The following is a 144179-nucleotide window of genomic DNA, read 5'->3' on the forward strand; positions in this document are numbered from 1 at the left end:
ATTCTGTCTTGGAGTTTGCTTCTCAGAAGACGTGAACTGGTATACTCTTTTTGTAAAACTCTTTATCTTCATAGCGCTTACAACTATTTTTAATTGTATCCTGTTTAATTGATCCACTTACCTACCTATTTAACATCTCTCTTCTACCATTGCTCCATCCCAACAAAATAAGTCTTATTCACCCCCTCATTTCCAGTGCTAAGAACATTGCCTGACTCATGTCAGGTCTTTAATTAATATTGTTGAACGAATGAATGAATGGTATAGAAGACTAGATTTATATTCTAAATCCAGCTCCTTCCCTTTATTTATTTAATACGGGTATTTACTGTGCTAGCGATTGGAGATAAAACAGTAAACAAAAGAGACACATTTTTTTTGTCTTTTGAATTTATGTTCAAGTGAGCAAAGACAGGCAGTAAACATCACAAAAATAAGTTGTGATATGATAAGAGTTATAAAGAAATGGCAGTGCATAGTGAGGGAATGAAGAGTGACATGTGGGCGGTTAAGCAATATATCTCCCTGATAAGGTGGCATTTAACTGAGATGTTGTAAGAGAGTCATCCAAGCAGCTATCTGGAGGAAGAGTGTTCCAGGCAGGGAGAACATAAGTACAAAGGTCCCATGACAAGCATGTTTGGCAAGTTCAAAGAATAGCGTGCAGGTCAGTGAGGCTGAACCACTGAGAGCGAGGAGAATGGTAGGAAGTAATATTTAGGGTGAAAGAAGTGAACTTGATAAACCAGGTAAATCCTTGTATGTCATCATAAGAACTTTAGGTGGGATTTTTCTCTAAGTAAGATGGAAAGTAAATGGATGTGTATTTCTTAGTAAAGGAGTGACAATTCTAAAAGGATGACTCTGGTTGCTAGATAGTAAATAGGAGGGGATAATGGTGGAGACAGAGGGCCAAGAAAGCAGGCTATTGTGATATTCCATCAATATCTTAAACTAGGATATATCAATGGATGGTGATGTTTGGCCAAATTCTGAATATATCTGAAGGCAGAGTAAACAGGATTTCCTCCGGGGGTTGAGGGAAAGGGAGGAATCAAAAATGATGCCAGCTTTTTGGCCTGAGCAAATGGAAGGATAGAACTGCTGAGTACTGTGTTTTCTACCAGTCAAGCTCAGTTGTACAGGTACAGACACAGATAGGCCAAGAGTTGATTTAACCAAATTTGAGGTTTTTCTGTTGAATACAACGGTGGGGATGTTTTGAGGGTATCTGCAAAAGAATGATTATCCTGGCACAAGATGCATAAGTTGCTTAAGGAGAGAAATTATCACATGACAGGGCATGAGGGACAGGGCAAAGGCATATGGTCAATGGATGGAAGGTCTCTGTGGATTGAAGAATTGATGGTGATGAGGTTTCAGAGGGCGTGAGATGGAAAAATCAGAGGTAGAGGTCAGAGAGTGGGGCAGCCATGTTCTTTCCTTAGCATAATAACAATTTCCTTTTCTACCCCTGCCTAATACTTGGGAAGAAGAGTCATGGCTTAAATGAAACAACAACAAATCCCAAACCCACTTCTCCTTCTACCATCCCATGTGTCTACCACTTTCCATGGTTAAAAATTCTGGAAAATTTCCTCATTAATCTCTGCATTCTCAGCACTTACTTACTCCTTAATTTTACATGGTATGGCTTCCACTCACAGCAGTACATCAAAGTACTTTGGTATATTTGCCAACCATCTACTGTTTTGTTTTTTTTTTTTCCAAAGTTCTTAATAAATACATAGAGCAAAGTGGGGTTTTTTTTTTTGTTGTTGTTGTTGTTGTTGTTGTGGTACGCGGGCCTCTCAGTGTTGTGGCCTCTCCCGTTGCGGAGCACAGGCTCCGGACGCGCAGGCTCAGCGGCCATGGCTCACGGGCCCAGCCGCTCCGCGGCATGTGGGATCTTCCCGGACTGGGGCACGAACCCGTGTCCCCTGCATCGGCAGGCGGACTCTCAACCACTGCGCCACCAGGGAAGCCCGCAAAGTGGTTTTTAAAATATTTTTTTATTTTAAACATTTTATCAAGAAGGCACATTGTTTTTATACAGCAGGTTCTTATTAGTCATCAATTTTATACACATCAGTGTACACATGTCAATCCCAATCGCCCAATTCATCACACCACGCCCCCCTCCCCCCGTGGCTTTCCCCCTTTGGTGTCCATACGTTTGTTCTCTACATCTGTGTCTCAATTTCTGCCCTGCAAACCGGTTCATCTGTACCAACCATCTACTGTTGAAATGACAGACTCAAAGGAATTCAGAATTATTGGTATCTTGCCAATGATCTAATTCAACACACTTTTATAGGTAGGGATATTGCAGTTTATATAAGTTAAGGGACTTTCAAAGATAGATATGCAGTTGAAAATAGAGCTTTGAATTGCTCCAAGGTTATTTGATTACCTGCTTAGAGCTTCTTCTACCATAATACTATTTCCAATTCTCTTTTGTTTATACTTGTCCCTGGGAGTATTTTTGATGCGTTTGAAATAATATATTACCTTTTTTTTTTCCTTAAACATCTCCCTCCTTTACTTATGTACTGTTATATTCCTCAGTGCCCCCTGGCCTCATGGGCAGTGACTTCAAGATCTACCTGCTTCAGCAGGAAATTGGCATCATATTCACATGTGCTCGTAAACCAGTCTGATGGTTGAAGTCACTGCCTAATACCTTACATGTTTTTCCTCTTCTTTTCCAGTTCTCTTCTGTCATGGCTGCTGTCTGTGAGGCTAAATGAGGGAGACTGAGCATTGCCGGTGGTGCAGTGCCCATCAGGAGCATGTAAATGTCCATACTCAAGGGCTGTCTCTGTGTGCTTTCAGTCCACCAACGTGCTGGTGCCTGGGTGGTGATATGCTCCATGCAGAGACAATGGCCTTTATGTTATCTCTGCCCCACAGTGTTGTAACTTGCAAACCGAAGGGTGCTGCTTGTCTTTTAAAGTCTTTCAGTAATAATTCAATGAGCTTTTGTATTTCAACCTTTGCCCAGAATCTCACAACATCTCTAACAAAAATGGTTTTGGTTTGGGGCCTTTCTAACTATGGACAGGTACGGATGCCATGCTAGCCCCGCTATTCTCCAGTTATTTATAGCCTCTCCCCAAACCAGACTCTCTCCTTACTTAGAGAGCAAAACCCTCAATGTAGACAATGGAAAGGTGTCCGCATATTACGTCTGCTCCCAACTTAGCCAAAGACACACACTGCCCTTCGGTTGTCTCTCTGTGTGTGTGTGTGTGTGTGTGTGTGTGTGTGTGTGTACACATCTGGTTGTCCTGACTCTCTCTTCTCTGGTTCATCCTCATCCCCACATTAATCCATCAATACACCAAGCCAACATGTCTCACGTAAACTCTCCTTTCCCCCTTCTGCTTGTATATCTCATGGCAGGATGAGTAAGAAAAGGGTTGAAGAACAGAAGGAGTTTCTGGATTTTAATATCATTTCTCACACTAATCCCATTTGGCTTCTGACTGATACAGAGTCTCGAGGTTGTAAGGGATCCCAAAAGTTCATTGATCTCTAGATCTTTCCCAATATATGATCATCCAGTCTAGAGTTTTACATCTTAGTCAAGAATAAACGAGTTTCTGAGGTTCCCTATTTCCTTCAGCGGCAATTGTACACTTTTTTTTTTCACTTCAAGGTAAAATTTGTTGCCTATAGCTTTCTTCCAATAGGTCTTAAATCCACCACCTTGAACCCAGACGGAAGATGTCTATTCCCTCTGATTTATGATATCTCTTCAACCATTTATAAATAGCTATCATGTCACTTTGTATCTTCTCATTCCTGCATTAAATGTCCCTAGTTTCTTCAATTATTCCTTATGACACAGTTTGGGACTTTAAGACCTAGATGCTCTCAGCTGAATGTGTCTCAATTTGTCTTTTAACGTATGTCTCTTTCTTAACATATGATGCTCAGTGTTATTCAGCAACAAAAAGAAATGAAGTACTATACATGCCACAACATGGATGAACCTTGAAAATTTTACACTAAGTGAAAGAAGGCATAGACAAAAGACCACATACATGGTTCCTTTTATATAAAATGTCCAGAATGCGTAAATCTATAGAGACAGGAAGTAGATTATTGGTTGCCTAGGACTGGGCGTAGCAGGGAAGGTGGAAAGATTAGGGGAATAATGGCTATAGGGTATGGGGTTTCTTTTGCAGGTAATGAAAATGTTTGAGAAATGATTGTTGTGATGGTCACACAACTCTGTGAATATACTAGAAACCATTGAATGTTATACTTTCAATGGATAAATAATATGGTATGTGAATTATATCTCAATATAGTTGCTTAAAACATATGATGTCCATAAGGGAAAACAGTACTCTGAGGTAGATTGCTTCAACATCTGTATATCAATTTCACTCTCTATAAAATAGATGAGTTAATACTATTTTTTCCATCTGCTTGACAAGGTTGTTGAATCATATCTTTCAACATCATAATTATGTAAATTGTTAATTTGAATGATTCTCACCACCTCATATCTGGACTATTAACACAATCCACTTGCTGGTAACACCACTTGTTTTGTTGGGTAAAAGCTTTTTTTTTTTTTTTTTACACCTATTACCCAGCTCAGGAGAATGTAGGGAACACTTAGTGTCCGTTGTAAAAAAGTCCACCTCTTCACCTTAACATTTAAAGCTCTCTTTCAACTTTGTGCCATACTTCCTATCATTCTTTACAACCAAACTACATTTTGATTATAAAACAACTGTTATTTCCATCATGTACTTTGCACTTAACCCTTTTAGCTGATTATTCCTCTTAAAATATACCCTGTTATGAAGTGAATGTTTGTGCCCCCCTCCCAACCCCATTCATTTGTTGAAGCCCTCACTCCAGTATGATGGAATTTGGAGGTGGGGCCTTTGGTAGGTAATTAGGTTTGGAAGAGGTTATGACGGTGGGGCCCCCATGATGGGATTAGTGTCCTTATAAGAAGAGTGAGAGAGAATAGAGCTCTTTCTCTCCACATAGTGAGAGCACAGCGAGAAGGTAGCCATCTGAAAGCCAGGAGGAGAGTCCTCACCGGGAAACTAAATTGGCTCCTAATTTGATCTTGGACTTCTCAGCATCCAGAACTGTGAGAAATAAATTCCTCTTGTTTAAGTCACCCAGCCTATGGTATTTTGTTATGGCAGCCTGAGTTGACCAACACAAAGCCCTGGAAACTCCCCCTCAATTCCCAGTCATGTCTTCCTTCTAAAGTTTTTTCAAAACTTTCTCCTCTTGGAATTTCCCCTCATACTGCTCACTCCATTTTTCTGCATCCTCTCAGAAGTTTAGCTTCATAATAAAGCTAATTTTCAGTTCTTATTCATCCATATATTGTATTTTAACTCCTCACCGACTTGACAAATCAGAGGGGTAACGTGTACCATTCTGTTCAGCTTTCTTTTCTCCAAAACACAAGTTTTGTAGTCATTTCCACTAGTACTCAGTCATGATTGCTTCCTCTTTTCTTGCAGTTGGTGGTCCCATACTCCATATGGCGTGAAAGCTTATAGGAAAGACTCACAGATAATCCCGAGTGGTAATATGTAAACACTATGTTGAAAGCTCACTCTGTCAAGTTTAATTCCAGACTCTCTGATGAACATCAGCATTTAGACTGCCAAGAAATACAAAGAGGGTAGGAGGTGATTAAATACAATTTAAAGCTTGTTCCTTTTTGTTGGTATATTACAAAAGGCCACAGGAAAAGTTGAGGCAGTTCTTGAAATTGCAGCTCTTGAGCCCAGCAGGGTTGACTATTGCAGGAGAACAGGAGAGGGCATGTCCAATAAGGAGGAAACTGGCAACCTCTGCTAGCCCACAGGCCTTGCTTAGGAGACCCACTCTAAGGCTGTTCTTCCTGTAGCATCAGCTCAGCCTTACCTTCCTGGAAAACTCAAGCCCAGTTTTTACGAATGTTTTTTAGAAAATAAGACTTCCAGATGGTTGCTCTTTGGTTTCCATCAGAGCAATTTCCTAATTTTTGAACACATCAAAGATGATTTTCTTTGCTACCAACCCCATCTTATAATCAGTTAACATTTCCTGTGATGTCTATAAGGGAAAAGTGTAGTCGTACAAGTGACCGGGAGAGACCAGACCTTAAACCTATGCTCATTCATACCGTGCTGGGTGAAATGCCTCCAAGGGCCACAGAAGCTATTTCCCCCAGACCAGGTAGAGCTGGATGGATGGAGGATGGTCTGGATCAACTCCATCTCATTTCATGGGTGAGGAAGCCAAGGCCTGCAATAAGGAATGACATGCCCAGTGGCTTATGATTTACTAACATGGTCATAAATATTGGTTCAGAACTTGGCCTGGAAGCTTCCATGTCGCCCCAGAGGAGGTCAGTTAAGGTGTGGAGATTTGTTTGTGTGGGTGTGTTGTTTGGTCTTATTTAAAAATATGCTCCTTTTTAAAGCTTATCCATTCGAAAATATAATTACCCTGGTACTGTAGAGAAAATAAAACGTTTCTATTGTTTCAATCCTTTAAGGGTTGATTTTAATGTTTGTTTAATGCAAGTAAGAAATATCCGAGAGCAATCTAGCAGTAGACTTTGATGCCCCTGCGTTTCTGAATTCTCAGTCAATGAAAACATGTAAGCCAGGAATATGTCTGAATCTGTGGCAGGAGGGAATAGGTAGCAGCTGTGAAATCTGCGTCGTATGGAGAGGTTGGGCTAAGTGACGATTATGGTCTCTTCTAATGTTAAATGGCGTTCTTTCAAATAACTTTATCAACATGTATCTGTTATTTAAGAAAAACATTATCGTACTTTTCACATTGCTTTAAAAATTCTATTTCATTTAAAATATAAATATCTCTCCTATATCACTAAATATTATTCTATAACTTTTAATGCTGTAGAGTATCCCATCATTTTGGCAATCCTTGGACATTTTGTGGATAATTTTGAAAGTGGGATGAATGGACACAGTATGGAAAAGACTTTCTGAATAAAATTTATGGCACATAAAATTGCATGGATAGGAGAAAAAAATATGCTCTTTGATTCTTTATCTTACATTTTCTCAGGTTTGAGGAAATCCTTCAAAATGTTCTTTGCTTGTGGAAAGGGACGTGAGAGTGGATGGAAGGAGGGAGGAGAGAAGGAAAAAAGAAAAAAGCGGAAGAAAGTTGACCTCCTATCGTCCCCAGACTTTTCTGTTCCCCACTTTACCCTCTCTGCTTTCTCCACGGTTCCATTCCCGGCCCCAGCTCCCTCTATTTCCCTCACCCCTGAAGGCCAGCTGACACGCGTTTACATTTGGAAAAACCCTCGCGCGCCTGCCCGAGCTGGGCATGCTCAAACGCCCAGGACTGGCTTTTTTCGGTTTCCAACTTTGGCAGCTCTCCCACCCGCACCCCTAAGGGGCAGGTCCGAACACATCCCTGGGTGTGAGTAAACGGAAAGAAATTATCACACTCCCGCGGAGGAATTAAGGTAGGGGACCTCGCCGCGACGTTCGGCCTTCCGGGGGCGCTCCCCAAGGGCGCGCGCGGTCGCCGGCCCTCTGGGGCTGTGGAGCGCCGGCGTCCGCGGCAGCGTGGGCGCGCGCACCCGTCCGAGGGGGTAATGTCCGAGGGCTCGTGTTCGGGCGCGCGCTCTGGGAGTGGTCGCGGGGCGGCGGGAGGGGCGAGCAGGGGCGGGGCCGCGGCGGCGCGCGGACGCCGAGCAGCGCCGGGCTTCTAGAGGTTGCGGCGCGGCCACCAGCAGGAGGCCACCGGTGGCTGTACCCAGAGCCTGGAAACGCAAGACTTCGGGGCCGCGGAGAAAAGCGAGGCGCGGAGCCCGGCCGTAGGCAAGAGCTGCGCGGTGCTGCTAGCTCCTTCGCAGACAGCGCTTCCCTAGGTCCGTTTCGGAAGTGGGTGGGGGTGGTGTGGCCGGCGTCGGGAGGAATTCGAACGCCGGCATCCAGGAAGAAAGAATTCACCTGTGTTTCAAGGCAGCGCGCCGGACTTGAAGGGAGCGGCGGCCAGCTCTCGCTCCTGGCACAATGGGCTGTACGCTGAGCGCCGAGGACAAGGCGGCGGTGGAGCGGAGTAAGATGATCGACCGGAACCTCCGCGAGGATGGCGAGAAGGCGGCGCGCGAGGTCAAGCTGCTGCTGCTCGGTAAGGGCGGCCGGGCCGGGTTGGCGGACGGGGGTCCCCAGCCGGCCTGGGGCCAGGGAGTCTGGCGGGTGTGCTGGGCGCGGGCTCCTCGGCACTGGGAAGCCCGGAGGGGACGTGCCAAAGCGGCGGAGGGCTCGTCTTGTAGCGCCCGAGGATGCTTTCGGAGCGTGAGCTTGTTCGGCGCGGCGCAGAGCCGAGGCGGGTGCCCCTCTCCCCGGTCCCCTTCTTCTCTGTTCCCTTGGCTGGGGGAAACTCGCCCGCGGGGAGCAGGGGCTTCACTCGCGTGCCTCGGTGTGGATCCCGCCAGGAGCCGAGGAGCGGATCGCGAGGAGCCCCTTTTCTCTGAAGTTAGCTCAGCTTTGTGAAGATGAAAGGGCACTGGCTACAAGGAAGTAAAAGCACATCCTACCCTCCACCCCTCCCCCGCGCGAAAACCCTTTCTACAAGGTGTCGTATCGCGGTTGTGGTTTCCTCATGTCACGAGTGCCACGTTTTGTGAAATCAGTGCACCTTTTGTGGGGTCTCCGTAGGGTTGAATTGTGTTTTTCTGTTGAACTTCCTGTGGCGACTCAGTAAGTGTTAGGGGAGCACTGATTATATTTATCTTGCGTAAGGAAGTAGGCTATGCTGGACGCTGGATTTTTATTACGGTGGGGACATGGAAACCATCAAAGTTAGGTCACACTGGCTTCAAAAATGATACTCGAGCGGTGAAAACCGTTGTGAAAGGTTTGAGTGGGTCACATTGGACAACAGGATTCTCTTTTCTGCTGCCACGGCTTCAGATGAATGAGATTTGCCAGGTACACGCAAGGCTCTGATTTGTTCTTAGTATTGTACTCCTGGTGAAACGCTCTGTGGAGGTCTTTTGCAGTTGTTTGAAGGGAGGGAACGTAAAAAGAGTAAGCCAGGATTTTGATTAAGGGATACATTAGGAAAATACCCGCAGCTTAAGATTTGTTGATGTGTGAGTTAGGGTTTTCTTTTGTTTGCATCCCCGTACCCCCCAAACACACCCTGTAGGCAGTGAAGTAGGTGAAAGATTTCTCAGAATCTTTATTTGCACTGGCAGCGACTGCTTTTATTTTTGTAACAGTTACAATAAAACAAATACTATCGCACAAACCTGTTTTCGGTAAGCTTCTGTTTCATTGGTTTAATGACTGCAGGAAAAATGGTGGGTTTTTTCTCCATTACTAGTAGGCTTAGAAGCAGCAAACTTGGCATGACTAAAAGTAATAATGATCTGAGTCATTCTGCAAGTAACTGTGAAATAACTTTGCATTTTAAAGACCTGGTGGTTTTCTGCACCCCCGCGCCCCAACGTAAATCTTTCTCAGTTAATACTGTTTACTTAGGTTTTTACATTAATGAGAAATATTGTCTTTTGAGGAAGTCAGTGTATTTTAGCGTATTGAGCACAGAAGAGACACACCTTTGTATGGAAACGTGTAGGTCCTCCTCTTCCGAATTCAATGTGCTTGCGACAAAAATGGAAAAAAGGGTTGAAAAGTTCTTTTCCTGCAGTTTCTGCACTCCTGCTCTGTTATATTATTTCAGTGTGTTGTGTGACTCTGAGTTTGAGTCAGCCATCCACCATGTTTAAAGCATTGGAAAATGAGTCCTCTGGTGTTGTTTTATGCTTTACATAGATGTCTGTTAGAGAGAGATGGCCTAGGATCAAGGTCCGACAAGTTGGCTTTTGCTTATATTCAGAAGAGATCAGTGTTTCTCAACTTCAGCACTGTTGATGTTTTGGGTGGAATAATTCTTTGTTGTGCGGGCTGTCTTGTGCATTGTAGGATGTTAAGCAGAATCTTTGGCACCCACCTTTTAGATGCCAGGAGCAGCCCCCATCCACTCGTGACCCAGAAAAGTCTCCAGATATCCCCCAAACGTCCCCTGGGGGCAAAATTTAATCTTGACTGAGAATCACTGTTCTAGACTAACAATTAAATATACTTCAATGTGTAACACAGAACCCAAAGTTGCATCTCTACCACGAACTATAGTGAGAGCCGTGAGAAAGGTGTAGCAGAGTTGCGATTTTCTGAAGTTAGGGAATTTTTTTCTCCATACCAATAACATTAGAAAGCTTTCACAGTGATTTACAAATCTTCAGGTAACTGAATTTCTTCAGCTCTCTTTTCTAGCTTTAGTCTCTTGCTGTTCCCTACACCTTTTCTCTGTAGAAATTCCCGTCACCGCATCCCTGTCTTGTTGGCCCAGCAGTCATCCTCTTTGTCTGTCTTACTCCCATTCTGCTCTACCCTTTTGCCCAGAGTTCCAGCATTCTAGTTCCTATAAACAGAATGTTGGCTTATTCTTGGAATGTTTGAAAACATTTTTCTTTTTCCTAGTTTGACTTTAGCAGTGGAGGGTTGACCTTTGGTTCCTTTTTGGAGGTTTAAAGTTATACGTGTAAGGAGCTCAGTGAAATCAGTCCATGTAAAACACGGCAACTGAATCAGTTGAAATGTGAAATGTAAAATGGTCTCTAGGTAACCTATAACCAATGTCAATTCTGTTTATATCAGATTTTCCTCCTCTTCACTTATTTTTTTTTCCTAATCAAATGATTTTTTTTTCATTTAAGGTATACAGCACATTTAAGATGGTATAGTAAATAGTTCATTGTATTTCATTTTTCTTAAGGCATGTGTTGTCATTTTAGACATTGGGTTGAGAGATTCGGGTATAAGACACATGCAAAGATTTGGGCACTGGATGTCTATTTTATACATATATGTGTATATATACTATATATGTAGATATATGTGTATATATATATTGTGTGTGTGTGTGTGTGTGTGTATATATATATTTTTAACTCAGAGAGATTTCACTATCCTTATTAGGAGCAGTGAATTAGGCCTTAAAAAAAAAAAAGAGGACTTAGTCTAATCCTTGACCTAAAGGAAATCAGGTCAGGGTTTGAGTGGTTCTAAAGATTTAGCTTTCAGGCTTTAGTATTAGAATAATAATCCTAAATAATGAAACTTATTTTAATAATTAAAGTTTTCTTTCCATTGTATATGGCTGATTGTCTCAAGAGAAAACATTTATTGTTATATCTTTGAGGATGTTACAACTTATCCTTTTAAGGGTATAGCATTAGGCCTAGGTTGTTGTTTCAGTGAGACTACATTGTACATATGGGTACTTATTAAATATCTTACGGTAATTTTCAAAGATATATGAGGGTAGGGTACATACAAGTAAAATTTTTATGAATTAATTGTTCTTAAATTATTTCACTCTGGAGTTTCTTTTTCTAGTTTTTGAAATTTATTTATTTAATTAATTTATTTATTTATGGTTGCATTGGGTCTTCGTTGCTATGCGTGGGCTTTCTCTAGTTGCGGCAGACGGGGGCTACTCTTTGTCGTGGTGCACAGGCTTCTCACTGCAGTGGCTTCTCGTTGCAGAGCTCGGGCTCTAGGTGTGCGGGCTTCAGTAGTTGTGGCAAGCAGGCTCAGTAGTTGTGGCATGCGGGCTCAGTAGTTATGGCTCACGGGCTCTAGACCACAGGCTCAGTAGTTGTGGTGCAGGGGCTTAGGTGCTCTGCGGCATGTGGGATTTTCCCGGACCGGGGCTCGAACCCATGTCCCCTGCATTGGCAGGCGGATTCTTAACCACTGCGCCACCAGGGAAGTCTCTTCACTTTGAAGTTTTGCGCTTGTATTCTCCTTTACTCCTCCCATTATCCTTCTCTCCACCCATTATCCTTCCCTCCACTGAACTCATCCCCACAAACAAATACAAATCCATACCCTTTATCTCTTTAACTTCTTAAAATGAGGTGAGGGACTGGATCTCTTCTGCTTGGTGAATATTTTTACATTGCTACCACCCACCAGCTATTTGAGAAACTAAACCGTTCATGTTTTTGGCTTTCTTTAAACTTGCCCTGTGACTTCCCTAGTTGAGAAATTCTGGCATTGCAGAACTTTTGATTTTGCATCGCTTTAGCCGTTTCCTTAGAGTTGGCTCAGGATCTTAGATGTCAGAAAGCCCCTTTCCTTGAGTGAGTGAATGGATATGGTATTTCTACAGGGGTTATGTGCTTCTCTCTCCCTCACCTACTTTGTATTAGCAATTACTTTACTAGAAGCCACAGGTGGTGTTAACATATGTTTTGAAAGTGCTGGTTTTTCTGTATCTTTCGTTTTTCCTTCTCACTTTTATAGTTCAAGTTCTCCTCTGCCTCTGGCAGCCTAGTTCCAGTAGACTTTCCTGCTTCTGGTCTTTGCCTCTAGCCTGCAGTAGGTATCATGCTAATGTCTTGCTCGGAAAACCATTCTTGACTTCTCCATTGACTGCAGAATAAAAACTTTCTCCTAGACCTGGCTTCCCTCTAGCCTCATACTCTTTTCCTCAGGGCACCGTCCTTCTCCAAACAGGAATAGTTGGCATATGGCGGAGCACATTTGCACTCTGGTTTCTAGTGTGAGTTAGCTTTATGCGCCGCCTGCTTCCCGCACTAGCGTGAGACTTCAGGGGCAGGATCTTTGTAGGTCATCGTAACAACCCTTTCCTTTTGTCATGAGCATATTTAGTTCTTAGTTATGTTAGCATCTTGTGTAGGATTAGGATTTACCTAAAATATAAACCTTATACTTTGCCATTTTCAGTATTGATGGGAATGTAAACAAAAAGGGAACAGTAAAAGCAAATGACAACCAAAGTAAGCATGCGGTATCTAAAAGTAAGTTGTTTGGTTTAAGATTTTTTTTCATATTTGTAAGAACTTTTCTCAGTCGTTATATTTATTTGACGGGTTAGATAAATTCAAGAAAATGACAATGGATATTCATTGGAGGAGGGTCTTCTATGTTGTTATAGTGTTATAGTGTAGTGTCAGTCCTTAATTTCTTTTGGTAAGGATAGATCTCAGTTTTTTTACTCTTTATTTTTGGCCTCTTAGCTATAAAGAGCATGAATCTTGTTAACTTATCAATGATAGGAAATACAATACCTACATTATAGGATTTAATCGAAGATGTTATTCAAACCTGAAAAAGATCGCTGTAATTTTTAAGACAAAAATTGAGTATCCACGATCTTAATTTGTATTTTCTTATGCATTTCTCTCTGCCTTGGAAAATTCAAGATACCACAGATTCACATGGGAGGACCTGATGTATCTGTCACATTTCTAGGACGCATAAATTTCTTGGTCACATGTTCTGGCACGCAGTTACCCAATGTCTGACTTCCCGGAGTGTGACATTGGTGAAGCTCAGATCCCGGATGGCATTTGAGTTGAATGAGCTAAGGTCAACTGCACCTAATCTTGTAGCGCTTAGGCTGCTTTCTGTCGTAATTTGTTAAATACTAATTAAAAACTTTAACAGAAATAGGGTTAAAAATCTTAACAGAAATGGGGCAAAAATAATTTAAAAACGAAATGTTCGTTACCATAACTTAGTGGCTTAAAACGCACAATTTATTAACTTACGTTTCTGTAGGTCAGAAGATTACACCAAGCTAAAATCAAGGTGTCAGCCGGGCCGCTTTTCTTTTGCAGGTTGTAGAAGAGAATCCGTATATTTGCTTTTTCCAACCTCTGTCTAGAGAAGCGGTCCCCAACCTCTTTGGAACCAGGGACCGGTTTTGTGGAAGACAGTTTTTGCACGGGCGTTGCGGGGCGGCAGGGAGGTGATTCGGGCGGTAACGTGAGCAGTGGGGAGCGGCAGGTTGCCTGCCGTTCACCTCCTGCTGTGGCCGGGTTCCTGACAGGCCTCAGACCGCTCTCGGTCTGCGGCCTGGGGGCTGGGGACCTCTGATCTGGAAGCTACCTGCTTTCATTGTCTCCTGGCCTCTTCATCTTCAAAGCTAGCAATGGCTAGTGGCGTCTTTCTCATGTAGCATTACTCTCCTGTCTCCCTCCTTCACTTCTAAGGGCCTTTGTCATTAAGTTGGGCACACCCAGATAATCCAGGATAACAGACTCATCTCAGGATCCTATCTTAATCACATCCGCAAAGTTCCTTTGCCGTGTAGGATAACATGCTCACAGGTTCCAGGGACTGGGGGCATGGGCATCTTTGGGGGCTATTGTTCTGTCTACTTTAGTCTGCCCTCATGGAAAATGCACTTATCCTGTCCCAACATCTCCCAAAGTCTCATCCCCTTACAGCATCAACTCAACATCCAAAATCTCATCCAGATCTCAGAATCTAACTCTGGTATGGGTGAGATTCTCCTTATAATCCATACTGGGACCAAATTTCTTTCTCTCTGTGAACCTGTGAAGCTAGAAAACACATTACCTGCTCCTAGAATACAGTAGGAGGGCACAGTGATAGAGCAGGCACAGGATACCAGTTATAGTCACTCTCGTTCAGAAAGGGAGAAAGTGGAAAGAAAAAGGAGTGAGTATTCAGTCCTGTGCACTTTCCAAACTACTTTAGGTTTCAAGGCCTACAGATAGTCTTGGTGACGCTGCTTGAGTTTCTGGCCTCTGGACTCTGCCCTTCAAGTCATCCTTCCTTTTCAATCAAAGGTAGCACATGTTTGTAGCAGAGTAATGTTATCAGCCTGTTTCTTGCCTGTATGATGGTGATCTGACAGCATTCTTTCATTTTGTACCCTTTTTTTTTTTTGAGTTTTATTTTTTATACAGCAGGTTCTTATTAGTTATCTATTTTATACATATTAGTGTATATATGTCTATCCCAATCTCCCAATTCATCACACCATCACCACCGCATTAGGTACTCTTTTAATTTATCTTTTCCTCTCCCATTTTACTATAACCGGTAAGAAAAAATCAGGCCACAACTTCAACAATTTGCTTGGAAATCTCCTTGTCTAAATATTCAGATTTATAGTTTACAAGTTCTGCTTTCCACATAACTGCAGGACATAATTCACTTACGCTTTGCCACAAAATAACAAGGATCCTCTTTCCTCTAGTTTCTAATAATATGTTCCTCCTTTCCATCCCAAGTCCTCACCAGCAGCACATGTAAAGTCCACATATCTACCAACAGTCTGTTCATGACCGTATTTAGTTTTCTCTGCCATGTTCCTCACTTTCTTTTGAGCTCTCACCAGGGGAGCCGTTAACATCTGTGTTTTTAACAGCGTGTCAAGGCAATCTAGGCTTTTTCTATCATGGTCCTCAAAATTCTTTCAGCTTCTACCCATTGCTTAATTCTAAAGCCATTTCCACATTTTTAGTGTTTGTTGTGGCAACACCCTACTTCCAGATACCCTGATACCTCATGTATAAATTTAGGGAATGCATAACGATGGTAATTTTATATTCTTTGGTCCCTTCTAATTTATGTGACTGTTATGGTAATAGCAAAACCACCAGTTTCTGGTGTTTCTTATTGAACTCATGGTATTTCACTTGAGGATTAGTGTGAACCAATAAGACTTTCCTTTGTTTGCCTCCTCTTCAGTGAAGTTTTTCCTGACCATCCAGTCTAAATTAGTCTTCTTTGCTCTCCCTTCCAAATTAGACCGTTTTGAAATCATCTTGTGCGTTTACTTTTTGATTGTCTGTTGCATCTCTCCATGGGGATTGGCTCGTCAGAGCACGAATCCTGTCCAGCTTGTTTATCACCTAATGAGGTGGCACATACTAGTCTTTTCATAAATGGTAATTAAATGAGTGACTAATTAAATGATTAATTTTGAGTAATAGTCTTTTTTTTATTTTTGTTTTTTTAATTTATTTAATTTTTTATTTTTGGCTGTGTTGGGTCTTCGCTGCTGTGCACAGGCTTTCTCTAGTTGCAGCGAGTGGGGGCTGCTCTTCATTGCAGTGCACGGGCTTCTCATGGCGGTGGCTTCTCTTGTTGCAGAGCACAGGCTCCAGGCACACGGGCCTCAGTAGTTGTGGCACGCAGGCTCAGTAGTTGTGGCTCGCAGGCTCTAGAGCACAGGCTCAGTAGTTGTGACGCACGGGCTTAGTTGCTCCGCGGCATGTGGGATCTTCCCGGACCAGGGCTCTAACCCGTGTCCCCTGCCTTGGCAGGCAGACTGTTAACCACTGTGTCACCAGGGAAGCCCCTTGAGTAATAGTCTTTTAAAGGGAAAAAGTTGCTACATTTTCCTTGGGCTTTGGGTAATTTTAGTAAATTTAGGCCCATTGTATCCCCATTTATATGTTTCTTAGCTTGCTACTTAGAGTAACTAAAGCCTACTACATTATTCCTAACAGAGTTCTGAAAAATAAAATTAATTTGGAGGAACAAATTCTTGCTGCATGATCAGAAAAATATTTTGACTCTTGGTAAATTAAGTGGTGGAGTGAAACGTGATTTTTGTATATTCTGAACACATTGTTTTTAACAGGATTGTTACATTGCTACTCCACATGTTATTTGAATGCTTTGTTGTTCTGAATGCTTTCTTAATAACAAGGCATTAAATATATTCTCACAACCACCATATCTGTCCTACAGGATGATGCGATTATGTGTAACTCTGGCTTTCTGGAGTCAGCAGGGCACTCAGAAGCTCACCATGGTCTGTTTATGTCTTGCCTGTCCTTTTTTTTTAAATAAATTTATTTATTTATATTTTTGGCTATGTTGGGTCTTTGTTGCTGCGCACGGGCTTTTCGAGTTGCAGCAAGCCGGGGCTACTGTTCGTTGCGGTATGTGGGCTTCTCATCGTGGTGGCTTCTCTTGTTGTGGAGCATGGGCTCTAGGCGTGCGGGCTTCAGTAGTTGTAGCACGTGGGCTTCAGTAGTTGCAGCGTGCAGGCTAAGTAGTTCTGGTGCGCAGGCTCAGTAGTTGTGGCGCATGGGCCTAGTTGCTCCGCGGCATGTGGGATCTTCCCGGACCAGGGCTCGAACCCGTGTCCCCTGCATTGGCAGGCGGATTCTTAACCACTGCCCCACCAGGGAGGTCTTTGCCTGTCCTTGTGTGGTGAGAATTGTCATTGGTGGCATTTGTAAAGTGTCTTTCATGTTTTTGGTATCCAGTTATGTCTTAAGTTTACTAAATCCTTAGGAGAATTTACAGACTACTTAGGGAAAGAAAATGTGTGCATAAAGATAACTCCTTATAAGGGAAAATGGGGAAGAAGTGGTATAAAGAGATACCCGGGGACATGAGCTGTAATATCGGAGTGTGCATTGTTGATCTTGTGGGATGAGGGTGTAGGTAGCATGCCTCTCAGAAATTAAGCAGTTAAGGATCTGTCCATTGCCATCATGTACTTCTCTCTCTCTCTTTTTTTTTTTTTTGGCCGTGCCTCGCGGCATGCGGGATCTTAGCTCCCCGACCAGTGATCCAACCCGCACCTCCTGCAGTGGGAGCGCGGAGTCTTAACCACTGGACCGCCAGGGAAACCCCTTCGTGTATTTCTGAGCAGACTTTTGAATCCTGATTGGTTGTAAGCTCTGTATTATACAGAAACCTGAAATCTAGAGGAGACTTTGCCATCTATAGTTTAGTTTTCTTACTTTTTCCACGTATAAGGAACTTGGGCTGTAAAATGTTTCCCTTAAGACCTTGGGCAAGTTATCCAGTTCTTTAAGCGTCAGTTTTCTATAAATTCCAGATAATAAATGTACCTACCCTATAGGGCTGGGGACAAGGTAAGCTAATGTATCTACAGTACTTAGAGCAGTTGTACCTGGCACAAGTTTTTATTAAATATAAGCTGTTAATATAAATACTTTAGAGACTCTTTGCGATCAGCCCTCCCTCCCTGCCTCCTTGTGGATAGATCCATTTATGGTCATAGACATGAAATCCTTTAGTTGGCTCTTCTTAGCAGAGGGTGTGCACATAGCAAAGATTTCAAAAAGTATAAAATCAATTGTAATTACTAGTTTCTGACCCCACCACAGCTTCCTTCTGGGGCTTGGATTTCTGTTAACAGACTCCCCACTGGGAATAGACCAGGTAAATATCTGTGCTAGGTTAAGAATTCTATAGAGCATGAATTTTGAGTAATTAGAAAACTTTACAAATGATTTAAAAGTAATTTCTCTCCATTTTATTACCCATTTTTAGAATAAATGTAGTAATTTCCTGCAAACTTTCCTTTTATCTTTCTTGAAAATAAAACACAGCTGTTGATATAAGTTACGAAACATTGAGTTGACTCAAATGAATGTGCCATTTATCAGGGGAGCTTATGATTATTTCCTACAAATTTTAAAACTTTTCTGAAACTCCTTGTACTGATAACTCAAAGAGATTACTAATAAAACTCCAGAATTACAATGAATTTACTTTTAAAAGAGAAGCAACATCTCTTGAAAAGTGGTCGTAACCTTGAAATAGAAACAAGCATTGAATCTGTGACAGTATTTATGCCTTTTAATAATTTTTCAAAAGAGTCACTTAAGACTTAGCCTTGAATTACCTGGAATTCCTCTGTTTACCTTGCCTTTCTAAGGTACCCTCCAGATTCTTTTTTTTTTTTTTTCTGGTAATATACTTATCTAATGTACATTATATTTTTTCTTGTTTGGGCCTGTGCCTTTTATTTGATAGCATTTCATGTATTTAAGAAGCATGCAACCTGTAAGGAAACCACATTTAAGATTAATATAATATGATAGGAGTTAGAAGGAAACTGCCTTCTGATCGGTAGTTCTGAAGCTAATCTTTTGAAGCATAACATATTTCTATGCAGTTTGAAAACTGATCCACTTAGTTTTCACAAACTGAGCACGTCAATGTCATCAGCAACCATGTCAAGACATGCCTGCAAGAGATGTGTTGTGACAGTACAAAGCGGTGATGCCGGTCAGTTGAGTTGCTGGAACTTGATGAGAAGGTGCCCCCGCCAACTCTAGGCCAGCGCTCTGTACTCACCCGACTCCTTCATCCCTTCTTACCCTCAGGACCTTCCCATCCTCCATGATTCTCTCTACCATCTTCACGCTTCTTTAAAGACTCCTGTGTCCTGCTCTGTAAGCATTCTCAAGACATGCCCAGGATTAAAAGTAATAAAATCTAGACAAAACTGTTCATACCCTCCTTAAATAATTTTTCATCCCACATTTTGTCATCTAATCTTTTCAAAATATTAGGCTGCATTCCCATCTTTTTCACCTTCCATTCAGTCTTTAAACTGCTTTTTATTTTAAAGTTGTGGACTTTTCCAGTGGTACAGAAGTATTGGGAAATATCACAGACACTCATGGAACACACATCAATATATTTTTTTAAAGAGATAGTATCTTGTGACTTTTCTGTCTCCACTGGAGTTTCTTTTATAATTAGTTTGGGCTTCTCATTCTAACTTCTCTCTCTCAACCTCTCTCCTCTCTCCTGCTTTTTATCTCCCTATTTTTTGTGTGCTACTTAGATATGTCCTAATTACCTTCTCTCTTCAGTAATCAACCAATGTGCCTTTTAACATAATTGAGTCTTTATTTTTAATGCTGACATTTTTATTTCTAGAAACTATTTCTAATCTTTTAAAAATAGCTTATTGTATTTTCTATCTTTTTTAAAAAGTAACTTTGATCAATACTACACTTACTTCGTAGTCTCTTTGCAAAAAATTGATTTTTTGGAAAAAAAATCTTGCTGTTCAGCTACTTGTAGGGTCTTGACTGTATCTCATGGTAAGTAAATTGTATCCTCTTGTAATTTTTTTTTGTGAGCATATATTAACCAACACGTGGCCTGTGTGAATCCTGGGCACCCTGGCTTGGCTGCAGTTTTCCTTTCAGTCCTGTGGGTGGAGGGTGGAGGGCAGGTTTATTTCTCATTTACCTAACATGGTGTTCCAAAATTGAAGGCATCATCTTTCACCCACTTATTTGCACTTTCTCCTTCTTCCTGTTTTCTTCTTCTTAAGCTCCCGGCACCACCAGTCCTTGACTTCTTATTTGTCTTCACACCACATTAGTCAAAATCTCCATTGACTGTATTTTCTAAATATTTTAGTTATTTCCCTGCCTTACTTCTTATCATCCAGCAGCACTGAACTTATTTATTCCTGTGCTGTTTTTTTGCCTCCCTCCACCCTTTGCTCACGTGGTCTCTGCTTAGGTTGAGAAGGGAGGCTTTTAGCCCCCTGAGTGCTCTGCTTTCTGCAGCCCCTCAAGCACGTTGCAGGTTCTGAGTTGCATCGATTCTGGGGCGGTGCCACGGTGCTGGGGAAGATGAGCTCAGGTGTTCTCTCGGCAGAACTGTACGTCTCCGCCAGGCTGCGTGGATGTGTTGCTGCCCAGGCGACTTTCTTCTCCCAGGATCCCAAATAGGCCCCTTTGCCTTTAGCCATCTCCTCATCCTCTCTCACGTACCATTCACCCCTGAAACTTTGGCCCAAAGAGGAGATCAGGATAGAGGTGACTCCCTGCCTCCTTTATCCCCATCTGCCTTCTGCAGTTTGCTCCTAGGCCACTGGGTCCCTTGTGGCTGCCAGGGTTACAGTCTTGCGATGTGACGTCTGGAGAGTACACCACTTGTATTCATCCATTTGTATCTAGATGACACTAAGGTACTCTGTCTGCCTCTTTCCCCTTATTCATGTACATGCAAAAGATAAAAAAAAAAACACAGTGATTTTCAAAGTATCTCTCGCATTACATTCTCTCTTATCCTTTACATTCCTGCTCCGAAGTTGGTTTTTTCCACAGTTGTATGTTCTTGCTGCTCCATATGTGCTCACCTCGTTTTCCTAAAGCAGCTCTTCTTAAACTTTTCAATACACATAGAAATAAGTTGGCATCTTTTAAATGGGTTCTCATTCAGGAGGTCTGGGATGGGGCCTGAGTTTCTGCATTCCTCACAAGCTCAGAGGGGATGCCTTGGCTGCAGACCCACAGTCCAGTCCATACGTCGAGAAGCAAAGACCTAGAGGTGATCCTCCTGGATCTTCTCCATTTATCCATTTCGTAAGCATTTTTCAAGACTTACCCGGTCTTTGCCACATTCATGAAGCCTCCCATAACCTTATTAATAAAGTATTTAAAACAGTGCCTTGCACGAAGTGAGCACTCATTATGTTTTATACATTCACATGTATGTACACACATATATAATGCCTACCCACTTAGTATTATATAGTTAACTTCTGATGTTAATCTGGAACCTTGTTTTTGTAGGTGCATTTTGAGAAAAAACTATTTGATGTTTTCTTGCACGGAAACATGCGCTTCCTGGAACATGCGCTTCCTGGAAAGTGATCAAAAACTGTAATTAGTGATAATGAATCTTCTGTGTATTTAGTAAGAATTTTTACAGTGGATTGCTTCTTGTGATGATATGATTATTCAGGTCAGGGTGAATGTGACCTTATAATAATGTTTTTATGGACGTTTTCATCTGGTAACGTTCATGATGAAATTCCTTTGTTAGAAGTAAGTAAAAGATGGTTGCAAATTCGGAGCAAGTTTATAGCCATTGCTATTTGTATACAATCTCAGCTCTCCTAATCTATATGCACATACAACACATTTTCCACTGCCCTTAAAAGGGAATTCTGATCTTAGAAAACTATCCGTCACATTAATATTTACTGACAGGGACCTACAAAATGTGATTAAATATAGCATAAATGTTCTATTACTTCTGCTTTCATCATAGTATCATTAGTTGGTTGGGCTTACTTTAAGTTAGTTATGACATCTGGTTCTTATGAAATGTGTAAATTCATTCAACAAGTATTTTTGGAATGCCAGCCCTATGGCCTGCATTTAGGTATCTGGGAATGGAAAAATCTTTGGGAAGAGGAAATTCATTAGAGAAAGTATTCTTTAAGCATTTTACTATTAGATAAAAACAATATGGTTATTTTGGCTTGTTTAGTTATGAGTTTAAGTATAAAACAATGGGTTCTGGGTTTCTTCCACTCTGCTGTTTGTCTTAGTAAGCCTTTGTGGTAGATCATTTTAACTTTGCTTTGGATGATTGCATTTTATACGTCAAGTTGAATTTTATTGCTTTTTGCCAAAAGCTATTAAAAAACTTTCAGAGCAGAGAATAAGTAATGAGCTCCACAGTAACTTATACTGTGCACATAGTGATGCTTAGTGTAATTTCAGAACAAACTTCCTGAAAAGTTATCAGTCAACAAATGTAGCCCATTGTAGTTTTAGCAGTCACATCTGAAATAGCTTAAGCTCTAATCTAAGAAGTCTACGAAGAGTGATTCTGAAAAACATGAAACTCTAAACAGACGCTTCCTAGTGGCTACCTTTTGAGAGTCAGCTGAACTTAGGCTTTATAATTCACAGACTTGTGTAGATTTTGAATTTGTTTGGGGGGGTGTGGATGTTTTTGTTCGTTGTGGACAAATGTTATTTTAAAAAACAGAAACATTAGAAAATTCAAAGAGAATGAGTCTGTCAGATATGCAACGTATTTTTTCTGAATAAAGGTAGCAAATGCCATGAGGAATTTCTAGAATGGACCCATGTACATGGGGGAATAAGTTGAGAGTTGGACTTTAGTATTTTAAGAATCATATGGTATTCTAAAAAATAATTTGGTATCATGGTTCCATCTGGATTCTGAAAGTTAAGATTAGGTATTTAGATTTTATGACAGTTTTAATCATTAAATATTATGTGGATAAGTTTGCAACCAAGAAAGTCACCTTATTTGATAGAATGTTTTGAGTACAAATACAGAGGTATAATTACTTGTCATGTGTTTCCCATATAAATAGTCTGTGATTGAAGAAAAGTTGGTTTTTAGTAATGTATATAGCATTTACATTTGTTGCATTTTCACAGTTTAGTTTACTATAAAGTTTCTAAAACTTGATGTATATGTCTTAAATTGGAGCAGTCAGCCAGAGCACCTGAGTTATTAAAAGTACTCTTTGAATGCATTTCTTCTGCTAATATTGGATTATATAATATAGATCCAAGATTGTTTCATACTTTAATGCAGTCTACTTTTACAGTTTCAGTATTGAGATTTTATAAAAGATACATTCTTCAACTTTCTTGGGCGTAAAACGTCCATAAAGTGTTTTTTTCTTCCTTCCTAGCTGTTTCTCTAATGTGATATTTAATGTTTATATATCATTCTCTTAAAAATAAATTGGCATCTGTGCTGATAGGTATAGTAAACATCTGACATGATAAGTGTGTGAAGAATACTTCTGTTTTTAGGTGGGGCTCTTTATGGGCTAGGGAGTGATACTCCTGAAACCAGCTCTTGCAAAGAAGGCATCATTATCGCAGAAGACTCAGAGGAAGCCCAAGGCTCAAACTCTTTAAAGCTGGTGTGTCAGGAACCAAGACTGGTGCCTTTGGTTCTGGAGCTGCATGACATTGCCTCAGTGACTTCCATCCAGCCTTTGGTTTCCTCATTCCTAGAGCTTTTAAGTTCAGCTCAAACCCCTCTCTGCCTCAAACCCTTAATTAGTTTTCCAAAATCAGACAAATCACCTGCCCATCTCAGCTTTTTCCCCAAGCTGTGGATTCATAGGTCTTCGGTAGGTGAATGTTGGGCTACCTTTCGGTCAAGTGCTCACTCTTCTCTGGGCTAGGCAGCTGTGGTGTGAGAGTAGTGCAGGGTCATTGAGCCTGCTTCTCAGTAAAGCCAAGGAAAGGGCTGTCAGACTCTGTTTTTTTTTAAAAAAAAAAAAGCATGGTGTGTGCTTCCAAATCCTTTATATGTGCACTTTGGACATTTGGGAAAATAAACCTTTGAGTAAGTTTCTTTGGACATTTGGGAAAATAAACCTTTGAGTAAGTTTCTTCTCTTGGTGCACTTTTTAATTTAATTAATTGGCTGCATTGGGCCTTCGTTGCTGTGTGCAGGCTTTGTCTAGTTGCAGCGAGCGGGGGCTGCTCTCCATTGCAGTGTGCGGGCTTCTCATTGCGGTGGCTTCTTGTGATGCAGAGTACAGGCTCTAGGGCTTGCGGGCTTCAGTAATTGTGGCGTGTGGGCTCGGTAGTTGTGGCTCACGAGCTCTAGAGCGCAGGCTCAGTAGTTGTGGTGCACGGGCTTAACTGCTCCGTGGCATGTGGGAATCTTCCCAGACCAGGGCTCGAACCTGTGATCCCTGCAATGGCAGGCGGATTCTTAACCGCTGTGCCACCAGGGAAGTCCTCTTGATGCATTTTAAACAGCTGACATAATTGTGTGTGTGTGTAAAAAACTGTTTTGTCTTAATTGTTTACCTGTCATTAAATGTTTTCTGTAAATTTCAAGTGCACTGGCTACATAATAATCCATTTTATAGATCTGCTATGATTTATTTAATCACACTAATCTTGAAAATTGAGATCTTTGAGTTTTATGATCAGGTATTATGCTGAGATGATCATATTTTATGCATATATCATTGCCTGTATTCCTGATTATTTCCTTAAATTACTGGCTTAAAAGGTTTGAACAGCTTAAAGGCTTTATGTATACAGGTAAATTGCTTTCCCCAGTTGTTCAGGTTTGTACCCCGACAGGTGGTATGTGAGGCTGCTGTTTCACCTCACACTCATGAGCATTGAGAATTCTCATAAATACTAAAGTACTAAATTGAATAAAATGGCTTCACATTGTTACTTTAATCTGCAATCTTGGATTTACTAAAGGGCAGTAGAAGGGCTTTCTGTTCTAAAGAAGTTAATCCAGTCCATTTTGAGATTCATCAGAACCTGTCCTGTAATACTCTGCATACTTTTGCATATATTTTTCCTCACTTGTGTGCTTCTTTCTCGATTTTGCTTTTTGACATACATTGCTTGTCTTACTTCAAGTTAATAAAAAGATTGAGAAGTGTTTAAATTGTTAGACCATATAACTATGCCTTGATATTTGTATATTCACTTAGTTATATATGCCTTCAGGATATACAACCTAAGAACTTTTTCTTATACTATACTTAGTATAAGTATACTTATACCAAGAAAAATATTTTCTGCAATATTGTTAGTAGTAAAAGCAAAATTTGGAAATACCAGAATTTACTCATCTTCAGGAGTGAATAAATAAATGAGCAGGAATGAATAAATACGAGTATATATTAAAAATGAAATATATACAACTATACAACTAACGAAATCCTATCCAGAGAAAGTGAGCGTATGATGAATCTCAGTGATAATGTTAAGTTACACATGCAGTTCGTTAAATGATATGCTGTATGGCACATCCGTGTAAAGTTAAAATCTTCAGAACTGTACCAGATGTTTATAGGTACACACGTATATAGCAAAGTATGAAGAAATGCATGGGGAGGGTAAATATCACATTCAGAGCGCTGGTGATTTCTGAGAAGGGAGAGGGAAGTGGATTGTAAGAGAGGTGTGTAGTGCTTTATGTCTCATGCTGGATGCACTACACAGGTGTTGCTTCTCTTATTTTCTAGGTATTTCTGTATGACTGAAATATTTCATAAGTACACAGAAGTTTTGTTACTGTAGGCTAATTCAGGTCAATTTTGGCATCCTCTTTCTTTGTGCTTTCACATCTGTTATTTCCCAAGCCTTGTTTACTCTCATTTCCATTGCCTTGTCCGTCATCTTCTTTTTTCCATTTTCATATAAGTTAATCTGTTGTAATTCCTTCCTACCTGGACTTCCTACTCACACACTTTCTGCCCTTCATTCTAAATGAATCCTCATGAGTGACAGCTTTCATCTTATCAGTAACTGCTCAGAAGTCTTCAGTAGTTGTGATTACTGACAGAATATCCCCCCGTTTATTACTTTGGTAATCAAGAGCCTCTGCGGTTTGGCTTCCACCCTGCCTTTCCATATTTCCCACGATGATCCCTTGCCAGTCTCTGAGCACTTCACATACTTTCCCATGTTGATACCCTTCCTCATGCTGTTTTTCTTTCTAGGAATACCCTTCCATCCTTACCTATTTCCAGTCCTGCCCATGTATGTTCATGAGTAGAGTTTGGGACGACTTTCCTCAAAATTGAATAATATCTGGATCCTTAACAAAGAGGAAACAATTCTTATAGATTTCTAATATTCCTAATAATATTCCTAATTCTATATTCCTATAGATTCCTAACAGTTCTTATAGATTCCTGATTTAAATGTATTGCAGGATCACTTAAATATATACAATTGTGCAAACCTGTAATTAGGTGTAAAAAATCATGTTTCTTAAGCAACCACAAAGCAACTCTTAAGCAACCACAAAGCCAAAAGACTTACAAACAAAACCAGGTATACAATTGTCATTAACATTATTTGTTCTGTGCTGGTTGTGGTATGAGTCAGGTATATATCGCCTTTGCATGTGGCATGCCTATGCTACCGGATGCCACAAAATGTCCCAATTCTCTCCTCCCCCTTCTGTAATTGAATTACTGGAAAACCCTCATTTCTGTGGTTCTCCCACCTTCATTGGTATAAATGCTTTGCTGAGGCATCATCTCTGATATCATGAATCATAAGGCTCCATAGTGTTCCCACCAAGTGGCCTAATTTTGTATGTGAAAAAAAGTATATCTAGACTTAAATCCGGGTATCACCAATAAATATTAAATTAGCTACTATCTGCTATGGGCTCTGTCAAGTGTATGGATCCATACACACATCAGATGTGGATCCTGCCCTCAAGGAGTTTAGTGGTAATATAAAGCAAAAGGAAACATTATTTATAGGAGGAATAAATGCTGGGTATTTGAACATATATAGGGAGACACCTGGATTTCAGATTCAGAGCTGTTCATTTAATAGCCCTTAAGCTGTTAAAGGATACAAGCAAAAATATTAGGTCAATGTGTTTATTTTGAGTTGATTTCTCTACTTTCATATTTATGTTCTTCATTCTCCTTTCATTGCCTCTCTTCATTTCTTTTTCATGGACCTGTTTCCTTCAGTTTTCTAGAACTAAGGAAGGTAATTTTAACCTCATGTTACAAAGTAGGAAATTGAGGCTTATACTCGTATGTAATCTGCCCAAGGATGTACAGCTAGCAAGTAGCCAGGCTGGGTCTTGGATATCTCTTGATCACATTCCAGCTTCTTAACACTCTTCACATACTGCCTGTCAGTACTTTCTTAGCTTAGATCTAAAGTAAACTACTGTTCTGTTATTTCATGTGGGTTTTTGCATTTGTGAAATTAAAGGGTACATTAGGGGGACAGGGCTTGGTAAAGAGCAGACATTTAGTAAATGTTGGTTGAATAAATTAACAATTATGTGTTACGTTGAAAGAATTAATAACTATAATTTAAAACACCAATATTAACTGATATGCAAAATGAGATGTTTTAGCTAGATATTTGTTAAGGGGAGACTAAATCATACATGTTCATTAAAATAGCGTCAATGTTGAGTGTGAGAAACCAACCTCTGGATCTAATCTCGGGTTAGTGTAGATTCAGTCTCATCTCTTCCATCTCCAAATCTAGAGCCAAAGTATTTCAAATGAAAAATTAAATTTATTATTTTTAAAAAAACTGATAAAACTAAATATCCTGAATCTTTGAAGAAAGAGTTAATTACACTTTACTATACCATATTTACTAATTTTACTATACCATAGAAAAATTATGGGCTGTTTTATTTTAGAACGACTTTTTTCTACATCAGTGACTTTCCCATTAACCAAGGTAACTAAAATACTTAATTTTTAAGAATATGCCACAATGTAAAAATACCCGTCTCATTGACACAGTGGCCCCTGCTTGATAATGATGGAGACTCTAAGAGGGCAGATTGAATAATCAAGCCTGTCATGTCTAATGTACACCTCAAGAAGAATCAAAGTATTCATTTTAACTTTGAGTTCCTTTTTTCTTTGATATAGGCATAATACACAGTTTTACGTTTTTAGTTTAAGGTTTTGGTTATAAAATGTATATCTTAAAAATTGGTAAGCGTAGTTCATGCTTGTATTTTTCTAACTTCGTAAGTATATTTGAACACTGGTGTGTTTAATTATCAAATGGGAATTAAAACCATTTCCATTTCTGCAGGTTAACCAGGAATAACCTGGTTATTTTTGCTCTGATTCTGTATAAGAAAAACAGTGAGATGATTAGTAAGTCAGAGGTTCTAGGCTAGGATGCTTATTCCCTCCAGAATGCTAAAATCCTGTAAATATATAAAGGAGTGTTTCTGGTGAGCCTATTTTGAGGGGTCCTATTAGTTAATGGCCTTAACATTCTGAAATATGGCCCTAGATACTTTACTCCAGAAACCATCAAAAAAAGAGATACATCCTTTGTTCCATGGTCGAGGAGAGGAAAAAATTTTTAATGAGCTGAAAGTAATACATTTTTTTCCCCTCGCGTTTAGAAGATTGTCTAGTTTTCTTACTCTCAATCTTTTGTGACTTCTATTTTGTTTCCTTTAGCATAATTCCTAGAAATATTTCAAGGAGCCAATTTACAAAGTCTCTGTGGAAATCAGGTTTATATTCTCAACTGATTTGATTTTTTAAGGAAAAATGGTGAGGTATACCTTTATTTTAATTGTTATCTTTATGGTTATAATGGCTTGTGTTTGAGTTCTGGGTTGTAAATGTTTTGTTAAGGTTATACTTTAAAGCCTCTATGCAAATACGGTGAATTTTGTATTTGGTGCAGTTATGGTAAACTAGGATTGCATTCTGTGCACAGGGGTTTGAGAAATAAAGCCCTAATCTTCCCCAGATTCTGGGGAGTTTTCCCTGGAAAGAAGGGCAGGGATGGGGTGACAGAACCTGATTCTGTGAACTCTTGTATGCATTAATTTCCAGACTGAAGTTATCTGAGCTTTCATTTTTTATTTGGGTACTTCTTAGATAAATAATCTTATACCATAATTTATATTCTTTACCAGAGTAACTTTATATAGGTTCATGGTTGACAAATAATACATTTCAGTTATATCATTAAGGTTGTTTTCTTTGTTATAATAAAGCAAATGATGGGTACATTTTACATTTAAGAGAAAACTATAAAATATCTCTTGAAAATGATGTTTTTTCCAAGTTCCAAGAACTTAGAAAGATTTCGATTATTGTAACTACAGCTTTGGCCTCAGCAATAGCTTTCTGGCCTGTGTTCCAGAATTATACGTGGAGTCTAATTGTGAAAGACTTGGACTTATTTATTAGGTTACAGATACAATATTTTTTTAAAGTAGATTATTTTTTATAAAATATTGTTTCATCTTTAATGAGATGTACTGCTACAGAAGAAATACCTATTACATGTTATGGGGAAAATAAAATAATGTGCTGGTTATTCTTTATTCAGTTTTAGCCAGTTTTTGAATTCATTTTTAAGCGGATTGCCTCTGAATGTTGTATTTGTAACTAAAGTGCAGAGATTTTCCAAAATTATTGATTCAATAAGTGGGATTATCCAACTTTTGAATTATTGAGCTTTTCTTGGTAAAAGGAAAAGTTTGTTTGTTTGTTTTTCCGGTATGCGGGCCTCTCAGTGTTGTGGCCTTCCCCGTTGCGGAGCACAGGCTCCGGACACGCAAGCTCAGCGGCCATGGCTTACAGGCCCAGCCACTCCGTGGCATGTGGGATCCTCCCAGACCAGGGCATGAACCCGTGTCCCCTGCATCGGCAGGCGGAGTCTCAACCACTGCGCCACCAGGGAAGCCCAAGTTTAATGTTTTTAATAGAATTTCCTTAACATGAGTAAGGATAAAGCATTCCGAGAGTTGATATTAATCAAGCACATGAATTGTTTTGGTTTTGAATATCTTAATCATAATTGAATTGCTTTTTACTGCATAAAAAAGGAAACAAAATTTTCTTTGCTAGTATTATAAATTTCAAATAATCTCTAATTCTGTATTTCTATCAGACAATACATGTATAAAGCATAAAAATGATTTTTTTTGGGGGGTGTGTGCCAGGTCTATAGTAGTTAAAGATTTTAGTGATTTCAGAATTTGGTTGTTGGGGTGGTGTTTTTTTTTGGGGGGGGTGTTGTTTTTGTTCTGAATCATGATTTCATCAAGGTTAAACAAAAACTCGTATGTGCTTACCTTCCTTAAATATATTTTATGTAGTCTAGTTTTCAAGACTTTGCACTCTTAGTCATTAAGGTGTCAAAGACAGCGAGTAGGCTGGTGTCTTTATTATTAAAGATCAGTGATTATAATTGAGGTTTTGAAATTTTAAGTAGCAATGGCATTCCAGAAAGAATGATAACAGAGTTATTCAGCTAGATGTTTAAGAGAACAATCCAGTGTGTCACTGAGCAGACTATTAGAAAGCGAATGTACATATGAGCAGGCACGTTTGCCTCTTTTCCCGGTGACATTAAAATCAGAGCTGTTGGAGAGCAGTCTTTAGTTGTCGAGGATGCCATGCTCCTTTGCATAACTCTCCGAAACACTTTCCCTCTGTCTTAAATAAATATGCTGTATCGGTAAGCACTCACTGTGGGCTTATCATGTGCCATGCATACTGTTGGCAGAAGTGAAAGAAAACAAGGGAAGAGAAGGCTCTTGTACCCTGTATCTAGTGGTAAGAGATTTAGCTATCCTTCTAGGTGAAACAGACCCCCAGGTATAAGTATAGGTATTCTAAAGAAGGGCTTTTGAGTACTGAAATGACATCATTTCCTTCAAATTCCAGGACTCTTAATGAGGTGTTTGCATGCTTAATCAGTATACTAATGTTTAACAAGGTTTCTAGATATGTAATTAAACTTTTCTTTTACTAAGAGTGACATTAAATAAAAAGTCACAGTGCAAGTGGCAAAACACTGTATTCTCAGTATGCACCAAGCTACTCTTGCCAGCCTCAGGAAATCCATCCCTTTTCAATTCCTCCAGGTCCGTCCTTTGTTAGGGAGAATCAAATCTGCTGTGTCTTTGCTCTTGGCTTCCACGTGAACTCTGTTGTTGCCCAGCCCTTTTGCTGTGGCTCACAGTGGTGATGTCGTCTAAATAGCTGTTGAGGTCAGAGGCAGCCTAGCTTTTGCCACTGCTTACTGCCCACTCAGACGTGCTGGTACTGTCGGTGCCCAGGCTTGAGTTTGCTTTGTCTGTCTCAAGATCTCTCCAAGTCTCTTGTGATGTTTCCCGTGTCAAGTTGAGAGTACTGTCCTGGGCCACAGCTGCTGGCACAGGTTCTGGAGCCTTGTGCTCTCACATGCTCACAGAGACTTCTGTGAAGGAGTTCTGTTTAAGTTTTACTTGCTTGTTTACTGCAGTGCCCTTGTGCCCTATTCAGGCCCAAGTTCAGATGGGCTTGGCTGTGTGACATCATGCTAAGAACCATAGCTCTGAGGCTCCATAGTTCTTTGTTTTTCAGCAAACTGTTTTGTTTGTTTGTTTGTTTGTTTTTTTCTTTGCGGTACGCGGCCTCTCACTGTTGTGGCCTCTCCCACTGCGGAGCACAGGCTCTGGACACGCAGGCTCAGTGGCCGTGGCTCACGGGCCCAGCCGCTCCGCGGCATGTGGGATCTTCCCGGACCGGGGCACGAACCCGCGTCCCCCGCATCAGCAGGCGGACTCTCAACCACTGCGCCACCAGGGAAGTCCCAGCAAACTGTTCTAACATTTTGAATTATGCTTTGTTTCCTGTTTGGGTGGCTGAGGATCTTCAACTGTGATTGTCTCCAGGTCGATTTTCTCCATTTCACTTTTCTGTGCTAAAAGATCCTAGTTTTCAAGCAAGCAGAATTCAGCTTGAATCTCGACTTCAAGACTTTCACTGGTGGGATGAGCATGACACATTTCTACATTTCTGGGGAACATAATCTCCTCATCTGTGAAATTGTAAGAAAATATCTGTCTCATAGGGTTTGTTGTGAGGATTAGGTATGCGTCAAGTGCTGTGCACACGCTGGATGCTTATTACGTGATAGCTGATGTTGACCTTCCTGAGTTGGTTGGATTGCTCATTAATCATCAGTAAATAAATGAATTCCTCCTGTTACTTTGCTTCATAGATCTGAGCTTAGAGGCGGCTCTACTGCAAATCAGTTCCCTGCAGCTTCTCTGGAAAATAACTGCTCCTTGTTTAAATGATCCCACCAACCACCCCAGAAGTGACTTTTACATATAATGTTTTGGTAGCTCACTGCAGACAATCTTCCTTTCAAATGTGGCGGGAAACATTAGAACTGTTTGCACATGATGTGAGCATGTGACACTCAGCAGAGTCTAGATTAAAACGCAGCAGCTCACAGAGCCCAGCTTCTCTGTAGTTCTCTAGACCTCAGTTTGGTTATTTTAAAAAATAGGATGAATGAAGCAAGTGATCTTTGAAGAACTTTTCCATGCTAAAAAAAAAAAAAAAAATTTGTTATTCTGTAAGACAAGATCTACTTTGCTCAACTTTGTATTTTAGGCAGGTGGCTTGCACGTAAGTAAGATGTATTCTGGTGTTCCCAGCCTGGAATAAGGAAGTATCCAGGAGAAACCTAATACCAGTCAGAGTTTGGAAATTGATCCAACAGCATCCGACCCCTTTTGGTTGTTGCCTTTGAAGGTTTTCATTAAATTAAAAAATGGATAGTACTTATGATATCCATTTGCAAATCAGACTTCATTTCAAGTTATTTGCCAGTGTATTATCTGGAGTGATTTTACCAGTTAAAGAAGAATATTACCTTGAATTGTTATAGCATATTCTTGAGAGCAATGTGAAAATCTATTAAAGGGGATATTTTGATAAAATAATTTGAGTATTTTCTAAGGAAGACAGGAAGTATATTTTTTATATTCCTTACATTTAGTAATACTGTTTTTCAGAAAAGAAAATGTTTTGATAGCTAACATCATAGTTGATATTGTATAGTATATCTTGGAACAGTTTTCTGAATTTCCATAAATCAAGTAAAATGGTTTCTCAGTTAATTACCTCTAAGAAGTGCTGAGTTAGAGTTAACAGACTTTAAAATGTAGGACACTTCTGAGTCTTTAATATGCTAATGTGCATTGTGTATATCCTCAAAAAGTAGGTATAGTACGCACTTTGTACTATACAGCCTGGTTATCACAGAACACCTACGGGCATTCTTCATAATATTAGTGTTCCAAGGATATAGTTTATGAGAAGCTCAGTCATGTAGTTCTTAGCAGTTTATAAAAGTACTGTTGCATTATTACCTCCTTTGATTTTCACAACCCTGTTAGGTATTGTTTTACTAGTCAGGTACGTGAATGTTGGAGAAACTGTGGCTGTGTTATAAAGGCATGTATTTACTTAGCTGGAGACTTATGTTGAGAAGGAAATTTGATCTTAAATCAGCAGTAGCATGTTGTTTTGAGAAGTATTTTAGCAGTTAATTGAGTACAGCTTTGGTGATTAAAAAGAAATCTGTTAGAAGACATTGATTTAGAGAATGAGAGTTTAAGAATGTCAGCTATTTACCACTGGGCACGCAAGTGAAAATTGCCACTCCTTAATTACGTTTGTGTCAACAAGAAGGAATTTCTTTAAATGTTGTATGTTTTTAAAAGTACATTATGGCTCTGCAATATAAACTCCTTGGATTCTTATTAAATTTAAAAATACATGTTAATGTATAATGTTACTGTTTGCTAAGGCAGGCTGTATTTGTTTCTAAAGTGTGAACCCCACAATCCAAAACACTGAATCATAGACTGATAGGAAGTTGAGTTCAAAGAGATTTTCGATGTCCCTTAGTCCATCTCCCTTTTCGAAAAGCTGAAATTATCCTTGCAACATTCCTACTGGATCATGGAATTGTATAGCATGATTGAAAGTCACTGGAAAGGTGCGCAGTTGTTTTATTTATTAGCAGATGCTTATACATTGCTTAGCATTTTCCAGACAGTGTCCCAGGGGATCTGTAAATATCAGCTTATTTCATTAATAGTTATCGAGTGTCTGCTAATATGCCAGGTAGTTTGCCTGGATCTTTAAGGTATTTTATTAAATCCTACAGCAACTGGCTGAGGAAGTTTGTATTATTATACTCATTTCATAGATGAGGAAACGGATACTCTTCTCATGCATCTCAGACTGAGACTACATATCTGAATACCAATGTTAATACCAAAGGCAGGAAAAGAACTCTCTGCTACCTCTTCTGGACTTGGCTTTGTTGATACACAAGCAAAATCAGCAGAATTGTCTTCAGTTTCATGTTTTCAAAGAGGTTTTGCTCCTGGAGCTGTTATTTCAGTAGCAGTGGTAAATCTCTCCACCTAGAAAAGAAACAAAACCCTTCTTTGGTTGAAGGAGTACTTTGAACAGCTCCTCGAGTTTGGGGGAGAGATGTTAAGATAACTGGGAGAAATAATAAATGGTCCTTGTTCAGCCACAGACTCGGATTTGCGGTGGCTGGGCATGGTGGCTGGATTTTGAGAAAGCATATGAGAAGGGAATGGGAGAGGGTTGTGGTGATTTTCAGTGAAGAGAAACAGGGGAAGGAAGAATGGATGGTTTTTGGTTTGCATTGTGTGATGCAAATCTTATTCCTTGTCTCCCCACAAAATCTTTATTAAACTTTAAAAAAATAATGTGGGAACCTGGATTTGATTTTTAGGCCAAGTACTGACTGCAGTTTCATGGGAGACTCAGAGCTGACTCGCTGAGATGACCCAAGGGAGGCTGACACATCTAGGTTCCATGTGTGTCTGTGGTCCTTGTATTCATTTCCCTCTGGCAGTATACATATCACTTCTCTTTTATATAGCATCTGAAAGGGTTTTAGATGTTTAAAGGACAGAATGGCCCCTACCCTAAAACCTCTCAATATTTTGTTTAAGTTAAATAATTTTTGTTCTGTAATCATCATTATCACATCACCCCCACACACACTGGCATCCTAATAGCCCTTCCGTAGGCGGGCCCACACCTATTTGCAAACCCCAGATATATGTGTACATTAGTAAGTACTTAGACCCTGCTTGATCTCTACACATCCTCTAGTAATATGGTCTGTTTAGGGTAGATTCTCCATCACTATATTTTGTGCTTAGCAAACTTCACTGTTAACACGTTAATTGTATTCCACTAAAATTCATTACGTAACTACTTAGCTCAAACCCGTAACACATGTTTGAAAAATTGGACATTGTGAGTCTAAGTTCTGTATTTTACATCCATTTTAACATATGTGAAGACAATTTGTTCTAGTCCTTTATTACTGAATTTTGAGATACTAAGAGATACTGCTTTTCCTTCTATTTTTTTCCCTACCTCATGATTAAAGTATAAATTTTATAACACATTATTCACAAATAATAATTCATTAATCAACATTCTTTAAATAGATACCAGATACAAACCCACCTAAATGAACTAGAGTCAAGCATTGTATTCTTGTATTGAGCACAAGAATATTATGGGACATTTGTTAAAGCCTTTCTGAAACTAAAGCTACTCTTGGGCTCAAATGTAGTCATGCCTTTTTCTCTGTCTAATAATCTCATCAATTCAGGACGACTTTTTTTAGTGAACCTTGTGCTACTTCCTCATGTCAGGGATTTCTGTTCTGAGTGCTCACAGTTTACCTTTCAGTGAGTTGTCTTCAAAATCGTCAGAAATTGATTCCAGGCTTATTTAATTTCTCCACTCCTCCTTGCCCATTTCTTCTCTTCTCTAGCATTCTCCATGATTTCTCAGCTTTCATTTGATGACTTTACAAAGATACCAGCAATTGGAGGAGCAAGAATGGTGGCTTAATAACAGCGGGTTGACATTTTAGAGCATGAGAAAACACCTACCTCCTCACTTGGCCTTTTAAGAGGAATGGAGAGGGATAAGAGAAAAGGATTTACAACAGGTTAGAAAATAAAGCCTATGAGAAAAAGCTAAAAGTGGCATATTTGTCCCCCCAGAAGAGAAAGCTGAAAACTTTACTTGTAGTGTGATGGCCAGCTGTTTTGCACATTCCATGAAGACCAAACAAAAGGAAATGGATTTAAGCTGGATTATTCAAAGATTTATATTGAGTATAGATAGAGATTTTATGATTCTAAATAAATTGTTCATCTCTGGAGTGACTTTTTAGAGGAAGTAGGATTTTTTTCCCTCCCCTCTAAAGTCTCTAAAAATAACACATTTTCATCTCTCAATAATGGTGTAGCCTTATAGTGCTTCCCAAGGCTAACAGAGATACTGGCTGACGTTTACAAGTCCTTTCTGGCCCAGTGATTCTGTCTTTCGACAAATCTCACCTCACACCTAGAGATCCGATGCCTTAGAGCCACTCCTATTTTTTCTCTTTCTGTCAATTAAAGTGCTATTAACATTCCATCATGAATCTGCTAATGGAAAAGTAACTATGCAGTTTAGTGTACTATTCTGTATAAAAATAAAACTCAATATGTTTATGTAAAATATAAATGCTTCATATAATATTTCAGTAATTTAAATGGCAGGAGATACTTGAAAATTGTTTTTAATGACAATCTTTATTTTTCAGTTCACCTTAAGAGTTCTGGCTGGGGGCTTCCCTGGTGGCACAGTGGTTGAGAGTCCACCTGCCGATGCAGGGGACATGGGTTTGTGCCCCGGTCCGGGAAGATCCCACATGCCGCGAAGCGGCTGGGCCGGAGCCTGTGCTCCGCAACGGGAGAGGCCACAACAGTGAGAGGCCCGTGTACCGCAAAAAAAAAAAAAGAGTTTTGGCTGAACATCTTTCTGTCTGTTGTGAAATTGAATATGCCATACATTTATTTTTAGTTCATCTTTCAAATATTTCATTAGTAGGTAGTTTTTTTTAGCTAAATTATTCTACAACTGGAGGTATTTTTCACTATAGTACTTTTTTAGAAACTAGATTACTCTTAAGCTGGTCATATTATCTATCTCAAAAGAACAAATGCTATTTGAGAATATCCCAAATTTTTTCTGGTTTGGAAATAAAATAAATAATAGATATAGTCAAAATATCAAAGTAAATCCATAAAATATTTCCATAACAGTTACTGCACCATTTAGACAGGAAGTGTCATTCCACTTGACCTTCATTACTTTGTACTTCATTGAGAATTAAAGACAGAGAAGGTAAATTAATATAAAACCTTTGACTTCTAGATCTCTACTTACAAGTGGTGTGACCTTGGGCAATTGGTTTAATCTTTGTTAAGCTTCAGTTTTACCATTTATAATATAACATGGTAATGGCTCAGTGCTTATTAAGATTGATGAAAAATGAATGCAAAATGCTTAGCATAGTGCTTGCCACAGACAATTCCATTGTGAATATTTACATATTGATATTAATTTAGTATTCTAGGTTGACTTTATGATTACTCAGATTGAGTCTCCATTCTAATTTTGTTGCTTTAACTCTATTATAATTTAATTTTAGTCTTTTCAAACTATGTGGGAGTTTGACAGTAATATATATATTTAGAAATTTATTTTTAGTTTCATCCCCCCTGCCCCTATTCTTTTTTTTTTTAATAAATTTATTATTTATTTATTTATTTATGTCTGAGTTGGGTCTTTGTTGCTGCGCGTGGGCTTTCTCTAGTTGCGGCGAGCGGGGGGCTACTCTTCGTTGCGGTGTGCGGGCTTCTCATTGCCGTGGCTTCTCTTGATGCACAGCGTGGACTCTAGGCACGTGGGCTTCAGTAGTTGTGGATCGCGGGCTCTGGAGCACAGGCACAGTAGTTGTGGCACACGGGCTTAGCTGCTCTGTGGCTTGTGGGATCTCCCCGGACCAGGGCTCGAACCGGTGTTCCTTGCATTGACAGGCAGATTCTTAACCACTGTGCCATCAGGGAAGCCCCCCCCCCATTCTAATGTCATTGGTTGGGGATAAAAATGGATCTTCTTCTGCGCATTATCCTCTATAAAATATATACCTGTGGTTTTTAAAAATGATGTGCTACAGTTCCCAAAGCAGGTTCCAAATGGTCTTTCCTGTCTTCTGGTTTATAGGTTGACAAGATCTATAAAGGTTGTCATGACAGGTTTATTTGCAATCATTGGGATGTATCACCTGGGGCAGTATGTTGCCTGTGAGAGCCTTTGTAGGACATTTGGTCCTATTTAAAATATCCATGAGTGTATTCGGTCCATGCCACATGGTTTTGGACAGGACCAAATATCAAGGACCTTTTGGCATGGACCGAATAAATGTTTGATGGACTTTTTGGACTAGGACTAAATGTTCCTACAACTATCAAGGACGTTTTGGCATGGATCAAATGTCTTATGAACCAAATGTCTTAACGGATGTTTTGGACAGGACCAGATGTCTGCTAACCATGGGAGTTGATGAAGTGGTTGACATCTTATAAACAAAAACCATTGAGAGTGGGTAGGTTAATGGCTTGCTGTGTTCTGGGGTTCGGTAACCTAAAATTACCTTAGAATCATTGGGAGTTTCACAGACTTCTTGGAGTTAGAAAGAAACTTGGAGTTGACCCTTGTCCTGCCTTCAGCTATTGTAGGAATGACCTTCATCATTCAGCATCTGTGATTGGTGGGCATTCTGCCTCTGAGCACTGTACATGGATGGATGGAAGGAAGAAAAGAAAGTTCTTCCTTGCAGTGCTTGGCGTTCTGTGGGAAACAGACATTTACAATGTCCTTAATGTGCAGCGAAAGTCACGTGGAGTCTAGCTTCTCTTTTCTGTACTTGAGACAGGGGTCAGTGTTCTGAAGTGAAGATGGAGTCCAGTGTCTAACAAAGGAAAAGGGGTCTATATTTTACTTGCTCTAGAGCAATGGTTCCCATCCTTATCAGACCCAATGCCCCCTTTCGTGGCAAATAATTTTAATGTGCCTCATAATCTTCTGAAACAAAATTTGTAGATAATAATAACCTATATTTATATACTTATTAAAAAAACAATCCGTATAACACTCTTAACTATAAATGTATTAAGAGAAACAAAGTAATTTATACTATGTTTTTCAGTATGTGACTCAGCCACACTGCATAAAAGTCAGATACTTGTTTCTGCGTGTGGAATCATTTGTACTTTGCTACGCTTGCAAAGTGCAGTATGTGTGCCGCTGGTACATGAGATTGTCAGAAATGGAGCTCAACTTTCCTGAAATTTCTAAATGATAAGGACTTATTCCCTCCATTTATGCAGTAGTTGCTTTCCAGGAAACATCCAGTATATATTAAAACCATGCAAAAAGGCCTTTGTGTTTCTATGAGCAATGGCATTAGGTTCTAGACTCAGATTATGAACTTTTTTTTTAAGTTCGAGATATCTTTGTTTCTTTTTTTCGTAGTACCTGTTTTATTAAGGGTATACATTTAAAATAATATGATCCAGTTACTTGTGTTAATTTTTTCTGTGTGGATACGTTGTCAGTTGATATACAGATAAGCTCACTTGCTTCTCTTTTGTGTTGAATTTTGAAAATATATCAGTGGAGACACATGTACAATTATTTGCCTCAGAACTATCAACATAATAATTTATATTAATAGATTTCCTAATACTGGGTCATTCGTTGATCCCCAGAATAAATATTGTTTGGCTATGATGACATATTTTCTTAACATTTTATTGGAGGTTTCCAGTCTTCTGCCCTTGTATATTGTGTTGGTTGCCTTCTTTTTTTTTCTTTTCTTTTTAAATTTTTATTGGAGTATAGTTGATTGACAATGGTATGTTAGTTTCAGGTGCACAGCATAGTGAATCAGTTATACATATACATATATCCACTCTTTTTTTAGATTCTTTTCCCATATAGGCCATTACACAGTATTGAGTAGAGTTTTTTTTTTTTTGAGCAACAGGGATGTCCAGAAGTTCATTAGAAAATTGTGCAGAACACAGGACAATGCGTCATTGATAGGATTGTTTTGTATATTGCAGTAATACACCCAGCTACTCCAATAACCAAAAATGCTCTCGTAAATTTCCTTTACAATGCCCATGAGGCCGCACCATCCTTTTGAGAATCTCTGCCCTGTGCTGATTCCAGTATAACTTTACCAGCACCTTGAAGCCCTGGGAACTTCCTTAGGTCAAAAAATTTACATGAACCTGTGCATGTAAAATGTGCTGTAGAAATCTTTAGTCTTTATTTAACCCCTTTTCACTAATTTACTAGATTTTATTTTTAAATTACTTAGAAATATATTAGAAACAAGCCCCCATGCATAAGAAAACACACCTAGAACACCAGACACTACTTTTTAAATTTCTTTTTTTAATTATGGTAAAATACACAGAGCATAAAATTCATTATTTAACCATGTTTAAGTGTGCAATTCGGTAGCATTAAGTGTAGCCACATTGTTCAGCCATCACCACTGTCCATCTTTGGAACCTTTACATATCCCGAAGTGAAACTCTGTACTTACTAAACAATAACTCCACATTCCAGCCCTTGGCAACCATTATCCTACTTTCTGTCTCTATGAATTTGACTATTCTGTATACCTTATATAATTGGAATCATGCAATAATTGTCTTTTCTGTCTGGCTTATTTCACTTAGCAAAATGTCTTCAAGGTCTTTCCATTTTGTTGTACGTATCAGAATCTCCTTATTTAAGGCTGAATAAGATTCCATTGTTTGTATATACTACAGTTTATTCATCTGTTGATACACATTTCAGCTGTTGAGTCTTTTGTCTATTGTGCATAATGCTGCTGTGAACATGGGTGTATAAATATCTCTTTGAGACGCTACTTTTAATTCTTTTTGGGTATATACCCAGAAGTGGAATTGCTGGATCATATGGTAATTCTATTTTTTATTTTCATTTTTTAGAATCAAAAAATTATATTTTTTAAGTTTAAACTGCCATAACATTTTCCATAGTGGCTGCACCATTTCATATTCCCATGACATCCTTTCCAACACTTGTTAATTATGGGTTTTTGATAAGTACCTGGCCTAATGGGTGTGAGATGGTATCCCATGGCTGTTTTGATATGCATTTCCCAAACGATTAGTAATGTGGAGCATCTCTTCATGTGCGTATTGGTATATCTTCTGTGGAGAAAAGTCTATTCAAGTCCTTTGTCCATTTTTTAATTGGGTTATTTGTCTTTTTGTTGTTGAGTTGTAGTTCTCTCTATATATTCTGGATATATTAATCCTTTCTCAGATACTTAATCTGAAAATATTTTCTCCCATTCTGTGGGCTGTCTTTTCTTTTTACTGTCTATTAATGCACAAGTTTTAAAGTATGATGAAGTCCCATTTAGCTATTTTTTCTTTTGTTACTTGTACTTTTGGTGTCTTATCCAAGAAATCATTATCAAAGCCAATGCCATGGAGCTTTCCCCTGTGTTTTCTTCTAAGAGTTTTATGGTTATATCCCTTATGTTTAGACCTTTTATGCATTTTGAGTTAACTTTTTTATATGGTACAAGGTAAGGATCCAGCTTCATTTTTTTTTTTTTTTTTTTTAGCTGCGCCCTGCAGCTTGTGGGATCTTAGTTCCCTGACCAGGGATCAAACCCTGGCCCTTGGCAGTGAGAGTGCAGAGTTGTAACCACTGGACTGCCAGGGAACTCCCCCAACTTCGTTCTTTTACATGTTTTTTGGTTTTTGTGTATGTGTGTGCTTTGTTTTGGCCACACTGCAAGGCTGCAGGATCTCAGTTCCTCTACCAGGGATTGAACCCAGGCCACAGCAGTAAAAGCCTGGAATCCTAACCACCAGGCCACCAGGGAACTCCTTAATTTACCAGATTTTAAACTTTTCACTTTCAGAATTGTTAGCTATCTCACCATTATAATATCAGTCTTTGTTAGCTATCTCACCGTTATAATATCAGTCTCCTTTCACGTACATTTTTCTACTTAATTTTTAAAATATTTTACTTATTTTCTAATTTGTGTTATGCAGTCATTTTTATTCTTAAATATAAGCACATTCTTCTTAAATTTTGAAATTATTTTAGCTTTGTCTTCTTTTTCAGTCTTTCTTATTTTTAACCATGATATGTCTTATCTCTTTTTGCACTCGCCCACTTGATATATTATTTACTTGGTTTGAATGCTATTTTTCGAATATTATTTTTATTATAAAGTGATACGTGATTATTATAAAAAGACTTACCAAAAAAGATATGTAAATTAGAAAATGAAAAGCATTCATAATCCTAGTCTCAAGGGATAATAACAATTTTGTGTATATCCTTCTAGATACTGATTGTGTATGTGTGTATTCATACACACATATTTAATCTATCCATACACTCTTACATCCTGCTTTTTTTTCACATAATGTATCCTGAACATTTTTCTATGTTGACTCATATAGAGCCATCACGTTTTTAATGCTTTTATAAAAATACATTTATATGGCTATAGCATGATTTGTTTAATCAGCTCCCTGTTACTGGACGTTTAAGTTGAGTATATTCTTTTCATATTGTTAAAATGTATAAATATGTTTAGGACAGATCTCTAAAAAGGATCATAGTGTTTGGATTAGGGTATTTATTGAGGCTTTTGAAATATATAGTCTGTTGCCCTCCAAAAGGTTGTTAACAGTTCTACTCTCAGGAATAGTATGTGAGTGTACTTACACTCCCACACCATTTCTTACAATTTACCATACCGATTTGGCTAAAAATATTTTATTACTTTTCTTTTTGGTGATTAGTGAGATTGATTATCTTTTTAAGTTTACAGGGCTTCTATATTTCCTCTGTTGCCATTCTCGTGCTTTATTTTTTGTTTATTTTTGCTTACTCTATATTAGTTCGTTGGTTTCATCTTACCTAGTTTAAGTATTTTAAATAATAGTTTTCTCATTACCCTCTTTCTGTAGTTCTTTTCCCGATTCTTGTAGTTTTAACTATTTTGTCTATCAGAATTGAAAAAATAATTATTTCTATCTTTTTAAATATTCCTGGATTTAAAAGAGGGAGCAAGAATCATGACTTAAAGATGACAGTTTTAGGAAGATCCCATATCCTGTCCTACATCTGGCACTTGGGGTGGCTTTTTCCATCCACTTGCCCCTGTAGGAACCCTCTGGCTCTCCTTAATGAAGCTCTAAAATGACTGTTTAATGGTCTAAAAGCATTTAACTTTTGCAAGTCTAGAGACTTTACAGACTAAAATTTCCTCCTCAGGGAGTATTTTGCTAGTACTAGATTAAGACTAAAATAGTAGAAATACATCATTCTCTCATAACAGATACCACTAATCTGCTACGTATAAAAATCTTTGGATTTCTGCTTTAGATAAAGTCACTAGTCTTTTAGCAAACTGTGGTCAGAAATGCTACACTATAGAAGGAAAGGTACAACAAAGTTTCCATTTAGAAAAGATTTGGTCTTCTATGAGCAGGGAACCAAGTGTTAGTCAATTTTCAAGACAGTTTCATAGGAAGGAGGTAAATGGAATGCCTGTAATCTGGTATTTAAAATATTCTTTTTTAAAAAAATTTTATTGGAGTATAGTTGGTTTACAGTGTTGTGTTAGTTTTTGCTGTACAGCAAAGTGAATCAGTTATGCATATATCCACTCTTTTTTAGATTCTTTTCCCTTATAGGTCATTACAGAGTATGGAGAAGACTTCCCTGTGCTATACAGTAGGTTCTCATTAGTTATCTATTTTATATATAGTTGTGTGTATATGTCAATCACAATCTCCCAGTTAATCCCCGCTCCCGCCCCCCAGCTTTCCCCCCGGTAGTCATAAGTTTGTTTTCTACTAAAGTATTCTTAAAATTACATTTTTAATTATAATTATTGACTATCAAATTTTTACTAACTTTTTAAAATATCTTTATTGAGGTATAATTCCCCAACCGTACAATTTGCCCTTTTTAAGTGTAGAATTCAGTGTTGTTTAGTATATTCGCATTGTAGTGCAGCCATTACTGTAGTCAATTTTAGAACATTTTCATAACCTCCAAAAGAAACCTGTATCCTTGGGCAGTCACCTTCAATTTCTTCCCCCCCCACCCCCATCCCCAGGCTTAAGCAGCCACTACTCCTGTTTCTGTTTGACATTTCTGGGCATTTCATATAAATAGAGTCATACACTCTGTGGTCCTTTTGTTTGACCTCTATCACTTAGCATAATAATGTTTGTAGCCTCTGTCAGGACTTCATTCCTTATATGCCCAATAATATTCCATTGTATGGATATGCCGCATTTTGTTTATCCATTAATCAATTGATGGATATTTGGGTTGTTTCCATCTTTTGGCTGTTACGAATAATGCTGCTTTGACCATGGATTTACAGCTTTTTGCATCGACTTATGTTTCATTTCTCTTGGGTACATACTTAGGAGTGGAAATATTAAATCAAATGGTAACTCTGTTTAACTTTTTGAACTGTCAGCGTGTTTTCAAAAGTCAGTGCACCATTTTATATTCCCACCACCAGTGTATGGGGGTTCTGATTTCTTCACATATTCACCAACACTTGTTATTATCTGACCTTTAGATTCTAGCCATCCTGGTACCCACTATGTCAGGGGTCCCCAACCCCCAAGTCATGGACTGGTACCGGTCTGCAGCCTGTTAGAAACTGGGCGGCACAGCAGGAGGTGAGCGGTGGGCGAGCAGAGCTTCATCTGCCGCTGCCCATCGATCACATTACCTCCTGAGCCCCGTCCCCCCGTCCGTGGAAAAATTGTCTTCCACGAAACCCGTCCCAGGGGTTGGGGACCGCTGTGCTATATGGCAGGCATCCTGGTGTGAAGTAGTATCCTGTTGTGTTTTTTTGCGGTACGCGGGCCTCTCACTGTTGTGGCCTCTCCCGTTGCGGAGCACAGGCTCCGGACACGCAGGCTCAGCGGCCATGGCTCACGGGCCCAGCTGCTCCACGGCATGTGGGATCTTCCCGGACCGGGGCACGAACCCGTGTCCCCTGAATTGGCAGGCGGACTCACAACCACTGCGCCACCAGGGAAGCCCCTCCTGTTGTGGTTTTGATTTGCTTTTCCCTGATGACAACTGATGTATCAGTGTTATCTTTTCATGTTTATTAACTCTTACTTAACTCTTAAAATTTAAGTATACTAAATCCCTAATGGAAGCCCTAATCTGGCATTTACATCCATTAGAGAGGACGAATCAAGACATGTATTTCATTAATTATACACGTGTTTCACATTTAACATACAGAAATTAGCACATCTTATAGTAAGTGTAGTATGGCTATAATAAAGACAATTTGAAAAGAAAACCCAGTCGGCATTTAAGAACTTTACTGTTTCTGCTTCCATAGTCCTAGAGCAACCGGTTCAACTAGAAACTAAAGGGTTCTCAAATTAGCATCAAGTAATTCCTTCTCTTACAGATAACTAGACTAAATTTTTAAGTGATGTGAAGCCTCTTTGCTTAAATAAATCTTTTCTGATTAGTGTGCCAATACTTGCCAACCTATTTTATGTCCTAGCCAGTCATGAGGGATTTGATGCATTGTTTATTCTCATTTTTACTTAAAAATATTTCTTTATTTCCTTGCAAAAATTAATTTATTGGATATTTACTGAAGACTTTTTTTCTATTACTTATAAATTTTAGGTGTCTGTGTGTCAATTTGCATAGAGTAGGGTATTTAGTTAAAGCTGCCCCATCATTTGATAGTTTTTAGACTCACTCTTGTTTGGTGGAGAGAGCTGATGAGAAAAAGTAGTGAAGGCTTTTCTTTTATTCATCTCCATGGGACTTTGACCTCATACAGAAACTGGCTATGGCCAGAATGTATGAATTCAACATAATCTTTTATTATTGTTGTTTGTATGAAACCTACCGTTTAAACACAACTGCATAAATCAAGGTGGTACAAGTAATTTTAAAGATTTCCAGTAGTGTAATCCAGAGTTCTGTATTGCCCCATTCCTTCCACACACACACACCTGCTTTGATTGTGATAAGAATACCTTAAATGAGATCTACCCTCTTAACAAACCGTTAAGTGTACGATATTTTTAACTGTGGGAAATGGGGAGTTGCACCATTTCTTTTTAGCTTATATCTTAATGATGTAAAATGACATCTAACAAAATTTTATATAACATATATATATATATATATATGCCTCCTGCTATAAAGAACTGGGGGGAATAATAATCCTATTGACAGATGATGTGTTTTTATAGATTCTGGCATCATTTTATTAATAGGTTATTCCTTTTACTGAGACAGGTTTGCTTCTGTGTAATTTGTTATTGATCTTAATTCAGCCTTCTTGAGTGTCACACAGTATAACTTCTCCTCCCATGAGAGGGCTCTTCAGCTGTTTATCAGACATCCTGTTGTCTCCTGGTCTTTTTCTAAACATTCCTCCCTCCCATCAGCCTTTGCTCAAATGAAGGATTTTATAGTCCTCTACACCTCCTCTCTGGACATAATCCTATTGGTGTCCTTCCTAGGAGAGTGGTTAAAGAGGGTAATTTAGACATTATTGGGCCAGTGAAAAGTATATTAGGGCTGTAGTTATTATACTTTGGAATTACATAGTTGTACACGTTTTGTTTGTACTAACTTTTCTGTAACCTTTTACTGTCATTTTCTTCCTTTCATTCATTGAGCTCTTCCACTGACTTACTGGATGCATCAATTTGTTGAGATATATTAGTAGCAGGTATTGATATTTTAAGTAAATGATCTGCATGTGTCAGTCACCCCCTCTAACTAGCCTTTCCTCACCCCAAGACCTGAAGTGTTTCCTGCCACCTTTTCCTCCCCCCATGAGATGGGGGCCACAGCTCTTACTCCCGCTCTCTCTGCCCTCGATGCCCTGAGTTGTGCTTGCCATCACGTGGGTACTTCATATGTTTTGAATGAAAGAAAGTATATTGAAATTGTTCATTTTCTTGACTATCTCTTTTGATTCTGGATACAACTCTCTAGAGTCAGGACCCATGATTTATTCAACTTTGACTTGATTGCCTAACATAATCCTTGACGCATAGATGCTAGAATTCTGGCTGTATAGGTTAGATTATGTTGAAGACTTACATGGCTAGAGAATGATTGGAGGTGTATAGTATAGAAGACATGAGGCTAAAAGGCATGTGGGTCCGAATCCTAGCATCCTTGCAATGCCATGCTCAGAAGTTTTTGGTTAAACAGTTGATACAAATTTAAACATTTTAGAAAAATAGTTGTGGGGGGGAGTATAGAAATTGGAAGATAAAGGTAATTAAATTCTGAATATGTTGATAAGCAGGGGGAAGTTTCCTTTGTAGAAATTCTCTGTGCTGATGGGATCAGAATTTACCTGTCTTGAGGGGAAACCCTAAAAAAAACTTCTGCAAGTATAACTTGAATATATTGTTTAAGTTGAAAACACAGGTATAATGCCATTCAGCAATCTTTTGATGTACGATCATGGCCTTTTTGGGGGGCGTATGAATCACTGACTGTAGTTCACAGCTGTCTTTTTTGCATATCCAAAATGAACCCCTTGTGTCCAGTTTTTTTTCAATTAAAGGTACTTGCAAAGAAATATGAATGAAGAATCCTTTTAGATTTAATTTTTTTGCTTGTCTCCGTTGGACAATTTCTCACACTTACCTAATTCAGTGGCCTTTTAAAATAGCTTGCTTTATTACGTTTTTCCAAGGCATCCAACTTAGTTTTCAGGAGGAAACCAAAACAAATAAAAAACAAACCCAACTCTTTCATTTTGTATATATTGACTGGCATAATGTTTCATTTAAAAAGTTTTTGCTTTTTTTTTAACTTAAAGGTGGAACAGATGGCACAAGAAAGAAAAGAATACGCTTATGGGCTAGCTAAGCAGAGATTTCTGGTTATTCCCCAGTATGCACGGTCCCTCCATATCTATTTTCTAGACACAGAGTTACACAGCTAGTGACTGTATTTCCCAGCTATACTGGTGGCCAAGTGAAGCTAGGAAGCTAGGTTCTGGTCACGGGGATATGAGGAGAAATGAGTTACAACTTTTGGGTTGTCCCCTTAAAGAGAAAGCACATTCCCTCACTTCCTCTACTTGTTGTCCCTCCCACTGACTGCAAGTTCTTGTGCCAGTGGGATCCTGAACAGATATACCTAACCTGAGTCGGAAGCCGTGTCATGAAGGTGGCGGAGCAATAAGATAGAAGGTGCTTGGGTCTCTCACAGTACAAGCTGACCGCAAGCCCTGGACTGCTTTGTGAAAGAGCGATGGAATTCTTTTCTCTCGTGTTTAAACCACTTCCACTGCCTGAACCAGGATCCTGATTAAAACTTTAAGGTACATGGAAACTTGGCAAAAGCTTGGCACCACACGGAATTGATTTATTCTGAGTTGGTTAAAGTAGAAAAGGGAATCTTCATCGGATTACGTACTGAAGGGAAGTGTTCAGAGTGGTGAAAGGATGATGTCAGCTCACATGAGATATGAGACATGTGGTCATCCAAGTCTGGTTTAATAATTCCTCTGAACAGGCTATGGAGATAGTGTGTAAAATTTGGGATGTTTGATAGGGGAAAGTATAATATCCTTGTCTTTTTAAAAATATGCTTAAAGATCATTGCTTGTATATTAATAGTGAGGGTTACAAGAGTTGATTCACACTATTTTAATTTTAATTTAGCCTAAAATCAATTTACTTCCTGCTGATTAGCAGGGAAAATTACAAAATGTTCAATGTTGCTTAAGCCTTGGTCCAATCTGATTATTTAAACAGTCTACTTATGTAGCGTTCAGATAAAAATGTTTCATCCCTTGTCATCCTTCCTTCCTGCTGTTCTCCCTAATTGGTGTGGGGCACTGTGAGTGGGCAGGGAGGGAAGAGTGACTTTCTTGAACTCATTGCAGCGGGAACAGGGTCTAGTCCCTTAGATGTAATGCCCTCTTCCTCCTCTGATCGTGGAGGTAATGGCTCTCACCTAGGTGCTCCTGGTATCACAGTTGAAGTCTCTGGTGTTGTAACTCATGGCCTGCTTAGAGCCTGCCTGTTTGAGCTGCCTCAAAGTGCAGGCCTCGGAATCTCTCACCTGAGTCTCTGTATGGCTGCGGGCTGGGTGGTTTTCCCGCCTGCCATATTGGGCCATGTAGCAGGCCTGGTGTCTCTCTGCTCAGTTTTTACTGTCCCTGAGAATTGGACGTGCCTTGGTTGGGAAAATTCAATCCCAGATGCTCCCTGCCTGAACATGGTGTGGTCCTTTGTAGTGCCGATGTTGATAAAGGCTCCACTTGGGAGAAGGTATGGGGGAGGAATGGAGGCGGGGATGGTTGTGAAACTTTGGAAGTAAAACTAATTTGCTGTGATCAGAATGTGAGATTTATGTGCATGAGTGATGAGATGGGAACGTGGGTTGAAACAAATGAGATTAAAGAAGATGATCTTATTCAACTTTAATCATTGGAGAGAGATGACCAAATTTTTATAAATAAATTGCATAATTTTGATTCGGTCTGACAGTTTAAAAATTTGGAATTACACAAATGTTTGAGGCAAAAAATTGCATTAGTCACATACACTTTTCAGTGTATTTCTTTCAAGGTACTTTTTATAGTATGAAGATATATATATCTATATACAGTTTAAAACTACTGTATCTGTTTTCCCTCTATGAATTGTGTTTATGTCTTTTGTTATTTAGAGTATTGGTGTTTTTCTTGTCAGTTAATGTTAATTCATTATGAGTTTTAAAAATATACGTTTTCTTTTTTTTGTGGTATCTTTGTGTGGTTTTGGTATCAGGATGATGGTGGCCTTATAGAATGAGTTTGGGAGTTTTCTTAACTCTGAAATTTTTTGGAACAGTTTCAGAAAGATGGGTGTTAACTCTTCTTTAAATGTTTAATAGAATTCGCCTGTGAAGCCATCTGGTCCTGGAGTTTTGTTTGTGTGGAGTTTTTTTTTTTTTTTTTTTTTTGCGGTATGTGGGCCTCTCACTGTTGTGGCCTCTCCCGTTGCGAAGCACAGGCTCCGGACGCGCAGGCTCAGCGGCCATGGTTCTCGGGCCCAGCCGCTCCGCGGCACGTGGGATCTTCCCGGACCAGGGCACGAACCCGCGTCCCCTACATCGGCAGGCGGACTCCCAACCACTGCGCCACTAGGGAAGCCCCAGTGTGGAGTTTTTAAATCACAGTTTCAATTTCAGTACTTGTGATTGGTCTGTTCATATTTTCTATTTCTTCCTGGTTCAGTCTTAGGAGATTGTACCTTTCTAAGAATTTGTCTATTTCTTCCAGGTTGTCCATTTTATTGCTCTAGTAGTCTCTTATGATGCTTTGTATTTCTGCGATGTCCGTTGTAACTTCTCCTTTTTCATTTCTAACTTTATTGATTTCGGCCCTCTCTGTTTTTTGTGAGTCTGGCTACAAGTTTATCAATTTTGTTTATCGTTTCAAAGAACAAGCTTTTAGGTTCATTGATCTTTTCTGTTTTTTTCTTCATCTCTATTCATTTATTTCTGCTCTGATCTTTATGATTTCTGTTAATTTCACGGTTTGTTTGTTCTTCTTTTTCTAGTTGCTTTATGTGTAAGGTTAGGTCGTTTATTTGACATTCTTCTTGTTTTCTGAGGTACGCTTGTATCCCTGTAAACACCCCTTTTAGAATGGCTTTTGCTGCATCTCCTAGGTTTTGGATTTTCATGTTTTTGTTTTAATTTGTTTCTAGGTATTTTTAAATTTCCTCTTTGATTTCTTCAGTGATCCATTGGTTGTTAAGTAGCATATTGTTTAGCTTCCATGTGTTTGTGTTTTTTACAGTTTTTTTCTTGTAGTTGATTTCTAATATCATAGCACTGTGGTTGGAAAAGATGCTTGATATGATTTCAGTTTTCGTAAATTTACTGATGTTCACTTTGTGGTGCTCACTTTGTGGCCCAGCATGTGATCTGTCTTGGAGAATGCTCCATGGGCACTTGAAAAGAATGTATATTCTGTTGCTTTTGGATGGAATGCTATATAAATATCAATTAAGTCCATCTGGTCTAAGGTGTCATTTAAGGGCTGTGTTTCCTTATTGATTTTCTGTCTGGATGATCTATCAATTGATGTAAGTAGGGTGTAAAAGTCTCCCACTATTGTGTTACTGTCGATTTCTCCTTTTATGGCTGTTAGCATTTGCCTTATATATTGAGGTGCACCTATGTTGGGTGCATATATATTTACAATTGTTATATCATCTTCTTCAATTGATCCCTTGATCATTATGGAGTGTACTTTTTTGTCTCTTGTGACAGGCTTTATTTTAAAGTTTATTTTGTATGATATAAATATTGCTACTCCAGCTTTCTTTGCTTTCCATTTGTGTGAAATACCTTTTTCCATCCCCTCCCTTTCAGTCTGTATGTGTCTCTAGAACTGAAATGGTTCTCTTGTAGGAAGCATATATATGGGTTCTGTTTTCATATCAGACTATACTATAAAGCTACAGTAATCAAAACAGTATGGTTCTGGCATAAAAACAGACATATAGATCAGTGGAACAGGATAGAAAGCCCAGAAATAAACCCATGCACTTATGGTCAATTAATCTATGCTAAAGGAGGCAAGTATACAATGGAGAAAAGGCAGTCTCTTGAATAAGTTGTGCTGGGAAAACTGGACAGCTACACACCAGTCAGAATAGGCATCATTAAAAAGTCTACAAACAGTAAATGCTGGAGAGGGTTGGAGAAAAAGGAACCCTTCTGCACTGTTGGTGGGAATGTAAATTGGTGCTGCCACTATGGAAACAGTATGGAGGCTCCTTAAAAAACTAAGAATAGAGCTTCTATATGATCCAGCAATCCCACTCCTGGGCATATATCTGGAGAAAACTCTAATTCTAAAAGATGCATGCACTCCAGTGTTCACAGCAGCACTGTTTACAATGGCCAAGACATGGAAGCAACCTAAGTGTCCATTGACAGATGAATGGAGAAAGAAAATGTGGTGTGTGTGTGGGGGGGGTGTGTGTGTGTGTATGTGTATATATATATATATATATATATATATATATATATATATATATATATATATATATATATATATATGGCAACATGGATGGATTTAGAGATTATCATATTAAGTGAAGTAAGTCAGATAGAGAAAGACAGGTATCATATGTTATCACATACGTAATCTAAAAAGCAATGTAAATGAACTTATTTACAAAACAGAAATAGACCCACAGACATAGAAAACACACTTATGGTTACCAAAGGGGATAGTGGGGGAGGGGAGAAGATAAATTAGGAGTTTTGGGTTAAGATATGCACACTACTATATATAAAATAAACAAGGGCCTGTTGTATAGCACAGGGAACTATATTCAATATCTTGTAATAACCTATAATGGAAAAGAATCTGAGAAAGCATACACACACACATAAGTGAATCACTTTGCTGTGCACTGGGAAAAAAAAAGAAATCTACATTTTGATACTCATTAATTACTGATAGTTTTCCCTATTCTGTAGTTTGCCTTTCTACTTTACTTATGGTAATCTTTTAAAACATTTGTAGGCTTGGGGACTTTTTAGTTTGTTTTATATTTGCTTGTATATTTCAATCTAGACCACTTTTTAAAGAATTGTCAGCATGAAGGCCTAGCTCTGTATCAGAGAAACCGTGGCCTAAAGAAGATAGGTGTTTATTTCTCTTGTGTAACGGATCCAAGGTTAACTAGAGCTGGGGTGCTCTGCCTCACATGACCATTCAGGGACCTGAGTTCCTGCCCTCTCATTGCCCTACTGTCCCTGGACATTGTCTTTTTTTTTTTTTTTTTTTTTTTTTTGCGGTACACGGGCCTCTCACTGTTGTGGCCTCTCCCGTCGCGGAGCACAGGCCCCGGACGCGCAGGCTCAGCGGCCATGGCTCATGGGCCCAGCCGCTCCGCGGCATGTGGGATCTTCCCGGACCGGGGCACGAACCCGTGTCCCCTGCATCAGCAGGCAGACTCTCCACCACTGCGCCACCAGGGAAGCCCCCCTGGACATTGTCTTAATTCACATGGTTGGAACAAGACTACAGGGACACCCATTTTCTAGCTCGTACGTAGGAACAGGAGAGAGAGCTTCCAAGGCTGCATTTTCCTTTTATACACATCGTGATTTGGTGAGAAATGGGGTGAAGTGGCTACACCTAGCAGCAAGGAAAGATAAGCAATGTAGTCTCTAGCTGCCATGTTCCAAGCCACTACTCTTATTACAATAGAAGAAGGAGAGAATCTGTTTTTGTTGTTGTTGTTGTTGGGTTCGTCTGTTTTGTGTGTGTGTGTGAGAACCTGTTTTTAAGGGGCAGTCACAAGCTTCCACCCACTTCTTTGTTTCTTCTGGTCTTGACAGAATTCTCCCTTTCCACAATTCATGTAAATATTCAGTTACATTTTCTTATGCTTTCTTCATGTTGTATATTCCCCTCCCGCTCTCCTCCCTCTCTTCCTGTCATCCAGCTGGTGAATAAGTGTCTTGTGCTCCTGCCATAGGAGTTAGCTTTGGGGATATCATGGTGACAGAAACCAGGGGCTCTCTTCCCTCATAGCTCATAGTCCAGTGGGTGAGAAAGACGTTAAATCTGGTTTTAGGAGGGATCTGTGGACCCTGGGCGCCCTGAGACCATTTTCATAGTAATACTAAGATGTTGTTTGCCTTTTCTATTGCGTTGTTTGCTCTAATGGTACAAAAGTAGTAATGGTCAAACTGCTGAATCATGTCAGTAGCATGAGATTGTACCAGTAGTCATTGTATTCTTCACTACTAAGCACTTGTGATTTAAAAAATGCTGAAGTCATAAGCATGATGATTTTTATCAAATCTTGACCATTAAGTACATATGTCTTTAATATTCTGTGTGACCAAATGGGAAGTACTCCCAAACTACTTTTGCATATGCCAGAGCACGTTGGTTGTCGTGAGGAAGAGCAGCTGTGTGATTGATTGAGTTGTGAATTGAACTAGTTGCTCTTTTCCTGGAATACCATTCCATTTTCACTTGAAAGAAAGACTGATAGAAAAATATGGTTAATCCGACTTGGGGATTTGGCAGTTAGTCAGTTGTCACTTCAAGGAAAACAGCAAACAGTATTTGTTGCCAATAATAAAATTTGAGCTTTCAAGCCAAAAAAAAGAAAAAAGAAATTTAAAAACCATGTCCCTACCACTGGGAGCTTGATATCATCTTATGACCTAAAGCTTTTTTCTGGTGAAATTATGTATAATATTAAAAAGGCAATTTAAAAATAAATGCCCTTTTTTTTTATATTGAAAATATGTCAACATTCAGTTCTCCATAAGTCAGTGAACTAATTTCCAAATAAGACATGGGTAAGAGATCCATTCCAAGTACAAGATAGACCAAAGCTACCAAAGTTCACAGAAATGCATTATAACCAAACTTTAAGCTACCCTTTTCAAAGTTTGGTATAGAATCAAAGAAGACTATCCACAATTATTTGCAAATGCCATTAAAATGCTCTTTCATTTTCTAAGTACATTAATATGTGGAAATGGATTTTCTTCATTCAACCAAAGTAATACATTGTATCATATTAAATGCAGACATAGATAGGAGAGTTAAGCTGTCTTTTAATAAGCTATTTGCAGAAATGTAAAACAATATTACTTGTCTCACTTTCAGGGGGAGGAGGGAAATATAAATATTTCATAAAAATAATAGTTTGTTATAGCTCGTCAGCAACTTAATCACTATAATAATTCTGATCGCAATCAAGAAAAAAGGAGGAGACCTTTCTTCTACCTCCCTTGTTCTCAGAATCCCTTGGAGGGATTGTTGTAACACAGACTGCTGGGCCCCACTCCCCGAGTTTGAGTCAGTAAGTTCTGGGTGGGACCTGAGAATGTACATTTCTTAAGTGTTGCTGATACTACTGGTCCTTAGATCATGCTTTGAGAACCACTGTTCTAGCTGTTTCTTTGGGTTTATTGGACAAACCTGATTAAGCTGCCATTTGAGGAAAGATAAGTAGTACAGGTGTAGAGATCATGGCTGGAAGCGTCCTTAGTTGTCAGAAATTCGGGAATTAATTAAAAATTAAGCAGAAGAGCATGTCAAGAATTATTCAGTACCTGAGACTTTACCCTACTTACAAACTAACAAGTTAGCTTACCCCAGTTTCATTTTTCTTTTTTGGGGGAGGGGAAGGGGCGTACACCACGCGGCTCGCAGGATCTTAGTTCCCCAACCAGGGATCGAACCCGGGCCCATGGCAGCGAGAGCATGGGGTCCTAACCACTGGACTGCTGGAGGATTCCCACCCCAGTTTCATGGTTGCTGACAGAAGACATGAGAGGCCTGGTTCAGAGACAAAAATGACTTTATTATAGCAATTGCAGTTGCCAGAGTATCAGCCTTTATGGCGATTTACCCAGCCCCAGTTCCCTAAGGGCAACACGAAGAGAGCCGTGGCTGCACAAGCAATGGGTTATGTTGCAGTAGAGGAGCCCTTAAGTTGGGGATCCCCAGTATTTTTTTCATAATGTGCAGTAAGCCCACCTGATCTTTGTCCCAGAGCATGTTATCTTACGATGGTAGACAACAAACAGACCTGCTCTCTGTTCCAGAGGGAAGCATTATCTCTTGTCTTCTAAGACTATTCTCTATATAAACATCCTTGAAAAGATGGTTGAGAATAAAGGCAGTCGGTGCCTCTGCTCACATACGTTCAGAAATGTGACAGAGACCCATGGAGAATTGTAGGGCAACATAGGAAAAGTTGAGAGTTTGTATATGTTAATTACTTACTGGTCCTTAATAGTAAACAGCTGAGCAAAAACAGGAGCGCAGTTAGACTTGAGTTTTAGACAGTGCAGTGTATGGCCCCCTGATAAAGGAAAACCTTTCCCCCCTGTGTAATTCTAAATTATTTTCACAAATGTGTGTAACTGTCATTGGGAACAAAGTTCCTTATGCTTTATAGGTCTTCTATGAACTATAAAAACAAACAATTTTATAACATAATGTATATGAACATTTAAAAAGTAAAGTTAATATGAATTTAGTAAGACAAATAATGGTGGTTGGGTTGGCCAAAAAGTTCGTTCGGGTTTTTGTAACATTACAGGAAAACCCGAACGAACTTTTTGGCCAACCCAATATAAGTCACAATAAATTGTACTTACAAGTATGACTCTTGGATTAAGGCATCCCTCTTCTACAGTGGGCTATATAATGACTGATTTTCCCACATCTTTTCTCTGTCTGAACTTCTGTAACTTTCTTTTGTAAAGCACGCAGTAATTATCATTTGACCTTTACTTGCTGCAAATGCATCATTAACCTCCTTTGTTTTTCCTTCATTAGCTAAAGATAATTAAAGTAATACTGTTTGGCACAGGGTTAGTCCAAAACTCTTTTCGGGTCCATGTGACAGAAAGCAAACTCATAACTGACTCATACTTGGAAATCAAGTTGAAATTGTCTTCAGTTCTGACTAGAGTGATATATTTTCTCCTTTTCCCAGGTCAGTCCTAGTTTATGCTTGTGCCCCCTTTAACTCTCAACAGTGTTTCCACTCTGGATGGTCAATTGTAATATGACTCCCTAAATATGACTATATCTAAAGGCTCAAGGGTTGCTGTCTGGCTTCTCTTATCCTAGTTTTCTCTCAGTGTTGCTTCCCTCTGTTTTGGCCCCATCCTTTAATGTTGTTTTCCATGATGTGATCATGGAAAATGACTTCTGTGGGCCAGATTTCACATTATGCTTTGCAGTGCTGTGATTTTTTTTTCTTGATAATCTTCACATAAATGGCCAGCGAAAATCTCTGGCACCTAGATCTCATTCTTTTCTTGGAGGAAAAAAAAAAAAAAAAATCAGTGTATCCAAAGTGATTATTTTGTTAAGTTTTTAGTATATTTTATGTATATTATACATAAATATGTTTACATATATTAATTTGTAAAATGTTCTGTTTGATGGTTTGTATAAGATGTATAAGCATAGGGAATTTTACTCTCAAACACAGCTCAGATTGGCCTGCTGGAAACACATGGCCCTTTCTTTGGATAGGGGGTCTAGTGATTGACAGCCAAACCAGATAGAGTGATGGATGGATAGATTCTCAAGCAAGGTACAGTGTTTGGCACTTGCTTGAGTACCTCAGGACCTATAAACACAAACTCAAATATAGATCCTGAAATTCAGTTAGATAGAGGCATTCAGATGACTCAGCATTTCTTAAATTATTCTTGTTATACAAATAAAAACACTGAATTAAAATTTCTTGCAGCAAACTTGTAGACCCCGAAGCGTATACTTGTGGCCCCCAGTCCTCTATCCTTCCTTACCCTCACCGTGTGAGTCTTGAGACTTGACTCGTAGAAACATTGATCTCTCAGTTCAATTAGTTACTTCTGTGGTCTCTTTGACTAGGCTGCCAGGAAAAAGCTTCCTGTGTTGCCCACAATTCTCCTTTCTTTTGTCCTACCTGGATGCTAGAGTAGTCGTGTGTGTGTAATCATCCTTGTGCAGTGTAATAGTGTGATCCCCATCTCAGACATGAATGGCTCGGGGAGTAATTTTATGGGGAGTTAATATTTGGAGAAAGGGGATCATTTGGGGGAATCTAGATTCTGCTGTTTGCAGTCATTATTTTTATATCCCAGAATGTCAGATATAGCCTATAAATACATATATATTTATATAAATGTAAGTCCAGAGCTTCTCACGGCTGAATAATAAAGATTTCTAGACTGTTCCCATGTTGGGGAATAATAATTAAAAACAAAGTCTTCTCCCAACCCAGAAATCATCTTCACAAAGGTAGTGGAGAAAGAAAACATTTTCTTATTGAATGGATTGCATCACAAGCAGTCCATTAAGAGACAGCAAGACAGAAAGGTATGTCATCCACTTAACATAGCCAAGCTGATTCAACAGGTTACGTACATGTTTTCAAGATAAATGACAACTAGTCCCTAAATGAGAGGCTTTACAACACCTTATGTCACACACAGTTCATCCTAACTTTGCCTGGTAATTGAGGTAACCATCTTTTAGCTAACTGACCTTATCCAGAAGAGAAACAAACTTATCTTATGACAAGAGGTAGTTTTGCAACTTGGAGCAAGACCCCCACCCAAGGTAGACTCCTACCTACCTGCAGAAACTGGAAGATAGGGGTGCTATCTCCTGTGATGTTTACCTTTCAAAGAGATGGTTCTCAGGTTCTTGAGAAAGACATTCTTGATCATGAAGCTGACAAAAAAGGCCTGTTTAGTTTTCAAAAGGGTATACAGTTGTCCCTTGGTATCTGCAGGGGATTGGTTCCAGGACCTGCCACAGATTCAGCTAACCTCAGACTGCGTAGTGCTGTATGAATTTATTGGAAAAAAAAAAAATACACGTATATGTGGACCCATGCAGTTCAAACCGAGGTTGGTGAGGGTCAACTGTATATACATTTCAAAGAGGAGAAAGCACTTACATTTAAAATTTTTCTAAAGTAAATGTCCTAAGAAAAAGGGAGGGAAATTTTCCTTTACTTTCAAGGGGGATAATTAAGCCTCTTATCTTTAATTAGTATTTGCCCTTGCATCCTCTTTATTTGCTTCTATCTTAAAAATAAGGACCTTGATCTTACTAATCTTACAGTAGCATTATGATAAACAGAAGCGCCTTTAAATGCACTTGTAAATTTGGTTTAATTCCAGTTTAAACTGAACTGTTATTTAGTCTTATTGAACGTAAAAATGGTTCAATTGTACGTAAAAGTTGGGCGTTTTTAAAAGTGGAGTAGTGGCGTCAGGAATTCAGCATAAGGTGACTTTGACAAAATCACCGTTTTAATGCCGAACAGCCTTGATGTGAGGCAGCTGAAACCAGGAATGATATAATGATATAATAAATGATATAAATGTGAACCCAAGCAAAGCTGGATGAAGAATATTCTTCCGGGGGGTGGAGTATGTGTTTTCTGGGGTCAGAGGTGTTTTCTTTTTTCTTTTAAACCTCGCCACAGTTAAACTTCCAAATTTCTCTAGACTGCCCCTCAACAGAAATCAGGGGTGAGCACGATTTGATTATCATTTTTATAATGGTAACTTATATAATTCTGTTCAAGGACTTATAATCTAGCCATGGGGTTACTTTACTTAGACCGTGATTTGTTTTTAGTCTTCCCCTCCCTCATCCTTCTACTTGTCCTCACTGGATACATTTTGCTTTTCCGAGCCCTGTTAATAAGCGGCCCTGCGTGTGTAGCCCGGAGCCGCAGGTGGGTCCCTGTCCGTGTTACTGTGGTGATGCTCCTTTGCCCTCCCATTATCTGTGTGGTGCATTATCAGGTGCCCAGCTCCACTTCACACACCTGCTGGGCTCAGTATTTACTCTCAGATATGCAGTTTTCCATCCGCCACTTCCTCCTTAAAGAGAGGTCTGGGGGATCCCCCTCAGTGGCTTTACGGTTCCTGGCCCACTGTGGCGACACTGCACACATTCTTGCCCTGGGGAGCTGCATCCTCCCTTCCCACTACCCTAAAGTCTCGTTCATTTCACAGCGACCAGCTTGTCAACGGTTACTCTACAGGCCACCTAGTCACCTTGACCGTCTCAGCTTTGTGACCGCAACGGTCCCACGCTTTGATCTTTCCTGACTGATACGTGTTACATATTCCTTGTTTCTTCTTGAAAGCAGGGTACTCTCACTCTTTTAATCTTGCCTATGGATTGAACTGAAAAGCAGTAGCTGCCTTGCTGAATACTGCTAGGAAAATTTACCCTTTTCTCCTTTCTCCTGCCTCCACTACCCCTGAGGGGTTTTTTGTTTGTTTGGTTGGTTGGTTGGTTTTGTTTTTTTACAATATTGCTTCCTGTCAGTCTCTCAGACAGGACTGTGCTGACTGAGATTTCTGGAGGACAACCTTTAACTCTTCCTGTACGCTATGTGGAAAGAATACCAGTGTTTAGAATGCTGGAACCATAACCGTGCAGCATTTCTAATTTTCCTATTAGGAGTCTCTGCATGGAAGTAAGAATTGAAAATTCTAATTATATAAACTGCTAAATTATGAAAGTTTTTTCCCCAGTATTTCTGTCTTTAGGAAATCTGGTCCACAGAGAGTACCTTGTCTAACTAGCAAAGAAATTAGGTAGAAATCCAGCCAGTAACACTGCCATCTACACTCTTTAATATTAAACATATTTCAGGATTTTTTGGAACCTCAAGCCATTGACCAGATGCTCACTGTGGAGTAAGCTCAATGTCCCATGTCACCAACTATTCTATGAGACAGGAAGTGAGTTAGAATTTAAAGATAATGTCTAACATTAGGAAAACTTGCTTTTTTCTCATTAAGATTTAAAAATTCTCATCTGCCTCCATAGAGTTCAGCTGGGAACCATCTTATTCTTTACTATTTCTGATTTTCCCCTTGTATGGCTCTCAGACCTCACGAGCTTGTATCATGTGAGCCTTTCTCTGAACCTCTGAGTTGTTTCACTAACAGAATGGGCCATGGGTGGCTCTTCATCGACGCTCACTGTGCATGTGGAATCACCACCCCGTGAATGGATGTTGGGATCTAAAATGTCCTATCAGCGAAACACGGCTGCTGCTGAGTCAACTTGCCGTGCCCTAGAGGCACAGAGGGCCCCCTTGAAGATAGCCCTGCTGGAGACTGCCGAGGGTGTGTTCCTTGGGTGGGCTTCTCTTGAATTAGAGAAATGTGTGAGCCATAATGGCTACGATTGTGCTTTTCATAGAGCCAAGTATATGGCTTGTTGATTAATATATAATGGGTTGTTTATCTTGGAGTTGTTTGTATTGGCAGTTGCCCTGCCAAGATTCAAAGGCTGTCTGTAGATGAATAATGCCCTCACTGTTTATTCAGTGCCCGCTTTTCTACTTAATATGCAGCTATCTTGGGAAAATTTCTTGAATATCAAATCACAAGTAAAATTTAAGCAGTTTCCCCCCCCCCAGGTTTTCAAATAGGCCATTTAACTATGACTTATTCTCAGATGCCTCTGATGATTTGGATGTGTGTAGCTGGAGGGGGAAGGGGAGAAGGGAATGAGGCCCAGAAGTTTGCCGTCTAACTGATCCGTCACAGATAGCTTGAATACATTCAGGTACATTTCTGGTTGATGGTGTGTCTAGCACAAGTTAGCTGCTGAGCATTCAAGTAGAACATGTTCAAAGGGAGAGGCAACAGGGATCATAGCGGGAGTGGGTCAGGAAAGACTGAGGAAGGGGGTAGGTTTGGTGGTTGATACAGCATCACCAGCGGAGCTCTAGGAAGCAGAGCAAATTACACTTTGGCAGGAGGAACAGTATGTTTGAAGATTGGTGGCGTCATCAGCAGTAGGTGTTGTTAGTACTGTAAGTTCAGTGACACTGGAGCATAGAGCATGTAGCAGTGGCTCTGGAAAAATGGGAATATGAGGCCTAGATAATGAAAATCCTGAGCCCTGTCTCTCAGACAGAAATAACAGCTCCATGATCTGTAGCCCTGGTCAAAGACAGTATGAAGCCAAACAGTAGACTTGTCATACCCTCCTTGTTTTGTGTCCTGTGCTCAGATGTTCACAGTATCTAGAGGGCTCTAATTTTATAAAGGGCCATTTTGTTAGTGATATTTTCGTGTTATGATGGCATAATTCTAGAGACTCAAATTGTGAGGAGGTCATCAATATGTAGAGAGTGAAGGAGAGTTTTGAGAATGGGTTTATGACAGGGAATAAAGAAAAACATAGGGGGAGACATTTCTGCCATACCACTGCATCCCCAGTGTTAGCGAAGCGTGCCGGCTGTGTGTCACTTGTTCAGTAATGGTGGTTGACTATATAATGCGTGAGATAGGTATTTTATTATAACGTAATATTTAAAAATAATTGTCGTGGTTTCTTGGCACCACTGGTCTGTCCACTTCACATGAGGCAGAGGTTGAAATTATGATAACTGGCCAGAAAGTTAAACATCTTCCAGTGGGGAGCAAAATCTTGAGTAAAATTTATTTATACTGCTTCAGTGTAAGCTATAGAAGAAAGAATTTTTTTAATACTTCAGGGAATACATAAAAGCATCGATGAAAGCATTTTTTTTTTTTAGCTGAGTTTAAGGATTATGATGTAATAAACAGATGGGACTTATTTTTAAGAAATTTTCTGTATGTTTGGAAACCAATAAAGATCATTTTGATATAAAAAATTCAATCACAGATGTAAAAAACAAACTTGGGGGAAGTGGGGGGTAGATTGGGAGATTGGGCTTGATATATACACACTACTATATATAAAATAAATAAGGGCCTACTGTATAGCACAGGGAACTCTACTCAATACTCTGTAATGACCTATATGGGAAAAGAATCTAAAAAAGAGTGGATGTATGTATATGTATAACTGATTCACTTTGCTGTACAGCAGAAACTAACACAACAGTGTAAGTCAATTACACTCCAATAAAATTTTTTTTTAAATTACCTGTAAGAGACAGAGAGAGTGTGTGTGTGTTGGGAGTTGGATATACATAAGTGATAAAATTAGAAATCCCTCATTTATTTCCCTTTTTTTAGGTGCTGGTGAATCTGGGAAAAGTACAATTGTGAAGCAAATGAAGTAAGTAGATTTAAAACATTAAATTTTTTTATGTTTAAGTGTACTGTTCATCAAAGGAAGTAAGTGTTAACTTTTCTCTTTTTGTCTTGTTAGAATTATCCACGAAGCTGGTTATTCAGAAGAGGAATGTAAACAGTACAAAGCAGTGGTCTACAGTAACACCATCCAGTCAATTATTGCTATCATTAGGGCCATGGGGAGGTTGAAGATAGACTTCGGTGACTCGGCCCGGGCTGTAAGTTCCTAAAGTCCTTGGAGCAGACCTGATGAGTAAAAAAACAACTTGCATGATTGACACCATATTGTATAACATAGATTTATCAACTGTCTCAGGACCAGAAGGATGGTAGTGAGTGAAGTAGGTCAGATGCTTTAGAAGTGAGTGAACTAAGAATACACAGGTTTGCATCATCTTCCCTTTAGAGCTAGAATACTTTCCTTATCCATAAGATGATTGGGACCACTCAATATCCATCGCAGTGTTTTCTGTATAACATGGCATATTGGGCACCTCTGTACCTCCATAGCAGTTTTTAGTAGTTACTACTGAGTTTAGTATACAGCCTACACTGGCATTCTTCAGAATTTGTTTTTATGATTTGGAGTGCTGAGAGGATCTAATTATTTGCGTTCATGCCCAGACTAAAAAGCAGTCTAGTCTCAGATAATGAAAACAGTATACAAGTTTGCTAATCTTTGGAATCAGAGAATACTGGCTATTAGAAAACATCTTTCAGAATTTCACAGCTAGGACCTTAGGAGACAAGCTAGTTTCACCTCTTTATTTTATCAGTAAAGAAACTGGAACCCAAGACATTACACGAAGGAAAGATTACCACACGGTGGTAACCAAGGCAGTGTGCCTGTGCTTCCTTGTTTGGCCCAATGTGTAACTTATTTTCAGTTTGCTTGGAAGTAGCTCCAGCCAGTCCATAGGGTATTTTCTTTTTCTCCTTTTCCCCCAGTCCCAGTTTGCTTGCTTAATCTGTTTATTTCAAGTTTTATTATTATTTTATTATGGTTTAATTCTTCACTGATTCTTTTTTTAATAACTGATGTAAAACTTGACCTTCCCAGAAACCTTTAACCGAATCTCTAGATTAATTTTTAATATTTTTGTACAAAGTAGATTTATTATTACTGCTACTACTGTTACCCCTTTTTATAGTTCCCTTTTATTTTTATGTGTTCAATATGTGTGTGCTATCTCCCTGATAATACTGTGAAGATTTTTTGCATAGAGACCGTAACTTGTTGTCCTCTTAATCTCTGCTAGGTTTTTATTTTTACATAGAGGCTCAATTTGTGCTTAACAGGAAAAAAAATGAATGAAAGCAACAGTAGAGAACATACATTGGAGAAATCTGTAAAGCAAATCTGGTTTATTTTTTATAAGTTAATCTAATATTTCTTTATAGGTTGCTAGGCCATATTAATTTACTAAGCTTTTAAACAGATTAAAAAGCTTAGTGTGATGAATTAAAATTTTCAAATAGATTTCAAGATCATTTTTGATACTAATTCATAGCATTCTTCTAAATTATCTGAAATAAGATTTTATCATATCCAGACAGTTTTTGCCTTGTCAGTACTATGCATTCAGGCTGTAACTTATTCATTTATCTTTTATTCATTCAGCAAATTTTTTTTTGAGCTCTTAGTCTTACACAAAAGAGAGCTACCCTATGATAAAGAATTGAATAAATTGTACTCTAATTCCAATTCATGTGTACAGTATTCTGTGTTCAGATCTTACATGTGATTATTAGAGAGAGAGGTTTTTGTAGCCTCCATTGTCTGAGGTAATGATGGGTCGATGCAAGCTGCTTTTTATGAGGTCTTTTTATTTTCATATTTTTCTCTCAAGGAATATTGTCATTTTCTGTCCTTTCTGGGGCAGATTTGGGCTGTTTCAGGACTGACTGGAAATAACTGCTCTCTAACCACAAGCTTTTTTTTAAAACTGGTTTTCTGATGCTTTGGAATCTACATGGGGGCCTGAGCTGGTCATTTTTGTTTCACTGGTTCTAGTTTCACCCACTCTTTTTAGGCTCTCTCTATCTGTCCCCGGGTCCCTTGTTTTCTTCCTACCTTCCGACTGTTACTTCTGTTACCGTTAGCCGTTGTTAACTCTTTCACGTGAACATCTTCAGTCTCTCTCATTGGTTCTGATTGGTCTACTCCGTGTCTTTGTTGCCTTGCCTCTACGCAAATCTTGTTTTTCTATTTATTTTTTAATAAATTTATTTATTTATTTATTGGTGGCTGCGTTGGGTCTTTGTTGCTGCTTGCGGGCTTTCTCTAGTTGGGGCAAGCGGGGGCTACTCTTCGTTGTGGTGAGCAGGCTTCTCATTGTGGTGGCTTCTCTTGTGGAGCACAGGCTCTAGGTGTGCAGGCTTCAGTAGTTGTGGCACATGGGCTCAGTAGTTGTGGCGCACGAGCTCTAGAGCGCAGCAGGCTCAGTAGTTGTGGCGCACGGGCTTAGTTGCTCCTCGGCATGTGGGATCTTCCCAGACCAGGGATTGAACCTGTGTCCTCTGCATCAGCAGGCAGGTTCTTAACCACTGTGCCACCAGGGAAGTCTGCAAATTTTAAAATACTATGAGGCTATTGAAATTGTGCTAAGGAATACAAAGATGAATTAAACATGGCTTAGACAGGAAGAGGGGACTTTGAGCTTGGTATTGGAACATGTCTTAAGAGTTTTCTAGACAAAAACAAGGAAAAAGCATTCTAGAAAGAAGAAACAGTATAGAGAAAGGCTGAGTATATTTCTTTTCCTACAGTATCAATTCCTGGAAGTATTAGCCTTTTAAGTTGAAGGATAACCAGATATTTAAGTTTGATAGGTACCATAGTTTTTTCTGTTTTCAGAAAAAAACACGAAGTGAATAATCTTTTCTAGCAACCGTGCATCAGTGTCAACTTTCCCAGAGTGTCATTGACTTAGATACATCAACATTTTAATTTTTTAATATCTTAGTGAAAAAATCTTTCTTTTTTAGTTTTTATTTTCCTGATTTGTAGTGAGGTTGAGAATCTTGTCTTTTTGTATCTCTTCTGTGGACTCCTCTTAGTATTCTTTACTCAGTTCTGTTAAATTCCTTGTCCTTTTCACACTGAATCTCTTTGAATATTAGGGATATTACTTCTTTATGTTTTACAAATGTTTTTATTCAGCATATTTCTTTTACTTTTTTGAAACAGTATTTTTCTTGTTACAGAACTTTTAATTTTCTTCAGTCAGTTGTGACTTCTGTGTTTTGTGCCTTGGCAGATATTCTTCAGCTTACAATTAGTTTTTAAAAATTATCTTCCTTTTTCTAGGTGGAATCTAAGTATATTTTATAATCTGATCATCTCTTGCCTACAACCATGTATTAAATACTCCATTCCTGAGTGACTTGAAAATGCTACCCTTAGCATTAAATTGAGTGTTTTTCTGAACTCCATTTTTTTAAATTGATATATTCTTTTCTTCCCTAGCTCAGTCACTTACTTTCATAATTAAGATGGAAATAATAATAACATCCACCTTACAGCGTTCTGAGAAATAATGACAAGCCTTTACTACATGCCTTGGTCATAATCGATGCTCAGTAAATGTTTGTTATTGCTGTTGTTATTTATAATGATTATACTACTATTATTTTTGTCAGAGTCACATTATTTTAGTTTCTCTTGCTTCATAGGATATTGGTATCTGGTAGGGTAAGTGCACCCATCCCATTGTTCTTTTTTAACCAAAATATAAAGGCTATAATGCATTTCTCTTCCAGATAAACTTGGGAATCAACTTAATTCCTCACATCCCTTTTGAAACAAACAAAAAAAGCCTGTCGGTATCTTGATTGGAATTACATTTTAATATGTAGGTTAACTGGGTGAGAACTGACTAAAAGATGTAAAATTTTAAGAGACAGTGACAATTTTCTGTGGTTTGCTTCGTATTTGGCAGCTACCAGATATGCAAAGCAGATTACACATTAGTTATTTAAAATAAGAGGAAACAAAACTGTTTCAAGGCTGGCAAAGAGCAATCAAAATTTGTGCCTAATATCCTTTCAAAACTCTTATAATGCGTGTAGTCAATCTGTGGATGACAGTTTATTGATAAATTAGATTATTTTGTTTTTAATAATGTACAGTTAGGGAAGTGTTGAACAGGGGCCTATCAACATGTCACTGCATCGCTTAGAGTTGTGCTGCTCAGAGTGTGGTCCGTGGACAGTGCCTGCACACAGGCATGTGCACAGGTGAGTACAGAAGTAAAGGAAGCGATTAGACCAACTTTTACAGCAATTGACAGAGTAATTTATACATTAACTCTGATAGTTTACAAAAATGTATTTATATTTTATGTCGTTTAAATGTTATTTTTCCAATAGTATTAGTTCTGAAAGATTGGAAATAAAAGAAAATGAAACAAATAAAACACAAGACAGATCTTTCATCCCAGAAAGCTTGAGAAGCACTTCCTTGGAATAAGCTGGGTTGTAAGGAACAGAAAACCTTGCCTAGAATTGACTTAAGCTCCCTTTCACCCCCAAACCTCAGCGTGCTCCTGCATAATGGCCACTTTTCTCTTCCTCTAATTTTAAAATTAATTTCATTATTTAGTTAGATTATGTCTCTGCCAGATTTGCCAGATTGCTTTCGAGAAAGGCTGTGTCAATTTACTTTCCTAGCAGCAGTGCCTTTTCTTAGCACTCTGGGTAGCCAACATTTGGAGTCTGACATGTTTAAAATATTGGCTAATTTATTAGTAAGTCTTATTTTAATTTAACTTGCATTTTCAATTTTTTAATATAACTATGCAGTTTTCCATTTCTTTATTGACTGTTTTTATTTCTCTATGTTAGTGGCTTATTTTATCCTTTATTCATCTACGGATTGGAGTCTTGGTGTCTTGATTATGTATTTGCTTGTTTGTATGTACTTGTATATTAACCCTTTGTCCACATGTCCCTTTGTCCCTTTCTCTCACATTTGGCTTATTGCCTTTAATCTTAGGTTGTCATTTAAAAATTTTTCCCCTATTATTTCTTCCATTGTGTTTAAATTTAGAAAACCTTCTCTCAGCCAAAGATTTACTGAATATTTGTGCTATTTTAGAAGTTTTTTAGGGAGTGAATTTCAACATCGTTTCTATGTTAGTTTTTTAATCCCTCTGAAACTCTGTTGTATGCATGGAATAAGGATCTGCATTATTTTTTTTTCCTCTTCATATGGCTATCTAATTATTCACGAGTGTTTTTTTAATAATTGTATTCTTTCCTACCGATTTATCTTGCCACCTTTGTCATGTAAGTTCACATTTGGGATTTTCTCCCCCTGTTGATCTGCATTAATACTAGATGTTCTACATATTGTATGTAGACTTTTAATATCTGATCATTTCAGCCCTCTGTCCCCAGTATTCTTTTTCAAAATGTTTCTAGTTATTTCTACTTATCCTTTTTCCAGATGAATGTTTGAATTATTTATAGTAGTAGTCTGGTTTATCGTTGAGAACTAAGATGAAGAAGTTATAATATTATGTTGTTTTTGATTCTGAGAAATACTGATTTATATATGTGACAAAGTGATACTAACCTTCATTTGAAATGTATTATATGCCTCCAGCACAGTATTTTTCTACTTTGCTCAGTTCATGTATTATTTATTACATGTTTGTCTATCTTTTCACAATAGGTTCTATTGTGCATACAAAGAATAGTTTGTTTATTTTATTAATTTGAAAATTAAAGCTATATAGTCATAAGATTCATATATATACATAAAAGTTATATTTATGTAATATACTTATTATAATTTCTCTTCTTGACATAATGAAGCTCATGCTCTCTGCAATTTAGTCAAAAATTAATTTAGATGATTTTACTTTTTTCCCCCACCCCTTCCCCCTTAAGCAGTGTTACAGGGGAAAAAAAGAAAAACAACTTCCTCTTTCCTTGCCTCAGTCATTTTTACTTTGGTTACAGTTGTGTTTTTAGTGAAAAAAAGTTTTACATTTGTTTATTTCTTAAAGCAGTTCTTTAACATCTGGGATTGGCACCAGCTGCTATGGAGAGGTGACTTCACTAAAGTTCTCAAGATTTCCTTACCAGTACACTAACTTTGGTGAAAGCAGTATAACTGGCTTAAATTTATAGGAGTGATTGTATGCTCTAGAAATGTGGTAGATTAAATATGTCAGTAATTCTCATTGTATGTGGTGTTTGGTATTGTTGCCTAATGTTATTAATGAAATAATTATCCTAAAGCATTGAAACAAAGGATTTCTATACCTGTATCAATCATGACATCAGTACATTATCCCTGTGGTCAAAAATTCAAAGGTGCACTATTTTTTTTGACACTCCTTTATCATATTACTTAGACTCTATTGTAGAAGGGCTTTCTGATATTTTCTATTGAAACACTCATCTAGCCTTTGCTTAACAATTTCAGTCTCTCACTCTCCCTCCTTTTTGTGTGTTTTTGGATAGCTTTGGTTGTGAAAAGTGTTCTTATTGAATTGAAATCTGATGTCTTTTGCCCTCAGAATTCTTTTTCTGCTCTGTGCCTAAGCACAAAGTCAGTTCTTTCTTACTTGATGATTCCTGATATATCAGAAGACAGCCATCATGGTCCCTCAAAGTCCTCTCTTCCCCATAATTCTCACAAAATAGGTGACGGCTTCAAATAAAATGTGTTGTCACTAACTAACAGGTGCTCCCTGACCATCACTGTGTGAGAAGAGGCTATTATGTGTCTCTTGACAGGATAGCATTTTGTATCTCCTTTCTGAGTTCCCCAAACATGCAGTTATATGAACTAGAATTTACATTCTTTAAACCATCTTATTTTCATTTAGTTCTTAGTCATTTGAAAACATACTAACTCGGCTACATCCGAGGATTTTTTTCCTTGCTACTTGCAAATAATTGCCTGGCAAATAAATTTCTTTTTAACACTACAAAAAGAGTTCCTGTAAACTGCTTTACTTACCTGTAGCCCTTTAGTAATTCCTACCCTTTTTCGACACTATGTCATACTGTTTTAGTACACTCAAGTTTGTCTTTCTTTCTTAAATGTTCTTAAGTAACATTTTAAATGAATCTTGAAAAGACTTCAGTCCATGACAAGATAGGATTATTGTCATCATTCTGCAGTTGTCAAATTTATCTTGTCTTAGGAAGTGGCTGCTTAGTAATTGTTGACTAATATGTGGGATTGGGTGACTACCTGTGGAACGTTAAATAAATTGCACAATCTCTCTATGTCTCAGGTTCTTTTTAAACAAAACAAAAAATTAGGTAGAATAATTTCTAAAGTACCTTCCTGCTTAAATGTATTACTTCAAGCTCATCTGCAGACATCTGAATGTCCTGCTAATGACATGGAGATGAGTATTCCAGTTCGTTTTTTAAGGAAAAGAGACTTCTTTACATTTTGTGAAGAGGAGACATTTTTGAATGCCGCAGTTTATAAATAGCGCTACAGTTTCCCAGGTCTCTTCTTCAGGCTTCTTTCCTGGAAAGTTTGAAGAGAACGTGATCTTATGACCCATATCAGAGGGCATTAGTCTTTTCTGTCAACACATTTTATGGAAATTGCATAAATATATCATAATGAAAGCTCATTTTAAAGCTCACTTAAGTGAAAAGCACTTTTCTAAAATGGTTGGAGAAAAGTACGTTTGATGTCACTTAAAAATAAAAATAACCAAATTTAGAAATTTCTCATATAAGTCATTTGGAAAATTGAATAACTGTTTACTGGAATTCGGTAAATGGTGCTAAAAACGACTTGAAATTGTGTTTTGTTGGGGTTTATTAAGGACATGGTACAAGTGTTACTTGCTTGCATGCATTTCTCTTGTGATTTACTAAAAAGGGAAACATATGCTTGAATAATAACGTTCCCATGCTGAGTGACTTAATTATTTCTCACGATGGGTTCCATCTGAAAAGAAAATGTTTCACGAACTGGCAGTAGAATGAATTTATACTGTCAGCTAGTACCCTCTGCTAGCCCATGTCACCAAATGCTTCCCTTCTGTATGCCTTATCATAATGTGTGCCAGCACTTTATGAAGAGCTACTACACCACGTTGGAAAAAATGCCCCTAGAGAAAAATTATGGACTGTATCCAGTTAACATAAAGCCGCATATCTCAGGCCAGAAAGAATCTTTGTGAAGATGGTAACTTCACATATCCCTTACTTTTGTATTAACTGTGTTATTACCTGAAGACTAGAGTTGTGTTATAGAGCACTGTAGCTACTACCTATATGTGGCTACTGAGTATTGGAAATGTGTCGAATTGAGATGCATTGTCCGTATAAAAGAAACACCACATTTCAAAGACTAAATATCTATAGTAATATGAAATATCTCAATAAGTTTATATTGATTACATGTTGAAATGATATTTTATATACAGGTTAAATAAAATATATTGTTACAGTTAATTTTACTTTTTTTTTTACACTTCTTAAAATGTGCTATTAGAAAATTTAGAATTGCGTCAGTGGCTCATATCTCTTTTGGACAATTCTAAAAATTGTCCAAATTTTGTCTAAATTTTGGAAAATTTAGAATTGTGTCAGTGGCTCATATCTCTTTTGTGGGCTTGATTAACTATGGATCAGAATAACTAAATATTGTAGCCTCAAAACTTAAGCAAAATTTAATTAAATTTATGTGTAGTATTCCTTCATTTAAAAACTTTGCATGCTCTCTTCTGTATGTGTCATGAGTATTTCTACTCCAAAGCTGTGTTTATTTTGTTTCCTTGCCTGGATTAGCAAACAGCTATCCCCATCTCCTGGCCCATTGATTTGAAGGTATACATACTTTAAGGTCTTCTGAAAAATCTCGCACCATTCTGTGGAACTATTCTTGCTTTATCCCACATTGATTTCTCCCTTCTCTGAACTTATTTTGCATCTGTGAAGTATATCACAAAGCTAACATTTAATTAGATTCTAAAAATAACCTCTAATGGTGTTAATGTGTTTTTTAGATTAGAAACATTTTGGTAAGGGAGAGGCAAAGCATACATTCTTCTGTTTTCTCAGAAGGGTACAACAGACTGTCAGTGGGTAGTTGGTTAATATATTCTCTCATGAGCTGCAAGTGTCGTCATTCTTTCAGCTCCTTAGTGCCTTGATAGCTGTTACTAATATCACAAAACATGGACTCATGATTTAAGATTATGCTTTTTTGATTAAGCCAATTTTTTAAGTGGTTCTTTTAGAGAAATCCAAGTTATGACACCAATAAGAGGCATAAAGGAAATTCACTATTGCACTTTTGGTAATCTATAATATACTTTATCTGTAGTGTCTGGCTTTTTACTTTTTAAATAAAAATGGACTTTGAATCTTCAGGATGATGCCCGCCAACTCTTTGTGCTTGCTGGCGCTGCTGAGGAAGGTTTTATGACTGCAGAACTTGCTGGAGTTATAAAGAGATTGTGGAAAGACAGTGGTGTACAAGCCTGCTTCAACAGGTCCCGAGAGTACCAGCTTAATGATTCTGCAGCATAGTAAGTAATCATAACTTCAGAACTACACTATCATGAATAATTACTTGGAAGTCAGGTATACCTCCAGGTCACTTTTAATGCAGAGTTGGCTGACACATTCTTATACAACTCAGGATATTTAGGATGACAGTATTTCAAAACTTCTGTCTTTTTTGTGTGTGTTTGTAGGTAGCAAGGCTCATATTTCCCTTGTGTTCAAAAGTTGTCTCAAGGGACTCATGTAACTAATTGAAACATGCCGAATGGAGCTGTTTCCAGTATATTTCCAAGAAAGTAATTGGAACTTGCGAACATTCACTCTGAATTTGGGTGTATCTCTGGTTTACCTGGGGCTAGCCAAAGGGGAGGGTAACTGATTTGTGTGCTTTTTGTTTACTAAGTGCCTGAGAAGTTACTTGTCCAGTGACAGACACAGAGTACTCAGTGACACAGAGTACTCAGGTAAATGATTTAGTTGAAAGTTGTCAACTGTATGTGCCCTGTTGCATTGGACATTGTTTACAGATATCTAAGTCTAGTTTTTTAGAAGAAAAATCTGCCCTGATTTTCTAGGTGGTGGCTCCAGAAAAGTCTATAAAGGAAGTTTTGATAAAACCTAATCAGGGAGCTTTCTGTTTGATGATCCACGCAGAATTTAAAAAAAAAAAAAAAGAATCAAGGATTTGTTTCCGTTACTTGGCGCACACACTCAGAAATGTCAAAGATGATATGACTAGAGACATGTGCCTTGCTCTCATTTTACTTTCCAAAATTACTCAGTCTTCTTGACAGAGCTATTGGCTCTTAGGAACACAAATGAGGATTAAATAGAAGATGACAGGTATTAGAAGGTCCAGGTAAATACACCTAGTTTGCCACAGTGGAAAACCAACGGGCTATGGCTCCTGAGGACCTTATTATCGTATAGCATGTCATGTAGTGCACATCAGAGTACTCAGTGTTAGGTAACTGATTTAGTGTGAATGAATAAGTAATACAAATTACTGTGTAACCCGTCACAGTTTTTATAATGCTATATTTCTCAATATGTATTTTTAGTGTTGTACAAGTGTATAAACATATAAATTATTACATACATAGTTTATATATGTGTATGTAACATCTTCTTATTGCCGTGTAGCCCATCTCTCCAACTGGTGTCCTCACTTCTACAAGGAAATACTCTTCGACTCAGTGCGTAGGCCTTTGACTCCCTGTTAGGTATTCGTGATGTGATGTATTTTTTTCCATACTACTCACAGATTTACATTTATTTTGAGGTGATTTGACTTATATTGAGACTGTTTGATTCCTTTTTTATCTTTGCCACTGCACTGTAAATTCAGTAAGGTCTGTTTTTCCCAGTGTTATCTCCATTGCGTGATACATGGTCATCACGCAATATGCCCTTAAATTAGTAAACCAAACTTTACAGAAGCTAGGAGAGAAAATTAGAAAAAAATTCTTAGGGCAAGGACACAGCTCTTAGTGCTCCATACTTGCTTTGGCACCACCAGAACCTGCAGAAAGATCTAAGTGGAAGTCACTCACGGTGAGAAGGTTTCTCTGAGCTGAGCCCAGCAAGGGGAACTATTTGAATAATGAAGGGGTGCTTCTTAGGGACAATAGATGGAAGTTCCTTTCCCCCTATCTTTCTGGACCCCCCTCAGTATATTTACCAAGACCCTTTTTCCTGTGCACAGTGCTTGGACACGCTCTGAAAGAAACGCGTCACTTTGGCTCCCCGTTGTTTCATTACTGGTCGTTCTGCTCTTAAGATGGCAATCATGGAGCCATTTTCCAAGAATGAAGGGAATCATAAAAATCTTTTTTCCCTGTGGTAGTTACAAGCTATCTTGATTTCTGAATTCTTGACCAGAGATAGGGGATGCTGCCAAGCTGCCCATTATGACCATCTAACCACCAATTTACATTTTAAATTTGTGATCTTTTAAAACAATTGGAGTTTTTCACAATGCCTGTTTTTCTTTTTTGTCCTGTTGAAATATAAATGTGCATTATTTTTAGAGGCTAATAGAACTGTAGCAGTTTTAAGCAAAGAAATGTACACAGAAGTAATCAGTAAATTTTAGATAAGAATAGCTCACTATTTCAAAGGGACAATTAGTAAAATCTAGCCATGGCCTGTTCGTTTGTTTTTTAAGTCAGGTTTTCTTACAGTAAGGTGAATGTTATATATATGGAACTAAAAACACAGATGAAGTACTAGGGGATTATCACCAATGCAGTAATACATTGATTATTTTAAATTCAGTCAATATAATACAGATAACTCAAGCTATCATATCCATGTATTCTGGTATCAGCTTCTGGTATCAGCATCACATACATAGACTTAACTGTCTAAAACATTTTGATTACTAATTCACAGGATAGCTTTCCAACCCCATCTCCAGAAATAAAATATTTATTGAGCTCCTTTTGTTTATAAGACCCCATTCTAAATGGCTAAGGAACAGTTTCAGAGGATAACATCAATTAAAGTTGCAAAAGTTGGTGCCTCTCTATAATAAACCTAGAGTATCGTCTAAATTATCTTGGACTCTTCCACTCTAGTATTAGAAAACACTTCAGTGATGCGGCCCACATTCAACTGACCTTAGGATTAACTGCATGCATAGCCTACTAGTGGACTTACTTTCTGAGATACAAGACGTGACTCTTCCTACCTCCACACTGTTCTACTGCTTTTCCTGATGTGAATGACATTCCCTTTTATCCGTTGCACCTGTCAGATTTCTATTTATGCCCTTCACTATCCATGAAGCCCTCTTGAACCACTCAGGTTCACCTTAATCTCTCCATACCTGGACTGTAACATTATTGATTCTACTACATAAGTGGACACAAAATGAAAGAATTGCATGGTACGACACCACTACATTTTTATAGCACAACATATTTTGCATCATTGGCAGAAAGTTGAATGAGTGACTGAAATCAATGAGAAGTAAAATATGAATACTGATTCATAGAGGCAGTAAAATGTAGAGTATAGGAAGGAGCATGTGTCATGTTTTCCTGTATGTTACTTAAGGTTGGTTGAAAAGGAACAATATTGAATTCAGCCTTTGGCCAGAGGTTTCCTCACTACTTAGGAAGGCTTTCTAATTTCTCAACAAACGAGTAATGTCTGGAACATAAACACAGTGCTACATCAAAGAAGTGTAATAAAGAGTTTTAAGGGACAAATTCATGGTGTGCCGTGAGTTTGGATATTCATAAAGTTATTACTTTGTTTTCTTTTCCAACAAGGAGAATTACTGAAATATTTAAGGAACTTTGTGGCTGGAGAAGTATAAAAATTTTCATTTCTGTGAGAGTTGTGTAAGATATAGACTTAAAATCACATCATTCCACAGAAATATAAAAACTTCAGTAATCTGGAGTATTGCATGCATCAGAATGTTTTACTCTTTGGTTTAGATGATCTTTATTGACAGTGTTAGCTATTAGCATATTGTTGTTTATTTTTTCAGCTATTTGAATGACTTGGACAGAATTGCACAACCAAATTATATCCCAACTCAACAAGATGTTCTCAGAACCCGAGTGAAAACTACGGGAATTGTTGAAACCCATTTTACTTTCAAAGATCTTCATTTTAAGTGAGTATCTTCAAAACATATGATTTATGAATTTAGATACAGAACACATTGTTTAAGAAAAAAAAGGTATACTAATAAAAGTTTTAAAATGTTTAGAGTTTGAAATTACAAAAAATGTTTCACACCTGATTGGACAAAAGAATTTTGGGCTGAAAGAGGTCAAGAAACATTCAGGAGGAATATTTATATTTTTATTTAAGAAAAAATAGCCATGCAAATTCCTTTTGCCTATATTTTTCACAGTGACTTAAATAAAAATAGTTTTTGGCTTTTATTTTTAAAAGAAAGTACTGCTCTAATATTTTATATTTTGGGAAAGTGTTGCCATCCAGTTTTAGGTTTTACTGATAGAATATATGCTTATTTATGGAAATATTTTTAAAAGTTACCTTTTTAAAATTTTTCACGAAGATTTTTATTTATGCAAACTCATGTTTGTACTATTTCATGATGAAAAATGTTCATTTCATTTACAGTGTACTATAACTTAACTGAAGTCTGAACAGAGAAGCACTAAGTGGTAGCCTTTAGAATGAAAGGGAATCTGGAGTTCATTTTGTCTAGTCCGCTCATTGTGTAATGAACTGGGCTGAGGGAAGTTCATTTAAACATTGCATTCAGATTTACAGAACTATGTTTTTCTTTTTCCAATAAGTAACAGTTTTCAAAGTATGAGAAAAACTGCTGAATTTTGCTTCAGTTAACTCCAGTGCTCTGAAACAGTATGATAGTAAAGCAGAATTTCTGAAACCATCTTAAAGAAAGGCTCCTAGTGAAAGATTAAAAACAGATATTCATCATCTCACCTCGTAAAGAAGCTCAATATTACAAGTTGTGGGGAGCACAGCTAAATATATGCAACTATACCTCTGATTCTCTCCATAAGTATTTTAAACATAATACATTTGTTACTATCATTTATCACTACATTATCCCACATTCAGTGATTAATGTAATTAAGTTTTCCAGAAAACTAAAATTTAATTTCAGTTTTCCCTGGCAGCTTCCCTCCAAAAAAAACAAACATTGCCCTGCTTTCTTAAACAGAGATATAGATCATAATTAGTTTATCTGACCGTGTAACTTTTGGTACTGTAACATGGTACTGTTTTGCATTTGCTTTTAATTTTTTTCTGTTTTCTTTTTTTTTTTTTTTTTTGCTGTCAGTGGGCTTTTTTTTTTTCCTTTCCCTGCTGGTATGATCTCTTATTAAAATCTTATAGTTTGCTTACTATTTGGAGAATATTAAATAACCAAACTGAGGAATATTAAAATAGTATTATTTTAAATAATCTGATTTGTCTTATTTGATAACTGTTGCCAGATGTATTTAAAAATTATAAAGTGATTTTAATTATAAGGAAATTCACTCTTAGATTTTAAGCTTTATTGGGTCTTTTTTTAATCCTAGTACTCCTTAAATTCTGGGTTTTTTTTGGTTTCTATTTACCTTGCTTTAAGACCATATTCTATAGCAAATTTAAATTGTTACGTTCAGATGATGACTTTATTCTAACCATGAAGTTTCAGGAGGAAATGCATGGGGTTAGGGTTAGCAAGTAAGGATTCTGGACGTAGGCCCCTGGTTAGGTAAGGGCAAACTTGTTTAAGATTCTTAACAGACTGTTCCAATCTTGCTCATTGTCAGAGGTTTATACGTAAAATGGTTACTGTCTATAAAAGGAAACATAGAGGTGTGAGCTCTGTAAATGATGGGAAACGGCAAAGGTAAATGTCACATCAATTATTTGGTGCCTTGGGCAATCTAACTGTGTAAAATTCAGTTTCGTTCTTCAGTAGATGCGCCCTAAACATTCGCTTCCAGACCATACACTTCACTTCCAGCCTAGGTTTCTCAAAGTTGCGATTTCAACATCAGGAGTTGTCTGTCATCATGATCCTTCCAGGAAGTCCACTTACCTTGCTCTATTTAGTCTCCTTGGGTGAGGTAAAATTTCACAGGATGTTTTTAGTTACTGTTTTCACTTGCTGGCTTACAGATAAACATAGGTCTGTCAGGAACTTCAAATAAACTTTGTCTTATTTTGGATTTGAATTCTGTTAAATTACTATCATTGCTAATATATGGTTCCAACTTTGCTTTTTATATATTAAGTGAGCCTCAGAAGAATGAGGGCAAAAATATACTTAGAATAATTCTACTTGGAAACTCGAGTGTGCTTAATCATTTTGTGTGTTTTGTGGTATAAATTCATTGTCTGATTTTTAACTGCTGATACAAAATTTCAGTTTCACTTATTTTTTGGTATGGGAATTAACAAATTCAAATTGAGGCAATAAGGCACTATAACTTAATATATATTATCACCTCTGTGACTAGGCATTTATGGAAAGTGTCTATGAGGATTATTTTGCTTTAAAGGATTAACAGTTTTATCTTGTTATATTTTTGCCGAATATAGAATTAAAGCATCCCTTCTATTAGAAAATCATCATAACATGTTTCTATTCCTTTTCTTTAGTAATGTAATGCGCAGTTGGTTTTGGGGTGGAATGTCATTTATGGGGTTGGTATTTATATATGGTCAACTAGAATTGTCTCAGTCTTGGTCACAGTGGAATTAGATGACAGTCTGAGGGTAAGACAGCATAGCTCAGGACAGCCAATATATCCCCTTCCATCTTCCCTCCCTCCCCTTGCTCCCTCTAAAAAGAGAAACCTAAGAAAACGCAATTTCACTCCCTATTTGATACCAGTCAAAAGTCTCATCTTTTCATATGAAGGAGAACATACTATAATCTTGCTTTGTTTTGGGTTAAAGAAATAGAAGTTCAGAATTTGAAGATAATTCTCCTGTATTTGTGAAATAATGAAAATGCTCTGTGCACAGTCTGATCCTTTGTCATATTAGTTCTTAGTCATTTTTGCTCCTTGACTTATGAATTAGGCCAGTGATTCTCAAAGTGTGGTCCCCAGATCAGCAGCATCAACTTACCCACCTGGTGATTCTAATGCACACTAAAGTTTGAGAAGCAGTGGCTTAGATTAAAGGTTCTTTATGACCAGTATATGAATGACCCTCATTCATTTCTACATTAAATAAATTGAAGATTTCTTCTGTATTCATATTACTTGATTATCAAGTTAAAGTGCTTTTATATTTAACATTCCCACAGCATAACTGGAAGGTCTGGATCTTCAACATGGTAAAACTAACCTATTATTGATCCATTTATTTTTGTGTATGGTGTTAGACAATGTTGTAATTTCATTCTTTTACCTGTAGCTGTCCAGTTTTCCCAGCCTCACTTATTGAAGAGACTGTCTTTTCTCCATTGTATATTCTTACCTCCCTTGTCATAGATTAATTGACCAAAGGTGTGTGGGTTTATCTCTGGGCTTTCTATCCTAGTCCATTGATCTATAGTTCTGTTTTTGTGCCAGTACCATACTGTTTTGATTACTGTAGCTTTGTAGTATAGTCTGAAGTCAGGGAGTCTGATTCCTCCAGCTCTGTTTTTCTTTCTCAAGATTGCTTTGGCAATTCGGGGTCTTTCATGTTTCCAGATAAATTTTAAAGTTCTTTGGTCTAGTTCTGTGAAAAATGCCATTGGTAAAAAATAGTTGATTGAAAGTGTTTTGAAAGTTATTGATTGAAAGTGTTTTAAAATATTCTGTAGACACTGTTCATTCTTTCATTCAACAAATGTTTATGAAGTGCGTGTGTTTGTCCAGTGGAGGGGCTATAACATGGCCAAAACAAAGTCTTTGCCTTTATGTTGTTTTAGGGATGGGGGAGGAGAGGAGATGAAATAACTATTGAGGATTCGGGGGGTGATAATTGCTACAAAGAGAAATAAAGCAAGATGGCGGGGATATACTAGTTTCCTAAAGCTGCTGTAACAAATTACCACAAACTAGTGGCATATAACAATGGAAATTTATTCTTTGATAGTTGAAGCTAGAAGTTTAAAATCAGTTTGTCAGCAGGACTGTGCCCCTTCTGAAGGCTCGAAAAAAGAATCCTCCCTTGCCTCTTCTTAGCTTCTGGTGGTTGTCAGCAATCCTTGGTGTTCCCTGCCTTATGGTCATATCACTCCAGTCCTTGGCCTTCTTCCCTGTGTGGGTCTGGTTCCTCTTTGCTTATTAGTTCACTCCTCAGTTTCTCTCCTTCATCTTGCATTTTACTTTAGCAGCAAGGAGAACCAAGGTTGTACCTTGCATTCTTTGCTTGAAAATTTTCTCAGCTAAATCTAAATATCCAGGTTCATCTCTTACAAGTCCTACCTTACACCCAGCACTAGAATAGTTAAGCCAAGTTTTTGCCACTTTATAACAAGGATTACCTTTTCTGCAGTGTCCAATAATATACTTCTCATTTCCTTCTGAGACCTCAACAAAAACATCTTTAACATTCATATATCTTTCAACATTGTGTTCATGATGATATATATTCATTCTCTAAGATAGAAGCTTTTCTACCATCCTCTTTACTTCCATCTAAGTCTCATCAAAATCACCTGTAGGGGCTTCCCTGGTGGCGCAGTGGTTGAGAGTCCGCCTGCCGATGCAGGGGACGCGGGTTCGTGCCCCAGTCCGGGAAGATCCCACATGCCACGGAGCGGCTGGGCCTGTGAGCCATGGCCACTGAGCCTGCGCGTCCGGAGCCTGTGCTCCGTAACGGGAGAGGCCACAACAGTGAGAGGCCCGCGTACCGCAAAAAAAAAAAAAAAAAATCACCTCTAATATCCGTATTTCTAACCAACTATCTTTCAAGGCATTCTGGGCTTTTTCTGTCAAGTAACTCAAAATTCTTCCAGCCTTTCCCTATTACCCATTTCCAAAGCCACTTCCACAGTTTTGGGAATTCGTTTTACAGTATTACCCCACTCTGGCTACTAAAATTTGTGTCAGTCAGGGTTCTTGCAAGCAGCAGAACCAGTAGGTTCTGTGTATTTCAAGGAACTGGCTTAACGTGACTGTAGGTGCCAGCGAATTGGAAGTTTGTAGTGCAGGACAGCAGGCTCAGATAGAAACTGATGTTACAGTATTGAGGCAGAATTTTTTTTTTCTTCTGGGAAACTTCAGTTTTTGCTCTGAAGGCCTTTCAACTCATTGCATGAGGGCTGCCCACATTATCAAGGATAATCTCCTTTACTGAAAATCAACTGACTATAGATGTTAACCATAACCAGAAAATAGCTTCACAGCAGCACCCAGATTAGTGTTTGATTAAATAGCTGCGTATGATCGCCTAGCCAGATTGACACATAAAACCAGCCACCAACAGAGGGATAATATGGGACAGCGTGGGTTTTGTTGTCATTTTACATGGAGTGGTCAGGAAATATGTGACATTTGATCAGAGGAGTTAGCTAAAATATATTATCTTTTTGGTAAAGTTGTCTTCCAGTTGTGTTCCTTGGCAATTTAACAAATGGGTAATCATTTTAATTTCTTTTGTTCTTGTTTGATCTTTATTACCAGCTGTCCTTTTTATATCTTACCCATTTTAGTGTGTAGTAGAATCATTTTGTTATATAGCATACTTAAACTTAATGAACAATTTACTAGCTAAACTAATAGAAAGAATGGCACTTAAATGATGATAAAAGTAACAATACTAGTCACTTTTGTAATGAGTACAGATCTTATGTACTCAGATTTGGTTTATAGGCCAAAACTATTCTACAGGGAAAATTCTTTTTGCTTGAGAATTAAATAGGGACTATTTTAATTAGTGCAGTATCTAGATAAATGGAGCCTTTAAAAATGTACCAGTTTGCATAGTGTTTCCATTATGTAAGTGGTTATTTCTAGGTTGCATAACGTAATCTATGTGAATTTCAACTTGTGCTTAACTTAAACTCTTACAAGGAAAGGAGGAAGATTATTGTTTTTATACTGTTTGTGTTACTACCCTGTACAGTAACCTACAGTGGTCTACTGTTGTGTATCATGTAAAAATTGAGTTTTTTCAGTCCTAATTTTCAGGCTATTCAGTAGGCCATCCATTTATCTCATCTCATTTTTTTTTTTTTCCTATACCATGGTTTTACTTTTTAATTTAGGCAGCTTGTTTGCCCCTGTTTAAATATGACTTGCTTGCCCAGCTTCTGTTACCTGGGATGGTTTCTCCTTTACATCTGCTGTATTGCTTCTGAGAGAAAACATTTTGTAGTTGGATGAGGGGACCATGTTCTCTGCCTCTAATGTTCTGTGACTTTAGCAAATTGAATGTATTCTATTATCTCTGCATTCTTATAGTGCTGCCCCTTCTTTTGTATTTGTTTTCATGTTCTGTTCTAAAGTGTTCTCATATGTTAATGAATGTGTTATTTTTTTTTTAGGGTATTTTGGGTTTTTTGTTTTGTTTTACTGTGAGATAAAAACAAAATGGTTTAAAAACCAGCAGACTTTTTTTCCTTTGTGAAAATCAATTTGTGACATTATATTCCTCCCATAAAATCCTTTTCTCCTTTCTTTCCATCCCACATTCCCTATGCGATTTGGAGCTTTTTTGTTGATTTTTATAGAACTCCTCAGAGCCTCTGAACATTCAGCGTGATGTCAAACTCATTATTTTTCCTCTTACAGAATGTTTGATGTGGGAGGACAGAGATCTGAGAGGAAGAAATGGATTCATTGCTTTGAAGGAGTGACCGCCATCATCTTCTGTGTGGCACTGAGTGACTATGACCTGGTTCTAGCTGAAGATGAAGAAATGGCAAGTAGAACCACTTTTAAAGATTGAGCATGGCATATGAAGAGCTGGAGATGTTGCCAAGAATTTTTCTGTGAAAAATTCTTGAAGAATTCATACTAATGCCTAAATTAATTGAAAGTTCAGGCTGTTTTCTCTAACTTTTGTTTAGTATATTTCCCTTTTAGAATACAAAGAACAGATGGATCCTGAAAAAAGGGAAAACACAAAAAGTTAATCTCACCTCAACCCTAGTTGCTTAATAACTAGGCATTTATGAGATCTGGTATCTACATACTAAATGAAAATAAAGTTAGTTCCATTATAGTCCAAGGCTTATTTTTCTTATTACTTCTGCCAGCTCAGTAATCCTTGATCTCTGTTATACTTTGCTACTGTCATGTAATTTTCAGATGTGTTTCAGTGTACCATTAATCTGGGGAAAATATTTTTAATTAGAAAAAAGCTGTAAGTGTCAGCTTCTTTTATTAAAATAAGTTATATACAATTATCATGCAGTAGGTGTAGTGCACATGTTCATTTCTGTCATTCTGGCACTATAAAATATATTAGTGCCCTTTTTGAAACCACAGATACTGGAAGGGCAGGAAACAGGAATTGGAGGTTTCCTTCCCTCATATACCATTATATTTAGGGTATTGGGCTAATTGTGTTTCAGCTTTTTCAGTTTAATTTATTAATCTTTAGAAAACTCTACTTATCTTTTAATGGAAACTTCAATTCACTCTGTAATAATGAGGTCTCCTTTGAAACGTTTGCACTTTGCATTTCTAGATCTCAGGGTCCTGCAGCACAGTGACACGCTGCCGGCACTCAGCAAGTACTGGTTGAGTGATGAGTGATGTAGACACTCATCTTGCCTAAAATCAAAGTGTGTGCTTGTTCTTAAATGGCAAAAATATGTTTTTGTGGGATGTTACCTATTTTTCAGCTAAGTTCTATTGTATTACCATACTTTTTTTTTCCACGCTCATTTTTTAAAAGTAATATTTCTTAAAATCCTTGCCATTATGACAAACTGGCTGTATTCTATTACAGAACCGAATGCATGAAAGCATGAAGTTGTTCGACAGCATATGTAACAACAAATGGTTTACAGATACATCTATTATACTTTTTCTAAACAAGAAGGATCTCTTCGAAGAAAAAATCAAGAAGAGCCCTCTCACTATATGCTATCCAGAATATGCAGGTATTTTACTTTCTGTAGATAACTTGTCAGCTCGTATATTTCTAAGTGAACGTCCCCTAAGGCAAGATTTCAGTTGTCGATTTGAATCTTTTGGCTTAGTAATTCTTAACCTTTAAGAGAAATTATTTATCAAACTGCATTCAAGCACAAGTAGTTCCTTGAGTTGTGGGTGAGATGATTGAAAATAACATTCATTTTAGGGAAAAGCTGTTAGATAATTTTCTATGATGACTCCAAGTCTTCATAAACTTACGGTATTGATTGGTTCATCCAGTTAACAGATCTTATGTCAGGTATTGTGTGATGCACAATAAATAAAATGTGTCTCTGGTCACTGACTTAATGTCAAAGACAGAGGTACTCCTAAACAAACAAATACACAATAGCAGTGCAGCACATGAGTACAAAGGAACATGGATAGTAATTGGAAGGGGGAAAAATTAGAAAGGAGTCTGTGAGTTAGCTAACTCCTCAGGGGAGTCAGGAAAGGTTTCACAAGAAATCCAGGCTTTGGTAATGAGACTGTTAGTGGTACTTTAATTTTACTACTGTGTAAAATGGTCTGCAGTGAGAAAAGGAGACCTGAGATGCAGTCCTGGCTTTTCCATAATTAGCTCTTTGATCTTGAACAAGGCAGTTAATGGGGTCTCACTACCCCATCTGTGAAATCAGAAGTTGGGCTAAAACATTGGTTAAGTTTAGTTCCTTGGAACACTTCCCTGGCTGCTATTGAAAGTGGGTGCAAGGAACAGTGATACCCCCCACCCCCTGCCCCCCTCCACACTCAACTTCTCCCTCCCTAAGGCAGAGTAATTTAGCTTTCATCTGTTTTGCATATTGGGTTTCTGAATAAGGCTTTATTTTATTTTAATGAAGAAAGTTCGATGCCTAAAAAAAAAAGTTTGACTACCAATAGTTTATCTCATCTCTAAATCTAAACATTATGAAGCTTGGTTAGTTTAGCTTGATACAAGTTACCCTCACTCCATCCTCACTGTTAAAAAAAAAAAGGTCTCAAGAATTTTTTTGGTTGAAAAATGTGAAAGTGAAATATTACATTTATTGCATTATTTTTTTAACATCCTTATTGGAATATAATTGCTTTACAATGCTGTTAGTTGCTGCTGTATAACAAAGTGAATCAGCTATACGTATACATCTATCCCCATATTCCCTCCCTCTTGCGTCTCCCTCCCACCCTCCCTATCCCACCCCTTTAGGTGGTCACAAAGCACTGAGCTGACCTCCCTGTGCTATGCGGCTGCTTCCCACTAGCTATCTATTTTACATTTGGTAGTGTATATATGTCCATGCCACTCTCTCACTTCGTCCCAACTTACCCCTCCCCCTCCCTGTGTCCTCAAGTCCATTTTCTACAGCTGCGTCTTTATTCCTGTCCTGTTCCCAGGTTCTTCAAAACCACTTTTTTTTTGTTTAGTTTTTTAGATTCCATACATATGTGTTAGCATACAATATTTGTATTTCACTTTTTGACTTACTTCACTCTGTATGACAGACTCTAGGTCCATCCACCTCATTACAGACAACTCAGTTTCATTTCTTTTTATGGCTAATATTCCATTGTATATATGTGCCACATCTTCTTTATCCATTCATCTGTCGATGGACACTTAGGTTGCTTCCATGTCTTGGCTATTGTAAGTAGAGCCACAGTGAACATTGTGGTACATGACTCTTTTTGAATTATGGTTTTCTCAGGGTATATGCCAGGTAGTGGGATTGCTGGGTCGTATGGTAGTCCTATTTTTAGTTTTTTAAGGAACCTCCATACTGTTCTCCATAGTGGCTGCACCAACTTACATTCCCACCAACAGTGCAAGAGGGTTCCCTTTTCTCCACACCCTCTCCAGTATTTATTCTTTATAGATTTTTTGATGATGGCCAATCTGACTGGTGTGAGGTGATACCTCATTGTAGTTTCGATTTGTGTTTCTCTAATGATTAGTGGTGTTGAGCATCCTTTCATGTGTTTGTTGGCAGTCTGTATATCTTCTTTGGAGAAATGTCTGTTTAGGTCTTCTGCCCATTTTTGGATTGGGTTGTTTTTTGTTTGGTATTGAGCTGCATGAGCTGCTTGTATGTTTTGGAGATTAATCCTTTGTCAGTTGCTTCATTTGCAAATATTTTCTCCCATTCTGAGGGTTGTCTTTTCATCTTGTTAATGGTTTCCTTTGCTGTGCAAAAGCTTTGAAGTTTCATTAGGTCCCATTTGTTTATTTTTGTTTTTATTTCCATTTCTCTAGGAGGTGGGTCAGAAAGGATCTTGCTGTGATTTATGTCATAGAGCGTTCTGCCTGTGCTTTCCTCTAAGAGTTTTATAGTGTCTGGCCTTACATTTAGGTAAGGGGTTTCTCTGGATCTTTTGTGTTTCCATACAAATTGTGAAATTTTTTGTTCTACTTCTGTGAAAAATGCCGTTGGTAGTTTGATAGGGATTGTACTGAATCTGTTGATTGCTGTGGGTAGCGTAGTCATTTTCACAGTGTTGATTCTTGCAATCCAAGAACGTGGTATATCTCTCATATCTCTCCGTCTGTTAGTATCATCTTTAATTTGTTTCACCAGTGTCTTATAATTTTCTGCATACAGGTCTTTTGTCTCCTTAGGTAGGTTTATTCCTAGGTATTTTATTCTTTTTGTTGCAGTGGTAAATGGGAGTGTTTCCTTAATTTCTCTTTCAGATTTTTCATCATGAGTGTATAGGAATGCAAGAGATTTCTGTGCATTAATTTTGTATCCTGCTACTTTACCAAATTCATTGATTAGCTCTAGTAGTTTTCTGGTAGCATCTTTAGGATTCTCTCTGTATAGTGTCATGTCATCTGCAAACAGTGACAGTTTAACTTCTTTTGTGATCTGGATTCCTTTTATTTCTTTTTCTTTTCTGATTGCTGCGGCTAAAACTTCCAAAACTATGTTGAATAATAGTGGTGAGAGTGGACAGCCTTGTCTTGTTCCTGATCTTAGAGGAAATGGTTTCAGTTTTTCACCACTGAGAACGATGTTGGCTGTGGGTTTGTCATATATGGCCTTTATTATGTTGAGGTAGGTTCCCACTATGCCTGCTTTCTGGAGAGTTTTTATGATAACTTTGTGTTGAATTTTGTCACAAGCTTTTTCTGCATCTATTGAGATGATCGTATGGTTTTTCTCCTTCAATTTGTTAATATGGTTATCACATTGATTGACTTGCGTATATTGAAGAATCCTTGCATCTCTGGGATAAACCCCACTTGATCGTGGTGTATGATCCTTTTAATGTGCTGCTGGATTCTGTTTGCTAGTATTTCGTTGAGGATTTTTGCATCTATGTTCATCACTGATATTGGCCTGTAGTTTTCTTTTTTCATGACACCTTTGTCTGGTTTTGGTATCAGGGTGATGGTGGCCTCATAGAATGAGTTTGGGAGTGTTCCTCCCTTTGCTATATTTTGGAAGAGTTTGAGAGGATAGGTGTTAGCTCTTCTCTAAATGTTTGATAGAATTTGCCTGTGAAGCCATCTGATCCTGGGCTTTTGTTTGTTGGAATATTTTTAATCACAGTTTCAATTTCAGTGCTTGTGATTGGTCTGTTTTTATTTTCCATTTCTTTCTGGTTGTCTCAGAAGGTTGTGCTCTTCTAAGAATGTGTCCATTTCTTCTAGGTTGTCTCTTTTATTGGCATAGAGTTGCTTGTAATCTCTCATGATCCTTTGTATTTCTGCAGTGTCAGTTGTTACTTCTCCTTTTTCATTTCTAATTCTGTTGATTTGAGTCTTCTTTTTTTTCTTGATGAGTCTGGCTAATGGTTTATCAATTTTGTTTTTCTTCTCAAAGAAGCAGCTTTTAGTTTTATTGATCTTTCTGTTTCATTTCTTTTTCATTTAAGTCTGATCTTTATGATTTCTTTGCTTCTGCTAACTTCGGGGGGTTTTGCTCTTCTTTCTCTAATTGCTTTAGGTATAAGGTTAGGTTGTTTATTTGAGATGTTTATTGTTTCTTGAGGTAGGATTGTATTGCTATAAATTTCTCTCTTAGAACTGCTTTTTCTGCATCCCATAGGTTTTGGGTCATTGTGTTTTCATTGCCATTTGTTTCTAGGGTTGTTTTTTTTTTTTTTGCAGTACATGGGCCTCTTACTGCTGCGGCCCCTCCCATTGCGGAGCACAGGCTCTGGACGTGCAGGCTCAGCGGCCATGGCTCACGGGCCCAGCCACTCCGTGGCATGTGGGATCCTCCCAGACCAGGGCACGAACCTGTGTTCCCTGCATCAGCAGGCAGACTCCCAACCACTGCGCCACCAGGGAAGCTCTCTAGGTGTTTTTTGATTTCAGTGATCTCTTGGTAGTTTAGTATTGTACTGTTTAGCCTCCATGTATTTGTATTTTTTACCGACTTTTTTCTGTAATTGATAGCTAGTCTCATAGCATTGTGGTTGGAAAAGATACTTGATACGATTTCAATTTTCTTAAATTTACCAAGGCTTGATTTGTGACCCAGGATATGATCTATCCTGGAGAATGTTCCATGAGCACGTGAGAAGAAAGTGTATTCTGTTGTTTCTGGATGGAATGTCCTAGAAATATCAAGTCTATCTTGTTTAATGTGTCATTTAAATCTTATGTTTCCTTATTTATTTTCTTTTTGGGTGATCTGGCCATTGGTGAAAGTGTGGTGTTGAAGTCCCCTACTATGACTGTGTTACTGTTGATTTCCCCTTTCATGGCTGTTAGCATTTGCCTTATGTATTGAGGTGCTCCTGTGTTGGATGCATAAATATTTACCATTGTTGTATCTTCTTCTTGGATTGAGCCCTTGATCATTATGTAGTGTCCTTCCTTGTCTCTTACAACATTCTTTATTTTAAAGTCTCTTTTGTCTGATATGAGAATTGCTACTCCAGCTTTCTTTTGATTTTCCATTTGCGTGGAACATCTTTTTCCATCCCCTCACTTTCAGTCTGTATGTATCCCTGGGTCTGAAGTGGGTCTCTTGTAGACAACATATATACGGGTCTTGTTTTTGTATCCATTCAGCCAGTCTGTGCCTTTTGGTTGGAGCATTTAATCTGCTTACATTTAAGGTAATTATCAATATGTATGTTCCTCTTTGCATTTTCTTGTTTGTTTTGGGTTTGTTATCGTAGATGTTTTCCTTGTGTTTCCTGCCTAGAGAAGTTCCTTTAGCATTTGTTTTAAAGCTGGTTTGGTTGTGCTGAATTCTCTTAGCTTTTGCTTGTCTGTAAAGGTTTTAATTTCTCTGTCGAATCTGAATGAGATCCTTGCTGGCTAGAGTAATCTTGGGTGTAGGTTTTTCCCTTTCATCCCTTTCAATATGTCTTGCCACTCCCTTCTGGCTTGCAGAGTTTCTGCTGAAAGATCAGCTCTTAACCTTATGGGGATTCCCTTGTATGTTATTTGTTGTTTTTCCCTTGCTGCTTTTAATATATTTTCTTTGTATTTAATTTTTGACAGTTTGATTAATATGTGTCTTGGCATGTTTCTCTTTGGATTTATCCTGTATGGGACTCTCTGTGCTTCCTGGACTTGATTGACTATTTCCTTTCCCATGTTAGGGAAGTTTTCAACTGTCATCTCTTCAAATATTTTCTCAGACCCTTTCTTTTTCTCTTCTTCTGGGACCCCTGTAATTCGAATGTTGGTGTGTTTAATGTTGTCCCAGAGGTCTCTGAGATTGTCCTCAATTCTCTTCATTCTTATTTCTTTATTCTGCTCTGCAATAGTTATTTCCACTATGTTATCTTCCAGGTCACTTATCTGTTCTTCTGCCTCAATCATTCTTCTATTGATTCCTTCTGGAGTATTTTTAATTTCAGTAATTGTGTTGTTCATCACTGTTTGTGTGCTCTTTAGTTCCTCTAGATCCTTGTTAAATGTTTCTTGTATTTTCTCCATTCTATTTCCAAGATTTTGGATCATCTTTCCTATCATTACTCTGAATTCTTTTTCAAGTAGACTGCCTGTTTCCTCTTCATTTGTTTAGTCTGGTGGGTTTTTACCTTGCTGCTTCATCTGCTGTGTGTTTCTCTGTCTTCTCATTTTGTTTAACTTACTGTGTTTGGGGTCTCCTTTTCGCAGACTGCAGGTTCGTAGTTTCCGTTGTTTTTGGTGTCTGCCCCCACTGGGTGAGGTTGGTTCAGTGGGTTGTGTAGGCTTCCTGGTGGAGGGGACTGGTGCCTGTGTTCTGGTGGGAGGGGCGGCGTACGGTGGTGTGTTTTTGGATAGCTGTGAACTTAGTAGATTTTAGGCAGCCTGTCTGCTAACGGGTGGGGTTGTGTTCCTGTCTTGCTAGTTGATTGGCATGGGTCATCCAGCACTGGAACTTGCTGGCCTTTGGGTGGAGTTGAGATGGAGATCTCTGGCTTGCTGGCTGTTGGGTGGATGTGGGTCTTAGCGTTGCGACAGAGATCTTTGGGTGACCTCTCGCTGATTGATATATTACATGGGGCCAGGAGGTCTCTGTGGTCCAATGTCCTGAACTCGGCTCTCCCACCTCAGCGGCTCAGGCCTGCCTCCAGGCCCAGGCGCCAAGTCCCTGTCAGCCACACGGAGACAAATGGCATCTTGATGCCGCGACGCTGAGTGTAGTTCCAGGGGAAGGAGCTTGCTGGTGCTACTCTTGCTGCTCCGGGTGACCGCCGCCTCTGTTAACAGCTCCACTAAGCCTGAGGGTCTACAAGCTGCAGGAAGATGAGACCACCCGGGGCAGCCTTCAAGCCGTGATTCTTGCCATGATCCCTGCTGTTGCTGTCATGGAATCCGGCTTCCCCCACTGCTGCCCAAGTCGCAGGAATTTGTTTCATCATAAACAAAATTTGTCAATTTTGTATTCAGTAAATTGTACTGCCTTTTCACAGGCAGTGTTAAAACAACCATATGATATCAGTGCTTTCACATCCCACTTACGTAGGTGAGAGCACTGTGATTTAATGAAGCAATAGAGTCCAAATCCAGACCCACGTCTGTTGCACTCCTGCATCCAGGACATTAACAACCAGAATACATTTAATTATATATTTTCAGTGGAGGCAAAGCAGGAGGGTCTCCCATCAGTATGATCCTCCTCTCATTACTACAGCCCTTTCTATGTATCGCAAAGTTATACTTTGAAATAATTGCACAGAATTAACTTAGTTTTGTTTTCTTTTTGAAAGTCAGTGTCCTAAGTCACCTTATTCAGAAACATTTTTCGTGCTTTATAGGAATAAAATTATTTATAGTTCTAATTCCAAGATTGAAGTTCCCCAGAATCAAGGTGACTCCGTTTGGCCTTTACTTTCCTGTCTTTCAGTTCATCTTTGTCATTTTCTACTGTGAAGTAGCCCTTTTGTGCTAATATTATCAGAGGACCCAGATCAATCCTCAGATATTACATACTTACAGGGATTTTTAGAGCAGCCAAGAAGATAGTTGTTAGCTCTTTTTTTGCCAGGTACGCATTGTGTTCAAAATGTTTCTCGTATGTTGTCAAGTTAATAAGAATCACTGATCTCAGGCTCTGTGAGCAAGGAGAGTATTACATAATTCTTTCATAGTCCCAGTGTTAAGACTATAATTAAAAACTTCATTGCACACGCTAAGTATTGATGCTGTCAGCTCTTGTTGCACCCTCAACTCTTAATCCCTGTGGCTATGTTTGCTATAGGAGAACCCATTGTAGCCTCCAGACTACTCACTTGATTGATCCCTTACCTCTCTCTGCTCCTGTCTTCTCCTCTTTTTATCTGTCTACATTTTGGCATTTCACCAGATTCCATCTGTAGTCTTATAATCTTCTAGCACTCCATTCTTTCATAGTCATATTTATTCTCAGCATGATAAATTCAGTTGTCAACTCTAATTTCTCTGTTGAGACTCAGGCTTGCATTTCCAACTGCTTGTTGAATCTGTCCATGTTTTTTAGCACCTGAGACTCCAACTGAATTCATGTTATTTTTTTTTATTCAAATCTCCTTTATCTCCCTTTGAATTATATCACCAGGCACCCAGTTCTCCAGTATTGAACCAGATTATCATCTGTACTTAACCTTTATTCAAGACAGTTCTATCACGTTAGAAAATATCTGTCACCTTCCCCCTAGTCATTCTTTTCCAAAACATAAAATCAAGTTGAGGAATGTATCTTGTAGTTCTAGGGATTCAGTAATCTAACTAGCTGCCCACAATAGCTACAGCAAATTGAGCCATGCACTCAGGGCAAGCTGTTTTCTCAAAACATGTTTTTAATTTAGAGGTTGTATTAGCTTCTGTGAGTCAAGAAGACATTGTTTATTGCTTTAGAATTTCAAAGTACCAACCTTATTATGATTTAATAAGTTAAAATTTGATTTGTAGAGTATATGGTTGTCTGCTAGCAACTTAAGAGATAAAATTTAAACTTATTTTGACAACTTAAGAGAAAATGGAAAAATTCATAGAAACATACAACCTACCAAGTTTGAATCATGAAGAAATAGAAAATCTGAACAGCCTATGTTAGTAAGGAGATTGAATCAGTAATCAGAAACCTCCCAATAAAGTTCATGACCAGATGGCTTTACTGGTGAATTCTACTAAACACAAAAGAAAGAATTAATTGTTAGCAGTTCTTCTTAAACGCTTCCAAAATTGGAAGCATTCTCTCCTTTTCCATAACTCATTTTACCAGGCCACCATTACCCTGTTACCAAAACCAGGCAAGTATGCCACAAGAAAAGAAAATTACAGGCCAATATCCCTGATAAACATAAATGCAAAAATCTTCAACAAAATATTAGCAAACTGAATTCAGCAATACATTAAAAGGATCATTGCACCACAACTATGCAAGCATATAGTTCACTGTCTGCAAAGCAAAGTGAAGGCTAAAAATCACACGATCATCTCAACAGATGCAAAAAAAAAAGCATTTGACAAAATTCAACATCCATTTAGCATAAAAACTCAACAGAATGGGTACAGAGGGAATGTACCTCAATATAATAAAGGCCTATAGCTGATATCATACTCAACAGTAAAAAGTTGAAAGCTTTTCCTCTAAGATAGGGAATAAGACAAGGTTTCCCAGTCTCACCACTTTCATTCAACATAGTATTTACAAGTCCTGTCACTGCAGTTTAAGCAAGAAAAAGGCATCCAAATCAGAAAGCAAGAAGTAAAACTGTCACTGTTTGCACAAGACATTGGTATTATACATAGAAAATCTCAGATTCACAAAAAAACTTAAAACGCATAATCAGTGAATTTAGTAAAGTTGCATGATACAGAATCAGTATACAAAAATCTATAACACTAGTAATGAACTATAAGAAAAACTGAAACAGTCAGATTTACAGTTGCATTAAAAGGACAAAATTTCTAGGAATAAATTTAACCAAGGAGAGGAAAGGCCTGTACACTGAAAACTAAAACATAGATGAAAGAAACTGAAGAAGATACACATAAATGGAAAGATATTCCATGCCCATGGATTGGAGGAATATTAATATTGTTAAAAAGGTCCGTACTACCTAAAGTTGTCTAACAGTGTCAGTGCAATCCCTTTCAAAATTCTAATGGCATTTTTCACAGAAAGAGAATAGTCCTAAAATTCTGAATCACAAAAGACTCCAAAAGCTAAAGCAATCTTGAGAAAGAAGAACAAAGCTGGAGGCACTGTGCACCCTAATTTCCAACTATATTACACAGCTACAGTAATGAAAACAGTGTGGTATTGGCATAAAAAACAGACACATATATCTGAGGAACAGACTAGAGAGCCCAGAAGTAAACCCATGTATACATGATCAAGTAATTTATGACAGATGACCCAAGAATATACAACGGGGAAAGAACTCTCTTCAGTAAATGGTGTTAGGAAAACCGGACAGCCACATGCTAAAGAATGAAACTGGACTGCTTTCTCCACCATACACAAAAATAAACCCAAACAGATTAAAGACTCGAACGTGAGACCTCAAACCCTTGAACGTAAGACCTGAAACCATAAAACTCCTAGAAGAAAACACAGGTAGTAAGCTTGACAGTCGTGATTTTTTTTTAAGTTTGACACCAAAAGCAAAGGCAACAAAAGCAAAAATAAACAAGTTGGGTGATACCATCAAACTAAAAAGCTTCTGCACAGCAAAGGAAACCATCAACAAAATAAAAATGCAGCCTAAGGAATGGGAGAAAATATTTGCAAAACATTTATCTGATAAGGGGTTAATATCCAAAATGTACAGTCATCCCTCAGTATCCTTGGGAGATTGGTTTCAGGACCTGCCATAGATACCAAAATCTGCGGATGCTCAAGTCCCTTACATAAGGTGGCATAGTACAGTTGGTCCTCCATGTTTGCTGGTTATAAACCCACAGACACAGAGGGCCAGCTGTATAAAGAACTCATACAAGTCAGTAACAAAAACACAATTTCACTATGAAAATGGGCAGAGGATCTGAATAGACATTTTTCCAAAGAAGACATACCAGTGGCCCACATGTCCGTGAAAAGGTGCTCAACATCACTAACAATCAGGGAAACGCAAATCAAAACCACAATGAGCTATCACCTCACACCCATTAGAATGGCCGTTATCATAAAGAAAAGAAATGCCAAACGTTGGTAAAGACGTAGAAAAACGGGAACCCTTGTACCCTATTGCTGGGAATGCAAATTGGTGCAGCCATTATGGAAAACAATATGGAGATTCCTCAATAAATTAAAAATAGAACTACCATATGACTCAGCAATTCCACTTCTGGGTATTTATTAGAAGAAGATGAAAACACTTTCTGGAAAAGATACATGCACGTCTCTGTTCATTGCAGCATTACTTAGAGTAGCCAAGCTATGATAACAGCTGGTGAAGTACAGGGGAGGGAAAGCACTGCAGTAACACAGGTGGTACTTTGAATACAGGTTTCCTCCTGACATGGAGTGAGCCTCAGATGTGGAACAGAGGGTCTTAGAATGGCTTTACCAAGCAGGCTGGGTAACAGAGGACCTTGAAGTCCAGGCATATAATTTTGTGTTATTACTGCAAGAGACAGAATTAACAGTTTTTTTCAAAGGAACATTTTATTAAAGTATCATATGTATACATATATGAACTATAGAGATAAAGTATATAGATACATACTTAACACAAATGTGAAACTTACTGAATTTTAAAAAGTGAAAACACTGATAATATGCACCATTCAGGTCAAGAAATAGAACATTTCCAGGTCCCCAGAAACCCTGTCATGCCCCTCCCCAGTCTTAACTGATCAACTTCCATCCACCCACCTACTCACACAGAGAGTTAACCACTATTATGACTTCTGTCTTCATCGATTAATTTTGGTTGTTTCCAAACTTGTTTTCTAAACATTAGTTGTTTACAGTATATACTGTTTTGTGTCTGCCTTCATTTGTTCAACAGTATGTTTATGAAGCTCATCTATAGTATTGTGTGTAGCAGTAGTTCTTTTATTCTCATTTCTCTATGGCAGCTCATTGTATGAATATATACCAGGATTTAGTAGCCAGTCTACAGTTAATGAACTTTTGGGTGGTTTCCTAAAGTAGAAGTTCTGCTGTTAACAGTCTCTATGTGTCTTCTAGTGAACATATGTATATAGTTCTGTCAAGGACACATCTGGGAAACTGACCTCTTGGGTCACAGAGTATGTGTGATTATCTTTAGATACTGCCAAGTATCAAAGTGTTGTACTCAGGAGTCTTCAGTCACCTGAAAGCAGAAGTGTGTCATTCACTTTTTTGTAACCTCATAGGCACAAACCACATTGTAGACCCTTGTACAGTTTTTGAATACAAAAACTGAGAAATGCTAATTAATGTATATATAGGAAGGGGAATAAAAAATACCGATCAGCATTGGCCAACATTTCTTGATCCAGCCACTAGGCTTAGAAGTGAAATAGTGTGCTGCCACCATGTTGGGATGTAGAGTGTCAGGGGCTAGAAAAAAAGGGACTCTGACAGTTGGAGATTGAGGCAGGAACAAAGATCATGGGGAACATGGAATACCGTGCTTTTTTGGTTTTTGTTTTTAAGGGTAACTTATAGTCATTACAGGGTGATTAACATTGGGTATTCTTCACTTAGAAGAAATAGTTTCTCTTAGTCTCGAAGGGCAAGGACGATTATAGAGTCCACATATTTTACACATAAGAAACTGATGTCAGTATTTTAAGGTCCATGTTGCTTAGTGGTATACTCATTTTAACTTCGCCTTATGTTTCTTTCCTTTTCCCATATCAGGCTCAAACACATATGAAGAGGCAGCTGCATATATTCAATGTCAGTTTGAAGACCTCAATAAAAGAAAGGACACGAAGGAAATATACACCCACTTCACATGTGCCACAGATACCAAGAATGTGCAGTTTGTCTTTGATGCTGTAACAGATGTCATCATAAAAAATAATCTAAAAGATTGTGGTCTCTTCTGAGTTTTGCAGTAAATGGTAAAATGCATTTTCAAACCAAATGAGTACTTATATGTGGATCTCTCTACACTAGAGTCTTGCAGCAACACAGAATGTAGTATATGGGAAATGCATCTGGGACCTGACCAAAATTGGTTTTTTGTTGTTGTTTTTTTTTAACTGGAAGTAATGGAAGGTCCTTTCTTAAATGTGAGAGGTGGTCCTGCAGTGTGAAAATAAGGGCAGTGTTAAAGCTGGACTCTAGTGTACTGATGACTTCTGTGTAAGTGTAAATATGCAAATGTATGTATACATGTATTTATGACTTTAGTTTTCCACATTACTTTTAGGTATTAAGAGTGGCAACTTATGATTTTAGCGTGATGGCTTGGGAAATAACAGAACTATTAAGTACTTTGTACTGAAAGACTATTATGTTTGCCAGTTTTAAACAGCTTTATTTATGTTCATATCCTGTAAATTTTTAAGTACAGTAATTAATATTAGGACACATTGCAGCCCTGTCTTGATTATATGTATACTTGTAATCATAAAAATGTTATTTGTACAAACATTGCACAGACTATTTTAATAACATGATTTGTTCTTTAAATTTAATGTGTTTCATTGAAACGTTCTTGAAGTGGAGGAGTATACCTGCCTTTGGATCAGTTAAACATCGTATGCATTTCAGTTTTTCTTTTAAGAATGCATGCTAATCTGATTCTACATTAGATTTGGTTTGAAAACAAATTTCAGATTTTTGAGGATATACTTACAGACTTATTATAAATTCTTAATTTTTATTCGGTTGGTTTGTTTTCACTTTGAATTTTAATATTTGGATGGTATTCATGCATTGCCTTAAAGGTGATGCCAGATTTTTATACACTTATTTATAACTAAGTTTAGGTGGGTGTGAGAGCATTTTTGTGGGTAAAAAATAAGTTAGCATAATGAATTTTGAGACATTCATTTGCGTATTTCCTTTGGGAAATCCCTTGTACCTACTATACATGATAGCTCCTTGTTTAGAAGATAACAAGAAAGATCTTTGAATATTCTGCTGATGATAAAATGCAAGCTTTAAATTCATATATGTAAGTAACTAGTTTCAAATTTAATTATCACGCTATGTTAAAATTACTTTTTTCCCTTAGATTATTCAAATTGCCTCCACTTGCCTGAGTTTGTATTATTTCTTTTTAAACTGTGCTATTATTTCTGAGAATGAAATGGGCAATTACACTTAGAAAATGAGTAGCAGGATTTAATTAAGTCAGTGATTGTGTGTATCCTCAAGTAAGTGTTACATTTCTGCTAGATAACTGAATTTTGATAGTCATTTTTAATTATTCATGGTGTGTCTGTATGACCTTGTTTCAGCAAAGTGAATAGCATTCCATACCCTACTTCTCTTTTTTACTCATCTTGAAAAAGTTAGTCTTTCAGTAAGCTTCATGGGTAAGTAGTTTCTAAATTTAGTTGTGTGCTCTCATTCTGTTGAAGTCTCTTTGTGGTTGTGTGTGTGTGTGTGTGTGTGTGTGCGCGCGCGTGTGTGTATAACCGTTTCATTTTGGGGATTTGTTTTTCTTCTCTGTAATGTAGAGAAATTCAAAAATTTCTTAACAAAATTCTTCAAATGTGTTAGTTTAGATTCTTTATGTGCCTTTGAGGAAAGATATGTTTTCATTAATTTTATGGATGGAAGACCTGTTGTATTCATATTATGAAGCTATGAAGTTCAACTATCCTGTAAGTCAATTTGAATCATGAGAAATAAGTTTAAAACGCCACAAGAAGCACATATTGGTGACCATAATTGATGAATTCCTGAACTTTAGTCTGTGTAATTGTGTTACTAATAAAACCTAATAAATTTGAATTTTTAAAATTTTACAAACCTGTTGGCTAATACATGTTTTGCGTTAGCATTTAAGTATCAGTCTATTGTGTGTTCATTTCTTCTTTCTCTGTGTTGTCCTTCTGCAATTTCATCTACTCCAGAAGCTTGAGTTTTCCCTGCCCCAAGTTTCCTCCTGAGATGTGGTACCACATTTGGAATTGCCTGCTTGATACCCCCTTCTGAGAAGTGACTGCCTGCTCCAATTCAGTATGTGCAAACCAAATTCATCATTTTCCCTGCCAACAAGTTCTCACCCTCTGACTTTGTCATTGCACCATCATTCATTTAATCCCTCAGTGGGGAATTTTTCAGCCATATAAGTCACCATTTGCTCACAAGTCTACTTTCCCAGTGCCTCGCATGTGTCTTTTGTTTGTTTTCTCTTTTCCATTCCCACTACCACCTACTGAATTCAGGTCTTTGCTTAACTTCCACTTAAAATGGCTTATTACATTCCCCACTTCCAGTTTCTCCCTTCTTTAATCCAGGTTACTTATCCTAATCTAGAACTCTGGCTGCGTTATTTTCTGTGCGTTGGCTCTGACTTGTCAATAAAGTGAAATCTAAGCCTTCCATTCCAGGCTCTTCGTCATCTGAGCCCACTTCACTACATCCCCTCGCTCTCCCTCACATTCTGATAATACTTCGTGCATAGCCTGGGCTTTCCTTCAAGTATTGTACTACATACTACCTGAAATATGCTCAAAACAATACCTGGAACATGGGAAATGTTCATTCAGGTCTGTTAATGTTGTTATTTTTACTTCTTAGCACTTTTGTTTGTGGTCTCTTTTTTATTTTTATTTTTTTTGAGGTACACGGGCCTCTCACTGTTGTGGCCTCTCCCATTGCGGAGCACAGGCTCCGGACGCGCAGGCTCAGCGGCCATGGCTCACGGGCCCAGCCGCTCCACGGCATGTGGGATCTTCCCGGACTGGGGCATGAACCCGTGTCCCCTGCATCAGCAGGCGGACTCTGAACCACTGCGCCACCAGGGAAGCCCTGTGGTCTCTTTTTTAGATCAACTGGCATCTGTTCTTCAGCCCGCCCTCCTGGGAACGGCATGGTTCTGATAGGGCTGCCAATCACAGTTCTACCTCCCTCGACTGGGGAATCACTGGGCGAGCACCCCAGCTGAACCAATCACACAGTCCTAGTTCCCATTCCCAAAGTTCCTAAAGCTCTTCTGGTTTCTAAAATCCCCTTCCATCTATTTCAGTACCCTTCTAAAAAATACTTTCATGCTTCATCTCATTCATTTAGTTTCAATCTTTTCCCCCCCAAAATCCATACTATAAAATGCTTATGTTCTTACTGAATGCCAACAGTAACTGTGAGATACATCAAAAAAGGCTCAGAGAGGTTAATTAACGAGCAAGATGAAGGTTTCAAACCTATGACTTCTGACTTCCTGCCTATCAGAGAACTCCAAATAATGCTACCTTATTTCCAGAAAATGGCTAAATAGTCTTTTAACCATTCCCACTCTCGCCTTCTGAGTTTATCTGAATCATAATATTTTTAGAATAAAAATACTTAAGATAGAACAAAGCTGTACACATCATTCTCCATAATTTGAAACTATATTAGAAAACTAGAGTAAAGCAGTGTTCTTTTGGCATAAAAACATACACATAGATCTGAGAAACAGAATAGAGAGCCCAAAGATAAACCCAGGCATATGTGGTCAATTCATTTATGGCAAAGGAGCCAAGAATACACAATGGGGAAAGGACAGTTGCTTCAATAAATGGTGTTGGGAGAACTGGACAGCACGTGCAAAAGAATGAAACTGGATCATTATCTTACACCACACACAAAAATAAAACCCAAAATGGATTAGGGGCTTGAATGGAAGACCTGAAACCATAAAACTCCTAGAAGAAAACATAGGCAGTAAGCTCCTTGACATTGGTCTTGGTGATAATTTTTTAGATTTGACACCAAAACCAAAGGCCATAAAAGCAAAAATAAGTGGGACCTCATCAAACTGAGAAGCTGCTTCTGCACAGCAAAGGAATCCATCAACAAACTGAAAAAGCAGCCTGGGGAATGGGAGAAAAAAACTGCAAATCATATATCTTATGTGGGGTTAGTTAATATCCAAAATATACAACTCAATAGCAAAAAAACAACCTGATTACAAAATGGCCTGGGAATATGAAGTTATGTTTTCCATAAAAGACATAAAGACGGCCAAGAGGTTCATGATAAATTGCCCAACATCACTAAGTATCAGGGAACTGCAAACTAAAACCACGGTGAGCTATCACCTCACACCTGTTAGAATGGCTATTCTCAAAAGACCAGTAACAAGTGTTGGGAAGGATGTGGAGAAACAGGAACCCTTGTGCCCTATTGGTGAGAATGTAAATTGGGGCAGTCACTATGGAAAACAGGATGAAGGTTCCCTAAAATATTAAAAATAGAACTACCATATGATTCAGAAATTGTACTTCTGGGTATTTATCCAAAGAAAGTGAAAACACTGACTTAAGAAGACATGAACCCTCACGTTCATGGCCACGTTATTCACAATAACCAAGACAGACAACCTAAGTGTCTATCCATGGATGAATGGATAAAGAAAACATGATACACACATATACAGAGGACTATCAGCCATAAAACAAAATGAGATCTTGCCATTTTCGGCAACACGGATGGACCTTGAAGAGGACATTATGCTAGGTGAAATAAATCAGAGAAAGAAAAATATCGTGTGATACCACCTGTATATGAATCAAAAAAAAAAATTCAGCTCATAGATGCAGAGAACAGATTGGTGGTTGCCAGAGGCGGTGTGTGGGTGGGCAGAATGGGTGAAGAAAGTCAAAACTACAAAATTCCAGCTATGAAATTAGTCATGGGTGACTATAGTTAATAACTATAGTCAGTTAACCATAGTTAACTAACTATACTCAGCATGGTGACTATAGTTAATAACACTGGGTAGCATATTTGGGAGTTGCTAAGAGTAAATTTTAAAAGTTCTCATCCATCACAAGAAAAATAATATGTAACTATATGGTAATGGATGTTAACTAGACTTATTGTGACCATTCTGCCACATATACAAATAGCAAATCATTATGTTGTACACATGAACTAATATACTGTTATATGATCAATAAAAATACATAAAAACTTCAAGCAATATATATGATACTTATTATATCTTGTATCAAAGCTATTTATGTTATCAGTACCCATTAGATTTGAAGGCACTTAAGGGGACAAACAGTGATGGGCATTTTTACATCACTTATTGTCTACAGAACCACCCATGGTGCCTTGTGTAAAGGAGTTTAATAATGTAATCTCTATTACAGATGTTAGCATTGTCATTGCTTAATGTGTTATTTTAGAGAGAAGTTGAAAGGGGGGGTGGCCTAGGCCCTGGCATTCAGTCTGAGTTCAAACCCTGGCTCTATCTCTTATTAATTGGGTAAACCTGGGCAAGTTATTTAATTTTTCTTGGCTTCCTTTTTATCATCTGAAAAAATAGGGATTAAATAATCAGACCATTAAAATTAAGTTCACATGCATGTTCAGTACTTGGAAGTGAGCCTGGCATGTGGTAAACCTTCAGTAAGTATTATTGCTATTTGACTATAAAAACTACTTAACTTGGGGGTGCCTTTAAAGTCATAATCAGTGCTTAACCAGCAGCTGTTGATACGAGCTTTGAATGAAATGTCTCCAAACAAGCTAACTATCATAATTCATCTTTATAGTTAAAACTTCAGAGTGTCTCACATTGGTAATGATATCGGAAAAATGTGAGAAGAAAAAAAATGCACCTCCTTAACTTCAGGACACTTCTGTTATCTTTATTTTTTTTTATTATTTGCGTTATTTATTATGATGTTATTTAACGTAACCGAAAATATGCGAGATTTATGTTATTTTAAAGTTCATTTGGGAAATTTTCTCTTGCTTCTGAAAACCCCCATCTTAATAATTAAAATGGCATTTATATCAAAACTTTTATGTTTTACAACTCCATTGGCCTGTTTCCTAGGCATTTTTCCCTTAACCAGTAACTGCTTGCTTTGGTGTCTGTTGTGATGTGTTCTATTATTTACTTGGATTTTTTAGTTACTTTAAAAGTTATGAAACACATTTCATCAAGTCCGGAAACACCCAAATATGCACAGGCAGGAATCTGCTGCAACCTAGCAGGCCAGGGCTGAGGAGGCCTGAACTGGGACAGGCCTACCGTGTTATAAATATCGAGCACCATATATAAGGTCAAATATTTTCAACTTCTTTGATTCACTGGCCATCTTCCTGGGTCTCCATACCAACAAACTGAATGGAAACATTGCCAAGGGATAGTGTTCAAATTAAGAATGCACTGTAACTGATTAAAAATGAGATGCTAGTATTTAGCAAACGATGCATAGACGATCAGTCAAAGCAGATTTTAACTATTATTTCAGCAGGCGGTAGTGCCACTTTTAGCAAAAGAAGGTATCACATCCTTCTGAATTGCATAGTGCCTCACCTGAAAGTAAGTACATGGAGTAGAACTCTTGAGAACCTAAGAATCCAAACCAAAGAAATTCCTTTTCCAACACAGGTGTACGATTTTGTAGTTAATTTTTACTAAATTGACATATTTGTACAATTTCATTGTAAAGCTAGTCTTACAAATAAGCCACTATGAAGACTGGATATTACCTGGAATTTTCTGTCATGCCCTCTTGAATTTTATTTTCTGTGAAAATATCACAGTAATTTCAACTTTGATCCTTTTCCTTACTTTTGAAAATCAAAACTGAGTGAAGTCAAAGCTACTTCTAAACAATTCTGTCTTTAATTTTCATTGAATGAAATAATCCTGGGTTCTGGTTCAAGAGGGTAATATAGGAAGATCCTGAACTTGCCGCCTCACATGGACACACTGAATTTACAGCTCCATGTGGAAAAATTTCTTCTGGAAAAAAACCGAAAAACTAGCTGAGCAACTCCTACACACTGGGCAAATGAGAAAAAACCCCACATCGAACCAGGTAAGGGAAACTGAGACACAATCTTGTCATAAAACCCAGCCACGGGATGGCAACACACAATCAGAACAGAACTCAAAACCCCAGGCTTCTCCCTGACGAGCAAAGGGTTTGAACCCCACATTGGGCACCCCAACTTTTAAGGCCTGCACCTCAGAGATGAGCACCCAAAACATCTAGCTTTGAAGCTAGTGGACTCACGTCCATGAGACCCACAAGATTATAGCAAACAGAAACACTTCTCAGAGGGATGGAGCACAGACGCACCAATGCCACGGCCCATCCACAGGGGCAGCCGACTGAAAAGCACCCAAACTTTCTGTGAAAGAAGCTTTTATGCTTATCTTAAAGCATGGACCTGAGAGACAGGCATCTATTGTAACACACATCTAGGGACCTATTGAAATACTCTCCAGGGACAGAGGACAGTGGGCTCCGTCTGCCTTGTTCCAGGTCACATGTTATCTCCTGGAAAAGAAATTTCACCCTCATCTGGTACCCCAATTTTTGCAGCTGCTGCCCAGGGGACACCTCTAGAATGCCTGGCTCTGGTGGCCAGTGGGGCTTACACTCACCATTCCCAAGAGACTGTCACAAACAGAGAAAGAGTTCTTAACGGGCTACCATCCCCAGGGCCCAGCCAGAGACCAGAGACTGCTGTGCCCTGTCTTTCTGTGAAAGTGCTACATTAGCTCATCTTCATAGCTGCAGCCTGAGGGGCAGGCTGCTTATTAAACACACATCTAAGGGCCAACTCGAATCCTCTCCAGAGACTTCAGAAGGCTGGCACTCTCTTTTCACTATCCCTCTGCTGAGCTCCTGAGAGACAGTACCTGCCAGAGGGGAGCTTGTACACACGTCTGGTGGCCCAGTTTGTCTGTCTGTCAACCAGGGGATGCCCCTTGACTGCCTGTCTCTGGTAGCAAATGGGGCTTTCATTCATGGGTTTCATGGGACTGTAACAAATGGAGAGAGAGTTCTTAGCTGGTTACCACCACCAGGGAACAGCGCAGACAGCAGATTGAAACACACCCCCAGTCTTTATGGGAAAGAGGCCTATTTGCTTGTCCTGGAGCTGCAACCTATGGGGCAGGCTTCTGACTTCGCATATATCTACAGGTCTACTGAAGTGTAGGGGAGGGAGGCCAAGCAGACACCATCTGTGTGCTTCCCTCTGCCTCACTCCAGGTTGCCAGTATCTCCTGGAAAGGGGCTTGCACACTCATCTCATGCCCCAATTTTTGCAACTGCTTTCCAGAAGATGGCTTCAGGTCACCTAGCTCTGATGGCCAGTAGGATTTATGCTTGTGGTCCCACAGGACTATATATATTTTCATATTTTAAAAGCTGCTGCCTATTAGAATAAGCAAATTTAGTAAAGTTGCAGGATATAGAGTCAATATAAATGTCAACAAAAATCTGTTGCCTTTCTATCACTAATAACAAACAATGAGAAAGAGAAATTAACAAAAAAGAATAAAATACCTAGGAATAAATTTAACCAAAAATGTGTACACTAAAAACTATAAGACACTGATAAAACAAATTGAAGAAGACACAAATAAATGGAAAGATATTCCATGCTCATGTATTGGAAGACTTAATATTGTTAAAGTATCCATACAACACAAAGCAATCTAAAGATTCAATACAATCCCTATCAAAATTCCAATGGCGTCTTTCACAGAAATAGAACAAACAATCCTAAATTTTGTATGGAACCACAAAAGACCTCAGACAGCTAAAGCTATCTTGAGCAAGAACAAACCTGGAGGCACACTCCCTGATTTCAAACTATAGTACAAAGCTATAGTAATCAAAAAGTATGATATTGGCATTAAAAACAGACACATAGATCTGAGGAACAATAGAGAGTCCAGAAATAAATCTACATATCAATTTATGACAGAGGATCCCAGAATATATAGCGACAAAAGGACAGACTCTTCAATTAATGGTGTTGGGAAAACTGAACAGCCACGTGCAAAAGAATGAAACTAGACCATCTTACACCATACAAAAGAATTAACTACAAATAGATTAAAGACTTGAACGTAAGACTAAAACCATAAAACTCTTAGAAAAAAACATATGCAGTAAGCTATGTGACAGCTGTCTTGGTGGTGATATTTTAGAATTGACACCAAAAGCAAAGGCAACAAAACAAAAATAGACAAGTGGGACTACATCAAACTAAAAAAGATTCTGCATGGCAAAGGAAACCATAAACAAACTGGAAAGGCAACCTACAGAATGGGAGAGAATTTTGTAAGCCATGTATCTGATAAGGTGATAATATCCAAATATATAAAGACCAAATATATAAAGAACTCATTACAATTCAGCAAAAAATACACACAATCTGATTTAAAAATGGGCAGAGGATCTGAGTAGACATTTTTCAAAAGAAAACATATAGATGGACAACACATCCATGAAAAGGTGCTCAAAGTCATTAATCATCAGGGAAATTCAAGTCAAAAACCAGAATGAGCTATCACCTCATACCTGTTGAATGGGTATTATAAAAAAGACAAGAAATAACAAGCATCGGTAAGGACGTGGAGAACAGGGAATCCTTGTGCACTGTTGGTAGAAATGTAAATAAGTGCAGCCACTGTGGAAAACAATGTCAATTATATCTAAATAAAAATAAGTAGAATAAGGAATAAACGCCTGATGTCCTTCCACCTTTAAAATTCTATTTGTCTGTGAATAAAAATGTACTCATTCAAGGAAAAAAAATATTGGGTTGGCCAAAAAGTTTCATTTGTTTTTTTCAGTAAGATGGCTCTAGTAGCACTTAATTGTCTTTAGCTTCATTCGAAACAGTTTTGTTAGACTGTATGCGACAGCTGTCATATCAGCGTGCATGTAAAAAAACACATTAAAATTGGTGAATTTTTGTGTAGCCATTTTAATACTGAAGATGGAAGAAAAAAAGCAACACTTTCGGCATATTATGCTTTATTATTTCAAGAAACGTAAAAGAATGCAACCAAAATGCAAAAAAAGATTTGTGCAGTGTATGGAGAAGGTGCTGTAACTGATCGAACATGTCAAAAGTGGTTTGTGAAGTTACATGCTGGAGATTTCTTGCTGGGAGATGCTCCACGGTCGGGTAGACCAGTTGAAGTTGATAGTGATCAAACTGAGACATTAATTGAGAACAATCAGCGTGATACCGCACGGGAGATAGCCGACATACTCAAAATACCCAAATCAAGTGTTGAAAATCATTTGCACCAGCTTGGTTATGTTCATCGCTTTGATATTTGGGTTCCACATAAGCTAAGCAAAAACACCTTCTTGATCATATTTCCATATGCGATTCTCTACTTAAATGTAATGAAAACATTCCATTTTTAAAACAAATTGTGACAGGAAATGAAAAGGGGATACTGTACAATAATGCGGAACAGAAGAGATCATGGGGCAAGTGAAATGAACCACCACCAACAGCACCCAAGGCCGGTCTCCATCCAAAGAAGGTAATGTGTATATGGTGGGATTAGAAGGGAGTCCTCTATTATGAGCTCCTCCCTAAGTTCTGATTCATCCGCCATATTCACCAGACATTGCACCTTTGGATTTCCATTTATTTCGGTCTTTACAAAATTCTCTTAATGGAAAAAATTTCCATTCCCTGCAAGACTGTAAAAGACTGTAAAAGGCAACTGGAACAGTTCTTTGCTCAAAAAGATAAAAAGTTTTGGGAAGATGGAATTATGAAGTTGCCTGTAAAATGGCAGAAGGTAGTGGAACAAAAGGGTGAATACGTTGTTCAATAAAGTTCTTGATGAAAATGAAAACTGTCTTTTATTTTTACTTAAAAACCGAAGGCACTTTTTAGCCAACCCGATAGTACTGAATTGTTGATTCTGTAGCTTGTGGAATGTGGACCATCCCAGCAGCAAATTCTTTTATCTAATTTGTGGTGCTCACCGTGCAGCATTCCACTAGAATATAACGCGTTTCCCCTTTTCACAAACATAAGTAACCTGTTAATATAAGTGACCATTTCTCATAGCAATCTACTTCCCAAGGCAGTTAACCTCTAATTAATGGAACTTTTTTGCAGGCTTGGGAATATATTTTACTCCATTCTTAAATTCCCTATTATTTTAGATTACCAATTAGTTTTAACTGTGTATATTTTTTGTCAAAAGGAAACTCATCTAACATCTAATGATTAAAGAGTTCTTCTGGACAAAGGTAGAGGGGAAAGCATGGAACCAATATAAAGCGCCCTTTCTTCTCTCTGAGACCCCACCTCTGATCTCTTACACCTAAGGCTTCTAAGTGCAGATTTGAAACAACAAAGTTCTTTGTCTATTTTATGTATAGTAGAGAAGGAACTATATTCAATATCTTGTAATAACCTGTAATGGAAAAGAATCTGAAAAAGAATATAGATAGTTGGATGGATGGATATACATATATAAGTGTGTGTGTGTGTGTGTGTGTGTGTGTGTGTGTGTGTGTAACTGAATAACTCTGCTGTACACCTGAAACTGATACAACATTGTAAATCAATTGTACTTCAGCTTAAATACATATATATATATATTTATTTATATAGGAAAAAACCCCAACATAGTTCTAAATTGAGTCCCTTGAAAAGTTTTACTAATATAATGAGGATTCCTTCAACACGATAAGCTTATACATAAGTTTCTAATAACTTAAGCTTAATAACTTAAGCTTATACATAAGTTTCTAATAATCTTTCTGTCCCTTCTAATATCATAACTATACATAGAAAATGCATATGTAATACATTTCCTTGGTATCTGCTGTGTCCCAGGACTTCCCACAGTGCTTTACGAATGCTCCCATTTAGTCATCAGAGAAGTCCTGCAATGTCATTGGTCAAAGTTCCATTTTTCAGATAAGGAGACACATTAAGAAAGGTTAAGTATCTGGTGTAATGCTGAATCCCTGGCAAGTGGCAGAGTGGGAGTAAAATCCAGGGCTGAAAGTCATTTGTTAGCCATGGCTTCAGAATCCAGTCGCATCAAGAGGTTTTTTTCCCTAAGAGTGCCGCAGGGTGTTGTGCAGTGTGTCCCAAATAGTGTTGCCTAAGCAGATGTGAAGTGTGCCTGGTGTACATTAGCGTGTCAATGGCCATGAAAAGTCCTTCAGTAAAGAAGCCCCTGTGTGTATTAACCCGCTGTTTTACAAACCTAGAGCTGTGCTAACACAGCAGTCACCATCCATACGTGACTCCAGGGCACTTGAAATGTAGCTGGTCCAAACTGAGGTGTGGCATGAGGGCAAAGGCACACAGGAATTCCAAGATTTATGCGAACAAAGAATGTACACGTTAAATTAATATTTTGGATATACCGAGTTAAATTAAATATATCTTTAAAATTCCACCTGTTCCTCCTTACTTGGTTAACGTGCCTCATGGAATATATAAAATACTCAAGCATCTTGCATTATCTTTCTACTTGGAAGTGAAACACTGATTTTTTTCTTCCACAACAACTCTATTTGCATTCCATGGAACAGTTCCCAAGTTTAAGAGAAGCAGATACCATGGATAAAAAGCTAAGACTTGAAGACTACTCCAGTTATAAAATGCTATGGTTTGGTTTGGTGTAATATGGCTTTTACCTTCAGGGGAAGGGGGCTGGCTATCTCATTCTCACTTCAAATATGTCAGCTGTAATAAAAGAGAGCAATACACATTTTAAATCCATACTCTAAAACTAAAACTGAGTTTTTCAAATAGCTGTATCTTTATTTTTAGTTCCAATAAGTGGAATAGGAGTAGATGCATCAGGGCACTGGAAAACTACTAAATCCTGGTTTACAAACCCATCTCTTTAGCATTCTTAAGCCAAATCACAATATTAGTGTTCTTTTTAATGTTGTTACTGTGTTGTGTTTTGTTTTTTAATATTTTTCAACTCCCCCGGCCAAATTCCTTTCTTCCTCCACACCTCCCACAGGACTGGGCCGAGTACAGTCATGCATTAAAAAAGCTTCTGAACTTTTTTCAGAAAGAGTAGCTCCCTGGAGGTGTGGAGGAGGACAGGAATCTGATATTCTGCAGGGCTTAAATCAAGATAGGACACCAAATATTCCAAGGTCTTAGATGCATGCTTTGTATTTCTCATCAAGACAGCAATAAAATCACATCTCTTCTAAGTTTCAATAAAATCTCATCTGTTTCTCTGTATAATTGAAGCTTTCTAGATCCTCAAACTTCCCTCAGGATTTGAGTTCATTAATTGAATAGTATCAATCTGAGAAAGATTATTTTACATCTATGCATATTTTAGCCATACTTCTAATGAGAGTATACATACATAAATCATTCCATGAGAAATATAATGTTTTCTACTCAGTACAACATGTACCAAATAAAACTATACTGGGATATGTGAATAATTTCATTGGTAAATAGTTGAAATTATCAAGACATATTTTAGAAATATGTTTAGTTTGGGGTTTTTTAAAGTTTGGAATAGTCTAAATGATTAAAGCTGATTTAAGTTGCTCTAACAATTATAGGAAGAAAAAGAATAGGTTTTATAGTCACTTAATTATCATTTAATTAAATGATTATGTATCCATTAAAGGCATTAATATTCAAGTAAATTTATATTCATTTTTTATATCAAACAATCTAATGTTTGAAAGAATCCGTCTTTAGGAAATCAAATCATGCTCATACACAAGTCCTATCTTCATTCTGGTAAGTCTGTTTCTACCCTCCGTATCACTAAATGAGTAGACTGCATTTACCTTTACTTAAATACATCATTGTTCACATTGGAACCATTATTTTCCATAGGAAAAAAGCAGCATCATTCCTCTACCTAATTTCTTAAGAATCCAACTTTATTTTTTAGGCCTGTGATTTTTCTTGGCATTAGTGTGTCGATAATCAAAATCAATGGTTATTCTGTTTACTAAGCAGTAGAAGACGTCACACATTTGGCTGGCAGTTCCAGGCCACAGCTCTCTCTCAACATGACTTGCCGCAAATTTGGCAAGAGTTCATCTAATAAGCCATATAAAAGTACCATATTTTCTAATTAAATGTTACCTCTCTTTTCCTTGAACCTTTGGCAAAAATGTCCTTTCTGTTTAGTTATTGTCAAGGACAGCTGGAAAGCATTTGACCTGTTAAACCAGCTCCACGTAGAGACACTATGGTTAATTGCTAATCAAAAAGCAACTTAAAAATGCAGGAATGATGTCACCAAGATGGCAACATATGTCCTTCCTGATTTTGCTCCCTCTCATGAGAAAAACAACTGACAACTATTCATGGACAAGACACCACTGAGAAAACCCTAGAACACAGGGGTGAGACTGAAGCACACCCTTGCAACACAGAGACCAGGACAGACTGCATTCGAAGGGGAAGAGGAGCCGCTACATGCTGACCGCATTGCCCCTCCCCTAGGCCACCCAGCACCCCTGAGCCTACAGTTCCTCCAGTGGGAAAAGAGAGCCCAGGGTGGACATCCACCCGCACTGTGGGTTATTTCTTGGGAGCCCCAACTCCAGTCTCGCCCCCTGGAAATTAAATGGTGGATCTTCCGGGCTTGACCACTTAGAATGTGACTGTGATGGAGAAGGAAGGAGGGGTTTGCAACAAACCAGCACTCGGATCTTGACAGACTGACTGACCCAACCAGCAGCTTTGCTCATCTGCAGAACCAAGATGGTGGTGCAGTCAGACCAGGGAACTTGGTGGGATGCAGGTCTGCCTGATTCAGGTACTCAGATAAGGACCTTGCTGGCTCTGGAGCCTGGTCTGCCCCCACCCAGGCTGGGGGAGGGGAAGTGAGGGTCTGAGTCGTAGCCCAGGGCACTGCTAAGTATAGTTCCCAACCCTGCCTGACTACAAAGCCTGGTTGTAGCAACTGGAAATTTTCACAGCCCAGCAACACGTGAGCAGAGAGTCTGTCAGGCAGAGCTGATTGCTTGCAAAGCCAAGTCAGTGGCCTGTTTCAGGCAGAAAACTTGGTGCATGAGTGAGCTTGAATCAAGACCACAAACAGAAAGCCTTTCCAATCTTGGAGCCAATTTTCCCACTCTACCTGGGAAGGGAAACTAATTCATGACTCCACCCCTTGCTGAAGATAGCTTTCAGCTCATCTGATCAGGCTTAACTAGAGCACATGGGAAGCTGCACAGCGCATCCAACATCCCTGCTTACAGTGGCACCTGAACAGAGTGTCCAGCCCAGGGCTTTCTCCCTTTGCAGAGCAAAACTGGTGTTCTCGTCTAGCTAGGGAACTCAGGGCATAGTCTTGCTTGATTTAGGTCCCTAAACAATGAGCCATGCAGGCCCTGGGGCCCCTTCCGCTCTCCCACCAGGGCAGGGAAGCTAATTCATAGACCCACCTACTACTGAGTATAGGACTCTGTCCCAACCATCTAGTAAGCCTGACTAGAGGACCCACGCAACTGCAGAACCCATCCTTCAGACTTGCTTGGGCAGGGAACCAAGAAAGCAGTCACAGTCGTGGAACCAACTCTTCTCAGCCAAAAACACACCCGCCCCAACCTCATACCTTGGGCAGCGGCCTCACCCGAAAACAGACCCTGATAGCAAGCTCCATCTGCCCAAGGATGTTACAAGTAGACACATTTAGAAGCTCAAACTGAGCTGACTGGTGAAGAACTATCTGCCAAAGTGAAGCTGTAAAGTCTGAAAGAAGAGACCACTTACTCAGATGTGCTGATACCAATGAAAGAAATCAAGAATCACAAAAAATCAGGTAAACATGACAGCACCAAAGGAAACTAATAAAGCTCCAATAAGTGATGCTAAAGAAATGGAGATCTAGGAACTGTCACACGAAAAATTCAGAATAATTCTCTTAAAGAAGTTTAGTGAACTATAAGAACACACAGACAACTAAACAAATTTGAGAAAATAATACATGAACAAAAGAAGTTAAACAAATGCCTAGAGCTGAAAAATAAAATGACTGACCTGAAGAACTGAATAGAGAGCTTCAAAAGCAGACTTGACCACTCAGAAGAAATATGTAATATGGTAGTGGTGGTGATAATTCACTTACAATTCTAAAAGTTAAGAAACAAATGTAGCAAATTAACCATAACTACAATAATCTGTTATTGGATATACAATATTAAAATATGTAAACTATAACATCAATAACCTAAAATGTGAGTGTGAGGAGAAGTAAAAATGTAAAGTTTAGGAATGCTATCAAAGTTAGGTTCTTATCGTTTAAAATAGGGTGTTATAATTTTGAAATATTTATGTAAGCTCCATGGTAACCACAGGGAAAACCTGTAGTAATTACACAAGAGAACATGATAAAGTAGTCAAAGCATACTGATACTAAAAAACACGAAATACAAAAAAAGACAGCGGGATAAGAAAAAAGAAAAATGAATCTATAAAACAGTCAGAAAAAAATTAACAAAATGGCAATAGTAAGTCCTTACCTACTAATAATTACTTTAAATGTAAATAGATTAAATTCTCCCAAGACTTAGAATGTTTGAATGGATAAAAACAAGATCCAATGATATGCTGCCTATAAAAGAGTCACTTTAGACTTAAAGACACACATAGACTGAGAGTGAAGGGATGAAGAAAGATATTTCAAGCAAATGGTAACCCCCGCCCCTAAAGCAGGCGTTGCTACACTTACATCAGACAAAATAGACTTTAAACTGAAACTGGTAAAAAGAAACAAAGAAGATCATTACATAATGATAAAGGGGACAATCCCTCAAGAAGATTTAACAATTGTAAATATTTATGTACCCAACATCAGAGTGCCTAATTATAAAAAGCAAAAACTAACAGAGTTGAAAGGAGAACTAAACACCAATACAGTAACAGTTGGGGACTTTGATACCCAACTCTCATCAATGAATAGATTATCCAGACAGAAAATCAACCAGGAAATAGATGTGAATAGCACTATATACAAAATGGATCTGGCAGACATACAAAACATTCTATTCAACAACGGCAGAACACGCATTCTTCACAAGCACACATGAGACATTCTATGTGACAGACCATAATGCTAGGCCACAAAACAAGTCTTAGTAAACTCAAGAAGACTGAAATCATACAACGTAACTTCTCTAACTACCATGGTATGAAACTAGAGGTCATTAACAGGAGGAAAACTAGAAAACTCACAAATACATGGAAATTAAATAACACTCTCCTGAACAACCAATGAATCAAAGAAGAAATTAAAGAGGAAACTGAAAAGTATCTTGAGACAAATGAAATTGAAAACACACATACCAAAACTTATGGGATGCAGAAAAAGCAGTTCTAAGATGGAAGCTCATAGCAATAAACACTTACATTAAAAAAAAAAGATCTCAAATAACCTAACTCTATGTCTCAAGGAACTAGGGGAAAAAAACAACAACTGAGCCAAAGTTAGCAGAAGGAAGAAAATGATAAATTTGGGCAGAAATAAGTGAAACCAAGAACAGGAAAACAATGTAAAAGATTAACGTAACTAAGAGTTGGTTCTCTGAAAAGATGAATGAAATTAACAAACCTTTAGCTATACTAACCAAGAAAAAATGGACCCAAATCAACAAAATTATAAAGAAAAAGGAGACATTACAACTGATATCATAGAAATACAAAGGATCATAAGACGCTACTATGAACAACTAAATGCCAACAAACTGGACAACCTAGAAGAAATGGACACTTTTTCAAAATATAAAACACAAGACTGAATCAGGAAGACACAGAAAATACAAACAGGCCAATTACTATTGAGGAGATTGAATCAGTAATCAAACATCCCTCAGTGAAGAAAAGCCCAGGACTAGATGACTTCATTGCTGAATTTCACCAAACATTTAAAGAAGAATTAATGCCAATTCTTCTCAAACTCTTCCGAAAAATCAGACAGGAGGACATACTCCTAAACTAATTTTAGGGGGCAAGCATTACCATGTTACCAAAGCCAGAAAAGGACTCTCAAGTAAAGAAAATTACAAGCTAGTATCACTGATGAATACATATGCCAAAATCCTCAATAAAATACTAGCAAACTGAATGCAGCTGCACATTTAAAGGATCATTTACCATGATCAAGTGGGGTTTATCCCTGAGATGCAAGGACAGTTCAACATACACAAATCAATAAATGTGATACATCACCTCAATAAAATCAAAGAAAAATAATATATGATCATCTTAATAAAGAAAAAGCTTTGAAAAAAAATCAATATCCATTCATGACAAAAACTCTTGACAAATTAGGTATAGAAGGAATATATGACACACCCACAGCTAACAGCATACTCAATGGTGAAAGTCTGAGAAGTTTTCTTCTAAGATCAGGAACAAGACAAAGGTGTGTGCTTCCACCACTCCTATTCAGTATAGTAGTAAAAGACCTGGCCGGAGCAATTAAGCAAGAGAAAGAAAAAGTGGGGGGGGAAGGGAAGGAAGAGAGGTAGAGAGAGAGAGGGAGGGAGAAAGGAAGAAAAAGAGGAAGGAAGGAAGGAAGAAAAGAAGAAAAAGCATCAGAATTGCAAAGTAGGAAGTAAAATTGTCTCTATTTGCAGATGACATGATTTGATATATGGAAAATCCTAAAGTCAGCACCAAAAAACCCCGTTAGATCTAATCAACAAATTCAGTGAAGTTGCAGAATACAAAATAAACATACAAAAACTAGTAGTATTTATACACAGTAACAATGAATTATCTGAGAAAGAAAGAAAATGATCACATTTACAGTAGCATAAATCAATAAAATATCAATACTTAGGAATAAATTTAACCAAGGAGGTAAAAGATCTCTACACTGAAAACTACAAGATACTGATGAAAGAAATTAAAGACACAAATAAATAGAAAGTTATTCTGTTTTCATTGAAGAGAAGAATTAATATTGGTAAAATGTTCATAGTACTCAAAGCCATCTATAGATTCAATGTAATTCCTATCAAGACTCCAATAGCATTTTTTTAAACAGAAGTATAAAAAACAATCCTAAAATTTATATGGAACCACAAAACCCAAATAGCCAAAGCAATCTTGAGAAAGAAGAACAGAGTGGGGGACATCACACTTCCTGGTTTCAAGCTATATTATAAAGCTATAGTAATCAAAATACAGTACTGGCATAAAAACAGACACACACATCAATGGAATAGAATAAACCCATACATATACAGTCAACTAATATTTGACAAGGGAGCCAAGAAAACTCCACAGAGAAAAGACAGTCTCTTCAATAAACAGAGCTGGGAAAATTGGATATTCGTATGTAAAAGAATGAAATGATCACCTATCTTACACCACTAACAAAAATCAACTCAAAATGAATTAAAGACTTAAATGTAATACTGGAAAGCATAAAACCCCTAGAAGAAAACATAGGCAAGACGGCATCAGTCTTAGCAATGATTATTTTTGGATACGACACCTAAGCACAGCAACAGAATCAAAAGTAAACAAGTAGGACTGTAACAAACTAAAAAGCTTCTGCACAGCAAAAGAAGCAATGAACAAAATGAAAAGACAACGTACAGAATGGGAAAAATATTCGTAAACCATGTAACAGATAAGAGACTAACAACAAAAATATATGAAGAACTCATATAACTGAATAGCAAATAAAACAATGCAATATAAAAATGGACAAAGAACTGAATAGACATTTTTCCAAAGAAGATGTACGAATGACCAACAGGTACATGAAAAGGTGCTCAACATCACTAACCATCAGGGAAATGAAAATCAAAAACCACAATGAGATAACACCTAAGGCCTGTTAGAATGGCTATCATCCAAAAGACAAGAGATAAATACTGGAGGGGATGTGGAGAAAAAGTAGTCCTTGTGCACTGCTGGTAGGATTGTAAATTGGTACAGCCACTATGGAAAACAGTATGGAGTTTCCTCAAAAAATTAAAAATTTAACTACCATATGATCCAGCAATTCTACTTCTAGGAATATGTTTGAAGGAAATGAAAACACTATGTGGAAGAGATATCTGCACTTCCAAGTTCATAGCAAGCATTATTTACAATAGATTGGAAGAAAGCAACCTAAGTGTCCATTGATGGATAAATGGATAAAGAAAATGTGATATGTAAACACACAAAATAGAATATTATTCAGCCATAAAAAGAAGGCAATCTTGCCACTTGAGACCTTTTGATGTTAACTGTGGTAAATGAAATAAGTTAAGCAGAGAAAGACAAAATCTGTATTATCTCACTTATTTGGAGAATCTAAAAACAAACCAAGACTACCCCCACCCCCTGCCACCAAACCCTAACCAAACTCATAGAAAAAGAGATGAGATTTGTGGTAACCAGAAGTGGGGGGAGCAGGGTGGGGGAACTGGATAGAGGTGATCAAAAGGTATAAATTACCAGTTATAAGATGAATGAATACTGAGGATGTAATGTACAACGTGATGACTATAGTAAACCCTGCTGTGTGGTATATTTGATAGTTATTAAGAGAGTAGATCCTAAGAGTTCTCATCACAAGCAAAAAACCCTTTTTCTTTTTCTTTCAATATGAGATGATGGATGTTAACTAAACTTACTGTAGTGATCATTTCACAATATATGTAAGTCAAATCATTATGCCATATGCCTTAAACATAGACAGTACTGTATGTCAATTATATATAACTCAACAAAACTGGAAAATAAACAAAAATGTGTATGTTCCTTCCAGTAACTCTCACTTCCCCAAATCAATTCTAATAATTTATTAGAAGACCAGGGGCAACATTTTGTGTGCATACCTGTTTTGTTTTTTAATATTTGCAGTAGATAGAACACAAATTATTATACTGAAATTATTGTTTATTTCCTAAATGCTTTTTTCTATTAAAATTCAGAATTAGGGGTATAAGCATGTGAATCTAGGTGTCCCTTACTTTTCAAATGACTATTTACACCTTCTCTATGAGCAGTCCTATTTGGGGGCAATAGTGATAAAGAAACCAAACTGTCTGCAACTGAATCCTGGTCCTGCCACCTCCTATTGTGTGACCCTGAGCACGTTAGCCTCTCCAAGCCTCAAATAATTTCTTTCTAAAATGAGGATAACATAGTGCCATCCTCCTATAGTTGCTGCAAGGATTAACTGAGTTATTACATGTAATGTGACTATGTACTGGAGATATAGTAAGTATGATGGAAGATTCAACTACTATAACGACCATGATAGTGATGGTGATGATGGCGATGATGATGCAGGCAGTGATGGTGATGGATATGTTATGGAGAATACAGGTGAGCAGTAAAGCTTCTCTTACTTCTGGCAGAAGGAGGAAGGAGATGTGAAGAAAGACAAGAATTTACTGGTAATTTAAATACGAGACAAAATGAGTACTGCAGTGGAAATATATGTAGGGTGACCATATGTCCCAGCACTGTTCCAGTTTGTCCCTGTTGTAGCATAATTATTAATTTCATCCCATTGCACCTTCAGAATTGACCTATGGTCACTGTAAATAAAAGCAACCTGATAGGAGAGGCCAGGGGATAGATTTAAGGCCTCAAGGAGGAGAAGACTTTTGAACTGACCCATAAAAGGAATGGTTAGAAAAGGAAAGCCATTTCTCTGTTCCTTGCCAAGCTTCCCCTAAAAGGGAAATGGGCAGGGGAAGGTGAAGTTTGCAGAAAGCATGAAAATTTCAGATGAGACTGTATCGGTTTCCTCTTGCTGCTGTAGCAAATGACCACCAAATTAGTGCCTTAAAGCAATGCAGATAATCTCTCCTACAATTCAGGAGGTGAGAAGTCTAAAATGGGTCCACAGGCCTGCATGTCATCAGGAGGCTCCCGGCTCTGTTTCTTGCCTTTTCCAGCTTCTAGAGGTTGCCTGCATCCCTTGCCCCGTGGCCTCTTCCTCCACCTTCAAGACCTGAAGCCTAATCTCCTCTCTGAACTCAGCTTCCACCCTTACATTTTCTATAAATGTTCTGACCCTCCTGCTTCCCTCTTCTAAGGACCTTTGTGATTACATGGGGCCCCACCTGGATAATACAGGATCCTCTCCTGCATTTTAAGATCCTTAATGTAATTACATCTGCAAAGTTCTTTTTATCATGTAAAATAACATATCCACAGGTTCCAAGGATTAGAACATAGACATCTTTGGGGAGCCAATATTCAGCCTACAGAGACTTGCTGTTTTCATTGCTCTGGTGTCAAGAGCATAGCACTTGGAACCAAATATTATCCTATTAAAGATGAAAGATTCAATATTTTAACAATCTCAGGCACATGGCTAAGTCAGCTAACTACAATTTCCAACACCACAATAAGGAACTCATTTACTGAGAAAACAGGGCTCCAAACTTCAATGTGACTTTTAAAATGAATACCTTTAAGATAGGGGGGAAATCCATAATAAATAGTGATAAACAAGGTTGACTGGATGTTTTCTTGACAGATGAAATGGAAAACTCTAAAAATACACATGTTTAACAAAATTTAGATTACATTTCAATTGTGCTCTAATTTGTTGAACAAAGAGTAAAGCAAAAGAGTTGACTCTTTTGGTATAGAATTTTACAAAAAAATGTGTAAGAGTATAACTGCCTTTATATTTGGTTTTTGTGGAATGATCTTAAAGAATCCTTTCTACAAACATATTTGAGAGCATACCAAATTTCTCCAGCAACTGTCTTAATAATTCAACCCTGAATAATCTATTTTGTTATTCTTATAAATATTTCCCTTTATTTGCTAACAATTCTTATTCTGACAGATTTTCTTTATGGGATTTCTTTATAGTATTTTTCCAACATTATTTTCATCAATTGCATTAAATCTTAGAGTCTCAATGACATTGGTAATTTTGTTTCATAACTTGAATGGTATTTGCATAGAACATCAGGTCATAAAACACAAATACAAAATTAAAATCCTGGATGGGTAAAGACATTGCTGTCATGGGTGATCAATGTAGTGCTATTAACAGAAGAGGGGTGTTTGAGCACAGAGTGAATCAAAACCTCTAAATGAAATTTTCATCATATGATGACTTTTCCTTCCGTATGCAATATTTTTTACTATGGGGAATTCAAATATGTAATGAATACCCAGGTAACTAATTCAGGCTTTTACCTGCATAGAGTTGTAATAATTTGGAAAAAATATACTTGGGATTAAAAATTACACTCAAGTTGCCTTTAAAAATTTTGTTCCTTATTTTACTATTATATTAAGTGCATTTAATAGAGGGGTGATTAATTTCTAACAATTTTTTTCTTACATGTAAATTCCATGAGATCAGTAATTATGTCTATAGTTTACTATTATGTCCCTAGCACTAAGATTCTAATATAGAGTGGGGACTCATTCAGTAGTGGGGGAGAAAGCATGATATAAAAATTTTTAAAAGGTGATTATGTTGAGAGAGTACTCACTAAACTGTAATATTTACCATCAAGAATTTGTATTATCCATATCAACAAAGAATCCATTGTAGAAAGTAGGAGAATCCAATTAAAGTATTTTGTGAGCAATATGTAATGTTGAAAAAGTATGTTTAACTCCTCTTTTTCTGTGAGAACATTCTTTGTCATAATTCAAACTCCATATTTCCCATAAGTTTCCCACTGAACATAGTATTATCCAAGATAGGCATTTGAAAAACAGGGAAATTTTTTGTCAAACAAATTTGGATATAAACAACATACTATAATCTTCCTCTTAGATTTTCAAAGACTCTGATATGTCCTGCTAGAAAACAACACATTTTTGTTGTGAAGCAGAAACTAATACACCACTGTAAAGCAATTATACTCCAATAAAGATGTTAAAAAAAAAAAAAGAAAACAACACATTTTTTATAATATCTGCTATACTTAATAAGGGAGGCTCCACCCCCTCAAATACCTACAGGGACACAATGAGTATATTTAGAACTTGTTTGGAAGTACTTCTTTCTCTTTTTCTCTTCTTCCTACCTAATCTTTCTTTATTACTTTGAGCTTTAAGATTTCGCAAGTAGAGAATAAAGTTAAAAAAAATCAGGGAAGTAGGTGAAGAAAGGAAGAGAGAAGGAAAAAAGAAGTTGGAAGAGGTAAACAAGAGGCATGGTTGCCTGGAGAGGAGACACTTGGAGATAAAACTGTGGGAAGATGTGGGGGTCCCGTCATCCACAGGAAGCCTTTCACGTGAGGAAGCTCTCCGAGCATCTGATGACACAGTTACAAATATCTGTGGTTGTCTGTAGAGAACATTTAGGGAGGAGGTGATATTTTGGCCTTTCTTCTCTCAGAAAGCCCCTGAGATCCTTATGCAAATAGTTCTTCATCTCCTTACTTAAATGATTTTTTGAAAATTTTTTAATTATGAAATTATATATGTGTGTGTTTGTAGATGGGTGTGGGCAAAACATAAAATGCCTATGTTTGGTTTAAAGAAGAATAAAACAAACACTTTGTACTCTACATTACATAAAGTTAACAATGTCTTTGGAGCCTCCCATATGCCTGTCTCTGATCACAGTTCTCTCCATCCTCTCAAGTGCTAACTAGGATCCTGAAGTCTGTGTTTATTATTCCCTTGTGTTTATTAATTTACCACACATGTACATATCCTTTAGCCATATATTGTTCAGTTTTTCACATTTTTGAAATGATGTATATGGCCTCAAACTGCATGTGTTCTTCTATGACTTGCCTTTGTTGTTGTTCAACATTGTGAGATTTATCCATGCTGGCATGTGTAGCTCTTTGTCATTTATTTTCACTGCTGAATTTTAATCCATTGCATGACTGTATCAAAATTTATATAGTCATTCTCCATTGCAGGACATTTCGACCATTTCCCCTTCTTCTGCCAATACCGCCATGAACATGCTCTTCTTGGGCATATATTTAGGAAGTGGAATTAGTGAGTACAAGCAAATTCACATCTTGAACTTTACTAGATGTGAAATTGTTTTTCAAGGTGAGTGTGTAAGCAATTTGTACTCCTACCAGCATTCTCTAAAGCTTACAGATTACTCACATCCTCAAGAGCACTTGGTATTGTTAAACTTGAAGCCAATTTGCAGCAGGGCAGCAAAGTTTACTCCATGATCAGCTGCCAGCAGGCAGAGCCTGTGGAATTTTGAGCTCACCCTCTAAGAACATCTCTGTGGTCTTGTTCCCTTGTGAGTCAGCATGAGTTGAGACCCAGCCACTGTGGTATGGTGGCCTGTTATAGGAAACAATGTCTGAGAAAATATTTATCTAAGATATGTATCCTTGAAGCTGAAAGATGGTCACAACTCTATGCTGATCAGTTATCAGAAGTGACAAGGGCACCCCTGCAGGAGGGGAGAAACATCATCTGACTGGATGAAATTTTCATGACCCAACCAATGGTGGATGTGGGTTAATCTGACTGTACCATCCTCTTTTCCTGTCTGGTGTCTGGAAACAGAACTAATCTCACTTGTATTGGGTAAGCCCCTTGGTTCTTAGAAAATTCAGTGAGGGGTGGGGCAGGAATGTAGGGGGACATCTTAAAAAAAGAAACAGAGGACCTTATTCTATATAAGGAAACTTGAGAACTCAAACAACTAACTGGAAAATAAGAAGTGTGATTTTACTTAGATTGCAAGCAGGTCAAACAGGTGATGGTAAATTCCTATCACTAGTGATATAAAACCCCTCCTCTTACCTCCTATTTCATACTAAACCCAATTTAAACTTCTCTGACAAGCTGCACCCTACCCCAGCCTTCTTGTAATTAGCCAGCCTTATTTCTTACAACCTTGTCCAAAATTTCACCTTGTCTTGTCAGTTTGGTCTTCTCAAAACCTTACGAGATATTAAGGGGGAGGGGGTGGAGTCAAGATGGCCTACTAGGAGGATGTGGAATTCGCCTCTCCTCACAACTAGGGCACCTAGCAGGCACTGGTGGGGGACCACGGACACCTGAGGGGACGGGAGGAACCCCCAGCAACTGGGTAGGATGTGGGGCATGGGGGAAGTGAAGCGGGAGGAGAAGTGGAGGTGGGACGGGACTGGTGCCCCTGAAGGGCAGCAGGGGGAGGGGAAGGGATCCCACGCCCGAAGGGGGATACTGGGGAACCATTGGGAGGGCAGAGGATCAAAAGGGAGTATGGCCAGGTTTGCTCTGTCCACTTGGACCCCAGGAACCTGTTAAGACCCCAGGCCTGACACTCTGCCCACCTAGGCCCCCTCCAGCCGGCGGGTCCTGAGGGAGTGGAAGGGAGGGAAGGGGGAGCAAAAGTAAAGGCCGGACCTCTGGGACCAGCACCGCTGAGGGGTGGCTGGGGGAGGGAAGGAGTTCCTACACCCAGTGGGACACACCCATGATTAGGGGTCCAGCGGCGATGGGAGAGACCCTGGAGGAGACAATGGGAGAGGGGCACAAAGGAATGGAAGGGAACGGGGCCAGCGCTTTCCCTGTCCACTTAGGCACCAGGGAGCCTGTTGGGCTCCCAGGCCTAATCCTCTATCCTCGGAGCCACCCTCCTGCTGGGCAGAGCCCAAGCTCCACCCCTACACCCGCACCCAGGGCCCTACCTCTACACTCAGAGACCCCTTCTAGGACCCCCTCCAACGAGCTGGGCCTAAACCCCACCCACACACCCTCACTCAGAGCCCTACCTGCAAACTCCAGAACCCCACAATCCAGAGGCCCTCCTTTCCCCTTCTGCGCAGGTCCTAAGCAGAGGCTCTGCCCCACACTTCTACATCGCGCGCCCAGGCCCCGCCCCACACTCAAACATCAACCCGCGTAGGTCCGGCCCTACCCTAAAACCTGCCCCTGCCTAAGTTCCATCCCCTGCCTAAACTTGGCCCCCAGAGCCAAGGTTTTGTTTTGTTTTTTTTCTTGTTTCCTCTTATAGATTAGGGCTCTGTTTTACCTTGTTGATTCACTGTTGTTGATTCTTTTATATTTTTATTTTTCCTGAAAAAACTTTTATTCTTCTAATTTTATTTTATTCTTTATACTTTGTTAGTGATCTCTCCTTTTGGCTTGTTCCCCACCTCCCCCCTCCCCCTTTTTCTGCTGTGGTTTTATTTTACCTTGTTTCAGTTGTTTCAATTATAGTTTTATTTTTCCTAATATATATATATATATTTTTTTTTTTAAAGAAGATGTTGGGGGTAGCAGTTTATTAATTAATTGATTTATTTTTGCTGTGTTGCATCTTCATTTCTGTGTGAGGGCTTTCTCTAGTTGTGGCAAGTGGGGGCCACTCTTCATCGCGGTGTGTGGGCCTCTCACCGTCGCGGCCTCTCTTGTTGCAGAGCACAGGCTCCAGACGTGCAGGCTCAGTAGTTGTGGTGCACAGGCCTGGTTGCTCTGCGGCATGTGAGATCCTCCCAGACCAAGTCTTGAACCCATGTACCCTGCACTACCAGGCAGATTCTCAACCACCGGCCACCAGGGAAGCCCCCTAATATATTTTTTATCTTTCTAATTTTATTTTGTTTTCTGTTCTTTGATATTGTACTGCTCCTTTTTTTTCTTTCTTTCTTCTTTTTTTTTTTTTCCATGCCAAGGAGCTTGCGGGAACTTGGTTCCCAGGCTAAGGGTTGGGCCCGAGCTCCTGCGGTGGGAGCTCTGAGTCCAAACTGCTGGACTAACAGAGAACCTCAGATGCCAGGGAATATCAGTAGGAATGAGGCCTACTGGAGGTCCTCATCTGAGCACCAAGACCCAGCTCTATCCAACTGCCTGCAAACTCCAGTGCTGGACGTATCAGGCCAAACAACCAGTAAGACAAGAATATAGCACCACCCACCAAACAAAACAAAACAAAAAAAATGAAATGAGAGAAAAATTGAGAAAAAATTGAGAAAAAAATTACTTACAGACGAAGGAGCAAGGTAAAAAGCTACAAGACCATAAAAATGAAGATGAAATAGGCAATCTACCTGAAAAAGAATTCAGAGTAATGATAGTAAAGATGATCCAAAATCTTGGAAACAGAATGGAGAAAATACAAGAAACATTTAACAAGGATATAAAAGAACTAAAGAGAAAACAACAGTGATGAACAATACAATAAATGAAATTAAAAATACTCTAGAAGAAATGAATAACAGAATAACTGAGGCAGAAGAACAGATAAGTGAGCTGGAAGATAAAAGAGTGGACATAACTGCCAGGGAGCAGAATAAAGAAAACAGAATGCAGAGAATTGAGGACAGTCGCAGAGACCTCTGGGACAATATTAAACGCACCAACATTCAAATTATAGAGGTAGCAGAAGAAGAAGAGAAAAAGGAAGGGTCTGAGAAAATATTTGAAGAGACTATAGTTGAAAATTTCCCTAACATGTGAAAGGAAACAGTCAATCAAGTCCAGGAAGCAGACTCCCATACAGGATAAATCCAAAGAGAAACACATCAAGACACATATTAATCAAACTATCAAAAATTATATACAAAGGAAAAATATTGAAAGCAGCAAGGGAAAAGCAACAAATAATATACAAGGAAATCCCCATAAGGTTAATGGCTGATCCTTCAGCAGAAACTCTGCAAGACAGAAGGGAGTGTCAAGACATATTTAAAGTGATGAAAGGGAAAAACCTACAACCAAGATTACTCTACCCAGCAAGGATCTCATTCACATTCGATGGAGAAATTAAAACCTTAACAGATAAGCAAAAGTTAAGAGAATTCAGCACCACAAAACCAGCCTTACAACAAACGCTAAAGGAACTTTTCTAGGCAGGAAACACAAGAGAAGGAAAAGACCTAACAAACCTAAAACAATTAAGAAAATGGTAATAGGAACATATATATTGATAATTACATTAAATGTAGATGGATTAAATGCTCCAAACAAAAGACATAGACTGGCTGAATGGATATAAAAACAGGACATGTATATATGCTGTCTACAAGAGACCCACTTCAGACCTAGGAACACATAAAGACTGAAAGTAAGAGGATGGAAAAAGATATTCTATGCAAATGGAAATCAAAAGAAAGTTGGAGTAGCAATTCTCATATCAGACAATAGACTTTAAAATAAAGACCATTAAAAGAGACATAGAAGGACACTACATAATGATCAAGGGATCAATCCAAGAAGAAGATATAACAATAGTAAATATTTATGCACCCAACATAGGAGCACCTCAATACATGAGGCAAATGCTAACAGCCATAAAAGGGGAAATCAACAGTAACACAAGTTAGTAGGGGACTTTAATACCCCACTTTCACCAATGGACAGATCAACCAAAATGAGAATAAATAAGGAAACACAAGCATTAAATGACACATTAAACAAGATGGACTTAATTGATATTTCTAGGACATTCCATCTGAAAACAACAGATTATACTTTTTTCTCAAGTGCTCATGGAACATTCTCCAGGATAGACCATATCTTGGGTCACAAATCAATCCTTGGTAAATTTAAGAAATCTGAAATCGTATCAAGTATCTTTTCTGACCACAACGCTATGACTAGATATCAGTTACAAGAAAAAAACTGGAAAAAATACAAACACACGTAGGCTAAACAATACGCTACTAAATAACCAAGAGATCAGTGAAGAAATCAAAAAATACCTAGAAGCAAATGACAATGAAAACATGACACCCAAAACCTATGGGAGGCAGCAAAATCACTTCTAAGAGGGAAGTTTATAGCAATAAAATACTACCTCAAGAAACAAAAAACATATCAAATAAACAACTAACCTTACACCTAAAGCAATTAGAGAAAGAAGAACAACCCCCCCCCCCAAATTTAGCAGAAGGAAAGAATCATACAGATCACAACAGAAATAAATGAAAAATAAATGAAGGGAACAAGAGCAAAGATCAATAAAACTAAAAGCTGGTTCTTTGAAAAGATAAAAGAATTGATAAACCATTAGCCAGACTCATAAAGGTAAAAATGGAAAAGACTCAAATCAACAGAATTAGAAATGAAAAAGGAAAAGTAACAACTGACATTGTAGAAATACAAAAGATCATGAGAGATTACTACGAGCACCAATAAGATGGACAACCTGGAAGAAATGGACAAATTCTTAGAAAAGCACAACCATCTGATACTGAACCATAAATAAATAATAAATAGAATAAATAGAATAAGAATAAATAGAAATAAGAATAAGAATAAATAGAAAATATAAACAGACCAATCACAAGCACGGAAATTGAGACTGTGATTAAAAATCTTCCAACAAACAAAAGCCCAGGACCAGATGGCTTCACAGGCAAATTCTATCAAACATTTAGAGAAAAGCTAACACCTATCCTTCTCAAACTCTTCCAAAAAATAGCAAAGGAGTAACATTCCCAAACTCATTCTATGAGGCCACCATCACCCTGATAGCAAAACCAAAGAAAGATGTCACACACACACACACACACACACACACACAGAAAAGACTACAGGCCAATATCTCTGATAAACATAGATGCAAATTTCCTCAAAAAAATACTATCAAACAGAATCCAACAGCACATTAAAAGGATCATACACCATGATCAAGTGGGTTTTATCCCAGGAATGCAAGGATTCTTCAATATACTCAAATCAAACAATGTGCTAAACCATATTAACAAACTGTAGAATAAAAAACATATGATCATCTCAGTAGATGCAGAAAAAACTTGTGAAAAAATTCAACACAAATTTATGATAAAAAGTCTCCAGAAAGTAGCCAGGAGGGAACCTACCTCAACATAATAAAAGCCATATATGACAAACCCACAGCCAACATCGTTCTCAATGGTGAAAAACTGAAACCATTTCCTCTGAGATCAGGAACAAGACAAGGTTGTGCACTCTCACCACTATTATTCAACATTGTTTTGGAAGTTCTAGTCACAGCAATTAGAGAAGAAAAAGAAATAAAAGGAATCCAAATCAGAAAAGAAGAAGTAAAAGTATCACTGTTTGCAGATGACATGATACTATACATAGAGAATCCTAAAGATGCTACCAGAATACTACTAGAGCTAATCAATGAATTTTGTAAAGCAGCAGGATACAAAACTAATGCACAGAAATCTCTTGCATTCCTATACACTCATGATGAAAAATCTGAAAGAAATTAAGGAAACACTCCCATTTACCACTGCAACAAGAAGATTAAAATACCTAGGAATAAACCTACGTAAGGAGACAAAAGACGTGTATGCAGAAAACTATAAGACACTGATGAAAGAAATTAAAGATGATACAAACAGTAGGAGACATATAATATATTCTTGGATTGGAAGAATCAATGTTATAAAAATGACTGTACTACCCAAAGCAGTCTACAGATTCAACGCAATCCCTATCAAACGACCAATGGCATTTTTTACTGAACAAAACTTTCACAATTTGTATGGAAACACAAAAGACCCAGAATAGCTAAAACAATCTTGAGAAAGAAAAATGGAGCTGGAGGAATCATGCTCCCTGACCTCAGACTATACTACAACGCTACAGTAATCCAGACAGTATGGTACTGGCACTAGAACAGAAACATAGATCAATGGAACAGGATAGAAAGCCTAGATATAAACCCATGCACATATGGTCACCTTATCCTTGATAAAGGAGGCAAGAGTATACAATGGAGAAAAGACAGTCTCTTCAATAAGTGGTGCTGGGAAAACTGGACAGCTACATGTAAAAAATGAAAGTAGAACACTTCCTAACAACATACACAAAAATAAACTTAAAATGGATTAAATATCTAAATGTAAAGCCAGACACTATAAAACTCTTAGAGGAAAATATAGGCAGAACACTCTATGACATAAATCACAGCAAAATCCTTTCTGACCCACCTCCTAGAGAAATGGAAATAAAAACAAAAATAAACAAATGCGACCTAATAAAATTTAAAAGCTTTTGCTCAGCAAAGGAAAACATAAACAAGATGAAAAGAAAACCGTCAGAATGGGTGAAAATATTTGCAAATGAAGCAACTAACAAAGGATTAATCTCCAAAATATATAAGCAGCTCATGCAGCTCAATAACAAAAAAACAACCCAATCCAAAAATGGGCAGAAGACCTAAATAGACATTTCTGTAAAGAAGATATAGATTGCCAACAAACACATGAAGGGATGCTCAACATCACTAATCATCAGAGAAATGCAAATCAAAATTACAATGAGGTATCACCTCACACCAGTCAGAACCGCCATCATCAAAGAATCTACAAACAATAAATTCTGGAGAGGGTGTGGAGAAAAGGGAACCCTCTTGCACTGTTGGTGGCAATGTAAATTGACACAGCCACTATGGAGAACAGTATGGAGGTTCCTTAAAAAACTAAAACTAGAACTACCATATGGCCCAGCAATCCCCCTACAGGGCATATACCCTGAGAATACCATAATTCAAAAAGAGTCATGTACCACAATGTTCACTGCAGCCCTATTTACAATATCCAAGACTTGGAAGCAACCTAAGTGTTTATTGACAGATGAATGGAGAAAGAAGATGTGGCACATATATACAATGGAATATTACTTAGCTATAAAAAGAAACTAAATTGAGTTATTTATAATGAGGTGGATGGACCTAGAGTCTGTCATACAGAGTGAAGTCAGAAAGAGAAAAACAAATACCGTATGCTAACACATATATATGGAATCGTTAAAAAAAAAAAAAAGGTTCTCATGAACCTAGGGGCAGGAGAGGAATAAATACGCAGACATAGAGAATGCACTTGAGGACAAAGGGAGGGGGAAGGTAAGCTGGGACAAAGTGAGAGAGTAGCACTGACATATACACTACCAAATACAAAATAGCTAGTGGGAAGCAGCTGCATGGAACAGGGAGATCAGGCTGGCGCTTTGTGACCACCTCGAGGGGTGAGATAAGGAGGGTGGGAGGGAGATGCAAGAGGGAGGGAATATGGGGATATACGTATGCATATAGCTGATTCACTTTGTTATACAGCAGAAACTAAAATGATACTGTAAAGCAATTATACTGCAATAAAGATGTTAAAAAAAAAGCAAAAAAAAAACCTTACGAATACACTATCAATATTTCCTTTTTCCTGGAATTACCTCTCCTCATTTTTTTCTTGGTATAAGTAGTCTGAGGTTACACTTAAAACTGTAACTTAAATCACAATAGAAATAAGTCTCCATCCACCTCACTTACAGAAATATTAATATCCTTTTTTTAGAAATTTCCAACATTTGCTTGTAGCGAATTATGAAATATTTGTCATTGGTCTTACCCTTCAAACTCCAAGGGAGGAATACCTCAAAGCTCCTAGAGGTTGACCTCCATTTCTAAACCCCTTTCTCCCATCAGCTGACCATGGCCAATGTGCCACTACCAGTGATTGTTCTTCCCAGTGGTGCAATGGGACATAAAGTGTCACTGCTAACTTTGCTGGAAGTGCTAGCAACTCTTCAAGTCTGTGGCTCACCTAAACATCAATCACCTCTTCCTGAATCCCTAGTGCCATGCTCCCCAAGATCCTAATGAAAACTTCTGCCAGAGGCCTCAGCCATTTCTTGTCTCTTTCTTATAAAAAGAAGGATGGTCTGGGTCGGAGACAAGATGGCGGAGTAGAAGGATGTGAGCTTACATCTTTTTATGAAAACACTAAAATCACAACTAATTGCTGAACAACCATTGACAAAAAAAGGCTGGAACCCACTAAAAAAGATATCCTACATCCAATGACAATGAAGAAGAAGCCACAACAAGATGGTAGGAAGAGAGCAACCACAATAAAATCAAATCTCATACCTGCTGGTTGGGTGACCCACAAACTGGAAAATAATTATATCACAGAAGTTCTCCCACAGGAGTGAAAGTTCTGAGCCCCATATCAGTCTCCCCAGCCTGGGGGTGTGGCAGTGGGAGAAGGAGCCCCCAGAGAATCTGGCTTTGAAGGCCAGCAGGGTCTAATCACACAAATTACACAGGACTGGGGGAAACAGAAACTCCAGTCTTGGAGGGAGCATAAAGGGTCTTGGGCACACCAGGACCCAGGGTAAAAAGCAGTGACCTCATAAGATCCTGGGCCAAACCTACCCGTTGATATTGGAGGGTCTCCTGTGGAGGCAGGGGGTGGCTGTGGCTCACTGTGGGGACAGATACTGGTGGCAGTAGTTCTGGGGAGTTGGCACGAGCCCTCCAGAGGCTGGCACTTTTGCACCAAGACCTGGCCCCACCTAACAACCTGTAGGCTCCAGGACTGGGACACCTCAGACCAAACAATCAACAGGGTGGGAACACAGCCCCACCCTTCAGCAGACAGGCTGCTTAAAGTCTTCCTGAGCATACAGCTGCCCACTAAACACACTCCTTGACACGGCCCTGCCCACCAGAGGGACAAGACCCAGCTCCACCCACCAGTGGGAAGGAACCAGTCCATCCCACCAGGAAGCCTGCACAAGCCTCTTAGACAGCCTCATCCACCATGGGGCAGATAGCAGAAGCAAGAAGAACTACAACCTTGTAGACTGTGGAATGGAAACCACAATCACATAAAGTTAGACAAAAATGAGACAGCAGAGGAATATGTCCCAGATGAAAGAAAAAGATAAAACCCCAGAAAAACAACTAAGTGAAGTGCAGATAGGCAATCTACCAGAGAAAGAATTCAGAGTAATGATAGTGAAGATGATGCAGGACCTCGGAAAAAGAATGGAGGTATAGATCGAGAAGGTCCAAGAAATGTTTAAGAAGACCTAAAAGAACTAAAGAGCAAGCAGAGATGAACAATACAATAACTGAAATGAAAAATACACTAAAAGGAATCAATAGCGGAATAATGCAGGCAGAATGGTAAGTGAGCTGAAAGACAGAATGGTGGAAATCACTGCCAGGGAACAGAATAAAGAAAAAACAATGAAAAGAAATGAGGACAGTCTAATAGACCTTTGAGACAACATTAAACACACCAACATTTGCATTATAGGGGTCCCAGGAGGAGAAGAGAGAGAGAAAATATTTGAAGAGACAATAGCTAAAAAATTTCCTAACACGGGAAAGGAAACAGCCACCCAAGTCCAGGAAGCACAGAGAATCCCAGGCAGGATAAACCCAAGAAGAAACATGTTGAGACACATAGCAATCAAACTGACAAAAATTAAAGACAAAGAAAAAATATTAAAAGCAAAAAGGGGAAAGCAACAAATAACATACAAGCGAACTCCCATGAGATTATCAGATGATGTCATAGCAGAAACTCTGCAGGGCAGAAGGGAGTGTAACAATACATTTAAAGTGATGAAAGGGAAGAACCTACAACCAAGAATACTTTACACAACAAGGCTCTCATTCAGATTCGACAGAGAAATCAAAAGTCTTATAGATAAGCAAAAGTTAGAGAATTCAGCACCACCACACCAGCTCTGCAACAAATGTTAAAAGAACTTCTCTAGGTGGAAAAGAAAAGGCCACAACTAGAAAATTACAAATGCAAAAGCTCACAGGTAAAGGCAAACATACAATAAAGGTAGGAAATCATGCACACACAAATATGATAAAACCAGCAATTGTTAAAAGAGGTGAGTACAAATGCAGGATACTGGAAATGCATTTGAAATCAAAACACCAGTAACTTAAAACCTTGCTTGTATATAGACTGCTATATCAAAATGTCATGGGAACCACAAACCAAAAATCTACAATAGATACACACACAAAAAAGAAAAAGCAAACCAAACAACACTAAAAGTAGACATCAAACAACAAGAGAACAAACGATGAAAGGCAGAAAAAAGACCTACTAAAACAAATGCAAAACAATGAACAAAATGGCAATAAGAACATACAAATCAATAATCATCTTAAATGTAAATGGATTAAATGCTCCTAACAAAAGACATAGACTGGCTGAATGGATACAAAAACAAGACCTGTATATATGTTGTCTACAAGAGACCCATTTCAGACCTAGGGATATATACAGACTGAAAGGTAGAGGATGGAAAAAATATTCCAGGCAAATGGAAATCAAAAGAAAGCTGGAGTAGCAATTCTCATGTCAGACAAAATAGACTTTAAAAAAAAGACTATTAAAAGAGACAAAGAAGGACACTATATAATAATCAAGGGATCAATCCAAGAAGAAGATATAACAATAGTAAATATTTATGCAGCCAACATAGGAGCACTTTAATACATAAGGCAATGGCTAAGAGCTATAAAAGAGGAAATTGACAGTAACACAATAAGAGTGAGGAACTTTAACACCTCACTTACACCAATGGACAGATCATCCAGACAGAAAATTAATAGGGAAAGACAAGCTTTAAATGACACAACAGACCAGATAGACTTAACTGATATTTATAGGACATTCTATCCAAAAACAGGAGATTACACTTTCTTCTCAAGTGCACATGGAACATTCTCCAGGACAGATCACATTTGGGTCACAAATCAAGCTTCAGTAAATTTAAGAAAATTGAAATCATATCAAGCATCTTTTTTGACCACAACGCTATGAGATTAGAAATGAATTACAGGGAAAAAAATGTAGAAAACACCACCAACACATGGAGGCTAAACAATACGTTACTGAATAACCTAGAGATCACTGAAGAAACCAAAGAGGAAATCAAAAAATACCTAGAGACAAATGACAATGAAACCACGACGATCCAAAACTTATGGGATGCAGCAAAAGCAGTTCTAAGAGGGAACTTTATAGCTATACAAGCCTACCTCAAGAAACAAGAAAAATCTCAAATAAACAATCTAACCTTACACCTAAAGGCACTAGAGAAAGAAAAGCAAACAAAACCCAAAATTAGCAGAAGGAAAGAAATCATAAAGATCAGAGCAGAAATAAATGAAATAGAAACAAAGAAAACAATAGCAAAGGTCAATAAAACTCAAAGCTGGTTTTTTGAGAAGACAAACAAAATTGATAAACCATTAGCCAGACTCATCACGAAAAAGAGGGAGAGGACTCAAATCCATAAAATTAGAAATGAAAAAGGAGAAGTTACAACAGACACTGCAGAAATACAAAGGATCAGAAAAGATTACTACAAGCAACTCTATGCCAATAAAATGGACAATCTGGAAGAAATGGAGAAATTCTTACAAACGTATAAGCTTCCAAGACTGAACCATGAAGAAATAGAAAATATGAACAGACCAATCACACATAATGAAATTGAAACTGTGATTAAAAATCTTCCAATAAAAAAAAGTTGAGGACCAGATAGCTTCACAGGTGAATTCTATCAAAAATTTAGAGAAGAGCTAATACCCATCATTTTCAAACTCTTCCAAAAAATTGCAGAGGAAGGAACACTCCCAAACTCATTCTATGAGGCCACCATCACCCTGATACCTAAACCAGACAAAGATACTACAAAAAAAGAAAATTAAACACCAATATCACTGATGAATATAGATGTAAAAATCCTTAACAAAATACTAGCAAACAGAATCCAACAACACATTAAAAGGATGATACAGCATGATCAACTGGGATTTATCCCACGGATGCAAGGATTCTTCAATATACGCAAATCAGTCAATGTGATACAGCATATTACAAATGGAAGAAGAAAAACCACACGATCATCTAAATAGATGCAGAAAAAGCTTTTGACAAAATTCAACATCAATTTATGATAAAAACTCTCCAGAAAGTGGGCATAGAGGGAACCTACCTCAACATAAGAAAGACGATATATGACAAACCCACAGCAAATATCATTCTCAATGGTGAAAACCTGAAAGCATTTCCTCTATGATCAGGAACAAGACAAGGATGTCCACTCACACCAAGTTTATTCAACATAGTTTTGGAAGTCCTAGCCATGGCAATCAGAGAAGAAAAAGAAATAAAAGGAATCCAAATTGAAAAAGAAGAAGTAAAACTGTCACTGTTTGCAGATGACATGATACTATACATAGAGAATCCTAAAAATGCCACCTGAAAACTACTAGAGCTAATCAATGAATTCGGTAAAGTTGTAGGATACAATATTAATGCACAGAAATCTCTTGCATCCCTATACACTAATGATGAAAAATCTGAAAGAGAAATAAAGGAAACACTCCCAGTTACCACTGCAACAAAAAGAATAAAATACCTAGGAATAAACCTACCTAGGGAGAAAAAAGACCTGTATGCAGAATACTGTAAGACACTGATGAAAGAAATTAAAGGTAATACCAACAAATGGAGAGATATACCATGTTCTTGGATTGGAAGAATCAACACTGTGAAAATGACTATACTACCCAAAGCAATCAACAGATCCAATGCAATCCATTTCAAATTACCAATGGTATTTTTTACAGAACTAGAACAAAAAATCTTAAAATTTGTATGGAGACACAAAAGACCCCGAATAGCCAAAGCAGTCTTGAGGGAATGAAATGGAGCTGGAGGAATCAGACTCCCTGACTTCAGACTATACTACAAAGCTACAGTAATCAAGACAATATGGTACTGGCACAAGAACAGAAACATAGATCAGTGGAACAAGATAGAAAGCCCAGGGGTAAATCCACGCACCTATGGTCAACTAACCTATGACAAACGAGGCAAGGATATACAATGGAGAAAAGACAGTCTCTTCAATAAGTGGTGCTGGGAAAACTGGACAGATACATGTAAAAGAAGGAAATTAGAACACTCCCTAAAAACATAAACAAAAATAAACTCAAAATGGATTAGAGACCTAAATGTAAGACCAGACACTATAAAACTCTTAGAGAAAACATAGGAAGAACACTCTTTGACATAAATCACAGCAAGATCTTTTTTGATCCACCTCCTAAAGTAATGGAAATAAAAACAAAAGTAAACAAATGGGACCTAATGAAACTTCAAAGCTTTTGCACAGCAAATGAAACCAAAAACAAGACAAAAAGACAACCTTCAGAATGGGAGAAAATATTTGCAAATGAAGCAACCGACAAAGGATTAATCTCCAAAATTTACAAGCAGCTCATGCAGCTCAATATTAAAAAACAAACAACCCAATCGAAAAATGGGCACAAGACCTAAATAGACATTTCTCCGAAGAAGACATACAGATGGCCAAGAAGCACATGAAAAGCTGCTCAACATCACTAATTATTAGAGAAATATAAATCAAAACTACAGTGAGGTATGACTTCACACCAATTAAAATGGGCATCATCAGAAAATCTACAAACAACAAATGCTGGAAGGGTGTGGAGAAAAGGGAACTCTCTTGTACTGTGGTGGAAATGTAAATTGATACAGCCACTATGGAGAACAGTATGGAGGTTCCTTAAAAAACTAAAAATAGAATTACTATATGATCCAGCCATCCCAATACTGGGCATATACCCAGAGAAAACCATAATTCAAAAAGAGTAATGTACCAAAATGTTCATTGCAGCACTATTTACAATAGCCAGGTCATGGAAGCAACCTAAATGCCCTACAACAGACGAATGGATAAAGAAGAAGTGGTACATATATACAGTGGAATATTGCTCGGCCATAAAAAGGAACAAATCGGGTCATTTGTTGAGACGTGGATGGATCTAGAGACTGTCATACAGAGTGAAGTAAGTCAGAAAGAGAAAAACAAATATCGTATATTAACACATTTATGTGGAACCTAGAAAACTGGTACAGATGAACCAGTTTGCAGGGCAGAAATTGAGACACAGATGTAGAGAACAAACGTATGCACACCAAGGGGGGTAAGTGGCAGGGTGGTGGTGGCGTGATGAATTGGGTGATTGGGATTGACATGTATACACTGGTGTGTATAAAATTGATGACTAATAAGAAAAATAATGTAAACGTTATATACTTTTTATGCAATTTAAATAAAAACTCTGATTTGTAAAGGAAAAAAAAAAAAAGACCTGTATAAATGTTGTCTACAAGAGACCCACTTCAGATTCAGGGACACATACAGACTGAAAGTGTGGGTATGGAGAAAGTTATTCTGTGCAAATGGAAATCAAAAGAAAGCTAGAGTAGCAATACTCATATCAGACAAAATAGACATTAAAATAAAGACTATTACAAAAGCCAAAGAAGGACACTACATAATGATCAATTCATCAGTTCAAGAAGAAGATATAACAATTGTAAATATATATTTAGCCAACATAGGAGCACCTCGATATTAAGGCAAATGCTAACAGCCATAAAAGGAGAAATCTACATTAACACGATAATAGTGGGGGACTTAGCAGCCCACTTTCATCAATGGACAGATCATCCAGACTGAAGACCAAAAGAAACACAGATCTTAAAAGACACATTAGCCCATATAGACTTAATTGATATTTATAGAGCATTCCATCCAAAAGCAGCAAAATGTACATTCTTTTGAAGTGCACATGGAACATTCTCCAGGACTTATCACAAGGTGGGCCACAAATCAAGCTGTGGTAAATTTAAGAAAACTGAAATCATATCAAGCATCTTTTCTGACTACACGCTATGAAATTAAAAATCAACTACCAGAAAATACTGTAAAAAAACCAGAAACAGGTGGAGGCTAAACAACATGGTATTAAAAAACCAATGGATCACTGAAGAAATCAAAAAATACCTAGAGACAAATGAAAATGAAAGTATGATGACCCAAAACCTATGGGACAGAGCAAAAGCAGTTCTAAAAGGGAAGTTTATAGCAATAAAATCTTACCTCAGGAAACAAAAATCTCAAATAAACAATCTAACCTTACATCTAAAGCAACTAGAGAAAGAAGAACAAACAAAATCCAAAATTAGTGAAGAAATCATAAAGACCAGAGCAGAAATAAATGAAATACAGATGAAAGAAACAATAGAAAAGATCAATGAAACTAAAAGCTGGTACTTTAAAAAGATAAACAAAATTGATAAACCTTTAGCCAGACTCATCAAGGAAAAAAGGGAGAGGGTTCAAATCAATAAAATTGGATATGAAAAAGAAGTTACAATGGACACCACAAAAATACAAAGGATCATAAGAGACTACTAGAAGCAACTATATGCCAATAAAATGGATAAACTAGGAGAAATGGACAAATGCTTAGAAAGATTCAATCTCCCAAGACTGAACTGTGAAGAAATAGAGAATATGAACAGACCAATCACAAGTACTGAAATTGAAATTGTGATTAAAAAACTCCAAACAAACAGAAGTCCAGGACCAGATGGCTTCACAAGCAAATTCTGTCAAACGTTTAGAGAAGAGTTAACACCCATCCTTCTGAAACTGCTCCAAAAAATTGCAGAGGAATGAAAACTCCCAAACTCATTCTATGAGGCCACCAACACCCTGATACCAAAAGCAGACAAAGACACCACAGGAAAAGAATATTAAAGGCCAAAATCACTGATGAACATAGACTCAAAAATCCTCAACAAAATACTAGCAACTCAAATTCAACATTAAAAGGATCATACACCATGATCAAGTCGGATTTATCCCAGGTATGCAAGGATTCTTCAACACCTGCAAATCAATCAGTGCGATATACCACATCACCAAAGTGAAGAATAAATACCATATGATCATCTCAATAGATGCAGAGAAAGCTTTTGACAAAATTCAACACCCATTTATAATAAAAAAAAAAAAAACTCTCCAGAAAGTGGGCACAGAGGGAACATACCTCAACATAATAAAGGTCATATATGACAAACCTACAACTAACATCATACTTGATGTTGAAAAGCTGAAATAATTTCCTCTAAGATCAGGAACAAGACAAGGATCCACTCTCACCACGTTTATTCAACATAGTTTTGGGAGTCCTAGCCACAGCAATCAGAGAAGAAAAAAACCCAAAAGGAATCCAAATTGGAAAAGAAGTAAAAGTGTCACTGTTTGCAGATGACATGATACTATACATAGAAAATTCTAGAGATGCTACCAGAAAACTACTAGAGCTTATCAATGAATTCTGTAAAGTTGTAGGATACAAAATTAATACAAAGAATTCTCTTGCATTCCTATACACTAACAATGAAAGATCAGAAACAATCCCGTTTACCACTGCAACAAAAAGAATAAAATACCTAGGAATAAAACTACTTAAGGAGACAAAAGCTCTGTACTCTGAAAACTATGAGACACTAATGAAAGAAACTGAAGATGACACAAACAGATGGAAAGATATACCATGATCTTGGATTGAAAGAATCAATCTTGTCAAAATGACTATACTACCCAAGGAAATCTACAGATTCAATGCAATCCCTATCAAATTACCAATGGCATTTTTCACAGAACTCGAACAAAAAAAATCTCAGAATTTTTATGGAGACACAGAAGACCCCAAATAGCCAAAGAAATCTTGAGAAAGAATAACAGAGCTGGAGGAATTAGGCTCCCTGACTTCAGACCATACTACAAAGCTACAGTCATCAAAACAGTATGGCACTGGCACAAAAACAGAAATTTAGATTAATGGAACAGGATAGAAAGTCCAGAGAAAATCCCATGCACCTATGGTCAATTAATCTACAACAAACAAAGTTAGACTATACAATGGAGGAAAGACAGTCTCTTCAATAAATGATGCTGGGAAAACTGGACAGCTACATGCAAAAGGATGAAATTAGAACAGTCTTTAACACCATACAGAAAAATAAACTCAAAATGGATTCGAGACCTAAATGTAAGGCTGGATACTATCAAACTCTTAGAGGAAAACATAGGAAGAACACTCTTTGACATAAATTGCAGCAATACCTTTTTTGATCCATCTCCCAGAGTAACAGAAATAGAAACAAAAATAAACAAATGGGACTTAATTAAACTTAAAAGCTTTTGCACAGCAAAGGAAACCATAAACAAAACAAAAAGACAACCCACAGAATGGAAGAAAATATTTGCAAACCATGTGACCAACAAGGGATTAATCTCCAATATTTACAAACAGCTCATGCAGCTCAATATCTAAAAAAAAATCCCAAAAAACAACCCAATCAAAAAATGGGCAAAAGGCCTAAATAAACATTTCTGCAAAGAAGACATACAGATGGCCAAGAGGCACATGAAAAGCTGCTCATCATCACTAATTATTAGAGAAATGCAAATCAAAACTACAATGAGCTATCACCTCACACCAGTCAGAATGGCCATCATCAAAAAGTCTACAAATAATAAATGCTGGAGAGGGTGTGGAGAGGAGGGAACCCTCCTACACTGTTGGTGGGAAGGTAAACTGGTACAGCCACTATGGAGAACAATATGGAGGTTCCTTAAAAAACTAAGAGTAGAGCTACCATATGATCCAGCAATCCCACTCCTGGGCATATATCCAGAGAAAATCATGATTCGAAAGGATACATGCACCTTAATGTTCATTGCAGTGGTGTTTACAGTAGTCAAGACATGGAAGCAACCTAAATGTCCATCAACAGAGGAATTCATAAAGAAGATGTGGCACATATATACAATGGAATATTACTTAGCCATTAAAATGAATGAAATAATGCTATTTGCAGCAACTAAGCAAAGTAAGAAAGAGAAGGACAAAAACCATATGATATCACTTATATGTGGAATCTAAAATATGACACAAATGAACATATATATGAAACAGAAACAGACTCAGAGACATAGAGAACAGACTTGGGGTTGCCAAGGTGGGGTGGGGGAGGGAAAGAGTGGGAGTTTGGGATTAGCAGATGCAAACCGTTATATATAGGATGGATAAACAGCAAGCTCCTACTGTACATCACAGGGAACTATATTCAGTATCCTGTGATAAACCATACTGGAAAAGTATATGAAAAAGAATGTATATATATATGTATAATAATCACTTTGCTGTACAACAGAAATTAACACAACATTATACAACAACTATACTTCAATAAAATTTAAAAATATATATAGACTGTAGTTTTACAAAAAAGAATATTTGATTAAAAGTAGACATTGAGTTAAAATTGAATGTTTTGGGGTTTTTTTTTTTTTTTTTCAGTTTTTACCACGCCATGAGGCATGTGGGATCTTAGTTCCCTGACCAGGGATGGAAGCAGCGTCCCCTGCAGTGGAAGCGAGGAGTCTTAACCACTGGACCACCAGGGAAGTCCCAATTATTGACTTCCTGATGTTTTAAGAATTTAATGTTTTCATTTGGAAGTAAAATCTAAATCAGTCATCTTGTAAGACTGTTCAAGAATGTGATCATCATTTCGAATATTTTTAGAAAAAAAGGAGTAACAAATTTGTAAGAAATGGATCAAAGTATGAATGAAATATTTATAGCACTCCTCTCTCTTTCCCCTTTGTTTTGCACCAAAAGGGGTGATGAAGTTGAGACATTTGCCTCTAGCTAATGCAGTAAATGATGTGGTCAAGCAGGAGGCCCAAGGAAAACCATGTAAGATTATCTATGGTTCTTGGTAGTGTCTATGTGTATAGGTTGATAAATACACAATTTCATCACAGCACTTTAGAAGAGGAAGAGAAATTAGAGAATCTGTTTCCACACCCTCATCTACCCATGAAGAAACTGAAGCCCAGAGCTAATAACAGGACTCTTTGTAGGTATCCTTTTCTCATATTTGCTTGTAGTATACATAGCACATCTGGTGTTACTTTCTCGTGTGGTCTAGTATAAACTAGGGGGAAAATTGCTTGGTGGCTCTCAAAATTTCAGGGTGCTGGTGTTTGCTGAACGTGCCCTGCATTCAGAGATTCAATTAAGTCTAAATGAAGCCTGGGTGTCTGCAATTTCAACAGTGATTGTGATGAAGATATCTTTGGTTAGTTAGTCATTCTAAGAAATATAGAACCTAGGATGGAAAAGTTTTAAAAAGGGATGTTTTTCCTTTCCAAACAAGTGAGTGAGCACACTTTCCAAACAAGTCATAGCTTTTTCATTAAAATATAACTGTTTTTCCCTTCCTTTGCAACTATAACAAAAAGGGAATACTGTTTAAACAAGAAACTGGGGAAACCACAGAGCAATACTTGACCAAATTCCCACAAAAGCAGAATCACCTGGGATACTTGTGAGACTACAGATTCATTGGGCCCTTTTCCTGGAGAGTCTTATTTATAGGGAGATACTGATGGGACCCAGAAATCTGTAGTTTTCAGAATCATTCCTGGTAATTCTGAAAACCAACGCACTTTGAAAACTACACCGTGATCTGTTGTATTAAAACAGGCTTCAGCGGTTCTCAACTCTGGTTTACACAATCAGCCAGGAGACTCAGGAAAACACTTACCTCCAGAGCTTCTGAGCGGGTAGGTCTGGAGTAAGTCCAAGAATTTGCACTGTTTCAGGCTCCCGGGTGACGCTGACACATTGCGAACCGCGGGGCGAGACTGTGCTGTGCAAACTGAGGCAGAAGAGTCACGGAAAAATGGCCAGAGGCTGCGGCAATTTCTCTGCTGAAACTCGTACCTCCGCCTCCCGCTGCCCGAAGAACAAGACAATGGCGTCCGCGGCTTTTTCAAACCTCAAGCAGGTGCTTCTGATTAGTGGAACCTAAATTGGAAGCTCCTGGGAGAGAATCTGGCCCAGGTAGTTCCCAGGCATCTAGCTGTTACACTGGGTGGGGACAGCCTGGGGCTGCCGTGGAGAGGGGTTAGGGGTGGGAAGTAGACGAGGGGAAATCGTGCTAACTTCCAACATGTAAGGTAGCGCAAATGTCAGGTAAGTTTTTTTCTTTTTAACAACTTTACTAGAGTATAATTGCTTTACAATGGTGTGTTAGTTCCTGCTTCATAACAAAGTGACTCAGCTATACATATACATATATCCCCATATCTATCCCACCCCTCTAGGTGGTCACAAAGCACTGAGCTGATCTCCCCGTGCTATGCAGCTGCTTCCCACCAGCTATCCATTTTACATTTGGTAGTGTATATAAGTCTGCAGGTAAATTTTAATAGTAGTTTTTCCCAAACCGTGGAAGTCAGTTAATCTCTGAACATATTCAGAATTTGAAAGGTTAGTAGGGTCTGAGGGCCTAGGAAAAGGAAAAAAGTAAGACACCTAAAAGAGAAAAAAATTTGAAGATTTAGGTGATCAAATGAGACCAGACTGCTCAATGCAGAGAAGATCATTGCTGTTTTGGCAATGCACCTGAAAGGAGAATCCCACATGGACATCTGAAAACTATCCTTATATGCGCAAGTGATCGATAGAAAGAATAGGCTTTGGAAGCAAAAGCAAAGAGGTCATGAGGAGAGCCACAAATATGTGTTGGGAAAATAGAGGCTTACAGAGAATAAGGCATGCTTCAAATGAAAATGCTAGGGAGAAAAAAACCCACTAAAATCTGTTCTAATTATACAAAGGTAAGTCTCACACTCACCAGGCAACTGAATGCACTTATATGCAATGATAAAAATAAGAAGAAGAAAAAAAACTTTAGGAACAGAGAAATAAATGAATGTTAAAGGTATAACTGTAGGGGAAAGCAGTAGCTAAAGCAAGAAGCATTGTGTTAAAAATTAGAGTTCAGAGAAGGGAAAGACGCAAGTTATTAAGATTGTAGTTAACTTGAATGCATTCTGCCAGGTCTGCATTTGTACAGACGCCACTGTAAAATCAGGCACTGAAACAGAGAATATCCTTGGTATAAAAGATTCAGTTTTACAAAATGACACTAAACAGGGATGTTGAAGCTGTCACAGATTTTGGGTGGCTCAAGATAATCAGATAATCACATTAGCACAGAAGCAGACTTTAAACACTATGTTCTTTTCAATTTCCTCTTGAATCCTTATTTTAGGGAGATGAAAAAGTAATATTCTTTGCTCTCAGTAGATTAAATACCCCACATTGCTGCAATATCTAGATACATTTTAGGGTCCATTTACACATTTAGAAATGCTTAAATAGAAGAACTCATACAGATAATAAACCAAGATTAAATTAAACATAATTTAATTTGAAAAAATTAAAACCTCTTTATGTAAAAAAAATGTATATTGTAAATAAAGAGTGCCTAAGATAGATTATTGAATGAACAAAAAATTGCAGTGTAATATGCATGCTTATAAGCACATCTTATAAAATTAAAAAATGAACAGGAAGAGAAATACAGTAAAGTAGCAAAGTGGGAACATCTGATATACATTCAACTGGTAAAGTAGGAGTGAGGAAGGAAAGGGAAAAAAGGGAACATATATTTTTTATTCAAAACTCAAATACACTCAAAAATGATAATGAACCTTCTGTTGTATAAACGTAAAAGATTTAGCATTTAAATAGTAAAATACTGGATTTAGAAAAATTGCTTACTTGCACATTTTCTTGACTCCCCTGGCCTCAGAGATCTTCTCAGCAGCATTTTATACCAGAAATCAACGAAGTGATATCTGCCGAATTGTGAGAAAAAAGTTTGTTTCACAAAAATATAGTAATAATTTAAGACGTCAGAAAGACATTCTCCAATGAGCAAGTGCCCAAGAATAAATTCATGTCCTGAGTACATACATGCATATATACATAAACTCATTACTCAGAAGTCACTGTGTAAAAGACCAGTTATGAATATGTAATCCATTGAAACACAGAATTAATGCTAAAATAATGTGGAATATGATTGCAGACAAGAACATAAATCTTACAAGTCTTGAAATAAAAGCTGCACGACAAAACTAAAAATCTCTCTATAAAAGACCAAAACAAAAATTCTGCAGTATATGCCCTAAATGGAAAAGTAGAGATTGGGGGATTCATATATGCAAAAATGTCCTCGTCCTTCATGGAAGTTGTGTAGTGAATTCTGTAACATGCTACCCAGATTCCCCTTCAGAACAGGTACATTTACTTCCTCGCTGCTGGTGAGGGTACCAGGAGCACTGCCTGGTCAACAGCCCTCAGCGCTCAGCTCGCTTCAGGAACTGCATCATTTGATGTGAGTCACCTGGCCTAAGCCCCTGCCCCCTTCAGGAACAGCCAGCAACCAGTGACTGGACATCCAGGGTCCCTGGCAAAACTCTGAAGGATCTTGTAAGCTTTAGAGCTCCATGTGGGTTGCAAAGGAATTATTGTCATTGCATAACAACCCACCTTCTCTATTATCTGCCCAATCTCGTTTCCTTCTCTTCCCTCTCACAGGTATTGACACTAAGGGCACTACTCCCAAATCCTCCTGCACTCAATTGTTAATCTCAGAGGATAGTATGGTAGGTTCTAGCTAATAAGGTTAACAAGAAATAAATTAGATATAAATTGTTGAAAAAAGAAAAATTGCTATCTGAAAAGAACCCTAAAGAAAATGAAATGCAAAAACTCATAAAAATTCCATAAAGGAATTAATAAAATATCAACACAATAAAATCTGTAACATTCCTCATCTCAACAAACACAAATTTGAAAATACAATGTAAAAATTCTGACTAGCAACAAAAAGATAAAATATCCTGGAAATAAACATAAAAAGCAAATTAAAGCTTGTGATATATACGAAATAAATTTTGAAATATTTGAAAAGGTGGGCATTGAGGAGGACGGTTTGTCCTACCATTTATCAAAATGTATAAACTACAGTAATTGTATCAATTTAATATTAGATGAGGAATAAAATTATGAAATAGGAGTCTAAAAGCAGGCTTATGAATATATGAAGATTTATTCTGTGATAAAAGTAGC

At 38.0% G+C, this 144179-nt stretch overlaps 1 protein-coding gene across 1 annotated transcript; it reads left to right on the forward strand.

Moving 5' to 3' along the window:
* The first annotated feature begins 7745 nt into the window (after window positions 1-7745).
* GNAI1 (G protein subunit alpha i1) lies at window positions 7746-97631 on the forward strand. Its single transcript, XM_079932352.1, has 9 exons — window positions 7746-7891; window positions 7986-8154; window positions 62287-62329; window positions 62423-62564; window positions 71710-71867; window positions 75347-75475; window positions 82035-82164; window positions 83200-83353; window positions 95600-97631. The coding sequence occupies exons 2-9, from the start codon at window positions 8037-8039 to the stop codon at window positions 95788-95790; spliced, it is 1065 nt and encodes a 354-aa protein (XP_079788478.1). The 5' UTR covers window positions 7746-7891; window positions 7986-8036; the 3' UTR covers window positions 95791-97631.
* Window positions 97632-144179: the final 46548 nt, after the last annotated feature.

Source organism: Stenella coeruleoalba, assembly GCF_951394435.1.
Source record: "Stenella coeruleoalba genome assembly, chromosome: 9".
In the NCBI taxonomy this organism is placed as follows: Eukaryota; Metazoa; Chordata; class Mammalia; order Artiodactyla; family Delphinidae; genus Stenella; species Stenella coeruleoalba.

Bases quoted from the DNA above. Each gene is read 5' to 3' on its own strand.
- GNAI1 (XM_079932352.1), top strand. From the start codon at position 8,037: ATGGGCTGTACGCTGAGCGCCGAGGACAAGGCGGCGGTGGAGCGGAGT. The intron at 75,476-82,034 runs GTGAGTATCTTC...TTCCTCTTACAG, and splicing joins TTCAAAGATCTTCATTTTAA to AATGTTTGATGTGGGAGGAC. The intron at 82,165-83,199 runs GCAAGTAGAACC...ATTCTATTACAG, and splicing joins TAGCTGAAGATGAAGAAATG to AACCGAATGCATGAAAGCAT.